At 55.0% G+C, this 140,086-nt stretch overlaps 5 protein-coding genes and 3 long non-coding RNA genes across 15 annotated transcripts in view; 3 read left to right on the forward strand and 5 right to left on the reverse strand.

Annotated features, from left to right (window-relative positions):
• On the reverse strand, nt 28–5,198 carry LOC102168158. 4 transcript variants are annotated; one of them, XR_002344426.1, is made up of 5 exons: nt 5,059–5,198; nt 4,830–4,926; nt 1,867–3,655; nt 1,076–1,168; nt 28–213 (listed from the first exon to the last, which is right to left on the reverse strand). It is a non-coding gene; the product is annotated as an uncharacterized LOC102168158 (long non-coding RNA). The 4 variants fall into 4 exon arrangements; XR_002344427.1 differs by having other exon boundaries at nt 1,867–2,781; nt 3,553–3,655; nt 4,830–5,191; XR_002344425.1 differs by having other exon boundaries at nt 1,867–1,947; nt 2,702–3,655; nt 4,830–5,191.
• Nucleotides 5,274–56,792, reverse strand: LOC102157454. 3 transcript variants are annotated; one of them, XR_002344430.1, is made up of 4 exons: nt 56,627–56,792; nt 55,344–56,264; nt 18,915–19,024; nt 5,274–6,233 (listed from the first exon to the last, which is right to left on the reverse strand). It is a non-coding gene; the product is annotated as an uncharacterized LOC102157454 (long non-coding RNA). The 3 variants fall into 3 exon arrangements; XR_002344429.1 differs by having other exon boundaries at nt 55,344–55,780; nt 55,876–56,792; XR_002344428.1 differs by having other exon boundaries at nt 55,344–56,792.
• Nucleotides 48,935–55,006, reverse strand: LOC110260878. Its single transcript, XR_002344431.1, has 3 exons — nt 53,502–55,006; nt 52,514–52,708; nt 48,935–52,317 (listed from the first exon to the last, which is right to left on the reverse strand). It is a non-coding gene; the product is annotated as an uncharacterized LOC110260878 (long non-coding RNA).
• Nucleotides 64,464–78,212, forward strand: PRDM7 (PR/SET domain 7). The gene is made up of 10 exons (XM_021095773.1): nt 64,464–64,577; nt 64,698–64,821; nt 65,137–65,244; nt 67,731–67,784; nt 69,896–70,048; nt 70,689–70,790; nt 70,953–71,224; nt 71,864–71,931; nt 73,402–73,607; nt 75,702–78,212. Exons 1-10 carry the CDS (start codon nt 64,464–64,466, stop codon nt 76,895–76,897), a joined length of 2,397 nt encoding a protein of 798 aa, XP_020951432.1. The 3' UTR covers nt 76,898–78,212.
• Nucleotides 86,817–105,987, reverse strand: GAS8 (growth arrest specific 8). Of its 3 annotated transcripts, XM_005653210.3 has the most exons (11): nt 105,884–105,987; nt 104,183–104,269; nt 100,739–100,936; nt 100,183–100,389; nt 98,577–98,631; nt 97,807–98,012; nt 97,189–97,356; nt 96,912–96,998; nt 94,295–94,504; nt 92,479–92,544; nt 86,923–90,162 (listed from the first exon to the last, which is right to left on the reverse strand). In XM_005653210.3, the coding sequence occupies exons 1-11, from the start codon at nt 105,884–105,886 to the stop codon at nt 90,013–90,015; spliced, it is 1,437 nt and encodes a 478-aa protein (XP_005653267.2). In that variant the 5' UTR covers nt 105,887–105,987; the 3' UTR covers nt 86,923–90,012. The 3 variants fall into 3 exon arrangements, with proteins under 3 accessions (XP_013849692.2, XP_005653267.2, XP_013849695.2); XM_013994238.2 differs by having other exon boundaries at nt 86,817–92,544; nt 105,884–105,986; XM_013994241.2 differs by lacking the exon at nt 105,884–105,987 and adding an exon at nt 105,449–105,877 and having other exon boundaries at nt 89,916–92,544.
• Nucleotides 111,053–119,112, forward strand: DBNDD1 (dysbindin domain containing 1). Its single transcript, XM_003481771.4, has 4 exons — nt 111,053–111,371; nt 116,713–116,859; nt 117,015–117,155; nt 117,929–119,112. Exons 1-4 carry the CDS (start codon nt 111,341–111,343, stop codon nt 118,084–118,086), a joined length of 477 nt encoding a protein of 158 aa, XP_003481819.3. The 5' UTR covers nt 111,053–111,340; the 3' UTR covers nt 118,087–119,112.
• Nucleotides 119,787–139,901, reverse strand: LOC100738955 (AFG3-like protein 1). The gene is given in 13 exon segments (XM_021095981.1): nt 119,787–121,223; nt 121,332–121,526; nt 121,605–121,805; nt 122,305–122,420; nt 123,470–123,580; nt 127,061–127,186; nt 128,056–128,200; nt 128,476–128,645; nt 128,648–128,726; nt 129,433–129,501; nt 135,777–135,862; nt 139,487–139,728; nt 139,888–139,901. Coding segments are annotated over 12 exon segments (1,377 nt in total). The 3' UTR covers nt 119,787–121,223; nt 121,332–121,508.
• CENPBD1 (CENPB DNA-binding domain containing 1) overlaps nt 139,644–140,086 on the forward strand; it is a 6,663-nt gene continuing 6,220 nt past the window's right edge. The window contains 1 exon segment of the mRNA XM_021097032.1: nt 139,644–140,086. This exon segment is cut by the window's right edge and continues 436 nt beyond it. The gene's annotated coding sequence lies outside the window, so the exon portion shown is untranslated.

A 140,086-nucleotide genomic window follows, 5' to 3' on the forward strand; every position in this document is an offset into this window, starting at 1 on the left:
AGAGAGAGATTCCTTGAAATCCAAAGACCCAGCTCTGTAAGTCACTTCAGCCGGCTCTGAATCAATCGGCACCCTTCAGCCCTGGGACCCAGATAGAAACCAAGGACCACCCAGGCTTGATTCATCTTACCTAGTTGCAGGAGCTTCTTTGGAACAGGTGTCTAGTGAGGAGGAAGAGCCTCAGGTGGGAGGGAAAAAAATAAGAGGAGATCTCTAGAGAGAAAGAGCATAGGCATGAGCACAGCCTGCCTCCTAAAAAGCACCAGGTTGACAAATTGCATTTGCAACTAGAATGCCACCTTTCTAGAAGCCCAACTCCACATGGGCCAGCCAGATTCTGGCAAACTGTACAGCTGTAATTCCAGCCAGATAATTCTGGGTCCAGATTTGTGCATGCAACCAAGCGGGGGACTCAGACCCCAGGCAGCTTGTCATATTTCCTAACCATTGGGGCACCAGACCATGTAAGAATTGATGTGGAGATAAGATGGCAGAACTAAGGCCAATCTACTGAGATGAGTCCCATTGTACAGAGATTTGAAGGTGCCCAGTAACCCAGCCCCAGATCTTGGGGCTTCCACTAACCCATCTCCAATCATATATTTGAGTTTGAAAGTGCAGTCCTGGAGATGCAGAAGGGGTTCTGCTAGTGCTACGGTGCCATCTGGTGGGCCAGGGCATTCACAACACAGCCCTTCCTCTATATCCCACAGAGGAACCCTACTCTGCCCTGGCCTGGGGCTCTTGCTAATGTGATTTTCATACCCATATCTCTCTAGACTCCCTCAGATGCACTACATATGATGGAGTGACTATCTCACAGTCAGCCAGGCCAGTCACCACACCCAACTTTATCCAACTCCCTGAAAGCAGCAACAATCCTATTTAAGTTAGGACAGCAAGCCTTTCAGCAGCAGCCTTCCTCCCCGGCACTCAGCTTGGAATCCTAAACAAACCAGCTGTGACTCACCTTACAAGGACTTATTATTTTCTGGTATTCTTTTTTAAAGTTTTAACAATTATTCAATAAATTTATCACATCTGTAGTTGTATAGTGAGCATCAAAATCCAATACCTTACATGGATTTGGACAGATTCCTTCAAATGGGTGTCCCACAGAGGCTGAAGCAGCTCAGCTGCAGAAGGCAGACAGAGGCTTTGGGGAACCCTGGAGAGAAAGAACCACACCGTAAGCACAGATCGCACTCTGAAAGTGTAGACATAGGACCTTAAGACCCTGAAGCTCAGGTTTCTAGACTTCAAACACCCTGCCAGGCTGATTTGAAAACTGCATGTCCAGGATTCAAACAAGAAAAGGACACTTAGACCCCGGAGAGCCAGTCAAACTCACTCATACTCTGGCCGCCTGACTGGCAGGAATGGAATCAGATACGTGATGGCAAAAGTCCATGCCCTCACTGACTGGAGTCCCACTGGGCTGAAGTGTCAGGGCACCATGAAAACAAACCCCAGGCTCTGGGCCCCTCCTTGGGATTCCATGGGTCCCTTTTCAATCCAATCTGAGCCTGGAGATGCAAACAGGGAGATGCAGCGGGCTCTGCTGGTGCTCTGTCGCCCTCTGGAGGACATGTCCTCTAACAGCAACTCTCAGACCTTCCTCTGTGTCCCACAGCTAAATTCTGGTGTGCCCTGGCCCGGGGCAATTGCCAGCATGATATTCTTCCTCCACTCCCTATCGGGTGCACTGTCACAGTCAGCCAAGACCCTCACCCAACACACCACCACCCCACACCCTGAAATCCACTCCATTTTGTAAGTCATGAGAGCAGGCTCCACATCAACCAGCACCCTTCAGCCCTTGGATCCAGCAGGAAGCCAGGGATGACCCAGATTTATATACATTACCCAGTTTCTGGTCAGTTCCATGCACCAGGAGACTCCTGGGGGGGAAGAAACTCGGGTGTGAGGGAAGAAGTTTGAGGAGATCTGGAGAGAGAAAGAGCATGGGCATGAGTGCAGCCTGCCCCCCAAAAGCACTGGGTTGACACAGTACACTCACAACAAGAAGGCCAGCTTTCTAGAAGCTCAACTCTATGTGAATCAGTCTGACACGAGCAAACTGGATAACCAAAATTCATGCCAGGGAATTCTGGGTCCAGAGGTGGGCCTTGCATGAAGCAAAGGCGACTCAAATTTGAGATAGCCTGTCAAACTCTCTAGGCATTGGGCACCGGACAGTGAGGGAATGTACCTGAGATGTGACGGCATTACTCCATCCCCTCGTCTGAGAGCAGGGACATTGCCCAGAGACTTGGAAATGCCCTATAACCAGGCCCCAGCTCTGGGCACCACATTGGGCTTCCACCAACCTATCTCCAACATACATTTGAGTCTTGAGTTGCAGCCAGGTAGCTGTGGAGACTCAGGCAAGGGGAGGGGGAGTTTGTGCTGGTGCTCTGTCACCATCTGGTGGACATGTGCTCTAACAGCAATTCCCAGCCCTTCCTCTGCCTCCTCAGCAGAACCCTGCTCTGCTCTGGCCTGGCACTCCTTCCAGCAAGATTTTTTATTCCTCTCACTCTCTGCCTATCTCAAGGGCATCAGGGCAATTACCCACAGATGTGACACAACCCCACCCCACACCCCTATTGAAATCAAGTGAGCAGTTTTTGACTCAGTCAGCAGCCGTCAATGTTGGACCCAACTTGAAATCAAGATCACCCAACCTTTTCCACGTTACCTGGATTTGGGTGTGTTCCTTGTCCCTGGGGGTGGTAGAGGCTAACATGGGAGGGAAGGAGGGGGTCGTAGAGGAGACCGCTGGAGAGAAAAGGCACAGACACCAGCACTGTACATCCCAAGATAACTGCCATTTGGATCGTCTGGTCATATTCATAACCTGAAGTCCACTTTTCCGGAAGTCAAGCTGCACTCCATCGTGATTCTAGAAAACTGCGCACCCAAGACTCAAACCAGGTACCTGTGGATCCAGAGATCTGCCTCCAGACAGTCAAAGGGCACTCAGAACCCAGGCCAGTCTGTCAAAATCTCTAGCCGTTGGGCCAAGTGACGAGGAAGGAATTACACCAGAGATGTGATGGCAGAATTATTTCCCCACTCTCAGAGGAGGCCAAATTGGCCACAGTTTCAGGGGCATAATGTACCAAAATGGAAGGCTCTGGGGCGCCTCCTTGGGGTGTCAGGAGCACATCTCCAACCTTGCCCCTGAGCCTGAGGTGAAGTCTGTAAGCTTCACCTTAGGGGAGGAGCTCTGCTGGTGCCCTGCCTCCATCTGTTGATAATCTGCTCCAACAGCAACTCCCAGGCCTTCCCCAGCAGAATCCAGGTCTGCACTGGCCTGGGTAGTTTCCAGCCTGATTTCCTGATTCCTCTCCCGTGCAGTGCATTGAAATGTATGATGGGCAGGCATAGGACTATCTCAAAGTTGGCCAGAGCACTCACCCCAACTTAGAACACCCCACTCCCTGAATCAGACACCTCATTTAGTAAGTCAAGGTAGCCAGTTGTCCTCAATCAGTGCCCCTCAGCCCTGCACCCACCTTGAGATCCAGGATCCCAGGCTTCACTCACTTGATCTGGATTAAGGTAGGTCCCTTGGGGCCCCCTGAAGAGGCGTAGGTGGCTCAGGTGGAGTGGGAAGGAGGAGGATGTAGATGTCCTTTCACTCACTTTCCTAGAGTGAAAGGACACAGGGAGAGGCTGAGATCTGCCCCCCAATATACAAGTGCATTGATATTCTGTATTCATAACAAAAGGCCCCAGTTTCTAGAAACCAAATTTCACAGCATCCTGATTCCAAAACACTTCATGACACAAGATTGAAGTCAGGGATTTCTGGGTCCAGTGCTGTACTTCAAACAAGAAATGGGCACTCAGGCCCCAGGGAGCCTGACAAACTCTCTAGCCACTGGGCCTCATGATTGTCCAGAGATTGAACCTGAGATGGGGTGGCAGAACCTTAATCCTTCTCTGAGTTGAGGCACACTGGGCCACAGTGTCCATTGAACCATGTACCCAAGGAAAACATCTGAACGTATTGGGCCTCCACCAATCACTTTCCACTCTGAATCTGAGCCTGTGGATGAAGCCATGGACCTGTGGAGGGGACATGGTTGGGTCGGGCAGGAACTCTGCTCTCACTCTGGCACCACCTTGTGGGCAGGGGTCCTAACACCACATCTTGGTCCTTCCTCTGACTCCCACAGAAGAACCCTGCTCTACACTCGCCTGGAGCCCTTGCAAGGGAGATCTATCTTTCTTTCTTTCTTTCTTTCTTTCTTTCTTTTCTTTTCTTTTCTTTTCTTTTCTTTTCTTTTCTTTCTTTTCTTTCTTTCCCTCCTTTCTTCCTTTCTTCCTTCCCTTTCTTGCTGTCATTCTGTCTATTCTAGGGACTGCACTGGTGGCATATGAAGGTTCTCAGGCTAGACATCTAATTGGAGCTGTTGCTTCTGGCCTATGCCAGAGCCACAGCAACAGGGGATCTGAGCAGCATCTGCGACCTTCACCACAGCTCATGGCAATGCCAGATCCTTAACCCACTGAGCTCCTCACTAAGGGATCAAAACCATAAACTTGTGGTCCCTATTCAGATTTGTTAACCACTGAGCCACAACAGGAATGCCTCACAGGTGAGATTTATTTACTCTGCTCCCACTCAGCACACTCAAAGGCATGATACACAGGGCATGACACTCTCACAGTTTGCCAAGCCACTCAACCCACATTACTTCAGCTCACTCCCTGAAATAAACAACCCTGCTATTTATGTCAGGGCAGCAGGTTTCCAATTGTCATCCTTCCTCCCTGGGATTCTGCCTGGAGTCCTAAACAACCCAGCTGTGACTCACCTTACCAGGATTGAGAGAACTTCCTTCAAATATGTGTCTTGTAGAGGCTGAAGCAACTCGGCCAGGTGCAGAGGGAAGATGAAAGTTGTGCAGATATCTGGAGAGAAAAACCCAGCCATGGGTACAGCCCATGCCCCAAAAACCACCACAGGGGGACACTGCATTCATGACCAGAATCCCAGAAGCCAAACTCCCCACCAGGATTATTTGAAAGATCTGCAAGTCTAACATTCAAGCCAGGTGTCTCTGGGTCCAGAGTTGTTCCAGGAGGAGTTCCCATTGTGGAGCAGTGGAAATGAATCTGACTTGTAACCATGAGGTTGCAGATTCAATCCTTGGCCTCACTCAGTGGGTTAAGGATCTGGCATTTCTGCAAGCTGTGGTGTAGGTCACAGACATATTTTGGATCCCATGTTGATGTGGCTGTGGTATAGGCCAGCAGTGGTAGCTCCAATTTGACCTCTAACCTGGGCACTTACAAGTGCTGTGAGTGCTGCCCTGAAAAGCAAAAAACAAAGAAACAAAGGAGACTCAGGCCCAAATCAGCCTGTCCAATTACCTAGCCATTGGGCCATCTGAGCATGTAGGAATTGAACCTGACATGCATTGCAGAACTATGACCCCTTTGCTGAGATGAGACAAATTGCCCAGAGATTTGGAGGTGCCCTGTAACCCAGAACTAGCTCTGGGCCCCCTTTTGGCTTCCCCAGTCCATCTCCAACTTTATATTTGAATCCGAAGGTCCAGTCAGGGAGGTTGCAGGTGGGGGTCTGCTGGTGCTCTAGTGCCATCTGTTGAGACATGGGCTCTAAAAGCAGCTCCCAGCCCTTCCTCTGCATCCCTCAGCAGAACCCTGCTCTGCTCTGGCCTGCTGCTCCTGCCAGTGAAATTTCCTTCTCTCCCTCTCTGCCTCCTGAAATGGATTATAGGTGTGGTTATGACTATCTCAAATTCAGCAGGGCAATTATCCCCACACTGACCCACACCCACTCTTTAAACTCAGACAAAATACACACCTTTGGAGGTCATGCATATAGGATTTGAATCAGGCAGCACCCTTCAGCCCTGGAACCAGCTTGAAACCAAGGATCATCCAGCATTTCTACACATTACCTGGATTTGGCTGCATTCTTTGTCACTGGGTTGACAGAGGAGGAAGAGGCTCAGGTGGCAGGGAATAATGAGCTTGTGGGGGAGGAGACTTCTGGAGAGAAAAGGCCCAGGGAAGATCACAGACCATCCCAAAAGATCCACAGGTTGTAAACACTTCTACCTTGCACAACCAGAAGCCAAGTGTTCCTGAAGTCAAGCTTCACTCCTTGCCAATTCTGGAAAAGAGTCTCAAGCCAGGTATTTCTGCAACCACATTCACAAGAGAAGGTGTCTGGTTCCAAACTCCTGCCCCTTGAGAAAAAAAAAAGAAAACTGACTCCATCGAACTGTGAATATTTTTAGCAATATGATATGTGAGCAGATGTAATTACCTAGGGTGTATGAATTTATTTATATATTAACATTTTTATTGATTTTTTATTTACCTACTTATGTTCCTGCACCCATTTCTGGCATGCAGATACTTTGTCCAGGAATTGAATTAATGCCACTGCTGTACATCCCCAGGCTCATACATAAAACTCTCTGCCACCAGAGTTATTGTGTCAGGAGACTTTATGATTGCCTTATTAATTCTTTAGCTGCTCTGTTGGAATATATATATATATATATATATATATATATATATCTCATTGACTTATTTATCAACAGAGTGCATTTTTCCATATCTATTTTAATTTACAAATTTATTTGGATGCCACCTGTGAAATTGTTTTTTTTGTTTGTTTGTTTGTTTTTTGTTTTTTGTCTTTTTGCCCTTTCTTGGGCCGCTCCCGTGGCATATGGAGGTTCCCAGGCTAGGGGTCTAATCGAGCTGTAGCCACCAGCCTATGCCAGAGCCACAGCCATGCAGGATCCGAGCCGCGTCTGCAACCTACACCACAGCTCACGGCAACGCCGGATCATTAACCCACTGAGCAAGGGCAGGGATCGAACCCGCAACCTCATGGTTCCTAGTCGGATTCGTTAACCACTGCGCCACAACAGGAACTCCCCACCTGTGAAATTGGGATGTTGTCTGGCAAGAGATTGATCTCAAAACACATCTCTCAACACAACTACAGAACTGAGAGAGAAAGGCTCTTAAGCAGGGAGCAAAATGTTAATGACATGAGAGCTTTCTTGATGATACCAATCAACCCTGCTTAATTCATCACACATAGGCCTCCATACCCTGGTGCCATATTGAAAAGACAGGCTTGTATTGAAAGACAAGAATGAAAACTCACTTGGTCTCTTGAGCAAAAAAACACAGGGATTAACATAGCTGCCCATATTAATGCCAGCGAAGTCCCCCATTCATTCATCAATGTAACTCACTTTCTTCACGTACCTAAACCCCAGACAGATGGGGGTAGAAAATAGCTCATGATACAACATCAATGCTGTGTGAGTCTCAAACCCTGCCTCTGGAGGAACACAAGGTATCCCAAAACCCATTGAATGCTTCAAGCATTCTAAACACACTGCCACTCAACCAGGCAGATATTCCACCTCCAAATGCTGAGGGACAGCTGTGCCCTCTGCCTGACAGGAGGCATCATGGAGCAGAGAGGCCACATGCACAGAAAAATGCACAAACCTCTGGGGGCTTATATTGGGTTCAACCCAACACAATATCAACCCCAGCACTGAGCCTGCACCTGCAGTCATGGAGCTGCACCTGGGTCCAGAAGGTACTGTGGCACAATCTTGTGGACATCTGGTCTAACAGCAACACTTAGGTTTTCTTCCTGTTTCTGGCTCAGTGGCCCCTGGGGCTGCATAGGCCATAGAAAAAATTCTCATTGGATTACTTTCTTTCAATTTCTTGAAATACCAAGAAGAGTCCTTCCAAGTGAGCTATTGCTACCTAAAGATTTCAGAGACATGAGGCCAACCTAAGCCATGCCTCTCTGTTCAAACCCTCATGCTCATGTAGAAAGGCAAGAAGGAAATTTCCCTCAGGCTCCTGATGGATAAAAGCACAGGGATTAGCCCAGCTGACCACCCTAATGCCACCAAAGTCCCCCATTTTTCAGCACCACCCTCTTTCTCCACTACATAAATCCCTGATGGTCAGCAGCTTGAAAATGGCCAGCTCTTCATAAAAAACCAATGCTGTGTGTGTCTTAGGGCCTGCCTCTAGAGGCACACAAGGCATGCTTAAACCCAGGGAATGCTTCAAGCATTCAAAACCCACTGGCATCCAACCAGGCTGCCAATACATCTCCAAATCCTGAAGGGACACCTGTACCCTCTGCCTGACATGAGGCATCTTGGGGAGGAGAGACCCTGGTGCCCAGGAAACACCCAAAAATCTTCTGGGTGCTTGCTGTGGGTTCCAGTCAAGACACCATCAGCTCCATCTCTGAGCCTGCACATTTCAAGCCTTGGAGTTCTAACCTGTTAAAGCCTCAGAGCTGCATCTGGGGCCAGAAGGGACTCTGGCGCCCTCGTGTGGACATTGGCTCTAACAGCCACTCTTGGGTTTTCTTCCTCTGTCTGACTCAGCACTGCCCAGGGCTTCAATTCTGTGGCCCATATGCAGGTTGGGCCTCCATCCCCCGCTTTTGGGAAAAACAAAGAAGTGCCCTTCCACATGGTCTCTTTCTCTCTCAAAGGCTTTCAGAGCCTGGAGGCAAACGTATGCAATGCCTGGCTGTGTCAACCCTCTTCTCCCGACCAGTGATGTGATTCCAGGCTTCTTCCATTTTTATATAGCCCTGCACTTATGTATTTATGAATATAGGTATGTAGTTATGTAACATTTGATTTTCTTCATAATTTCCAAACTGTGATTCCTTCCTTCACAGAGTAAAATCTGCCCTTATTTCCTAAATGCTTTTTTTTTTTTTTTTTTTTTTTTTTGGTTTTGCTCTATCCCTCTGTCTTTCTAAATGTATTGACCCTAGCTGGAGGGTTCATGAAATGTCTCCCCATCGATGTTTTAAAGTCACAGTGTTTACCAAACCCACCATAGTGCTAAAAAAAGAACTTCTACTGAGGGGGCCAGAAGGGATCTCTAGGAGAGCTTTCTTTATAACAGTCAATATACCATCCTGAATATGCCCAATCTGTCTTTAGGTCACATCTTCACACCAGATGCATAGAAAGAAAAGAGGCACTCATGGAAAGAAAAGGATGGAGTTTCATGAGACCTTTTGAGAGACAATTCCCTCAATTGCTTTCCAAAATATCACAGTTTTTGCATCTGACCATGTACATGGCACAGGCACTTTATGCACATCCCAAAACCCAGCCCAGGGTGAGCTTCCAGAAGTAACAGCTCAACAACTGATACCAAACAAAAGCAACACACAACCAACAACCCAGTTGAAAAATGGGGGAAAGACCCGGATAGAACTTTCCCTCAACCAGATATACACAGAGCATCCAGCACTGGGACAAGGAGCACCATCACTCATTCATTGGGAATAGAATACCCAATGGAATGGTACTCAGCCAAAAAGGGGCCAAGAAAATGCCATTAGCAGCCACATAGATGATAAGACAAACTCTCATACTCAACAAAATATGTCCAATATGGCAAGAGAGCGATCCTGTTGTTTATCACAGGGACGTATAACTAGTCACTCTTTTTGGAAGCAAAAGGAGGATAATAGGATAAAAGGTATATGTACATACATGTATGATGGGATCATTTTATGATCACATGAATCAGTGATAATCGATAATAATAAATGATATAAAAAACCAACAATATTAGCAGCTCAGGGTTCCTCAGAGAAGGTGTCAGGGTCGAGTCTCCTGACTCTCAGTAAAAGAGACAGGCACACTGACTCCACTGAGCCTGGCAAGATTTCCTGGCCTTGAACTATCAGACCAAATTACCTAGCTTGTACGAAATTTCTGTAAAAGCATTATTACATTTTTTTTTTACTTCCCCAGTTATTTTTCTGTACCCATATGTGGCATGCAGATACACTCTGGCCAGGAAATTAATCCACTCCTATACTGGGCCTCCCCAGGCTTGACATAAAACCTTCTGCTGCCTAAGATATTGGGTCAGGAGAGCCTTTATGACTGCTTTACCTATCCATTCCCTTAGCTTTCCATAGTTATATATGTGTCTGTGTGTGTGTGTATGAAGACAGATTTATATTTATATATGTATATATGAATTCATGACTACATTATCAATTCAGCTCATTGTTCTCAATATCTGTTTATATGGATGTATTGGGTGACACGTGACATTGGGATGATGTCTGGCTAAAGTTTGATCTGCCAATGCAGCTCTTGCCACAGCCACAGCACTGACACAGAGAGATTCTTAAGCCAAGCTGCCAGGAGGGAACTCCCTGCCAGATTGCTGGATGATACCAATCATCCCAGCTTAATTCATCAATAATGGTTTCAGTCATGCCTCCATACACTGGTGCCATAATGAAAAGTGAGGCTGATCTCCAAAGGCAAGAAAGGAATTTCCCTAAGCCCCTTGAGCCAAAAAGCACAAGGATTAGCCAACTGCCCAGTCATGCCACAGAGGTCCCCCCATTTATTCATCAGCACCACCCTCCTTCTCCACCTACCTAAATGCCAAAATGTCAGGGTTTTGGAAATGGCTAGCTCATGATACCACACAAATGCTGTTTGGGTCTCAGCTCCTGCCCCTCAGGAACCCAAGGAATGCTGAAACACCACGAAGGTTTCAAGCACTCACAGCACACTGCCACTGAACCAGGCTACCCTTCTCCCTCCAAATGCTCAAGGACACCTCTGCCCACTCTCTGACATGATCCTTCTTTTAGCAGAGAGTCTCTGGCATCCAGGAAGCAACTGATAATCATCTGGGTGCTTGTTGTGGGATCCGCTCAAGACACCATCAGCCCCAATGCTGAGCCTGCACTTTTAGAGCCTTGGAGCTCTCACCTCTTAGAGCCTCGGAGCTGCACCTGGGGCCAGAAGGTCCTCTGGTCCCCTCACATGGACTTCTACTCTAAAAGCTACTCTTGAGTTTCCCTCCTCTCTCTGGTTCAGCAGTCCCTGGGGCTGCACTGGTGGGGGGGGGGCAACAGATGCGGGTTAGGTCTCCTTTCCCCACTTTCTTGAAATACCAAGAAGTGCCATTAGATGTGGTCTGTTTCACTCTCAGTCTCCCAGAGCCCTGAGGCCAACATATGCCAGACCTCGCTGTTTAAGCCCTCAGCTCCCTACCCATCATGTCATTCCAGATTCCTTCCTTTTTTATATAATCATGTGCTTATGTATTTAGGAAGATATGTGTGTAGGTATGGAAAGATTTATTTTTTTCTTAATTTTCCACATGGATTCCTTCCTTGGTTGTGTCTGCCCTCATTTCTTTCTTGGGTTTTTTTTTTCTCCTTATATTTCTCTCTTTCCCTCGTTCATTCTAAATATGTTGACCCCTCCTGGAGCATGTGTGAGTGCTTTGCCCATCTATGTTTTTCAAGCTACAGTAGGTAGCAAACCAAGCCAAGAGCAAAGGAAGATCTTTTACCCAAGGTGCCAGGATGGATCTCAGGGAGAGCTTTCTTTATATCAATCAATCAAACAGTCTTAAATGCCCAAACTGGCTTTAGGTCATGTCTGCATATCAGATGCATAGAAATAAGAGAAGAGGCTCACATGCAAAGAAAAGGATGAAGTTTCATGAGACCTCATGAGAGACAATGCCCAGCTGTTGGCACAGCTGCTCTACAAAATATCAATGTTTATGCACCTGCCACACACAGCATGCAGGCACTGTATCCGGATCCCAACACCCAAGTCAGACTAGCCTTCCAACAAAAACAGCTCAACCATAAATACCACCCAAGAGCAAAACAACCCAACTGAAAAGACCTGAAGATACCTTTCCTTAATTCAGACATACCAAGGGGAACAAGCACCAGGAACATGAACACCATGGCTCATTAAGAGTGAACTGCAAAGACATACAGATGGCCAAGACACACATGAAAAGATGTTCAACATCACTCATTATTAGAGAGATGCACATCAAAACCACTCTGAGGTACCACCACCTTGCACCAGCCAGAATGGCCATCATCCAAAATTCTACAAACAATAAGTGCTGGAGAGTGGAGAAAAAGGAACACTAGTACACTGTCGGTGGGATTGTAAATTGGTACAACCACTGTGGAAAGCAGTATGGAGATTCCTCAGAAAACTAAACATAGAACTTCCATTTGATCCAGCAATCCCACTCCTGGGCATCTACCCAGAGAAAACCACGACTCGCAAAGACATATGTACTCCAATGTTCATTGCAGCACTATTTACAATAGCCAAGACATGGAAACAACCTAAAAGTCCATCTACAGAGGAGTGGATCAAGAAGATGTGGTACATATACACAATGGAATATTACACAGCCATTAAAAAGAATGTAATACCAGAATTTTTTTACAACATGGATGGACCTAGAAACTATCATGCTAAGCGAAGTCAGCCATACAATGAGACAACAACATCAAAAATTTTCACTGACATGTGGAATCTGAAAGAAGGACAGTCTGAACTTCTTTGCAGAACAGATGCTGACTCACAGACATTGAAAAACTTTTGGTCTCTGGAGGAGACAGTTTGGGGGGTGGGGGGATGTGCCTGAGCTGTGGGATGGAAATCCTGTGAAATCAGATTGTTATGATCATTATACAACTACAGATGTGATAAATTCATTTGAGTAATAAAAAGTAAATTAATTTTTAAAAAAGTGAATTGCAAATAAAAACGAAGCTGAGGTACCCACTTGCCCCCCTTGAAATGCCATCATTAGGACATCTTCAATTAAACAATCCTGGGTGGGATTAGTCATTGAACGTGCCCTCCTAAACTGAGGGTGTGCAGGTAAATTTTTACAACAACTAAGGAGCACAGGATCTAGGTCATCTGAAACATCCACCGAGTACAACCAAATGACCCCACAATTCCACTCTTGGGCATATATCCTGATAATGTTCTTTTCACAAAGTTAAATGCTGCACTATGGTCAGGCAGCAGTAGTCACCAGAGCAGCACATGGAAGCACATTCTATGTCCATGGACAGATGAATGGATTTGGAAGTGGATGTCCATTTCCCCAAAGGGACAATAATCAAAAACAAAAAGGTGAAGAAAATGCCACTGGAAGCCACATAGAAAAGAAAAACTCTCATAGTAAATGAAATATGTCCAAATGTGAAAGACAAGTACCATAGGAAACCCCTTCCCTCTGGACTCTGGCAAATGACACCCATCAACCTTTCTATAGGAAAGAAACACATGGACCAGAAAAGAGATGTGGGGGTGGCAGAATGGAGGGGTGGGTGTGGGGAGGACTGTGATTTGTAAGGTCATACATCCAAACTCTTGCCCATGGAGACAGTAAGTGTAGAGATCCTGGTGTTTAGCACAGGGAGGGACCTATATCTAGTCACTCTTTTTCAAGCAAAAGGAGGATAATGGGAGAAAAGGTGTATGTTTATCCATGTACAATTGGATCGGTTTGTCATTCAAGTGAAATTGAGCCCTGAGAATCAGGGATAATGGCAAATAATAAATGATTTTTTAAAAACCCAACCACATAAGTGGCTCAGTTCATTAGAGAAGGTATCAGGGTCGAGACGGCTTCCTCTTGGGAAAAGAGACAGTCACACTGACTCCATTGAAACTGGCAAGATTTCCTAGCTTAATGACATCAGACCAGACCAAATTACCTAGTGTGTATGAATTTATTTCCATAAAAACATTTTTATCTTTTTATTATTTAATTCCCCAGTTATTTTCCTGTGCCCATGTGTGGTATGGAGATACACTCTGCCTGAGAAATAAATCCATTCCTACACCGGACCTCCTAGGGTCACACATAAAACCCTCTGTGACCCACGATATTGAGACAGGAGAGCCTTTATGATTGCTTTACCTATCCATTCCCTTGGCTTTCTGTAGGAATAAATACATGTGTGCATATGTGTGTATATATATGAAGAAATACTTATATTTACATATGCATGTATATATTCATTTACTTCTTTATGAATTCACCTCCTTGTTTTAAATATCTGTTTGCATTTATCAATTTATTGTGTACCCCTTGTGACATTAGGATGAGATCTGGCCAAAGGTGATCTGCCAATGCAGCTCTTGCCACAGCCGCAGGAGTGAAACAGAGAGACTCTTAAGCCAGGCAGCCATGAGGTAATTCCCTGACATCTTGCTGGATGGTACCAATCAACCCAGGTTAGTTAATCTTGGTTTCCATCAGGATTCTGTACCCTGGCTCCATTCTGAAAACAGAGGCTCATCTTGAGAGGCAAGAAAGAAATATCCCTAAGCCACTAGAGAGAAAAAAGCACAGGGCTTAGCCAACTCCCAGCACTAATGCCACCGAAGCCCCCCCCCCACTTAGTCATCAGCACCACCCTCTTTCTCCACCTACCTAAACACCAGGAAGTCAGGTGATTGGAAACGGCCAGCTCACAATACAACACCGATGCTCTGTGTGCCCTGGCTCTGTTCTCCAGGGGAACACAAAGCACGTCAAAACCAAGACAAGTGCCTGTGTATCCAGGTACGATTGGATGGCTTTATCATTACAGTGAAATGGAGCCCCAGGAATCATGAGATTCACAAGTAATAAATGATTAACAAAACCCAACAATATTAGAGGCTCAGGGTTCATCTGAGAAGGTGTCAGGGTCGATTCCCCTGACTCTCAGGAAAAGAAAGAGGCACACTGACTCCACTGAAGCTGGCAAGACTTCCTAACACAGCGATAACAGACCAGACCAGACTACCTAGCATGTCTGAATTTATTTCTGTGAAAATATTTGTGTCTTTTTTTTTTTGTCTTTTTGCTATTTCTTGGGCCGCTCCCGCGGCATATGGAGGTTCCCAGGCTAGGGGTCAAATGGGAGCTGTAGCCACTGGCCTACACCAGAGCCACAGCAACGCGGGATCCGAGCCGCCTCTGCGACCTACACCACAGCTCACAGCAACGCCGGATCGTTAACCCACTGAGCAAGGGCAGGGACCGAAACTGCAACCTCATGGTTCCTAGTCGGGTTCGTTAACCACTGTGCCACCTCGGGAACTCCCTCTTTTTATTTTTTATATGACCAAGTTATTTTCGTGCACCCATGTGTGGCATGCAGATACACTCTGCCTGGGGAATGAATTCAGCTCCTATGATGGACCTCCCCAGGCTGGCATATCCAAACCTCTGCCACCTGTGATATTGGGTCTGGGGACCCTTTATGATTGCTTTCCTTTCCATTCCCTTAGCTTTCTGAAGGAATAAATATACATGTGTATATATAAATCAATATATTTATGTAGGAATACATGTATTCACTGACTTCTTTATCAACTCAGATCTTTGTTTTAAAGATGTGGTTGTATTTATGAATGAATTGGGTGCCCATTCACCTTTGCAATGATAGCTGGGCAAAGATTGATCTGCCAATGCAGCCCTTGCCACAGGCACAACAGTCATATGGAGAGACTCTTAAGCCAGGCAGCCACGAGGGAACTCCCTGACATCTTGCTGGATGATACCTATCAACCCAGCTTAATTCATCAATCCTGGCCTCAGTCAGGCCTCCATACCCTGGCACCATCCTAAAAAGTGAGGCTCATCTCAAAAGGCAAGAAAGGAATATCCCTAAGCCCCTTGAGTGAACAAAGCACAGGGATTATCCAACTGCCCACACTCATGCCACTTAAGTGCTCCCGTTTTGTCATTAGCACCACACTCTTTGCCACCTAACTAAAGGCCAGATGGTCAGGTCTTGGAAATGGCCAGCTCATGATTCCATATTGATGCTGTGTGGGTCTCGGCTCCTGCCCCTGAGGAACCCAAGGCATTCCAAAACCCAGGGAAGGCTTCAAGCATTCAAAGCACACTGCTACCCAACCGGGCTACCCATGCCCCTCCAAATGCTCAAGAGATACCTCTGTCACTGCCTGACATGAGCCTTCTTGGACCAGAGAGTCCCTGAGGTCCAGGAAACAACCAAGAATCCCCTGTGTGCCTGTTTTTGGATGCACTCAAGACACCATCAGCCCCAAAGCTGAGCCTGCACTTTTAGAGCCTCAGAGCTGCACCTGGGGCCAGAAGGTCCTCTGGCCCCTTCGTGTGGACATCTGCTCTAAAAGCCACTCTCAGGCTTTTGTTCTCTCTTTGGCTCAGTAGTCCCAGGGGTTTCACTGCCAGGGGGTGGGTGGGAGGGGAGATGGCTGTTAGGTCTCCTAACCCCGCTTTCATGAAATAGGAAGAAGTGCCTTTCAATGTGGGCTATTTCACTCTTTAAGCCTTTCAGAGCCCTGAGGCCAACCCATGCCATGCCTCATTCTTTAAACCCTCAGCTCATTACCCATCATGGTATGCCAGTCTTCTTCCTTGTCTGTTTAACCCTGCACTTATGTACTTATGAAGATAGGTGTGTAGGTATGGAAAAATCAATTTTTTTCTGAATTGTCCACCTGGAATTCCCTCCTTTGATAAGTCTGGCCTCGCTTCTCTCTGCCTCCCTCTCTTTCTCTCTCTCTCTCTCTCTCTCTCTCTCTCTCTCTCTCTCTCTCTCTCAAAAATGCTTCTCTTTCTCTCTTTCCCTCATTGTTTCTAAAATTATTTACCCCACCTGGAGGGTATATGTGTGGGTTGCCCCTCAATGTTTTTCAGGCCACAGTGGTTAAACAAGCCACCCCAATAAAAAGCAGTTCTTTGACCCATGGTAACTGGATGGATCTCAGGGAGAGCTCTCTTTATATCAACCTAACTGCCTTAAATGCCCAACCTGGCTTTAGGTCATATCTACATATAAGGTGCATAGAAAGAGGAGAAGAGGTTCACATGGAAAGAAAAGGATGGAGTTTCATGAGTCCTCTTTAGAGAAAATACCCAGCGATTGGCACTGCTGCTCTCAAAGTATCACCATTCATGCCCCTGCCATGCTCAACCTGCAGGCACTCTCTCTGGATCCCAATACCCAAGTCAGGCTAGGCTTCCAAAATAAACAACACAACCACTGATAAGACCCACAGCAAAATGAAACCATCACCCCATTTAAAAATGCAGGAAAGACCTGAAGACAATTTTATATATACCAGACACAGAGAGCAACAAGCACCAGGAAAATGAACACCATCACTCATTAGGAAGGAGTTGCAAATCAAAATGAACCCCTCACCCTCTCTGAATGGCCATTATTAGGACCTCTTCAATAAACGATCCTAGACTGGACGTGGAAATGAAAACGCCCCTCCCCCAAAATGAGGGTGTGTAGGTAGATTTGTACAATGACTAAGGAGCACAGGAACTGGGTCATCCAAAATATCAACCTAGTAAGACAGAATGACCCAGCAATCCCACTCTTGGGCATATATCCTGAAAATGTTCTTTGCAAAAATTAAATGCCCTGCTATGTTCATGCAGCACTATTCAATAGCAACACATGCAAACACATTCTCTGTCCATGGAGAGATCATTGGATTAGGAAGAGGATGTCCATATACCCAATGCATCTGTACTCCTCCAAAAAAAGGCTGACCAAAATCCCATCGGCAGCCACACAGATGGTAAGAAAAACTCTCACACTAAATGAAATATGTACAAAAACAGGAAGACAAATACCATGGGAAACCCCTTCCCTCTGGACTCTGAAAAATGACACCCATGAAGCTGTCTACAGGAAAGAAAAGCATGGACTGGAAAACAGATTCGGGGTTGCCAGACTGGAGGGGGAGGCTGCAGGGAGGACTGGGATGTGGAGGATCATACATCCAAACTATGGCCTGCAGAGAGGGGAAGCATAAAAATCCTGCTGTTTAGCACAGGGACCTATATCTCATCACTCTTTTTCAAGCAAATGGAGGACAAAGCAAGAAAAGGTGCCTGCGTATCCAGATACGACTGGGCTGCATTATCGTTACAGTGAAATGGAGCCCCAGGAATCAGCGAGAATCACAAATAATAAAGGATTAAAAAACCCCAACAATATTAGAGCCTCAGGTTTCATCCAAGAAGGTGTCAGGGTCGATTCTCCTGACTCTCAGGAAAAGAGAGGCACACTGGCTCTGGTGAACCTGGCAAGAATTCCCAACCTACTGACATCAGGCCAGACCAAATTACCTAGCATATACACATTTATTTCTGTGATCATCTTCTTTTTTTTGACCTCCCATGCACAACTCGCAGGGCGTTTATGGGCATCCCCAAAACAGGTCACGCTAGGCATCCAAAATGAACAGCTCAACCACTGAAATAAAGAAAAGGTTACACAAAGTCAACCACCCAGTTGACAAATGGAGGAAGCCTGAATAAATATTTCCCAAATCCAGATACACTGAGGGCATCGCGGCCCTGAAAAAAGAACACCATCGCTCACTCATGGAGAATTGCAAATCACAATGAGGCCTAGGGACCTCCTCAGGCCTTTCCCCATAGCCAATCTTAGGATGCCTTTGAATGAAAAACCCTGGACAGGGTGTGGAAAAGAAGGTGCCCTCCTACACTATGGATGTGTGCATCTATTTGTACAACCACTATGGACCACAGGATCCAAGGCATCTGAAAAAGAAACCTAGGATGACTGTGGGACCCCACTCTCCCACTCTTGGCCATATGTCCAGAAAATGTTCTTTTCCAAAATTTAACCTGTCCACTAAGTTCAGTCACGCTCTTCACAACAGCAAGATACAGAACCACACTCTATGTCCATAGACAGCTGAATGGATTAGGAAGCAGACATCCATATACACAATGGAAGTGGACTCAGCCATAAAAATGTGCAAAAAAACATGCCATTGGCAGCCACAATTTGGAAAGAAATTCTCAGACAAAATGAAAGAGAGTCACAAATGCCATGGGAAACCTCTTCCCTCTCAAATCTTCCAAATGACACCAAGGTACCTTCCTACAGGAAAGAAACCCTTGGAATGAAATACAGATTTTGGTCACCAGATTGGACCAGGAGGGTTTGGGGATGCCTGGGATTTGGAAGGTAATAGATGCAAACACTTTACCTTGGAGTGGGTGAGCAGAGACATCCTGCAGTTTAGCACAGGGAACAATATCTTGTCACTCTTCTTGGAACCAAAAGGAGGGTAATGGTGGAAACACAACATGGACAGACCTGTAAGATGGGATCAATTTGTTGTTAAAGTGAAATTAAACAACAAATTTCAGTGACGATTTAAATATATAAGGATAAACAAAACAAAACAGAAAATTTAGCTTCTCAGCGTTCACCAGAGAAGGGGTCATGGTCGAGACCGCAGCCCCTCAGGGAAAGAGACATGCAAAAGGACTCGTTGGATTCTGTCAAGATTTCCTAGCCTAGGGAGTTCCCGTCGTGGCGCAGTGGTTAACGAATCCGACTAGGAACCATGAGGTTGCGGGTTCGGTCCCTGCCCTTGCTCAGTGGGTTGACGATCTGGCGTTGCCGTGAGCTGTGGTGTAGGTTGCAGATGCGGCTCAGATCCCGCGTTGCTGTGGCTCTGGCGTAGGCCGGTGGCTATAGCTTCGATTCAACCCCTAGCCTGGGAACCTCCATATGCCGTGGGAGCGGCCCAAGAAATAGCAACAACAACAATAATGCTGAGGGAGCGGCCCAAGAAATAGCAACAACAACAACAATAACAACAACAACAAAAGACAAAAAAAAAAAAAAAAAAAAAAAGATTTCCTAGCCTAGCCATATCAGACCAGACCTAATTACCTGGCCTTTATGAATTTATGAGTATCAATACATGTTTATTCTTGAATTTATTTACATACTGAGGGGTTTTTTTGTTTTGTTTTGTTTTGTTTTTGTCTTTTTGCCATTTCTTGGGCCATTCCCGTGGCATATAGAGGTTCCCAGGCTAGGGGTCCAATTGGAGCGGTAGCCACCGGCCTATGCCAGGGCCACAGCAATGTAGGGATCTGAACTGCAATTTGCAACCTACACCACTGAGCAAGGCCAGGGATCGAATCCACAACCACATGGTTCCTAGTCAGATTCGTTAACCACTGAGCCACGATGGGAACTCCCAACATACTGTGATATTTTCCTGTACACATGTGTGGCATGCAAATACACTTGGCCCTGCAAAAACATCCACTAGTAGGATGCATATCCTCAGGCTTGCACTTCAAACCAACTGCCACCCAAGATATTGGGTCAGGAGACTGTTTAGGGTTTATTCATCTACCCATTTCCTTAGCCGTTCTGTTGTATGAATTATATGTGTGTATATGTGTTAGTGTATGCACATAAAAATACATTTATTTAGAGAGAGGGAGACATAAAGAGAGAGAGATAGTCATCAACTCATTTCTATATCAATTTGGCTCATTATTTTAGAACTCTGTTTTATTTATCAATTAATGTGGGTGCCCACTGCCACATGTCGATGTAGTCTGGCCAGAAGTTGATCTCCCAGTGCAGATATTGCCACAGCCACAGCAGTGACTAGGAGAGTACTTAAGCCTGGCAGCCACATGGGAACTCCCTGAGAGCTTGCTTGATGACATCTGCCCTGCTAAATTCATCACATCTGGGTTGACACAGGCCTCCATCCCCTGGCACTCTACTGACAACGGAGGCTCATCTGGAAAGGCAAGAAGGACATGTTCCTCAGCCTCTTGAGTGAACAAAGCACAGGGATTAGTCCAGCTGTGCGCCCTCATGCCACGGAAGTCCCCCATTGACTCTTCAGCACCACCTCATTCTCAGCTACCTGAACCCCTGACCATCAGGGGCTTGAACATGGATGGCTCATGATCCAACACCGATGCTGTGTGTGTCTTGGTGCCTGCCTCTAGAGGAACCAAGGCACACTGAAACCCAGGGGATTCAAAACACCCTGCCACCGAACCAGCCTGACAATCCACCTCCAAATCCAGAAGGGATACCTGTGCCCTCTTCCTGACTTGAGGTGTCTTGAAGTAGAGAGTCCCTGGTGCCCAGGAAACACCAAAAAATCCTCTGGGTAATTGTGTGCATTCTGACAAAGACACCATCAGCTCCAACAATGAACCTGCACGTTTTGAGCCTGGGAGCTCTCAACTTTTAGAGCCCAGGAGCTGCACATGGGGCCAGAAGTGATTCAGACACCCTTGTGTGGATGTCTGCTCCAACAGCCCCTCAGGTTTGTCTCCTCTATCTGGCTCAGCAGTCCCCGGGGCTGCGTTGTCAGAGGCCCTTAGGTGGGTGAGGTCTCCTTCCCCTGCTTTCCAGAAAGACAAAGAAGTGCCCTTCCGTGTGGGCTCTATCTCTCTCAAAGCCTTTCAGAGCCTGGACGCCAGCCTATGCCATGCCTCGCTGTGCAAACCCTCCTCTCATGACCCATCCTATCATTCCAGCCTGCTTCTGACTTTAGAGAGCGCTGCACATTTGTATGTCTGAAGATAGGTGGGTAGGAATGGAACGACTGGATTTCTCTTAATTTTCCCCCTGTGTTTCCTTCCTGCGTACAGTCAAGTCTGGCCTCGTTTCTTGTCTTTTTTTTCTTTTTGTCCCCCTGTTCTATCTTTCCCTCTTTCTTTCTAAATGCATTGACCCCACCTGGAGCGTGCGTGCATTATCCCACCTTCAATATTGGCCAAGGCCCAGGGTGTCCTGAACTCAACCCAGCAAGAAAAGCAGACCATCTACCCAGGGGGTGAGAAGGGATCTCCATGAGAGCTGTTTGTGGATCAGTCAACAGAGCGGCCTGCACATGCCCAACATGGCTTTAGGTCCCATCTTAACACGTGGTGCATAGAAAGACGAGAAGAGGATCACATGGGAAAAAAAAAGGATGGAGTTGCCTGAGACCTCTTGAGAGACAAAGTCCAGGTATTGGCACCTCTGCTCTTCAATATATCACCATTTTCGCAACTCCCATGCACAACATGCAGGAACGATATGTGCATACCCAAACCAAGGGCAGTCTGTGCTTCCAAATAGAAGAGCTCAACCAAAGAAACCAAGAAAGAGAACACAAAACCAACAACCCAGAAGAAAATGGGGAGGAGTCCAGAATAAACATTTCCCAAATCCAGATAGGCAGATGGCATCAAGCAATGGAAAAAGAACACCATCCCTCACACCTAGAGGGTTCCCAATCATGGTTTGGAGGGTCCTCGTCAGAACTATGTTCATGGACATATTTAGGACGCCTTTAAATGACAAACGATTGATAGGGTATGGAAAAGAAGGTGCCCTGTCATTGGGTCGGGTAGTATGTCCACAGGAGTTGGGTCATCCTAAAAAGAAACCTAGAATAGCTGTCGGGACCAGCCCTCCCACTCTTGGCCATTTATCCCGAACATGTTCTCTTCCAAAAGGTCCAGGCCCTGCTCTGTCCAGGCAGCCCTCTCTACAAGACCACGACATGGAAACACATACTAGGTACATGGACAGTTGTTTGGGTTAGGAAGCAGATGTCCATATGTGCAGTGGAAGCGGATTCAGCCATGAGAGAGTGCCCAAAAAGGGCCATTGGCAGCCACAGGGTTGCGAAGGAACATTGTCACACGAAATGAAATAGGTCTGTGAGAGAGACCATATCCCATGAAAGTTCCTTCCCTCATGAGTCTTCCAAATGACAACCCTGATCCTTCCTACAAGAAAGAAACACGTGGACTGCCACTCAGAGGGTGTTTGCCAGATGGCAGGGGGAAGGGGTGGGCATGCCTGGGATTTGGAAGGTCATAGATCGAAACACTTGCCCTTGCAGTGGGCTGCAGAGACATGCTGCTGTACAGCAGAAAGAATGATATCTAGTCACTCTTCTTAGAAACAAAGCGGGGCTCATGTGAGAAAAAACAGGATGGATACACATGTCAGAAGGGAAGAATTTGTTCTGAAAAATGCAATCAAACCACTTCTGCAAGCGACAAGCCAAAATAAGAAATGTGGGGAAAAACAAACAAACAAACAAAATAAAAAAAGAAAAATTAGCATCCCAGAGTTCCCCTGAAAAGGTGTCACAGTCAAGAATCTTTCCCCTTGGGAAAAGACAAAGGCCAAGGGACTGGGTGGATACAGTCAAGACTTCCTAGCCTAGCCACATCGGACCCGACTTAATTACCGGTCGTGTAGGAATGCAAGAGTATAAAGACGATTATTTCAGAACCGATTTACATCCCGAGTTATTTTCCTGCACCCATGTGTGGCGTGCAGATCCACTCTGCTCCGCAAAAGCATCCACTCTGAGGCTGGGCATCACCAGGCTGGCATTGACAACCACTCCCACCGAGATATTCGATCAGGAGAGAAATGAGGATGTATGTATCTATCCATTCCATAACTACAGGTTCACACCGTGTGTGTGTGTGTCTGTGCATGCGTGTGCGTGTAGAATTGTATGGAGAGCTATACATGCATATATATGTGTATGTATATATATTGAGAGACAGGGAGAGGGAATGCACAAAGAGAGAGAGAAATCGAGGTTGGCATGGAGTCATTTCCTTATCCCTTCAGCTCATCGGTCTCCATCGCTCTTCCTATTCCCCCATTGATTTGGGTGCCCCCTGCCACACGGAGCTTTGTCTGGCCAGAAGTGGATCGCCCAACGCAGCTCTTGCCCCAGCCACAGCAGTGACCGGGAGAGCCTCTGAAGCCTGGCAGCCACGTGGGAACTCCCCGAGAGCTTGCTTGAGGAAACCAATCAACCATCCTTAACGCATCAGACCTGGTTTCCGTCAGGACTCCCTAGCCGGCCGCCCTCCTGGAAAGGCAGGCTCCCCTCCCAAGGCACGAAGGCCATTTCCCTCAGCCCCTTGAGCCAACAAAGCACGGGCATTAGCCCAGCTGCCGGCCCTCATGCCACCGAAGCCCACCCCCCACACCCGCCCCCGTTTCTTCCTCAGCACCACCCTCCCTCTCACCTACCTGGACCCCTGACGCGGAGGGGCTTGACCAGGGCCAGCTCCCGGTCCCATCCCGAGGCTGTGTGTGTCTGGGCGCCTGCCTCTAGGGGAACCCAAGGCACGCCGAACCCCAGGAAGGGCTTCCAGCATTCAAACCCCACTGCCACCCACCCAGCCTGCCATTCCACCGCCAAATCCAGAAGGGACACCTGGGCCCTCTTCCTGACTTGAGGGGTCTTGGGGGCCAGAGTCCCTGGGGCCCGGGAAACACCCGCAGACCCTCTGGGGGCTTACCGTGGGTGGGCTCCGCTCAACACTCCGCCAGCCACACACAAGGCTGAGCCTGCGCGCTTTGGGAGCCTTGCAGCTCTCACCTGTTGGCGCCTGGGAGCTGCACCTGGGGCCAGAAGGGGCTCTGGCGCCCTCGTGTGGACATCTGCCAGAACAGCCCCTCTCAGGCTGGCCTCCTCTCTCTGGCTCGGCAGTCCCCGGGGCTGCGTTGTCAGGGGCCCATCCATGGGCGGCTGGGGTCTCCTCCCCCCGCTTTCATGGCATACCAAGTCGGGCCCTTCCACGTGGGCTCTGCCTCTCGCCAAGGCTTTCAGAGCGCCGACGCCCACCCATGCCATGCCTCGCTGGGTGAACCCTCATCTCCAAATCCATCAGGTCGTGCCAGCCTGCCTCCCTTTTGATAGAGCTTTGCACATATGTATTTAGGAAGATAGGTGTGTAAGGATGCTTACTTGTCTTCCTCATTTTCCCCCTGTGAGTCCTTCCTACGTACCATGAAGGCTGGCCTCCATACTTTCCTCTTCCTTTGCCCGCCCCCCGCCCACGGGTCCCTCGTTCCCGCTTTCTTTCCACATGTATTGACCCCACCCGGAGCGTGCGTGATTGGCATCGCCAAACCCAACATCCCGACCACCTCAGCCCTGTTCCCCAGGGGGCCAGAAGGCATCTCAGGGAGAGCTGTCTTCGGACCAGCCAGTCGAACGGCCTTGCCTATGCCCGGCCTGGCTGCAGCTCCCATCCTCTCACCAGGTGCCCAGAAAGGAGAGAAGACGCGCCCATGGAAGGAAAAGGGGAGTTTCATGAGCCCTCTGGAGAGACAAAGCCCAGCGCTTGGCACCGATGCTCTCCCAAATACCTATGTTTTGGCACCGCCCGTGCACACCTCGCAGGCACTTGGTGCGCATCCCAACAGAAACCCGCGTCACGCTGGGCTTCCAAATTGAACAGCTCCACCACGGACACCCAGAACGAGAACACAAACCCAACGACCCAGGTGGCAAACGGGGAGGAGGTCCGAATCAACTTTGCCCCAATCCACATAGCCAGAGGGCATCCAGCAGCGGACAAAGGAACCCCCTCCCTCATTCCTAGCCAATTCCAAATCACACGGACCTCCAGGGCCCTCCTCAGCCCTGTCCCCGTGGCCATCCTTAGGACGCCTTCGAATGACAAAGCCTGGCCACGAGGTGTGGGCCAGAGGATGCCCTCCCACAGGGTGGCTGTGTACGGCCATTGGTTCAGTCGCTTGGCCCCACAGGGTCCAGGGCATCCGCAAATGAAACCCAGAATGGATGAGTATAAAGACTTCATTATTTCTGAACCCATTTACTTCCCGAGTTATTTCCCTGCACCCATGTGTGGCGTGCAGATCCACTCTGCTCTGCAAAAGCATCCACTCCCAGGCTGGGCATCCCCAGGCTGGCACTGCCAACCACTCCCACCGAGATATTGCATCAGGAGAGAAATGAGGATGTATGTATCTATCCATTTCCATCGCTCCACATTCATACTGTGTGTGTGTGTGTGCGCGCGGGCGCGCGTGCGTGTGCGTGTAGAATTGTATGGAGAGCTATACATGCATATATATGTGTATGTATATATATTGAGAGACAGGGAGAGGGAATGCACAAAGAGAGAGAGAAATCGAGGTTGGCATGGAGTCATTTCCTGATCCCTTCAGCTCATCGGTCTCCATCGCTCTTCCTATTCCCCCATTGATTTGGGTGCCCCCTGCCACACGGAGCTTTGTCTGGCCAGAGGTGGATCGCCCAACGCAGCTCTTGCCCCAGCCACAGCAGTGACCGGGAGAGCCTCTGAAGCCTGGCAGCCACGTGGGAACTCCCCGAGAGCTTGCTTGAGGAAACCAATCAACCATCCTTAACGCATCAGACCTGGTTTCCGTCAGGACTCCCTAGCCGGCCGCCCTCCTGGAAAGGGAGGCTCCCCTCCCAAGGCACGAAGGCCATTTCCCTCAGCCCCTTGAGCCAACAAAGCACGGGCATTAGCCCAGCTGCCGGCCCTCATGCCACCGAAGCCCCCCCACAACCGCCCCCGTTTCTTCCTCAGCACCACCCTCCCTCTCACCTACCTGGACCCCTGACGCGGAGGGGCTTGACCAGGGCCAGCTCCCGGTCCCATCCCGAGGCTGTGTGTGTCTGGGCGCCTGCCTCTAGGGGAACCCAAGGCACGCCGAACCCCAGGAAGTGCTTCCAGCATTCAAACCCCACTGCCACCCACCCAGCCTGCCATTCCACCGCCAAATCCAGAAGGGACACCTGGGCCCTCTTCCTGACTTGAGGGGTCTTGGGGGCCAGAGTCCCTGGGGCCCGGGAAACACCCGCAGACCCTCTGGGGGCTTACCGTGGGTGGGCTCCGCTCAACACTCCGCCAGCCACACACAAGGCTGAGCCTGCGCGCTTTGGGAGCCTTGCAGCTCTCACCTGTTGGCGCCTGGGAGCTGCACCTGGGGCCAGAAGGGGCTCTGGCGCCCTCGTGTGGACATCTGCCAGAACAGCCCCTCTCAGGCTGGCCTCCTCTCTCTGGCTCGGCAGTCCCCGGGGCTGCGTTGTCAGGGGCCCATCCATGGGCGGCTGGGGTCTCCTCCCCCCGCTTTCATGGCATACCAAGTCGGGCCCTTCCACGTGGGCTCTGCCTCTCGCCAAGGCTTTCAGAGCGCCGACGCCCACCCATGCCATGCCTCGCTGGGTGAACCCTCATCTCCAAATCCATCAGGTCGTGCCAGCCTGCCTCCCTTTTGATAGAGCTTTGCACATATGTATTTAGGAAGATAGGTGTGTAAGGATGCTTACTTGTCTTCCTCATTTTCCCCCTGTGAGTCCTTCCTACGTACCATGAAGGCTGGCCTCCATACTTTCCTCTTCCTTTGCCCGCCCCCGCCCACGGGTCCCTCGTTCCCTCTTTCTTTCCACATGTATTGACCCCACCCGGAGCGTGCGTGATTGGCATCGCCAAACCCAACATCCCGACCACCTCAGCCCTGTTCCCCAGGGGGCCAGAAGGCATCTCAGGGAGAGCTGTCTTCGGACCAGCCAGTCGAACGGCCTTGCCTATGCCCGGCCTGGCTGCAGCTCCCATCCTCTCACCAGGTGCCCAGAAAGGAGAGAAGACGCGCCCATGGAAGGAAAAGGGGAGTTTCATGAGCCCTCTGGAGAGACAAAGCCCAGCGCTTGGCACCGATGCTCTCCCAAATACCTATGTTTTGGCACCGCCCGTGCACACCTCGCAGGCACTTGGTGCGCATCCCAACAGAAACCCGCGTCACGCTGGGCTTCCAAATTGAACAGCTCCACCACGGACACCCAGAACGAGAACACAAACCCAACGACCCAGGTGGCAAACGGGGAGGAGGTCCGAATCAACTTTGCCCCAATCCACATAGCCAGAGGGCATCCAGCAGCGGACAAAGGAACCCCCTCCCTCATTCCTAGCCAATTCCAAATCACACGGACCTCCAGGGCCCTCCTCAGCCCTGTCCCCGTGGCCATCCTTAGGACGCCTTCGAATGACAAAGCCTGGCCACGAGGTGTGGGCCAGAGGATGCCCTCCCACAGGGTGGCTGTGTACGGCCATTGGTTCAGTCGCTTGGCCCCACAGGGTCCAGGGCATCCGCAAATGAAACCCAGAATGGATGAGTATAAAGACTTCATTATTTCTGAACCCATTTACTTCCCGAGTTATTTCCCTGCACCCATGTGTGGCGTGCAGATCCACTCTGCTCTGCAAAAGCATCCACTCCCAGGCTGGGCATCCCCAGGCTGGCACTGCCAACCACTCCCACCGAGATATTGCATCAGGAGAGAAATGAGGATGTATGTATCTATCCATTTCCATCGCTCCACATTCATACTGTGTGTGTGTGTGTGTGTGTGTGTGTGTGTGTGTGCGCGCGGGCGCGCGTGCGTGTGCGTGTAGAATTGTATGGAGAGCTATACATGCATATATATGTGTATGTATATATATTGAGAGACAGGGAGAGGGAATGCACAAAGAGAGAGAGAAATCGAGGTTGGCATGGAGTCATTTCCTGATCCCTTCAGCTCATCGGTCTCCATCGCTCTTCCTATTCCCCCTTTGATTTGGGTGCCCCCTGCCACACGGAGCTTTGTCTGGCCAGAGGTGGATCGCCCAACGCAGCTCTTGCCCCAGCCACAGCAGTGACCGGGAGAGCCTCTGAAGCCTGGCAGCCACGTGGGAACTCCCCGAGAGCTTGCTTGAGGAAACCAATCAACCATCCTTAACGCATCAGACCTGGTTTCCGTCAGGACTCCCTAGCCGGCCGCCCTCCTGGAAAGGGAGGCTCCCCTCCCAAGGCACGAAGGCCATTTCCCTCAGCCCCTTGAGCCAACAAAGCACGGGCATTAGCCCAGCTGCCGGCCCTCATGCCACCGAAGCCCCCCCCACAACCGCCCCCGTTTCTTCCTCAGCACCACCCTCCCTCTCACCTACCTGGACCCCTGACGCGGAGGGGATTGACCAGGGCCAGCTCCCGGTCCCATCCCGAGGCTGTGTGTGTCTGGGCGCCTGCCTCTAGGGGAACCCAAGGCTCGCCGAACCCCAGGAAGGGCTTCCAGCATTCAAACCCCACTGCCACCCACCCAGCCTGCCATTCCACCGCCAAATCCAGAAGGGACACCTGGGCCCTCTTCCTGACTTGAGGGGTCTTGGGGGCCAGAGTCCCTGGGGCCCGGGAAACACCCGCAGACCCTCTGGGGGCTTACCGTGGGTGGGCTCCGCTCAACACTCCGCCAGCCACACACAAGGCTGAGCCTGCGCGCTTTGGGAGCCTTGCAGCTCTCACCTGTTGGCGCCTGGGAGCTGCACCTGGGGCCAGAAGGGGCTCTGGCGCCCTCGTGTGGACATCTGCCAGAACAGCCCCTCTCAGGCTGGCCTCCTCTCTCTGGCTCGGCAGTCCCCGGGGCTGCGTTGTCAGGGGCCCATCCATGGGCGGCTGGGGTCTCCTCCCCCCGCTTTCATGGCATACCAAGTCGGGCCCTTCCACGTGGGCTCTGCCTCTCGCCAAGGCTTTCAGAGCGCCGACGCCCACCCATGCCATGCCTCGCTGGGTGAACCCTCATCTCCAAATCCATCAGGTCGTGCCAGCCTGCCTCCCTTTTGATCGAGCTTTGCACATATGTATTTAGGAAGATAGGTGTGTAAGGATGCTTACTTGTCTTCCTCATTTTCCCCCTGTGAGTCCTTCCTACGTACCATGAAGGCTGGCCTCCATACTTTCCTCTTCCTTTGCCCGCCCCCCGCCCACGGGTCCCTCGTTCCCGCTTTCTTTCCACATGTATTGACCCCACCCGGAGCGTGCGTGATTGGCATCGCCAAACCCAACATCCCGACCATCTCAGCCCTGTTCCCCAGGGGGCCAGAAGGCATCTCAGGGAGAGCTGTCTTCGGACCAGCCAGTCGAACGGCCTTGCCTATGCCCGGCCTGGCTGCAGCTCCCATCCTCTCACCAGGTGCCCAGAAAGGAGAGAAGACGCGCCCATGGAAGGAAAAGGGGAGTTTCATGAGCCCTCTGGAGAGACAAAGCCCAGCGCTTGGCACCGATGCTCTCCCAAATACCTATGTTTTGGCACCGCCCGTGCACACCTCGCAGGCACTTGGTGCGCATCCCAACAGAAACCCGCGTCACGCTGGGCTTCCAAATTGAACAGCTCCACCACGGACACCCAGAACGAGAACACAAACCCAACGACCCAGGTGGCAAACGGGGAGGAGGTCCGAATCAACTTTGCCCCAATCCACATAGCCAGAGGGCATCCAGCAGCGGACAAAGGAACCCCCTCCCTCATTCCTAGCGAATTCCAAATCACACGGACCTCCAGGGCCCTCCTCAGCCCTGTCCCCGTGGCCATCCTTAGGACGCCTTCGAATGACAAAGCCTGGCCACGAGGTGTGGGCCAGAGGATGCCCTCCCACAGGGTGGCTGTGTACGGCCATTGGTTCAGTCGCTTGGCCCCACAGGGTCCAGGGCATCCGCAAATGAAACCCAGAATGGATGAGTATAAAGACTTCATTATTTCTGAACCCATTTACTTCCCGAGTTATTTCCCTGCACCCATGTGTGGCGTGCAGATCCACTCTGCTCTGCAAAAGCATCCACTCCCAGGCTGGGCATCCCCAGGCTGGCACTGCCAACCACTCCAACCGAGATATTGCATCAGGAGAGAAATGAGGATGTATGTATCTATCCATTTCCATCGCTCCACATTCATACTGTGTGTGTGTGTGTGTGTGTGCGCGCGGGCGCGCGTGCGTGTGCGTGTAGAATTGTATGGAGAGCTATACATGCATATATATGTGTATGTATATATATTGAGAGACAGGGAGAGGGAATGCACAAAGAGAGAGAGAAATCGAGGTTGGCATGGAGTCATTTCCTGATCCCTTCAGCTCATCGGTCTCCATCGCTCTTCCTATTCCCCCATTGATTTGGGTGCCCCCTGCCACACGGAGCTTTGTCTGGCCAGAGGTGGATCGCCCAACGCAGCTCTTGCCCCAGCCACAGCAGTGACCGGGAGAGCCTCTGAAGCCTGGCAGCCACGTGGGAACTCCCCGAGAGCTTGCTTGAGGAAACCAATCAACCATCCTTAACGCATCAGACCTGGTTTCCGTCAGGACTCCCTAGCCGGCCGCCCTCCTGGAAAGGGAGGCTCCCCTCCCAAGGCACGAAGGCCATTTCCCTCAGCCCCTTGAGCCAACAAAGCACGGGCATTAGCCCAGCTGCCGGCCCTCATGCCACCGAACCCCCCCCACAACCGCCCCCGTTTCTTCCTCAGCACCACCCTCCCTCTCACCTACCTGGACCCCTGACGCGGAGGGGCTTGACCAGGGCCAGCTCCCGGTCCCATCCCGAGGCTGTGTGTGTCTGGGCGCCTGCCTCTAGGGGAACCCAAGGCACGCCGAACCCCAGGAAATGCTTCCAGCATTCAAACCCCACTGCCACCCACCCAGCCTGCCATTCCACCGCCAAATCCAGAAGGGACACCTGGGCCCTCTTCCTGACTTGAGGGGTCTTGGGGGCCAGAGTCCCTGGGGCCCGGGAAACACCCGCAGACCCTCTGGGGGCTTACCGTGGGTGGGCTCCGCTCAACACTCCGCCAGCCACACACAAGGCTGAGCCTGCGCGCTTTGGGAGCCTTGCAGCTCTCACCTGTTGGCGCCTGGGAGCTGCACCTGGGGCCAGAAGGGGCTCTGGCGCCCTCGTGTGGACATCTGCCAGAACAGCCCCTCTCAGGCTGGCCTCCTCTCTCTGGCTCGGCAGTCCCCGGGGCTGCGTTGTCAGGGGCCCATCCATGGGCGGCTGGGGTCTCCTCCCCCCGCTTTCACGGCATACCAAGTCGGGCCCTTCCACGTGGGCTCTGCCTCTCGCCAAGGCTTTCAGAGCGCCGACGCCCACCCATGCCATGCCTCGCTGGGTGAACCCTCATCTCCAAATCCATCAGGTCGTGCCAGCCTGCCTCCCTTTTGATAGAGCTTTGCACATATGTATTTAGGAAGATAGGTGTGTAAGGATGCTTACTTGTCTTCCTCATTTTCCCCCTGTGAGTCCTTCCTACGTACCATGAAGGCTGGCCTCCATACTTTCCTCTTCCTTTGCCCGCCCCCCGCCCACGGGTCCCTCGTTCCCGCTTTCTTTCCACATGTATTGACCCCACCCGGAGCGTGCGTGATTGGCATCGCCAAACCCAACATCCCGACCATCTCAGCCCTGTTCCCCAGGGGGCCAGAAGGCATCTCAGGGAGAGCTGTCTTCGGACCAGCCAGTCGAACGGCCTTGCCTATGCCCGGCCTGGCTGCAGCTCCCATCCTCTCACCAGGTGCCCAGAAAGGAGAGAAGACGCGCCCATGGAAGGAAAAGGGGAGTTTCATGAGCCCTCTGGAGAGACAAAGCCCAGCGCTTGGCACCGATGCTCTCCCAAATACCTATGTTTTGGCACCGCCCGTGCACACCTCGCAGGCACTTGGTGCGCATCCCAACAGAAACCCGCGTCACGCTGGGCTTCCAAATTGAACAGCTCCACCACGGACACCCAGAACGAGAACACAAACCCAACGACCCAGGTGGCAAACGGGGAGGAGGTCCGAATCAACTTTGCCCCAATCCACATAGCCAGAGGGCATCCAGCAGCGGACAAAGGAACCCCCTCCCTCATTCCTAGCGAATTCCAAATCACACGGACCTCCAGGGCCCTCCTCAGCCCTGTCCCCGTGGCCATCCTTAGGACGCCTTCGAATGACAAAGCCTGGCCACGAGGTGTGGGCCAGAGGATGCCCTCCCACAGGGTGGCTGTGTACGGCCATTGGTTCAGTCGCTTGGCCCCACAGGGTCCAGGGCATCCGCAAATGAAACCCAGAATGGATGAGTATAAAGACTTCATTATTTCTGAACCCATTTACTTCCCGAGTTATTTCCCTGCACCCATGTGTGGCGTGCAGATCCACTCTGCTCTGCAAAAGCATCCACTCCCAGGCTGGGCATCCCCAGGCTGGCACTGCCAACCACTCCCACCGAGATATTGCATCAGGAGAGAAATGAGGATGTATGTATCTATCCATTTCCATCGCTCCACATTCATACTGTGTGTGTGTGTGTGTGTGTGCGCGCGGGCGAGCGTGCGTGTGCGTGTAGAATTGTATGGAGAGCTATACATGCATATATATGTGTATGTATATATATTGAGAGACAGGGAGAGGGAATGCACAAAGAGAGAGAGAAATCGAGGTTGGCATGGAGTCATTTCCTGATCCCTTCAGCTCATCGGTCTCCATCGCTCTTCCTATTCCCCCATTGATTTGGGTGCCCGCTGCACTACGGAGCTGTGGTCTGGCCAGAGGTGGATCGCCCAACGCAGCTCTTGCCCCAGCCACAGCAGTGACCGGGAGAGCCTCTGAAGCCTGGCAGCCACGTGGGAACTCCCCGAGAGCTTGCTTGAGGAAACCAATCAACCATCCTTAACGCATCAGACCTGGTTTCCGTCAGGACTCCCTAGCCGGCCGCCCTCCTGGAAAGGGAGGCTCCCCTCCCAAGGCACGAAGGCCATTTCCCTCAGCCCCTTGAGCCAACAAAGCACGGGCATTAGCCCAGCTGCCGGCCCTCATGCCACCGAAGCCTCCCCCCACACCCGCCCCCGTTTCTTCCTCAGCACCACCCTCCCTCTCACCTACCTGGACCCCTGACGCGGAGGGGCTTGACCAGGGCCAGCTCCCGGTCCCATCCCGAGGCTGTGTGTGTCTGGGCGCCTGCCTCTAGGGGAACCCAAGGCACGCCGAACCCCAGGAAGGGCTTCCAGCATTCAAACCCCACTGCCACCCACCCAGCCTGCCATTCCACCTCCAAATCCAGAAGGGACACCTGGGCCCTCTTCCTGACTTGAGGGGTCTTGGGGGCCAGAGTCCCTGGGGCCCGGGAAACACCCGCAGACCCTCTGGGGGCTTACCGTGGGTGGGCTCCGCTCAACACTCCGCCAGCCACACACAAGGCTGAGCCTGCGCGCTTTGGGAGCCTTGCAGCTCTCACCTGTTGGCGCCTGGGAGCTGCACCTGGGGCCAGAAGGGGCTCTGGCGCCCTCGTGTGGACATCTGCCAGAACAGCCCCTCTCAGGCTGGCCTCCTCTCTCTGGCTCGGCAGTCCCCGGGGCTGCGTTGTCAGGGGCCCATCCATGGGCGGCTGGGGTCTCCTCCCCCCGCTTTCATGGCATACCAAGTCGGGCCCTTCCACGTGGGCTCTGCCTCTCGCCAAGGCTTTCAGAGCGCCGACGCCCACCCATGCCATGCCTCGCTGGGTGAACCCTCATCTCCAAATCCATCAGGTCGTGCCAGCCTGCCTCCCTTTTGATCGAGCTTTGCACATATGTATTTAGGAAGATAGGTGTGTAAGGATGCTTACTTGTCTTCCTCATTTTCCCCCTGTGAGTCCTTCCTACGTACCATGAAGGCTGGCCTCCATACTTTCCTCTTCCTTTGCCCGCCCCCCGCCCACGGGTCCCTCGTTCCCGCTTTCTTTCCACATGTATTGACCCCACCCGGAGCGTGCGTGATTGGCATCGCCAAACCCAACACCCCGACCATCTCAGCCCTGTTCCCCAGGGGGCCAGAAGGCATCTCAGGGAGAGCTGTCTTCGGACCAGCCAGTCGAACGGCCTTGCCTATGCCCGGCCTGGCTGCAGCTCCCATCCTCTCACCAGGTGCCCAGAAAGGAGAGAAGACGCGCCCATGGAAGGAAAAGGGGAGTTTCATGAGCCCTCTGGAGAGACAAAGCCCAGCGCTTGGCACCGATGCTCTCCCAAATACCTATGTTTTGGCACCGCCCGTGCACACCTCGCAGGCACTTGGTGCGCATCCCAACAGAAACCCGCGTCACGCTGGGCTTCCAAATTGAGCAGCTCCACCACGGACACCCAGAACGAGAACACAAACCCAACGACCCAGGTGGCAAACGGGGAGGAGGTCCGAATCAACTTTGCCCCAATCCACATAGCCAGAGGGCATCCAGCAACGGACAAAGGAACCCCCTCCCTCATTCCTAGCCAATTCCAAATCACACGGACGTCCAGGGCCCTCCTCAGCCCTGTCCCCATGGCCATCCTTAGGGCGCCTTCGAATGACAAAGCCTGGCCACGAGGTGTGGGCCAGAGGATGCCCTCCCACAGGGTGGCTGTGTACGGCCATTGGTTCAGTCGCTTGGCCCCACAGGGTCCAGGGCATCCGCAAATGAAACCCAGAATGGATGAGTATAAAGACTTCATTATTTCTGAACCCATTTACTTCCCGAGTTATTTCCCTGCACCCATGTGTGGCGTGCAGATCCACTCTGCTCTGCAAAACATCCACTCCCAGGCTGGGCATCCCCAGGCTGGCACTGCCAACCACTCCCACCGACATATTGCATCAGGAGAGAAATTAGGGTGTATGTATCTATCCATTTCCATCGCTCCACATTCATACTGTGTGTGTGTGTGTGTGTGTGTGCGCGCGCGGGCGAGCGTGCGTGTGCGTGTAGAATTGTATGGAGAGCTATACATGCATATATACGTGTATGTATATATATTGAGAGACAGGGAGAGGGAATGCACAAAGAGAGAGAGAAATCGAGGTTGGCATGGAGTCATTTCCTGATCCCTTCAGCTCATCGGTCTCCATCGCTCTTCCTATTCCCCCATTGATTTGGGTGCCCGCTGCACTACGGAGCTGTGGTCTGGCCAGAGGTGGATCGCCCAACGCAGCTCTTGCCCCAGCCACAGCAGTGACCGAGAGAGCCTCTGAAGCCTGGCAGCCACGTGGGAACTCCCCGAGAGCTTGCTTGAGGAAACCAATCAACCATCCTTAACGCATCAGACCTGGTTTCCGTCAGGACTCCCTAGCCGGCCGCCCTCCTGGAAAGGGAGGCTCCCCTCCCAAGGCACGAAGGCCATTTCCCTCAGCCCCTTGAGCCAACAAAGCACGGGCATTAGCCCAGCTGCCGGCCCTCATGCCACCGAAGCCTCCCCCCACACCCGCCCCCGTTTCTTCCTCAGCACCACCCTCCCTCTCACCTACCTGGACCCCTGACGCGGAGGGGCTTGACCAGGGCCAGCTCCCGGTCCCATCCCGAGGCTGTGTGTGTCTGGGCGCCTGCCTCTAGGGGAACCCAAGGCACGCCGAACCCCAGGAAGGGCTTCCAGCATTCAAACCCCACTGCCACCCACCCAGCCTGCCATTCCACCTCCAAATCCAGAAGGGACACCTGGGCCCTCTTCCTGACTTGAGGGGTCTTGGGGGCCAGAGTCCCTGGGGCCCGGGAAACACCCGCAGACCCTCTGGGGGCTTACCGTGGGTGGGCTCCGCTCAACACTCCGCCAGCCACACACAAGGCTGAGCCTGCGCGCTTTGGGAGCCTTGCAGCTCTCACCTGTTGGCGCCTGGGAGCTGCACCTGGGGCCAGAAGGGGCTCTGGCGCCCTCGTGTGGACATCTGCCAGAACAGCCCCTCTCAGGCTGGCCTCCTCTCTCTGGCTCGGCAGTCCCCGGGGCTGCGTTGTCAGGGGCCCATCCATGGGCGGCTGGGGTCTCCTCCCCCCGCTTTCATGGCATACCAAGTCGGGCCCTTCCACGTGGGCTCTGCCTCTCGCCAAGGCTTTCAGAGCGCCGACGCCCACCCATGCCATGCCTCGCTGGGTGAACCCTCATCTCCAAATCCATCAGGTCGTGCCAGCCTGCCTCCCTTTTGATAGAGCTTTGCACATATGTATTTAGGAAGATAGGTGTGTAAGGATGCTTACTTGTCTTCCTCATTTTCCCCCTGTGAGTCCTTCCTACGCACCATGAAGGCTGGCCTCCATACTTTCCTCTTCCTTTGCCCGCCCCCCGCCCACGGGTCCCTCGTTCCCGCTTTCTTTCCACATGTATTGACCCCACCCGGAGCGTGCGTGATTGGCATCGCCAAACCCAACACCCCGACCACCTCAGCCCTGTTCCCCAGGGGGCCAGAAGGCATCTCAGGGAGAGCTGTCTTCGGACCAGCCAGTCGAGCGGCCTTTCCTATGCCCGGCCTGGCTGCAGCTCCCATCCTCTCACCAGGTGCCCAGAAAGGAGAGAAGACGCGCCCATGGAAGGAAAAGGGGAGTTTCATGAGCCCTCTGGAGAGACAAAGCCCAGCGCTTGGCACCGATGCTCTCCCAAATACCTATGTTTTGGCACCGCCCGTGCACACCTCGCAGGCACTTGGTGCACATCCCAACAGAAACCCGTGTCATGCTGGGCTTCCAAATTGAGCAGCTCCACCACGGACACCCAGAACGAGAACACAAACCCAACGACCCAGGTGGCAAACGGGGAGGAGGTCCGAATCAACTTTGCCCCAATCCACATAGCCAGAGGGCATCCAGCAACGGACAAAGGAACCCCCTCCCTCATTCCTAGCCAATTCCAAATCACACGGACGTCCAGAGCCCTCCTCAGCCCTGTCCCCATGGCCATCCTTAGGGCGCCTTCGAATGACAAAGCTTGGCCACGAGGTGTGGGCCAGAGGATGCCCTCCCACAGGGTGGCTGTGTACGGCCATTGGTTCAGTCGCTTGGCCCCACAGGGTCCAGGGCATCCGCAAATGAAACCCAGAATGGATGAGTATAAAGACTTCATTATTTCTGAACCCATTTACTTCCCGAGTTATTTCCCTGCACCCATGTGTGGCGTGCAGATCCACTCTGCTCTGCAAAACATCCACTCCCAGGCTGGGCATCCCCAGGCTGGCACTGCCAACCACTCCCACCGACATATTGCATCAGGAGAGAAATTAGGGTGTATGTATCTATCCATTTCCATCGCTCCACATTCATGCTGTGTGTGTGTGTGTGTGTGTGTGTGCGCGCGCGTGCGTGTGCGTGTAGAATTGAATGGAGAGCTATACATGCATATATATGTGTATGTATATATATTGAGAGACAGGGAGAGGGAATGCACAAAGAGAGAGAGAAATCGAGGTTGGCATGGAGTCATTTCCTGATCCCTTCAGCTCATCGGTCTCCATCGCTCTTCCTATTCCCATTGATTTGGGTGCCCGCTGCCCCACGGAGCTGTGGTCTGGCCAGAGGAGGATCGCCCAACGCAGCTCTTGCCCCAGCCACAGCAGTGACCGAGAGAGCCTCTGAAGCCTGGCAGCCACGTGGGAACTCCCCGAGAGCTTGCTTGAGGAAACCAATCAACCACCCTTAACGCATCAGACCTGGTTTCCGTCAGGACTCCCTAGCCGGCCGCCCTCCTGGAAAGGGAGGCTCCCCTCCCAAGGCACGAAGGCCATTTCCCTCAGCCCCTTGAGCCAACAAAGCACGGGCATTAGCCCAGCTGCCGGCCCTCATGCCACCGAAGCCTCCCCCCACACCCGCCCCCGTTTCTTCCTCAGCACCACCCTCCCTCTCACCTACCTGGACCCCTGACGCGGAGGGGCTTGACCAGGGCCAGCTCCCGGTCCCATCCCGAGGCTGTGTGTGTCTGGGCGCCTGCCTCTAGGGGAACCCAAGGCACGCCGAACCCCAGGAAGGGCTTCCAGCATTCAAACCCCACTGCCACCCACCCAGCCTGCCATTCCACCTCCAAATCCAGAAGGGACACCTGGGCCCTCTTCCTGACTTGAGGGGTCTTGGGGGCCAGAGTCCCTGGGGCCCGGGAAACACCCGCAGACCCTCTGGGGGCTTACCATGGGTGGGCTCCGCTCAACACTCCGCCAGCCACACACAAGGCTGAGCCTGCGCGCTTTGGGAGCCTTGCAGCTCTCACCTGTTGGCGCCTGGGAGCTGCACCTGGGGCCAGAAGGGGCTCTGGCGCCCTCGTGTGGACATCTGCCAGAACAGCCCCTCTCAGGCTGGCCTCCTCTCTCTGGCTCGGCAGTCCCCGGGGCTGCGTTGTCAGGGGCCCATCCATGGGCGGCTGGGGTCTCCTCCCCCCGCTTTCATGGCATACCAAGTCGGGCCCTTCCACGTGGGCTCTGCCTCTCGCCAAGGCTTTCAGAGCGCCGACGCCCACCCATGCCATGCCTCGCTGGGTGAACCCTCATCTCCAAATCCATCAGGTCGTGCCAGCCTGCCTCCCTTTTGATCGAGCTTTGCACATATGTATTTAGGAAGATAGGTGTGTAAGGATGCTTACTTGTCTTCCTCATTTTCCCCCTGTGAGTCCTTCCTACGCACCATGAAGGCTGGCCTCCATACTTTCCTCTTCCTTTGCCCGCCCCCCGCCCACGGGTCCCTCGTTCCCGCTTTCTTTCCACATGTATTGACCCCACCCGGAGCGTGCGTGATTGGCATCGCCAAACCCAACACCCCGACCACCTCAGCCCTGTTCCCCAGGGGGCCAGAAGGCATCTCAGGGAGAGCTGTCTTCGGACCAGCCAGTCGAGCGGCCTTGCCTATGCCCGGCCTGGCTGCAGCTCCCATCCTCTCACCAGGTGCCCAGAAAGGAGAGAAGACGCGCCCATGGAAGGAAAAGGGGAGTTTCATGAGCCCTCTGGAGAGACAAAGCCCAGCGCTTGGCACCGATGCTCTCCCAAATACCTATGTTTTGGCACCGCCCGTGCACACCTCGCAGGCACTTGGTGCACATCCCAACAGAAACCCGTGTCATGCTGGGCTTCCAAATTGAGCAGCTCCACCACGGACACCCAGAACGAGAACACAAACCCAACGACCCAGGTGGCAAACGGGGAGGAGGTCCGAATCAACTTTGCCCCAATCCACATAGCCAGAGGGCATCCAGCAACGGACAAAGGAACCCCCTCCCTCATTCCTAGCCAATTCCAAATCACACGGACGTCCAGAGCCCTCCTCAGCCCTGTCCCCATGGCCATCCTTAGGGCGCCTTCGAATGACAAAGCCTGGCCACGAGGTGTGGGCCAGAGGATGCCCTCCCACAGGGTGGCTGTGTACGGCCATTGGTTCAGTCGCTTGGCCCCACAGGGTCCAGGGCATCCGCAAATGAAACCCAGAATGGATGAGTATAAAGACTTCATTATTTCTGAACCCATTTACTTCCCGAGTTATTTCCCTGCACCCATGTGTGGCGTGCAGATCCACTCTGCTCTGCAAAACATCCACTCCCAGGCTGGGCATCCCCAGGCTGGCACTGCCAACCACTCCCACCGACATATTGCATCAGGAGAGAAATTAGGGTGTATGTATCTATCCATTTCCATCGCTCCACATTCATGCTGTGTGTGTGTGTGTGTGTGTGTGTGCGCGCGCGTGCGTGTGCGTGTAGAATTGAATGGAGAGCTATACATGCATATATATGTGTATGTATATATATTGAGAGACAGGGAGAGGGAATGCACAAAGAGAGAGAGAAATCGAGGTTGGCATGGAGTCATTTCCTGATCCCTTCAGCTCATCGGTCTCCATCGCTCTTCCTATTTCCCATTGATTTGGGTGCCCGCTGCCCCACGGAGCTGTGGTCTGGCCAGAGGAGGATCGCCCAACGCAGCTCTTGCCCCAGCCACAGCAGTGACCGAGAGAGCCTCTGAAGCCTGGCAGCCACGTGGGAACTCCCCGAGAGCTTGCTTGAGGAAACCAATCAACCACCTTAACGCATCAGACCTGGTTTCCGTCAGGACTCCCTAGCCGGCCGCCCTCCTGGAAAGGGAGGCTCCCCTCCCAAGGCACGAAGGCCATTTCCCTCAGCCCCTTGAGCCAACAAAGCACGGGCATTAGCCCAGCTGCCGGACCTCATGCCACCGAAGCCCCCCCCCACACCCGCCCCCGTTTCTTCCTCAGCACCACCCTCCCTCTCACCTACCTGGACCCCTGACGCGGAGGGGCTTGACCAGGGCCAGCTCCCGGTCCCATCCCGAGGCTGTGTGTGTCTGGGCGCCTGCCTCTAGGGGAACCCAAGGCACGCCGAACCCCAGGAAGGGCTTCCAGCATTCAAACCCCACTGCCACCCACCCAGCCTGCCATTCCACCTCCAAATCCAGAAGGGACACCTGGGCCCTCTTCCTGACTTGAGGGGTCTTGGGGGCCAGAGTCCCTGGGGCCCGGGAAACACCCGCAGACCCTCTGGGGGCTTACCGTGGGTGGGCTCCGCTCAACGCTCCGCCAGCCACACACAAGGCTGAGCCTGCGCGCTTTGGGAGCCTTGCAGCTCTCACCTGTTGGCGCCTGGGAGCTGCACCTGGGGCCAGAAGGGGCTCTGGCGCCCTCGTGTGGACATCTGCCAGAACAGCCCCTCTCAGGCTGGCCTCCTCTCTCTGGCTCGGCAGTCCCCGGGGCTGCGTTGTCAGGGGCCCATCCATGGGCGGCTGGGGTCTCCTCCCCCCGCTTTCATGGCATACCAAGTCGGGCCCTTCCACGTGGGCTCTGCCTCTCGCCAAGGCTTTCAGAGCGCCGACGCCCACCCATGCCATGCCTCGCTGGGTGAACCCTCATCTCCAAATCCATCAGGTCGTGCCAGCCTGCCTCCCTTTTGATAGAGCTTTGCACATATGTATTTAGGAAGATAGGTGTGTAAGGATGCTTACTTGTCTTCCTCATTTTCCCCCTGTGAGTCCTTCCTACGCACCATGAAGGCTGGCCTCCATACTTTCCTCTTCCTTTGCCCGCCCCCCGCCCACGGGTCCCTCGTTCCCGCTTTCTTTCCACATGTATTGACCCCACCCGGAGCGTGCGTGATTGGCATCGCCAAACCCAACACCCCAACCACCTCAGCCCTGTTCCCCAGGGGGCCAGAAGGCATCTCAGGGAGAGCTGTCTTCGGACCAGCCAGTCGAACGGCCTTGCCTATGCCCGGCCTGGCTGCAGCTCCCATCCTCTCACCAGGTGCCCAGAAAGGAGAGAAGACGCGCCCATGGAAGGAAAAGGGGAGTTTCATGAGCCCTCTGGAGAGACAAAGCCCAGCGCTTGGCACCGATGCTCTCCCAAATACCTATGTTTTGGCACCGCCCGTGCACACCTCGCAGGCACTTGGTGCACATCCCAACAGAAACCCGTGTCATGCTGGGCTTCCAAATTGAGCAGCTCCACCACGGACACCCAGAACGAGAACACAAACCCAACGACCCAGGTGGCAAACGGGGAGGAGGTCCGAATCAACTTTGCCCCAATCCACATAGCCAGAGGGCATCCAGCAGCGGACAAAGGAACCCCCTCCCTCATTCCTAGCCAATTCCAAATCACACGGACGTCCAGGGCCCTCCTCAGCCCTGTCCCCGTGGCCATCCTTAGGACGCCTTCGAATGACAAAGCCTGGCCACGAGGTGTGGGCCAGAGGATGCCCTCCCACAGGGTGGCTGTGTACGGCCATTGGTTCAGTCGCTTGGCCCCACAGGGTCCAGGGCATCCGCAAATGAAACCCAGAATGGATGAGTATAAAGACTTCATTATTTCTGAACCCATTTACTTCCCGAGTTATTTCCCTGCACCCATGTGTGGCGTGCAGATCCACTCTGCTCTGCAAAACATCCACTCCCAGGCTGGGCATCCCCAGGCTGGCACTGCCAACCACTCCCACCGACATATTGCATCAGGAGAGAAATTAGGGTGTATGTATCTATCCATTTCCATCGCTCCACATTCATGCTGTGTGTGTGTGTGTGTGTGTGTGTGCGCGCGCGTGCGTGTGCGTGTAGAATTGAATGGAGAGCTATACATGCATATATATGTGTATGTATATATATTGAGAGACAGGGAGAGGGAATGCACAAAGAGAGAGAGAAATCGAGGTTGGCATGGAGTCATTTCCTGATCCCTTCAGCTCATCGGTCTCCATCGCTCTTCCTATTTCCCATTGATTTGGGTGCCCGCTGCCCCACGGAGCTGTGGTCTGGCCAGAGGAGGATCGCCCAACGCAGCTCTTGCCCCAGCCACAGCAGTGACCGAGAGAGCCTCTGAAGCCTGGCAGCCACGTGGGAACTCCCCGAGAGCTTGCTTGAGGAAACCAATCAACCACCCTTAACGCATCAGACCTGGTTTCCGTCAGGACTCCCTAGCCGGCCGCCCTCCTGGAAAGGGAGGCTCCCCTCCCAAGGCACGAAGGCCATTTCCCTCAGCCCCTTGAGCCAACAAAGCACGGGCATTAGCCCAGCTGCCGGACCTCATGCCACCGAAGCCCCCCCCCACACCCGCCCCCGTTTCTTCCTCAGCACCACCCTCCCTCTCACCTACCTGGACCCCTGACGCGGAGGGGCTTGACCAGGGCCAGCTCCCGGTCCCATCCCGAGGCTGTGTGTGTCTGGGCGCCTGCCTCTAGGGGAACCCAAGGCACGCCGAACCCCAGGAAGGGCTTCCAGCATTCAAACCCCACTGCCACCCACCCAGCCTGCCATTCCACCTCCAAATCCAGAAGGGACACCTGGGCCCTCTTCCTGACTTGAGGGGTCTTGGGGGCCAGAGTCCCTGGGGCCCGGGAAACACCCGCAGACCCTCTGGGGGCTTACCGTGGGTGGGCTCCGCTCAACGCTCCGCCAGCCACACACAAGGCTGAGCCTGCGCGCTTTGGGAGCCTTGCAGCTCTCACCTGTTGGCGCCTGGGAGCTGCACCTGGGGCCAGAAGGGGCTCTGGCGCCCTCGTGTGGACATCTGCCAGAACAGCCCCTCTCAGGCTGGCCTCCTCTCTCTGGCTCGGCAGTCCCCGGGGCTGCGTTGTCAGGGGCCCATCCATGGGCGGCTGGGGTCTCCTCCCCCCGCTTTCATGGCATACCAAGTCGGCCCTTCCACGTGGGCTCTGCCTCTCGCCAAGGCTTTCAGAGCGCCGACGCCCACCCATGCCATACCTCGCTGGGTGAACCCTCATCTCCAAATCCATCAGGTCGTGCCAGCCTGCCTCCCTTTTGATAGAGCTTTGCACATATGTATTTAGGAAGATAGGTGTGTAAGGATGCTTACTTGTCTTCCTCATTTTCCCCCTGTGAGTCCTTCCTACGCACCATGAAGGCTGGCCTCCATACTTTCCTCTTCCTTTGCCCGCCCCCCGCCCACGGGTCCCTCGTTCCCGCTTTCTTTCCACATGTATTGACCCCACCCGGAGCGTGGGCTTCCAGAAGCAGCAGCTCAAGTATGGTACCCATGACCAGCAATAGAATACCAGCAACCCAAATGAACAAGGGGAAGAGACCTCAATCAACTTTCCCTAAATCAGACAGATATAGGGCATCAAGCACCGGAACAATGAACACCTTCCCTCATTGTGCCCTGTATATCATCGACAATCAACAATAACTCATGTGACACACAAAGGCCTCAATTAGCTGCTCATCTTTCACCAGAGATGTTAGCGTTGAGGCGGCTGCCCCTCGGGAAAAGCGACAGGCAGAAGTCCTCCGTAGAGCCTGTCAAGACTTCCTAGCCCAGCCACATCAGACCAGACCTAATTTCCTGACATTTATGAACTGATGCTTATAAAGACGTTTTCATTGATTAATTTATGTACATGCTTAGATCTTTTCCTGCACCCTTATGTGGCATGCAGATTCACTATGCCCTGGAAATGCATCCACTCCTAGGCTGGACATCCCCAGGCTTGCACTTCCAACAAAATACCACCGGAGATCTTGGGTCAGCAGAGCCTTTAGGATTGCTTTATCTCTCCAACTTCATAGCTATTCTGGTGGACTGTCTATGGATATGTATGGGTAGATATGTATATACAGAGAGAGATAGAGACAGAGACAGAGTGATTGACTTACTTCTTTCTCAATGAAGCTCATTCTTTTCCCTCTCTGTTTGCATGGATCCATTGATTTGGGTGCCCCTTGCCACACTGAGGTGTTGTCTTGCCAGAGACTCATCTCTGAATGCAGCTCTTGCCACAGCCACAGCAGTGATCAGGAGAGCCTCTTTGGCCTGGCTGCCACATGGGAACTCCCTGAGAGCATGGTGGATGAGACCAATCAACCCTGCTTAATTCATCAGACCTGGTCTGGGTCAGGCCTCCATAGCCTGGCACCCTCCCGACAAGGGAGGCTCACCTCGACAGACAAGAAGACATGTCCCTCAGGCTCTCCACCGAAACCAGCACAGGGATTTTCCTGCCGCCCCCATGAATTCCCCCGAAGATACCCAGGGAATGCTTCTCGCATTCCAAACCCCCTGCCCCCCAAGCAGCCTGCCAATCCACCTCCAAATCCTGAAGGGACATCTCTGCCCTCTGCCAATCCTGAGGCGTCTTGGAGGAGAGAGGCCCTGGCTCCCTGGAAACACCCGAATCTCATCTGGGTGCTTGCTGTGGGTTCCACTCAAGACACCATCAGCCCCAATGCTGAGCCTGCGCATTTCGAACCTTGGCGCTCTCACCTGTTAGAGCCCCACAGCTGCACCTGCGGCCAGAAGGGACTCTGGCGCCCTCGTGTGGACATCGCCTCAAACAGCCCCTCTCAGGTGTTCCTCCTCTCTCTGGCTCAGACGTCCCCAGGGCTGCATTGTCTGCGTCCCATATGTGGGTGGGGTCACCTTCCCCCGCTTTCAGACAAGGCCAGAAAAGGCCCTTCCACCGGGGCTCTTTCTTTCTCAAAGGCTTTCAGAGCCCGGAGGCCCACCTACGCCATGCCTCGCTCTGGAAACCCGCATCCCGTGAACGAGCATGGCATGCCAACCTTCTTCCGTTTGCTACAGCCCTGCACTCACGTATTGATGAAGAGATGTGTAGGGATGGAGTGATGGATATTTTTCAGAATTTCCCCCCTGGGATTCCTTCCTTCATATTGTTCAGTCTGGCCACGGTACCCCTCCGTCTCTCTTTATTTCTTTATATAGTTCCAGGTCTCTCTTTCCCACTTTCTTTCTAAGTGTACTGACCCCACCTGGAGCATGTGTGCGTTGTCTCACCGTCGATGTTGGCCAAGGCGCAGAGTTTTCCAAACCCGACACACCAACAAACTCAGCCCTTTTCCCCAGGGGGCCAGAAGGGATCTCAGGGAGAGCTTTCTTCAGATCAGTCAAGGGAGCTGCCCGAATGAGCCCGACCAGGCTCTAGGTCACGCCTTCACACAGGTGCATAGAAGGAAGAGAAGAAAGTCCCATGGGAAGAAAAGGATGGCATTTCATGAGACCTCTGGAGAGATACAATTCCCAGCGATTGGCACCACTTCTCTCCAAACTACCACCGTTTTGGCACCTCCAATGCACAACACACAGGCACTTTATGCCCATTCCCAAACCCAGGTCCTGTTGGGCTTCCAAAAGCAGCAGCTCAAGCACAGAAGCCAAGACCAGCGACAGAACACCAACAACCCAAATGAACAAAGGGGAAGAGACCTTTCCGCAAACCAGACAGACAGAGGCATCAAGCACCGGAACAAGGAACACCAGCACTCTTTCCTAGAGCATTGCTCAGCACGAGGAGGCTGAGGGACCTTCTCAGCCCTCTCCCAATGCCCTAGACAGGGTGTGGACAAGAAGGTGCCCTCTAGAGTGTGGGTGTGTAGGTCCATTTCTACAACCAGTGTGGGCCATAGGATCCAGGGCACTCGAAAAACGACCCTGGAACGACCATAGGAAGAAGCACACCCGCGCTTGGGCACATGTCTATAAAACGTTCTTTTCCAAAGGTAAGTGCCCCACGTTGTTCAGGCAGCACTCTTCACGATAGGAAGCCATGGAAACACATTCTATGTCCAGGGACAGATGACTGGATTAGGAAGAGGATGTCCATATGCACAATGAAATAGTACAAATTCAAAAATAAAGGCAAAGAAAATGCCACTGACAGCCAGTAAGAAAACTCTCATCCGCAATGGCATATATCCAAAATTGAAAGACAAATATCTGGGGAAACCCCTTCCATCTGGACTCTGACAAATGACACCAAGGAACCTTTCTACAGTGAAGAAACGCATGGACGTAAAAACCGATTTTGTGTTGCCAGAGTGGATGGGGAGGGCTGGGATATGGAAGGTCATGCATGCAAACAATTGCCTATGGAGTGTACATGCATAAATTTACTGCTGTTTATCAAGGGACCTACAACTTGTCATTTTTTGGGGGAAGGAATAGGAGGGTAATTTCAAAAAGTTGCATGTATATCCATGTGCAATTGGATCACTTTTCGTTAAAGTGAAATTGATCACCATGAATCAGCAATAATCACAAAAAATAAAAGATTTAAGAAACCCAACAATATTAGAGGTTCAGGGCTCTTCAGAGAATGTGTCAGGGTCGAGATTGCTGCCTCCCATGAAAAGAGACAGGCACAGTGACCTCGCTGAAACTGGCAAGGTTTCCCAGCCTAGCAACCTCAGGCCAGACCAAATTTTCTAGCGTGTATGAATTTACTTCTGTCAAACCATCGTTATATCTTAACTTTTGACTTCCCCACTATTTTCCTGCACCTGTATATGGCAGGTAGATACCCCCTGCCTGGGAAATGAATCCACTCCAAGGCTGGACCTCTGCAGGCTCGCATGTCAAACCCTCTGCCTCCCAAGATATTGGGTCAGGAGAGCCTTTATGACTGTGTTACCCATCCACTCCCTTAGCTTCCTGTAGGAATAAATACATACGTGTATAAATGTGTGCATATCTATGAGGAAATATTTATATAAGTATGTATGTATTCATTGACTTTTCCTTCAGCTCATTGTTTTAAATACTTGTATGTATGTATCGATTTATGGGGTTCCTCCTGTGACACTGGGATGATGTCTGCCCAAAGACTGATCTGCCAATGTGGCGCTTGCCACAGCCACAGCAGTGACACCGAGAGACTCTTAATCCAGGGAGCCATGAGGGAGCTCCTTGACAGCTTTCTGGATGAAGCCAATGCACCCAGCTTAATTTGTCCATGCTGGTTTCGGTCAGGCCTCCATAACCTGGTGCCAACCTGCAAAGGGGGGCTCATCTCGAAAGGCAAGAAAGGAACTTCCCTAAGCCCCTTAAGCCAAAAAAGCACTGGGATTAGCCAACTGCCCACACTCATGCCACCGAAACCTGCCCATTGATTCATCAGCACCACCGTCTTTCTCCACCAACGCAAAGGCCAGAAGGTTATGGACTTGGAATTGCCCAGCTCACGATAGCACACTGATGCTGCGTGGGTCTCAGCTCCTGCCTCTGAAGAACGCAAGGCATGCCGAAACATAGTGAAGGCTTCAAGCGTTCTCAGCATGCTGCCACCCAATCACGCTACCCATCCCCATCCAAATGCTAAAGGGACGCTTGTGCCCGCGGCCTGACATGATCCTTCTTAGACCAGAGAGTTTCTGGACTCCAGGAAACAACCAATAATCATACTCTCAGCCCCAATGCAGAGCCAACATTTTTTGAGCCTTGGAGCTCTCACCTGTTAGGGCCTCGGGGCTGCACCTAGGGCCAGAAGTTCCTCTGGTGCCCATGTGTGGACATCTGCTCTAAAAGCCAGTCTCAGGATTTCCTCCTCTCTCTGGCTCAGTAGTTCCTGGGGCTGCACTGTCGGGGGAGCCAGATGCCTGTTAGGTCCCCTTCCCCCACTTTCATGAAGTACCAACAGGTGCCTTTCGAAGTGGGCTATTTCACTCTCAATAACTTTCAGAGCCCTGATGCCCAACTATGCCATGCCTCGTTGGGTAAACCCTCAGCTCCCTACCCATCAAGGCATGCCAGCCTTCTTCCTATTTTACATAACCCTGCACTTACGTATTAATGAAGATATGTGTGGAGGTATGGAACGATTGATTTTTTTTCTTAATTTTCCACCTGAGATTCCTTCCTTCATTAAATCTGGCCTCATTTTTCTCTGTGTATTTTTTCCTCTTCTTCGCTTTCTCTCTTTCCCTCATTCTTTCTAAATTTATTGGCACCACCTGGAGCACGCATGCGTACTTTGCCCATGAACGTTTTTCAGGCCACAGTTGTTACCAAACCCACCACAGCGACGAAACCAGACCTTTTCCCCAGGGGGCCGGAAGGGATTTCAGGGAGAGCTCTATTCATTCAACAGTGTTGCCTGAATATGCCTGACCAGGCTGGGTCACGCCTTCACACTAAGTTCGAAGAAAGAAGAGAAGGGGGGCACATGGAAAGAAGCAGATGCAGTTTCCTGAGACCTCTCAAGATACAATGCCCAGCGACTGGCACCAATGCTCTCAAAAATACCACCGTGTTTGCAACTCCCATGCACAACACGCAGGCACTTTATGCTCATCCCCAAAACCCAGGTCAGGTTGGACTACCCAATTAGCAGCTCAAGCACAGAAAACAAGAAAAAGCAGCAGAAAACCGGAAGCCAAATGAAAAAAAAAAAGGGAAGATGGAGTTCCCATCGTGGCGCAGTGGTTAACGAATCTGACTAGGAACCATGAGGTTGCAGGTTCCATCTCTGCCCTTGCTCAGTGGGTTAACGATCCGGCGTTGCCGTGAGCTGTGGTGTAGGTCACAGACACGGCTCGGATCCCGCATTGCTGTGGCTCTGACGTAGGCTGGCGGCTACAGCTCCGATTCGACTCCTAGCCTGGAAACCTCCATATGCCACGGGAGTGGCCCAAAGAAATAGCAAAAAGACAAAAAAAGAAAAAGAAAAAAAGGGGAAGAGACCTCATGAGACCTTTCCCCAAACCAGAAAGCTGGAGGGTATCTAGCACCGGAAAAAGGACCGGCATCGCTCATTCATAGAGAATTTCAACCCATGAGGTCGAGGGCCCTCCTCTGCCCTCTCCCAGTGGCCATCCTTAGGACGCCGTCCAAAGACAAACCCTGGACTGGGTGTGGACAAGAAGGTGCCCTCCTACAGTGTGGGTGTGTAGGTCCCTGTGGACAACCACTACGGCAAACGGCAGGCACGCTCCAAACCCAGGGAATGCCTCAAGCATTCGAAAACCACTGCCACCCAACCGGGCTGCCAATCCACCTCCAAATCCTGAAAGGACACCTGTGCCCTCTGCCTAACAGGAGGCATCTTGGAGGAGAGAGTCCCTGGTGCCCAGAGAACACCCGCAAATCCTCTGGGTGCCTGCTGTGGGCTCCGCTCAAGACACCATCACCGCCAACTAGCGCTGAGCCTGCGCGTCTCGAGCCTTGGCGCTCTCACCTGTTAGAGCCCCACAGCTCCGGTGCCCTCGTGTGAACATCTGCTTGAACAGCCACTCTCGGGTTTTCTTCCTCTCACTGGCTCAGCAGTCCCTGGGACTGCACTGTCTTGGGCCCATATGTGGGTGGGGTCTCCTTCCCTCACTTTCAGGAAAGACCAAGAAGGGCCCTTCCAGGTGGGCTCCTTTTCTCTCAAAGGCTTTCAGAGCCCTGAGGCAAACGTACACCTTAGCTCGCTGTGTATACTCTCATCCCGTGGGCCATTATGGGATGCCAGCCTTCGTCTGTTTTGATAGAGCCCTGCACTTACGTATTGATGAAGAGAAGGGTGTAGGGATGGAACGATTAATATTTTTCTTATTTGCCCCTTTGTGATTCCTCCTTCGTACACTTAAGTCTCTTCTCGACTCTTATTTGGGTTTTTTGGGGGAGGGGGGTTGATATAGATATTTTTCTGGTTCTCTCTACCCCTCTTTCTTTTTAAGTGTATTGACCCCACCTGGAGTGTGCCTGCATTGTCTCCCCACCGATTGCTGTTCAAGACACAGTGTTTACCAAAACCACCACGGCAACAGAACCAGACTTTCCCCAGGGGGCCAGAAGGGATTTCAGGGAGAGCTTTCTTTCGATCAGTCAATGGTGTTGCCCGAAAACGTCTGACTAGGCTTCAGGTCACGCCTTCACTCCAAGTTCAAAGAAGGAAGAGAAGAGGGTGCCATGGAAAGAAATGAATGCAGTTCCCCGAGACCGCTTGAGAGAAAATGCCCAGCAACTGGCACAGCTGCTCTCCAAAATACCATCGATTTTCTGCCTCCCAGGCACAACACGCAGCCACTTTATGTGCATCCCCAAACTCAGCTCAGGCTGGGCTTCTGAAATTAGCAGCTCAATTACAGAAACCAAGACCAGCCACAGAAAACCAGAACCCAATGAAAAATGGGGAAGAGGCCTGATGAGACCTTTCCCCAAACCAGGAAAACAAAGGACTTCAAGCCCCTGAAAAAGGACCAGCATCACTCATTCATAGAGAATTTCAAATCACAACAAGGCCGAGGGCCCTCCTCAGCCCTCTCCCAGTGGCCATCGTGTGAACATCTGCTTGAACAGCCACTCTCGGGTTTTCTTCCTCTCACTGGCTCAGCAGTCCCTGGGACTGCACTGTCTTGGGCCCATATGTGGGTGGGGTCTCCTTCCCTCACTTTCAGGAATGAGCCTTCGAATGAGCAGCCCTGGACTGGGTGTGGACAAGAAGGTGCCCTCCAGAGTGTGGGTGTGTAGGTCCATGTGGACAACCATTATGAACCACAGGATCAGGGCATCCGAAAGAGAAACCGAGAATGACCGTAGGGCCCAGGACACCCACGCTTGCACATATATTCAGGAAATGTCCTTTTCTAAAAGTTAAACGCCCCGCGTTGTTCAGGCAGCACTCTTCACCAGAGCAAGCCATGGAGACACAGCTGATGTCCATGGACAGATGATGGGATTAGGAAGAGGTTCTCCGTATACACAGAGGACGTGTACTCAGCCAGGAAAATGTGCAAAAAAAAAAAAGTAACTTTGGCAAGAAGAACTCTCACACGAAACAAAATATGTCTCCGAGAGAGACACAAAGAGCGTGGGAAAGCCCTTCCTTCCAGAATCTTAGAATGACACCAAAGAACCTTCCTCCAGGAAAGAAACTCATGCCCTGCAAAAGAGACATTTGGTGGCCAGATTGGAGGGGAGGGTGTGGGAAGGACCTGTCTGTGGAAGAAAACAGATCCAAACACTCGCCCTCGGCGTGGGTGGTCAAAGACACCCAGCTGCTGAGCACAGGGAACGACATGCAGACAGTGTATTTGGAAGCAAAGGGAAGATGATGTGAGCAAAACAATACGGACAGACAAGTGTGATGGGGTCACTGTGGTGTTCAGTTCAACTGGGGCCCCATGTATCAGCGACAGTCGAAAAACAGTCATGATCAAAAACAAAAACAAAAAAATGACAGAATGAGCAGCTCAGCACTCACCTGAGAAGGTGTCAGGGTCAAAGCGATTGCCTTTTGGGAACAGAGACAGTCAAAAGGAATCTGCGGATCCTGTGAGATTTCTTAGCCGAGCCACGTCAGACAGACCCGATTACCTGACTTGTAAAAATGGCGAACAAGCTGTCATTGACAGCAACATAGACAGTAAGAAAACTCTCATCCTAAAAGATACATGTGCAAAAGGGAGAGATAAACACCATGGGAAACCCCTTCCCTCTGGACTCTGACAAATGACACCCATGAAGCGTTCTACAGGAAAGAAACCCATGGACCTGAAAACAGATCTGGGGGTGCCAGACTGCAGGGGGAGGCTGTGGGGAGGCCTGGGGTTTGGAGGCTCATCCATCCAAACGATTGCCTGTGGAGAGGGGAAGCACATAGATTCCGCTGTTTAGCACAGGGACCTGTATCTCGCCCCTTTTTCAAGCCAAAGGAGGATGCTGCAAGGACAGGTGCCTGTGTATCCATGCACGATGGCATCGCTTTGTCGCTACAGTGAAATTTTGCCCCAGGAATCCGCGAGAATCGGAAATAATAAATGATTAAGTTCTCCATGGAGCTCATTCTTTCCATATCTCTTTTTATTCATACATTTATTTGGGCGCCACCTGCCACATTGGCATGCTCTCTGGCCAGGGTTGGATCTCCCAGTGCGGCTCTTCCCACAGCCACCGCAGTGACACCGGGAGAGACTCTTAAGCCTGGCAGCCACCAGGGAACTCCGTGAGAACTTTCACTAGCCCCAGCTTCCTTCAGGCCTCCGTACCCTGGCGCCATACTGAAAAGAGAGGTGCAGCTCAAACGGCAAGAAGGAAATTGCCCCAGGTCTCCTGGGCGATAAGAGCACAGGGATGAGCACAGCTGCCCCTCATCATGCCACCCAAGTCCCCGGTTCACGCCTCAGCACCAGCCTCTCTCTCCACCTCCCAAAAGCCCCGACAGTCAGGGGCTTGAAAATGGCCAGATCAACTCACGACTCAGAGCCTGTGTGGGGCTCGGCTCCTGCCTCTGGACAAACAACAGGCATCTCAAAACCCAGGGGACCCCTCAAGCATTCGAAACACACTGCCACCCAACCAGGCCGCAGGCCCGCATCCTGTGCTGAAGGGACACCTGTGTCCTCGGCCCGAACTGAGGCATCTTGGAGCAGAGGGGCCCAGGGGGCAGATCTAAAAGGAAAAAAAAAACCAAAAAAACTACTGTAAAAGCGACGATAAACTCAAGGAACAGCAAAAGAACAAACATGAAGGCGTTAAAAAAAAAGGACTTCAAAATCATAAAATGTGGGGAATGAAAGAGCATCTTAGACTCTTTTTTCTTTTTTTTTTTAGAATGTGACAATCAGGCTAAAGCAGGCAGATATATGAAGGGATTAACATACTTGGAAAACAGGGCAACCACAAATCTAAACCAAATATCACACTCACAAAAACTAAAAAGAAGGGGAGTTCCCATCGCGGCTCAGTGGTTAGTGAACCCGACTAGCAACCATGAGGACACGAGTTTGAGCCCTGGCCTTGCCGAGTGGGTTAAGAATCCGGCATTGCCATGAGCTGGGGTGTAGGTCACGATGCCACTTGGATCCCGCGTTGCTGTGGCTGTGGTGTAGGCTGGTGGCTACAGCTCCGATTGGACCCTTAGCCTGGGAACCTCCATGTGCCGCGGGTACGGCCCTAAAAAGACAAAAAGGCAAAAAAAAAAAAAAAAAGATTAAGAAGAGGGCACAAACCCCGTGCGGTTCAGTGTATTTTTAAGCTCCTTGCGTGTGTGGGTCAGTGTCTGCATGAAGTGGAATAAACTGTGCCCACCGCCAAAAAAAAAAAAAAAAGAAGAAGAGGGCACAAGCCTAAAATAAAAGGAAATCATCCAACCAAAAAGAGAGAAAGGAACAAAGGAGAAACAAAATCAACTGGAAAAAACAAGCTTTAAAATGGCAATAAATACATATTTATCAGTAATTACCTTAAATGTCAATGGACTGAATGCTCCAGTCAAAAGACGCAGAGTGGCAGACTGGATAAAGAAACAAGAGCCTGCAATCTGCTGTCTCCAAGAGACTCTGCTTAGGGCAAGGACACATAAATTCAAAGTGAGGGGACGGAAAAAGATAGTTCATGTGAATATGGAAGACGGGAAAGCAGGGGTTGCAATACTCGAATCAGATGTACAGACTTTAAAACCAAGGCCGCAAAGAAGGACAAAGAGGGACACTATTAATGATAAAAGGATCCATTACAATCGTCGTTATACACGCCCCTGACATAGGAGCGCCCAGATACATACGGCAAATACTAACAGCCGTAAAAGGAGGAATCCACGGGAGCACAATCACAGTAGGAGACTTTAACACCCCGCTCACATCTTCGGACAGACCTTCTAGAAAGAAAATCAGTAAGGCAACAGATTCTAAACGACACAACAGAAAAGTCAGACCTAACTGACATTTTCAGGGCCTGACATTCCCAAAAATCAGAATCTACATTCTTTCCAAGTGCACGTGGAATATTCTCACTGACCCCATACTGGGCACAAAACTCACCTCAACAAATCTAAGACTACAGAAATCATTTCAAGTATCTTCTCTGAGCACAGTGGCATGAAACTAGAAATCAACCACAAGAAAAGAAATGAGAAAAAACTGACTACATGGAGACTAAACGACCTGCTACTAAAAAACCAATGGTCATCTCAATAGATGGAGAAAAAGCCTTTGACAAAATCCATCATCAATTCATGATAGAAACTCTGGCCAAAGCGGGTATAGAGGGAACATACCTTCACATAACGAGTCGTTTATGGAGTTTCCACTATGGCGCAGCAGAAACGAACCCGACTAGGAACATGAGGCTGTGGTTTGATCCCTGGCCTCGCTCAGTGGGTTAAGGATCCGGCGTTGCCGTGAGCTGTGGTGCAGACTCGCCTTGGACCCTGCGCTGCTGTGGCTCTGGCATAGGCTGGCGGCTACGGCTCCGATTAGACCCCCTAGCCTGGGAACCTCCATATGCCGTGGGAGTGGCCCAAGAAATAGCAAAAAGACCAAAAAAAAAAAAAAAAAAAAACTCAGAGAAAAGCCGAAAGACTTCCTGCTAAAATCTCAAACAAGACAAGACAAGGATGCCCACTCACACCACTTTTATTTAACATAATATTGAAAGTCATAACCACAGCAGTCAGACAAACAAAAGAAATAAAAGGTATCCACATTGGAAGAGAAGAGGTGAAAGTGTCTCTCCGTGCAGATGACATGACACTATACATAGAAAACCCTAAGGACTCCACACGAAAACGACTCGAACTGATCAAGGAATTCAGCAAAGTAGCAGGACACAAGGTTAACATGCAGAAATAAGCTGCCTTTCTGTATACTGACAATGAAATATTAGAAAAGGAATATAAAAATACAACACCTGGGAGTTCCCATCGTGGCGCAGTGGTTAACGAATCCGACTAGGAACCATGAGGTTGCGGGTTCGATCCCTGCCCTTGCTCAGTGGGTTAACGATCCGGCGTTGCCGTGAGCTGTGGTGTAGGTTGCAGACACAGGCCAGATCTAGCATTGCTGTGGCTGTGGCTACAGCTCCTGATTCAACCCCTAGCCTGGGAACCTCCCTATGCCACAATGCAGCCCTAAAAAGCAAAAAAATAAAATAACACAAATCACATCCCTCAAAATTAAATACCTACAAATAAATGAATAGCCTGTTCTCCAAAGAAAACATACAGATGGCCAACAGGCACATGCCAAAATGCTCAACATCACTAATTATTAGGGACATGCAAATCAAAACTACAATGAGGTACCACCTCACGCTGGGCCGGATGGCATCATTAAGAAGTCGCCCATCCTTGAACACGCCAAGACTGCACCACCTCCTGCAGGTGGGGGGTCCCAGTCCTTGAAGTCCCCTCTTTGCCTGGAAATTCAAGCTCCTTTTTCTGTGTCTTCCACCTCCATCTCCGTGTTTCTATTTGGCATCAGGGTACAGGGGCAGCCAATACTTGGGGGACCTTCCGACCAGGAGACTGAGTCTAAAAACTTGGAAACCAACAGCCCACCCCCTCCTAAGTGGGGCAGAGCCCACTTGGTGACCCGAAGCGCCCACCTTACCCGAGGCTCAGAGATCTCCAGGGACACATCTTACCTGAGTCAGGAGGGGTCCCAGCTCCAAACTGGGGCAACAGCCCCCTGGACTACTTACTGTGTGACGCCCCTCTCTGACCTGGGACCTGGAGCTCCTCTTCTGAAAAACAGAAATGTGTCCCACACACACACACAAAGTCAAGATGTAAAATTACATATTCCCAAATAAAAGTGGCCTGTTCCTGGATAATCTACCTTTGCATATCAAGCAGCGCGTGAGGGGTGCTCCGAGGGTGTGTATACCTGATAAACGAACGGACTGCAAACACATCAGAGTCTCCGGAGCCTAAAAAACCTTTACCGGAATGTTTCCAATAAAGAAGGTTGGTGGAAAATAGAAACGTGTCGCGAAGGAGCAGACGGTGAGTTTCAGGGTCAGTGCACGCGGGGGCTTGGAGGGGGACGCGAGGAACGAAAAAGCTCTCAGCCACCTCCGTGACTGTGGCCAATGAGACAGACCTGGACTCCAGGCTACTGCGCTGGCTGGGTCCTAGACAGCCACGGGCCCTGGACTGTCCCTGAGCTGACCAGGGACGGCTCTCCTGTTCGGATGCGAACGCCGTGGCCTGGAGAAAAGCTGCTGGCTGGGAGAAACAGTCAGCCTCAGGTGGCCAAACAATGGCAGAGCCAGGGTGGGAGAGGCCCACCCTAGGGTCTGGGTTTTGCCTTCTCCTGGGCCCTCGAAGGCGGTGAGCAGCTACCCAGCTCCCACTGTGGTCGCTCGGAGAGAGCAGTGAGGGCTGAGGCCCGGGGCCGTCACACCCAGGTAGGGGCAGCTGGAGCCCTGCCCTCCACCCGGGCTCAGCAGGAAGCACTCACAGAAGGTGGGCCTGCGACCCTCAGAAAGAGGAGCGGCGCAAAAGGCAGCTGGTGACTGGCTGCCGCCGGCAAAGCCCCTTGACAACTGCTGGGAATTAAAAACAGAATCCGGGTAACCAAGTCTAACCTTCTTTCCACCGCGCTCAGTCTAGCCTCCCAGGCTGCTTGGGTTCCGCGGGCACAGGCTCCGCACACCAGAGGTCCTGCCGAGAAGCGGCAGCGCCCAGCCCTCAGCTCAGCCGCGCCGGGATCCGCAGCCCCGGCGGGTCCGAGCCCCGAGGGCGCTGCCCCTCCCTCCGGAAACAGCTGGCGCAGCCCCGCCCACCGCCGCGGGGGGGGGCAGCGGGGGGAGCGGGGGGCGGGGCTGCGCTTCTCAGTCCTCGGAGCCTAATGTAAGGCTTTCCTTTGATTCCAAACTGTGTCACCCTATTGGCTGGAAGGACACTGGGCAGGAGGGCCCTTGGCCGGGGGCTGACTCCGAAGTGTCCTTATCAGAAATTGAGAACCTCGCGGTTTCAATGAACGGACAAGTCAACCAAACTGTAATTAGTGCAGTTGGTTGTGTGAGGCTCTTGTCAATTAAGGTGATTCTAAGACTTTGATCTGATGTTTCCATCACTTCTGCGTTTTTGCCTTTTTGTCTTTTTAGGGCCGCACCTGCAGCATACGGAGGTTCCCAGGCTAGGGGTCGAATCGGGGCTATAGCCGCCGGCCTACACCACAGCCACAGCAAGGCCAGATCCGAGCTGCGTCTGCAACCTACGCCACAGCCCAAGGCAACCCCCGATCCTTAACCCACGGAGCGAGGCCAGGGACGAACCCGCAACCTCAAGGTTCGTAGTCGTATTCATTTCCACTGCGCCACGACGGGACCTCCTGCACCACTTTACTTAAGAAAGTTTAGTGGAGGGTTTTTTTGCCATATTTGTCAGGTCAAGTTTGGAGAAATTAACTGATTTTTCCAAGGATGTACATCTAATAACCTTGAAAATGCTGGCTGAAGCTTCAATCGTCTCAAATGCTTTTCCACTGAAAATGATGCCTCAGAGCTCCCTGGTGGCTCAGCGGGTTAAGGATCCAGTGTTGTCACTGCAACAACTCTGGTTACAGCTGTGATGCAGGTTCGATCCTTGGTCCTGTAACTTCCACACATGTGCCCCAGGTGAGGTCAAAAAAAAAAAAAAGAGAGGAGTTCCCGTCGTGGCGCAGTGGTTAACGAATCCGACTAGGAACCATGAGGTTGCGGGTTCGGTCCCTGCCCTTGCTCAGTGGGTTAAAGATCCGGCGTTGCCGTGAGCTGTGGTGTAGGTTGCAGACGCGGCTCCGATCCCGCGTTGCTGTGGCTCTGGCGTAGGTTGGCGGCTACAGCTCCGATTCAACCCCTAGCCTGGGAACCTCCATATGCCGCGGGAGCGGCCCAAGAAATAGCAACAACAACAACAACAATAATGCCGAGGGAGTGGCCCAAGAAATAGCAACAACATCAACAAAAAAAAGACAAAAAAAAAAAAAAAGAGAGAGGGAGAGAGAACCTAGTTGTGGGAAGTGACTGCCTGCTTAGGAGGCCGAGGTGTCCTTTGTCTCTTGGCTGCTGGCCCAAGGTCCCAGATTCTTCCAAAGGGCTGTGCAGCAACGTCCAAGAGGAGGAGTGAAGGGCGGCCAGCCGAGGAGGAGCGAGAACTTGAGCTCCCCCTTTTGCCCATCGGGGCCCCTGCCTATTGGAGGCTGCCGACCCACCTGGGGGAGGGCCACCTTCACTCGGATTCCAGTGCTGTCTCCCCAGAAACAACGTCACAAACACACCCCAAAAGTGACGTGTTACCAGCAACCTGGACATGCCTGAGGCTGGTCACGTTCACACGTGAGTCATCAGAGGGCCCACTGAGACGGAGCTGGATGCTCAGGGGCCTTCCCAGGCACAAAAGCCTGTCCCCACCCCACCCCACCCCCCGCCCCCCACCACCTTTCTTCTTTGTGGGAAAAAGGCTTTCAATCTCCAGCACCTTCCTGAGTCCAAGGGCAGCTACTGATGAGGAGCGTGGTGGGGGCAGAAATAGGTAGCAGTGTGGTCGGGGTCTGGGCCTGGTTCCTCCTCAGGGCACGAGCATCATAATTTGATCCCCCCTCTGAGCTCTTCTGTGGGAACCAAGGCCCCTGAGGGGTGGCGGGGGGACCACAGGCTGACGCCCCAGAGCGGCTGGAGCCAGAAGGCCAATGACTGGGATTCCTGAAAGATCACCCTGTCACCCCACCACCCCCCAGTCAGGGAGGGTCCCACGGACTTCGGCCTTCCTCCCAAAGTTTGCCTATGAAAACTTCTCCCCGGAAACCCAGCAGAAGGTCAGGCCTCTCGAGGGGTCTCCTGCTCCCTCTGCTCAGCCCTGAAATAACCCTTTTTCTGCTCCAAACTCTGAACACAAACATGGGTTCTGTACTTTACACTAAATTACACTAATCTGACTACATCCTTTTGCCAAACTGAACGGCTGCAAACAAAAGGAACAGGAAGCCTCCGCTGTTACCCAGAAAGACAGAGCTGAGTGGCCCTGAGAAGGAATTTGGCAGAGAAGGGGCTCTGTGGTGGGGACACACAGTCCCTCGAGGGTAGATGCCTGGCTAAGGAAGCATTTCAATGACCCGGAGACGCTTTCATCATCCCACACAGAGAAAAGTACTCAAATTATTAACTTGAGACGTCTGCTTTCGGGGATTAGCAGTGTTGACGAAAAATTGATCAGTCAGTTCCCAATGTGGCTCAGTGGGTTAAGAATCCAACTCGTACCCATGACGATGCAGGTTCGATCCCTGGCCTCGCTCAGTGGGCTAAGGATCCAGCATTGCCGTGAGCTGTGGTGTATGTAGGTCAAAGACACACCTGGACCCAGTGTTGCTGTGGCTGTGACATAGGCTGCCAGCTACAGCTTCATTCGACCCCTAGCCTGGAAACTTCCATATGCTGCCTGTGAGGCCCCAAAATAAAATACTTATCAGTCAATCTAAGAAAGATTGGAACATTTGAGCCAAATTTGAGAATTATAACCTGGAAAGGGCATAATTTGAGAACTGTACTTTGAAAACTGAGCTGCCCACTAGAAGTCAAGGCGTGTTTATATATGTTTTTTGAGACAGAGGCCGGGCATCAAATGATGTATTATTGACAGTTTCCACAATCAGATCCAAGCTCATCTAAGCCCCGAACTGGTAAGGCTCCTTACAAGATCAGGAAGGAAGGCTATCTTTTTTCCTTTTTTGGCTGCACGTGCAGCATATGGGAGTTTCCAGGCCAAGGATCGAATCCGACCCATATCTGCGATCTACACCACAGCTGCGGCCACGCTGAATCTTTAACCCACTGCGCCACAGTGGGAACTCCAAGAAGGAACATTGTCTTTTAAGAAGTTGTCTTGTGGAGTTCTATTTGTGGCTCAGCAGGTAATGAACCCAACTAGTATCCACGAGAATGTGGATTCGATCTCCGGCCTCCCTCAGTGGGTTAAGGATCCGCCGTTGCCGCAAGTTAAGGCGTAGGTCACAGAGGCAGCTCGAATCCTGGGTGGCTGTGGTTGTGGTGTAGGCTGGCAGCTGTAGTTCTGATTCTACTCCTGGCCTGGGAACTTCCATATGTTGTGGGTGTCGCCCTAAAAAAAGAAAAAAAGAAAAAAAAGAAAAGAAATAGGGGAAGATGGGAAAGAAGGGAGGGAGGGTGAGAGGGAGGAAGAAGAGCTGTCTTGCTGGAGCTGGGAGAACTTTGGGGAAAGTAAGGTTGATGCATAAATGCGGATACACTGCACGCAGTGCCTGGAAAGGCCAAAGGACAGAGAAAGGTGTTTATGTTAAACTTTCCTTGTCTTGCCATAAAACATGAATTTTATTTCACAACAGTAATCTTTTACCAAAACGTATGTTTGAAGATCTATTTCCCGCCCCTCAAAATTCATATACATCCTGGATCCTCCCTACACCTTGAGCTACTGAAAGACTGGCTCTGGGCAAGAGTCCCCAGTTCCCCAAATAAACTGAAGCTCAGGGCTCCTACATTGCGCTTTTTTTTTTTTTTTTTTTTTTCCCAGTTAACACAGGTCTGTTTGTTTTTTTGTTTGTTTTCATCTTTTTGGAGGGGGCACCCTTGGCATCTGGAGGTTCCCAGACTACAGGTTGAATCAGAGCTGCAGCTGCCAGCCTGCACCACAGCGACAGCAACACTGGATCCAAGCCGAATCTGTGACCTATGCTGCATCTCGTGGCAACACCGGATCCTTAACCCACTGATGGAGGCCAGGGAATCAAACCGGCATCCTCATGGATGCTGGTCAGATTCTTAAGAAGCTGAGCCACAGCAGGAGCTCCCTCAGTAAATACAGTTAAAGATGAAATTTTTTAAGAAAATCCAATGTCTGATAGACTAAGCTAGCCCACCCATTCTTCTTCTCCTTTTTTGCAAGGGGGAGGCAGAGGGGGCGCTGCACCTGGGATATGTGGGAGTTCCCAGGCTAGGGGCTGAATGGGAGTTACCCCTGATGCCTATGGCCCATTGATCTACACCTCGGGTGCGGCTGAAAAAAGGGAATAAATTTGGGGGCAGGTTCTTTTGTGCATTCCCTGGTGGCCTAGCAGTTAAGGATCCGGTTTTGCCGCAGCAGCAGCTCTGCCCAAGCTCCCACCACAGGCTGGTTCTTCCCGAGCAGCAAAAGAGGAAGATTCCACCATCTTAACATCTCACGTTTCTTTTCTTCCTTCCTTTCCTCCTTTCTTGAGGCCCTCGGGGGCTCAAAGACCAGATAGACTGGAACCCAGGGGGTGGCAACGACCTGTTCTGAGCCTCATGAATTCAATCTACCGCCCAGGACCCTTCAGGACTATGCTTGTACCCAGAGCTTAAAATGTCTCCAATTTTGTGGACAGTCGCTGCTTGGGAAATAGCCCCGGTGTTTACCTTACTTGCTGCAAGTGACAGATCCTTCCCGCTCCCGCGCTTTGGCCTGGTTGTGTCTTTTGGCTCGACACCCACCAAGACAGGGACCCAGTGTTTGGGTTCAGAGCCCAGTCAGCTCTGTTCTTGGGGATTACCTGAGCGATGGGTCCATTCTCCCAGTTCCTTCTCAACAGCAGGGTAAGCCGTCTCCACAGCAGGGCAACCTTGCCGGGCGATGTTCTGTGGTCCCACCTTGATAATAAGTTGACAGTGGTCCTACTTCCTGTACATGGAGATCATGGTATTTTTCTGTGATCAAAGGTAGAAACATTCTTTCCACGTCGCTTGTGAAATCCAGGAGATGTGGTCTTGAATTTGGTCCCTCATTTTAATGCAAAAGATTTCCAGAGATTTTCAGAGTTTGGGGGTTTCATTTATATCATTTCCAAAGCTTTTTTAGAGCTACATTATGTAGACATGCCAATCACTCATAAGTGCCACTTCTACTTAGAGAAAACTTCTCCCAGTGGTTTTCTAATATGCTGATTAAACCATGTATTGTGTTTGAGTACTTGAACCATATGTTGCTTATTTTGTGTCTCATGAAAATTCAGTGAATTAGCGTTTTCCCCTAATAATGCAATACTCATCAGGTACAATTCTTCTTTTTTTTTTTTGGTTTTTTGCCTTTGCCGCTTCCTGCAGCATATGGAGGTTCCCAGGGTAGGGGTCTAATCGGAGCTGTAGCCACCGGCCTACACCAGAGCCACAGCAACTTGGGATCCGAGCCAAGTCTGTGACCTACACCACAGCTCACAGCAATGCCGGATCCTTAACCTAGTGAGCGGGGGCAGGGATCGAACCTACAACGTCATGGTTCCTAGTCGGATTCGTTAACCACTGCGCCACGACGGGAACTCCACATCAGATACAATTCTTGCTAAAACTGGATTTTACAAGGAAAGGCACCGGCGGTGCTGGTTGGGGAGTACAGCTACAGTCTCACAGAGCAAAGAATCTTGCTTAGGGCATAAGATGGCCATGTCCACTCTAAACACCCACTGGCAACTCACACTGTGGCTCAGCAGGTCAAGAATCCCACTAGTAGGAGTTCCCGTCGTGGCTCAGTGGTTAACGAATCCGACTAGGAACCATGAGGTTGCGGGTTCGGTCCCTGCCCTTGCTCAGTGAGTTAAGGATCCCGCATTGCCATAAGCTGTGGTACAGGTCGCAGAAGAGGCTCTGATACCACGTTGCTGTGGCCCTGGTGTAGGCCAGCGGCTGCAGCTCTGATTAGACCCCTAGCCTGGGAACCTCCATATGCCACGGGAGCGGCCCTAGAAAAGGCAAAAAGACAAAAAAAAAAAAAAAAAAAAAAAAAAGAATCCTACCAGTATCCATGAGAATGCAGATTCCATCCCTGGCCTCGCTCAATGGGTTAAGGCTCCAGCATTACCACAAGTTGAGGCATAGGTCGCAGATGCGGCTCAGCTCTGGCAGGGCTGTGCCCTAGACAGGCAACTTTGGCTCAGATTGCACCCCTAGCCTGGGAACTTCCATATGCCACAGGTGTGGTCTCCCCAAAAAAGACAGCAAACAAACATCGGCTGCCTGGCGGTGGGTGGAGAAAAGAATCAGTGAAAACACCCAGGGACGGCCTCAGCCCTGCAGGCTCTTTTGTTTTGTTTGTCTTTTGAGGGCTGCACTGTGGCTTATGGAGGGTCCCAAGCTAGAGGTCGAATTGGGGTTATAGTCGCTGACCTACGCCACAGCCACATGAATGCCCCATCTGAGCCTGCGACCTACACCACAGCTCATGGCAAGGCCGGATCCTTGACCCGTTGAGCAAGGCCAGGGATCGAACCTGCAGCCTCAAGAACACTAGTCAGATTCCTCCTGCTGAGCCACCACGGGACCTCGGCTGGAGGCTTCTTGACAGACACGCTCAGGACCCAGAGCAGCCAATCCCCAAGGGACGGGGCGGGACCTTTGGCGCGCTCCGCACACTCCCGGCGGCCTATTGGCGGGCCGGCTTCGCTCCCAGCGCTGATTGGTGGCTTGTACCAGACGGGCTTCAGGCGGACTCCCAGCGCTTGGCTTTGCCTCAGCTGCGCGCCAAGGGCATCGCGGCCCCGGTGCGGGCTGAGGGGGCAGCTCGCGAGGACGGCGAGGAGCCTGCAGCGGCGCGCCTTGCGAAGCCCTTCTACACCCTCGGCCGGAGACCGTCAGGTTCCAGGCGGGAGGCCGGACTGCAGCCCAATCCCCTCAGCCTGCGGCCCCTGAAAGCCCCGCCGACGAGGGGCCGAGTGCCTTACCTCAGGGCTCGGGGCGCAGCGCCTTGGTCGTCAGACCCGCGAGCCTCGCGGCCGGAGAACTGAGAGCCCCTCAGGAGCCCCGGCCTCTCCCCCAGCCGAGCCCCCCAGTCCCCGGGGTCGGAGAACCGAGAGCCCCTCAGGAGCCCCGGCCTCCCCCCAGCCGAGCCCCCCGTCCCCGGGGTCGGAGAACCGAGAGCCCCTCAGGAGCCCCGGCCGCCCCCCAGCCGAGCCCCCCGGTCCCCGGGGTCGGAGAACCGAGAGCCCCTCAGGAGCCCCGGCCTCCCCCCAGCCGAGCCCCCCGGTCCCCGGGTCGGAGAACCGAGAGCCCCTCGGGAGCCCCGGCCTCCCCCCAGCCGAGCCCCCCGGTCCCCGGGTCGGAGAACCGAGAGCCCCTCGGGAGCCCCGGCCGCCCCCCAGCCGAGCCCCCCGGTCCCCGGGGTCGGAGAACCGAGAGCCCCTCGGGAGCCCCGGCCGCCCCCCAGCCGAGCCCCCCGGTCCCCGGGGTCGGAGAACCGAGAGCCCCTCGGGAGCCCCGGCCGCCCCCCAGCCGAGCCCCCCGGTCCCCGGGGTCGGAGAACCGAGAGCCCCTCAGGAGCCCCGGCCGCCCCCCCGCCGAGGCCCCCCCCCCCCGCCGAGCCCTCCCCCCGCCCGGTCCCCGGTCCTCAGGGCCGCCCGACCCCTGACAGGAGCCCCCCCCGCCCCCAGCTGTGGCCGCAGCGCCTTCCCCTCCCCGCACCATGCGCCCCGACAGGCGCCCGGAGGAGAGCCCTGACCCAGCCGCTGGGAGCACCGAGCGGAAGGCGGCGGTGAGAGTGGGGCCGCAGGGCCGGCTCCAAGCCGGGCGATCGGAGGTGGGGAGGCCGCCTGGGGACAGGGCGCCCGCCACCTGCACACAAGGGGGAGGAGAAAGCCCAGCTCCCGGTGCTGGCTCGCCTTGGTGAGTCACTGATGCAAGCTATGCTTTCCCCTAGGCCACAGATGCTTTCAAAGACATTTCCATATACTTCTCCAAGGAAGAATGGACAGAGATGGGAGAGTGGGAAAAAATCCGATACAGGAATGTGAAAAGGAACTATGAAGCGCTGACCACTATAGGTAACAGGAAAGGCGGCCGCAGATGAGCCCGGGCAACTTGAAACAGGGCTTCCGTCTGTGTTAGTCCGGCTCTCTCTTAGGTGGCTTCGTCTCGCTCCCATTTCCCTTCTGTGGGGAAAGGGACGCGCAGGAAGTCCTTCTTTCGTGTCAGTGTGGGTCTGGCACCGGCAATGCAGGGCTCACCTCTTGCCTTTAGGCTCTCCCAGCCCATCCCACGAGGCTGCACTGACTTTGCCGTGTGCTCCCCGTTGTCTCTGTGCTTTGTTCCTCCTTCCAGCTCTTCCCTGTTAAGACAGAAAGGTGGCTTCTTTCCAGGTCTCAGAGCCCCTCGGCCAGCTTTCATGTGTCACCGCAGGCAAGCCATCAAACCCCAGGTGGATGACACCGAGGATTCTGACGAAGAATGGACACCAAGGCAGCAAGGTGAGGGGCCAGGAGGATTTAGGCATCTTCCTGAAACCAGCCTGGGTTGAGTCCTCGGCTGCATCTCAGGCATTTGCAAAGAAAACATAATCATCCAGCAAACAAGCAACATGGAAAACAGTATTACACAGTAAGAGACCATCCATATAAACTTTCAAAATGTGTAAAATAATTAGTCTCCTCTTCTCCGCCGTCTTATGTGGGGTTGACTCTGCTCCTCACCATGCCTCTCACAAGACTTTCAGGATCAAACAATTCCTGGCCAAGAAACAGAAGCAAAATCATTCCATTTCTCAATGAAAACTCATAAATAAAACCAGGTACAACTGCAAGAGAAGACCCTGGAGAAGAACCAAGCTGGGCCTATAAAGAGCTGCCCATGAGCTGGCACCCATACGTTTATGCTTTGTCAAGGTCACGTCCATCTACCACCTCACTCTGAAAACATCACTATCTCGAGAGCTGGTTGCGTTTTTTTTGTTTGTTTAATTTGTTTTTGTTTTGTTTCGTTTTAGTTTTTTTGCCTTTTTTTGTCTTTTCTAGGGCCGCACCTGTGGCATATGGAGGTTCCCAGGCTAGGGGTCCAATCAGAGCTACAGCTGCCCACCTACACCACAGCCACAGCAATGAGGGATCCGAGCCGAGTCTGCGACCTACACCACAGCTCACGGCAACGCCGGATCCTTAACCAACTGATCGAAGCCAGGGATCGACCCACAACCTCATGGTTCCCAGTCAGATTAGTTAAACACTGAGCCAGGACAGGATCTCCTGGTTGTGTTTTTTTGGCAAAATGATTTTTCTGTTTATATCAGTGTTTCTGCACTAGTGCCTTGGCTCAGTAATAAATGAGCTCTTTGTTGGGAAAAGATTATATATATTACTTATAGATACATTAAAAAGTGGTAAATGCAGAGTTGCCATTGTGGCTCAGGGGTAACGAAACTCGACTAGTATCCATGAGGACACGGGTTCAATCCCTGACCTTGCTCGGTGGGTTAAAGGATCTGATGTTTCCATGAGCTGTGGTGTAGGTCGAAGATGAGGCCCAGATACAGCATCGGTGTGACTGTGGCATATGCCAGAGGCTACAGCTTGGATTCAACCCCTAGCCTGGAACTTCTATGTGCCGCAGATGTAGCCCTAAAAAGATTAAAAAAAAAATTTTTTTTTTAAAGTACCAAATTCATCACCAGGGCAGTAAGGACTGGCAAGTGGCTTCATTTTTGGGTTTGAATTTTGAAACAGAAATAAAAAGATCTGAAACAGTGGGGGCTAAATGTTGACGTAAGACTGAATGGTGATGGGTGTATAGGTTTTCCAGTATCACTCTTTTTTAAATGATTACTCTTGCTAAACATTTTTAATTAATGAAAGGGCATGTAAAGAAACCTTAATAAGACTGTAAATTCACCAAAGAGCTTCCTAATGCTACTTTCATAAACAGTTCAGTTACTGGATTAAATCTCTTAGAAGAGGAAATGATTAACACAGTATGTCAAGATACATAATTTATTCACGTACATTTAATCATACCACAGGATCTTCCTACCCCGAGATGAAACTGATTTTGTCTTGATTCTAGGAAAGGATTTTTTTTTTTATTTTATGACCAGACCTGAGGCATATGGAAGTTACCCCAGCCAGGGATCAAATCCAAGCTGCCACCTGCAGCCTACACCACAGCTGTGGCAACCCCAGATCCTTAACACCCTGCGCTGCCAGGCCGGGGACTGAACCAGCAACACCACAGGAACAAACCAGATCATTAACCCACTGTGCCACAGTACGAACGCCTATATCTAATTTTCTGAGGAAACTTCATACTGTTTTCCATAAAAGCTGCAACATTTTACATTTCTAATAATAATGTGGCAAGGTGTGAAAGGTTCTAATTTCTCTACATCCTTATCAACACTTGCTATTGTCTTTTTTTTTTTTTTTTTCCATGGTGGCTTTCCCAACAGGCATGAGATAATTTCTCACTGTGGTTTCAATTTGCACCTGATTGGCAGTATCAAACATCTTTTCACATGCTTCTTGGCCCTTTGTATATCTTCTTTGGAGAAATGTCTCTTTCCCACTGTGTTAGCTCAGGCTGCCATAACAAAATACCAGGGCCTGAGTGGCTTAATCCACAGAAACCTGTTTTCTCACAATTCCTGAGGATGGAAGTTTGATATCAGAGTGGCTGCCGTGGTCAAGTTATCTTCCTGGTTAGGGATCCCGCTTTGTCACCGAAGCAGCCTGGGTCACTGCTATGGTGCGGGTCCGATCGGTGGTGTGGGTTCAGGCCAAGGTCTAGGATCATTCCCTGGCCTGGGAACTTCCGCATGCCAAGGGAAAAGAAACCACCTTCTGGCCACCCTGTGGTAACCCTGTACCTGTCATCCTCTGGTTCGGAACCCTCTGTCCCTAATTAGAATAGCCAGAGTTTGGAAACACTTACCAACCGACCACAGAACTAATTTCTCATCATCTTTTAGTTAAACCTTGTCGCGTGGCCTTCAGAGTGGAGCACAATAAACACCAGAAGGTGAGTATTTCCCAAATCCTGTTGACAAGAAAATTTCCCTCCAAGATCCCAGGACAGGTAAGAATAGGGCAATGGACCGAGTATCCTGGCAACCTGCCCTCATCTCTGAGCACAGCGTCCGACAGCGTCGTTCACAAGAGCAGCCTTACAAAACACTACCTTAGTTTCATAATATTTGAGACTTTATCTGAAGCATTTTACATCAATGAACTCAAACCTTACCACAATCCTACAGTGCCTCTAGGTAGGTACTATAATTCTCACCATTTATCGATCAAGAGGTAAAGAAATGTTTGATAATATGCTTGAGATCCCAGTGTCACTGGTTGTGTGATCTAATCCAAAGCTCCTTCTCTAAACCACTTACCAGCTGATTAGAAGTTCCACAGTTTTGTAAAGTTGACACTGTCTTGTTCATACATCTTTCTGTCATTCATCTGATTTTTTCAACCCCCGTTTTTTCCGCTGTGCTAACATGACAGAGGTGCTAACGCCATCTGACTAAGGGATGCTTCCAAATACGTGGGTAATTGGTACAGCGAATAGTCCATGAGGAAGGCGTTTGGATCCCCCTCAGAGGCTCCTTGTCTATTAAGACGAAGCATCCCCTAGCCCTGATAAGCCTCAGGTTTATCACTGAAAAACTGCATATAAGAGAATTACTTAAGGACTTCATATAGGCTACATGCTTCTCAGTAGAAACCCATCCATCTGGAACGACTTTCAAAAGCTCAATCCTTTTTTTTTTTTTTTTCTTCTTCTTCTTTCTATAGCCACACCTGTGGCATATGGAGGTTCCCAGGCTAGGGGCTCAGTCAGGAACTATAGCCACCGGCCCATGCCGCAGCCACAGCAGCACCAGATCTGGGCCGTGTCTGCGACCTACACCACAGCTCACGGCAACGCTGGATCCTTTGACCCACTGAGTGAGGCCAGGGATCGAACCTGGTCTCATGGTGCTAGGCAGATCGGTTTCTGCTGCGCCAGGATGGGAACTCCCAGGAATGCTCATTCCTGCACGAGGAGGTGCTCCTCCCGCCCAGCTCTAACTGGGCGATGCTGAAGTTTGGGACCACCTGCTTAGCCTGCGCCCGCACTGCAAGCTGTGAGAGCCTGGTCCCCACTGGTTTCTTCAATGAAGTCCCAGATCCAGCTCAAGGGACCTGAGGGCCCCCCGAATGTTTTCTGAATGAGTGACCCCACATTTAAATGATGAACTAGAAGCAAGAGTGTCGGGGCATGCTGAAAATAATATATGTGAGCTAGACTTCCAATGCGGCTGAACCATATTTCAAATATGGTTATGGTTGAAGGGGTCGACTGATAGCAGGACTGGACCCTCACTTCGCACTGGATTAAAGAGCTCACAAAACAGTTTCGTGAACATCATTAGATTTCATGTTTACGACAACATGACTCAGCACATACAGTAGTTTAAGGATCAGGAAACGGATGAGAACTAGCTCATCGTACAGCCTTATTCAAGTCGAAGTGACGGGAACAAGCTAACCTAATTGCAGATACTCTCTGGAGGACATGGCTTTTAGCATCATCTATGGCCTGCTTATTCTGCCAGCCGTCTCTTTGTTCTCCTCCCAGTCTCAATGCTCTGTCACCTCATTTTCCAGCTGTGTTTGCCCCCTCTCTGCTTTTCTAGTTCTTCTTCCATCAAATATCCACTCACTAAGAGAACATCCCCTGGAGTTCCTGTTGTGGCTCAGCGGGTTAAGAACCTGACTGGTACCCGTGAGGATACGGGTTCAGTCCCTGGCCTTGCTCCGTGGGTTAAGGATCCGGGGTTGCCGTGAGCTGCAGCATAGGTCGCAGATGCGGCTCGGATCTGGCGAGGCTGTGGCTGTGGTGTGGGCTGGCGGCTGCAGCTCCGATTCGACCCCCGGCCTGGAGGCAGTGGAAGAGAGAGAACCTTAGGAAGTGGGTTCTAGCCCTGCAGCCACCCACTTGGGCCCTTTATTTACTTCAGTGTTCAGGAACCCCGGGCACTCCCCAGTTGGTGACATTGCTAACTGCAGTCGTGCATGTGAAAGCACTTCGTAATTCCCAGAGAACTAAAGAAATCCACGTTGTCTTTTACTATGTGACCCACATGGAAGAGAGTGTCCAGGGTGCCATTAAGTAACAAATCTAGTTTGAAGGAACTGTTGACAACAGCGGAGGTGCCAGAGACAAGTGGCTCAGAGCAGGCCCAGGAACCTGTGTCCCCTCCTGGAGAAGCAAGTACCTCTAGACGGCGCTCTGGACAAGAACTGGGTAAGAGAAAACAACACGGGACCTGCGTCCCTCTAACCCCTTGGAAAGGCCGGAGAATGGGGCCTCGCACGGGGGACTGTGGGTAGGCGTGGGTTTAAGCTGGACTCAGCTGAGGTCTCAAGGGAGCGCCGGGGCCTTGGGGAAATATTACACACTTTCTGAGCCCCTAGTTGCTGTTCTGCAAAGTGAAGACACGGGCATAGAGCCCACATGTTGTTTGAAAGCATTAAAGGAGACACGCCAGTGCTGAGACCACAAACCGTCCAATGAACCTGTCTGTGACAGCAGAGGCCATGCTTACTTAGTGTTTTCTGTTTAGGCCTTTACTGAATGCCTAATGTGCAATGTGCCCGCAACAAATATTTTCTGAATGAAAAAATATGTGAATGAACCATTTTCTAAGCAGAAAGGTTCGGAAGTTAAGCCTATTAATGGGATGAGCCGGAAGCTACCATTGAATTAGGCGTCTGTAGTCGGTGTGGAGACTCAGTCTCTGAACCAACAGCTCACGGGGTGAAAACACAGACCCTACAGAAGGACAGGCGACGAAGTGAAGGGAAGGTAGTTCACATCTTCTGGTAAAACGGGGACGAACGCACAGACCCCACCAGCCCTGCTCACCTGGTCTTCTCCAACTCAGCCCGCAGAAGGAAGGACACGGAAGCCCGGATGTACAGCCTGCGAGAAAGAAAGGGCCACGCCTACCAGGAAGTCGGGGAGCCCCAGGACGACGACTACCTCTGTGAGTGACCCCCGCGCCCACGCACCAGGAGGACTGTTCTGTCTTGGCACAGTCGCCCCCTCCCTGGAGACTGGGAGTCCAGGACGGGGGCTCCCTGAGGCCGAGGCGCGGCTCTTTCTGCAGCTCTCTGTACCCTCTAATCCCTGTTGCTCTGGCCTCCAGATTGTGAGAAGTGTCAGAACTTCTTCATTGACAGCTGTGCCGCTCACGGGCCCCCGACCTTTGTCAAGGACAGTGCAGTGGACAAGGGGCATCCCAACCGCTCAGCCCTCACTCTGCCCCCTGGGTTAAGAATCAGACCGTCAGGCATCCCTGAGGCTGGCCTTGGAGTGTGGAACGAGGCCCACGATCTGCCGCTGGGCCTGCACTTTGGCCCCTACGAGGGCCAAGTCACAGAGGATGAAGAGGCGGCCAACAGTGGATACTCCTGGCTGGTGAGTCCTTTGGCTTCCAGGCCCATTCCACACACCAGGACAGAGATGGGGCCCACAGGGCTAGCTCTGCATAGTGAGTGGGATTTGCATGAACTTGGAGCTTCTATTTAAAGATCAGAGGAGGAGTTCCCGTCATGGCTCAGCAGTTAACGAATCTGACTAACATCCACGAGGACACAGGTTTGGCCCCTGGCCTCATTCAGTAGGTTAAGGACCCGGCGTTGCCGTGAGCTGTGGAGTAGGTCGCAGACACGGCCTGGATCTGGCGTTGCTGTGGCTCTGGTGTGGGCCTGCAGTTCTAGCTCCAATTCAACCCCTAGCCTGGGAACCCCCATATGCCATGGATGCGTCCCTAGAAAAGGCAAAAAAGCCAAAAAAAAAAGATCAGAGGAGAGGTGGGAACACAACGGAACAGATACAAGGCAGCAGCTCCTCCCTCCTGGGCCCTTGTCCTGAGTGGACAAACCCGCCGAGAGGCGCACATGATGATTAAGGAGCTTATCACGCGGCCACAAGTGGCAGCTAAATCCACGCAGGGTGAGGGCACTGATACAGCAGAGGGGAACAGTTCTTCCTTTACCTCCCACCAAAAGAACAAGTGAGCAAAAAAAACCCTTAACTTCTTTTTCTGAAACTCAGATCACCAAAGGGAGAAACTGCTACGAGTATGTGGACGGAAAGGACAAATCCTGGGCCAACTGGATGCGGTAAGTCTAGGAAGCTTCCAGGGCCGAGGAGGACATTCCTCTCGCTCCAGCCCACACCCTTCCTTCTCATTCTGCCTCCCTCCGTGTCTTTACTAAATCTTCTGTTCCTGGGGTTCCCGTCGTGGCTCAGTGGCTAACGAATCCGACTAGGAACCACGAGGTTGCGGTTCGATCCCTGGCCTCGCTCAGTGGGTTAAGGACCTGGCGTTGCCGTGAGCTGTGGTGTAGGTCGCAGACTCGGCTCAGATCCCGAGTTGCTGTGGCTGTGGTGTAGACCGGTGGCTACAGCTCCGACTGGACCCCTAGCCTGGGAATCTCCATATGCTGCAGGAAGCGGCCCTAGAAAAGGCAAAAAGACAAAAAACAACAACAACAACAAAAAACCTAAATCTTCTGTTCTGCTCTTTCAAGAGATATTAGGGGGAAAAAAGGAAATAAAAATACAGTATATTTCCCCAAAATGTAAGTCTCAATCCCAGACAGAATTTGGGTACTTGAAAAAATCTTGGAGTCTAGAGTCCCCCAGTACACTTTAATTTACCTAATCAACACTTATCAGCACTTACTGGAGTTCCCACTGTTGCACAGCAGGGTAAGGATCCGGCATTATCTCTGCGGGGGCACGGGTTTGATCCCTGGCCTGGGAACGTCCATGTGCCACGGGTACAGCCATAAAGAAAAAAGAGCAAAAGCACTTGCTATGTGCCGGTGTAGACAGCGGGGTGCACTGCTTGAACGGGTCCTCACGGAGAACACACCCCAGCCAGCCACTCAACAACTGACTTCAGGAATATGCAGCTACAGGTTCCTGTTTTTCAAGAAGTACAGCGTCAGGATAAACAAGGGGCCTTTAGTCTGTGAGGGCAGGCTGCCTTCCTGTGCTCGGGTCTCCTCAGACTGGGTTCTGGAGCCTTTGAAGCAAGGGCCTCTCGCTTCATCGGGGGATGCGGAAGGTGAAGCAACTGTCACTACCCAAGCGAGCGCTCCAAGTTGCCGCAGGAGCCTGGGGGAGGCAAGCCACTGGGGCCCTGGAAAAAGGTGGGGAGACTGCAGAAGCGCCTCTCAAGGGAAGAGAGGCTGGGGCTGAGTGGTGAGGAGGTGCGCTGACCCAGAAGCAGAGGTCATGACCACGCACCAAGTCCTGCAGAATAGAAACAGGACTTAACTGAGAGCCTGGAGAAGCTAGAGGTCACCAGGTTTTATGGTCACCAGGTTTTTGTGAAGACAAGCCTGAAACCGGGCTTTGGAAGATGGCTACTCAGGTAAGGGGAGAGCCTTCCAGCCAGGACGAGCCCTGCAGACGGGATCTGGAGACAGGAATTCACATGGCCAAAGGGACTTGGGTACCGGCAGGTTCCTGAGGTCGGTGGGGCCGGGGCAGCCTCGGGGCATGAGGGCACGAGCTGGACGTGGGCCTGACGGGCTGAGAACTCATCGGGTGGTTTTCTCCCCTCTCCTGCCTCATCCCAGGTATGTGAACTGCGCGCGGGACGACGAGGAGCAGAACCTGGTGGCCTTTCAGTATCACAGGCAGATCTTCTACCGAACCTGCCGGGTGGTCAGGCCGGGCTGTGAACTGCTCGTCTGGTACGGGGACGAGTACGGCCAGGAGCTGGGCATCAAGTGGGGCAGCAAGTGGAAGAAAGAGCTCACAGCAGGGATCACGGCAGGGCCAGGTGGGCACCACCCCTTTGCAGCGCAAAAAAAGAGAAAAATCCGGGGTTCCCGATGTGGTGCAGTGGTTAACGAATCTGACTAGGAACCATGAGGTTGCGGGTTTGATCCCTGGCCTTGCTCAGTTGGTTAAGGATCTGGCACTGCTGTGAGCGGTGGTGTACGTTGCAGATGTGGCTCGGACCCCGCGTTGCGGTGGCTCTGGCGGAGGCCGGCGGCTACAGCTCCGACTGGACCCCTAGCCTGGGACCCTCCATAGGCCATGGTGCAGCCCTGAAAAAAAAAAAAAGATGCTTCAGAAACGGATTCATTTCACATCTTTGATTTTTCCAATTTTTCTATTAACATTTGTGTTGTAATTTTTTACTACTTCACCCCAAAAATATATAACATCATTCAGGCTGAAGGGCTTAGAGGCCAAAAACAAGCCTGCAAGCACCCGTCGGCTCTCTCCCCTTGGGCTGTTTCTGCTTCCTTTCTTCATTTTGCTACAGGCTGTGTGCCTGCTGACTTGCATTCAGTCACTAGGCCACTTAGTTGTCGTGGGACTTCACACTCTGTGCCAGACAGGGCTCCAGGAGCTAGAAATGGGGCCTGAACAAGACGAGAATCACTGCCCTGGGGTAGCAAGTGCCTCACACCAGACAGGGTTTAGGAAAAGAAATCCAGGCCAAGGGCCTCAGGATCACGGAAGCGGAGGTGGGGGTGGCAGAGGGCGGGGAAGGGCTGGGGCCAGAGAGGACATTTGTGCAAAGGACTCCAGCGGAGGGAGCAGCAGTGACCCAGCCCCAGGGAGGTGAGACCATTCAGGTGGCCACAGAAAGAGAGGAGCCGGGCAGATACACCGCAGCCCACGGCCCACGGTGGGCACTGGGGTTTCCTGGGTGAGATGGAAGACTGTGTAGTTGTCAGGTGGAAGTGGCGTGTTGTCTGTCCTAAGACGATGCTCTGCTTAGTTTCTGGGGAGAGAGAGCAGTGCAGGGTCCCCTCGGAGGTCAGTTCATCACAGGTGAGAGTGGGCAGTGGGCAGGCAGAACATGGGCAGGTGTTAAGCTGGGAAGGGTCTGCCTGGAGACGCATTTTTGCACAGGACTTCCTTTTATTTTTTTTTTTTTTTTTGCCATTTCTTGGGCCGTTCCGCGGCATATGGGGGTTCCTAGGCTAGGGGTCGAATCGGAGCTGTAGCTGCCGGCCTACGTCAGAGCCACAGAAACGCAGGCTCCGAGCCATGTCTGTGACCTACACCACAGCTCATGGCAGTACTGGATCCTTAACCCACTGAGCAAGGCCAGGGATCCAACTGTGTCCTCAGGGACACCAGGGAGAGTCGTTAACTGCTGAGCCATGACGGGAACTCCTTTCCTACTGTATTTTAAATGATGTATGAATATTTGCTCTGACGCCCGAGGAAGGACATATTTTCATTTATGCTTATTTCGAAAACGGAGAGAGATGCGATTCATGACCTCCTTGGGGCAGCAGAGGCCACAGTCCTTTGGTCGGTGGGACCTGGACCACTCTGCCTCATCCAGTCTGAATCCACTTCCTCAGAAAGATCCAGACACAGAGAGGTGCTCAGCTAACGATGTCTGACTGAGGAGACTCAAATGCAGCTTCACGCGCACATGCCCTCAGCATCGCTCCACGCTGCCTCCCACACCCGCGGCTCACCAGGCCGAGCGCCGCCAAGTTCTCAGATCCCGTCCCCTCACCCAGGCTGAATCCACCTACATCATCAAGAGTGTGGTTATCCCTCAACAGGGTAAAACAGCTGTGGACACTGTGTGACAGACTAAGACTCTAAAGACGCTCAGCCTGGGGAAAGGTCACTGCAGCTCCATCTTTAGGAGGAGGAAAGCTGCCTCTGATGCCCTTTGAAGGGCCCCAGTCTGGGCGATGGGTAGGAAAGGCCCTTGGTGCAGCCTTTCTGGATTTCTGAAGAAGATGCAGCACATTAAAATGGAACGGAGAGACAGACTGTAAAGCAGCACTTGGTGGGAGGCAGAGCTGGCCCTGCCGGCGCTAAGATGATGAGTGGGGCAGGCCTTCCCCGCAGACAAATCACCCACCTGACCCAAGGCTTCCTCCTCTTTCAGCAGAACCAAAGCCAAAGATCCATCCATGTCCCTCCTGCTCTCTGGCCTTCTCCAGCCAGAGATTCCTCAGCCAACATGTGGAACGCAGCCACCCCTCTCAGAGCCTCCCAAGAGCATCTGCAAGAAGAGGCCTCCAACCAGAGGGTCCCTGCCCAGACAATCAACAGCAGCAGCAGCCATATCCTGATCCACACAGCTGGGATGGCACATCTGAAAGTCAGGACGTCAAGGAAGGGTCCAAACCTTTCCTGGAAAGGAGAAGGCTGAGGAAGACTTCAAGGGCCTCTTCCTACGCACCCGAAGGGCAAATGAGGAGTTCTAGGGTACGTGAGAGAATGACGGAGGAAGAGCCCAGCGCAGGCCAGAAAGTGAACCCAGAGGACACAGGCACACTATTCACGGTGGCAGGAGAGTCAGGAATTCTAAGGGTCGAGAACAGAGGGTATGGGCCAGACTCGGGTCTCACCAGACACCCGAGGACACACACAGGGGAGAAGCCCCATGTCTGCAGCGAGTGTGGGCGAGGCTTCAGTGTGAAGTCACATCTCATCAGACACCAGAGGACACACACGGGGGAGAAGCCCTATGTCTGCAGGGAGTGTGGGCGAGGCTTCAGTGTGAAGTCACATCTCATCAGACACCAGAGGACACACACGGGGGAGAAGCCCTATGTCTGCAGGGAGTGTGGGCGAGGTTTCAGTGTGAAGTCAAGTCTCATCACACACCAGAGGACACACACGGGGGAGAAGCCCTATGTCTGCAGGGAGTGTGGGCGAGGCTTCAGTGTGAAGTCACATCTCATCAGACACCAGAGGACACACACGGGGGAGAAGCCCTATGTCTGCAGGGAGTGTGGGCGAGGCTTCAGTGAGAAGTCAAGTCTCGTCACACACCAGAGGACACACACAGGGGAGAAGCCCTTTGTCTGCAGGGAGTGTGGGCGAGGCTTCAGTGTGAAGTCAAGTCTCGTCACACACCAGAGGACACACACGGGGGAGAAGCCCTATGTCTGCAGGGAGTGTGGGCGAGGCTTCAGTGTGAAGTCAAATTTCATCACACACCAGAGGACACACACGGGGGAGAAGCCCTATGTCTGCAGGGAGTGTGGGCGAGGCTTCAGTGAGAAGTCAAGTCTCGTCACACACCAGAGGACACACACAGGGGAGAAGCCCTATGTCTGCAGGGAAGGTGAGTGAGTCATTACCAACAAACCACATCTTAACCACAGAAGGATTAATGTTGCCACCAGATAGTCTATACCTCAGCTCTGCGAAGGCTTCAAAGGAAGTCTGTGACCCCTTACAGTCCTCACAAGTGTCCTGAGTGCAGAAATAACTGGTTAAATAGATCCTCCACTTTCATGACAAGAGTTGAGGCAGACAAACAGGGGAGGGTTTCTTAAGTGTCCTGGAGATGTTCATACCAGTTCTCTTGCTGGCTTTCGGCTTCCTGTTCCAATAAATTTTGTCTCCATAAACATCTGAAGCCCAGACTATGTACCTCATTGCCCCATTATCACTGAAAGAAGTGGGGTCCAGGAGGCCACAGAGAACTCATATTTTCAGCCCAGTCTCCAAAAGAACTGAATCCCTGGAAAGGCCTAAGTCTGGAGTCAAGCCACTTAAGCTTATCGATCAATTCCTGGGTCCAGGGAGAGAAGTCGAGGATTTGGGACAGACTCACCAAGGCAGGGAGTTCCCTGGTGCCTTGGGAAGTGTGGCCTTTTCTCCTAAGAGATGCCACCCTCCCTTGGCCTCTCATGGCTCCCCTCTGGTTTCCTTGACTTCCGTAGGCTCAGAGGGGAAAGCCGCGTGCACACGTGAGTGCACGCGCACACCCCGGCTCAGTCCGGGGCATCCACCTCCCTCCCTCTCTCTGCTGGGCGCTCAGGCATGGGGACTCCAGATCCGAACACAGTGGTGGATTCTCAGCTCTGCCCTCACCCGCTGGTGGCCTAAGGCAAGATGCTCAACCTCTCTGTGCCTCCTTTCTCATCTGGAAAATGGGGTGGGAGGGCCCAATGGATGAGCACAGGCAGAGGCCGGTGCAGAGGCTGAGAATGCAGGCCCCGCACGCTGCTATTCTGTCCCTGCATGACCTGCAAGGCCCACGTCTTCCAGGTCCTTAGAGCCGGAGCACAGGGCCTGGGAAGCGCTCCGACGCCAGGCAGACCCTCAGCTGCCCAGGAAGGAGGCAGAAGGCAGGCCTGCCTAGTGAGCCGTGACCTCCCTCCCCAGGCCGCCTCCCCGGGGCCGGCAGGACTGGCAGGCGCCTGTGAGACGAGACCCTCAGCCTCGCCCTGGCTGAGAACAGAGTCTGGAGACGCATCTCTGAGCCTCTCCTGCCCCACCTGCGCTGAGTGTCCACACTGCAGCTGCCGCAACACACGCCTCGTACTCACTTGGGGCAAAATTGTTGCTGCCTGACCCTTTCATCTCCAGATTTAGGTTTCCAAGTGCGGTCTGGTGGGACAAGGGGCCGCTGGGCAGAGCAGGGCCGCACGGGGGGGGGGGGGGGGGTGGTCGCGTCTAACGTCCCCAAGGCCCAGGAGCAGAGGGTTCCTGTGGCCCAGGCGGGGATGAGCAGCCTCACGTGAGGACCAGCGCACACGGCTCCCACCGCTGGATCAGAGAGGGTGCTGAGCGCCAAGCAGGCGCGCTGTTCCTGGGCCGAGCTGAGCTGGGACAGAGAGGAGGCGGTGGTCTCGTCTCTAAGAAGCAGTCACGTCCTCTCCTCCCAGTGACCGCCCTGCTCCTGACCGATGGTCCAGGGAAGCTGAAGCCCTCTCTCCACAAGACACCAAAAGGGTGCCCAAATCCAGTGAGGCCTCGAGCAATGGGCTGCGGGCCCCTCCCTGTGGCAGGATGGTGCAATTACCGAACCCATGTGGATCTCACCCATAAATAGCCACCACGGTCTTCTTTCTTTCACGCTTTTTTTTTTTTTTTTTTTTTTTTTTGGCTTTTTAGGGCCACACTTGCGGCATATGGAGGTTTTTCAGGCTAGGGGTCAAATTGGAGCTGCCTACATCAGAGCCACAGCAACGCAGGAACCGAGGCACGTCTGCAACCTACACCACAGTTCATGGCAATGCTGAAACCTTAACCCACTGATCGAGGCCAGGGATCAAACGTGTGTCCTCACAGAGATGAAATATGTACTATAAGACCTTATTTTCTAAGCTCTCATGCTCGATGGCAAGCTTTGTTAGAAAAAAAAAGGGGGGGATATTTTAGAGTTCCCGTCGTGGCTCAGTGGTTAACGAATTCGACTAGGAACCATGAGGTGGCAGGTTCGGTCCCTGGCCTTGCTCAGTGGGTTAAGGATCCAGCGTTGCCATGAGCTGTGGTGTCGGTCGCAGACGTGGCTCGGATCCCACGTTGCTGTGGCTCTGGCGTAGGCCTGTGGCTACAGCTCTGATTGGATCCCTAGCCTGGGAACCTCCATATGCTGTGGGAGCGGCCCAAGAAATGGCAAAAAGACAAAAAAAAAAAAAGGGAAATTTCAAAAGACAGACAATAAAATCCCCTATAATCGCATAGTGAATACTAATTAATCCCGAGAGTTAGAGCGTCTGGGTCACCACACACAGACAACAGCTGATTTTCGAGGTTACTCATGACACATTTTTTGAACACTGGTTGTACATTCCAGGTCCCGCACAAGAGGGTTCAGGAGGTGGAGGCCAGCAGATCTGAGCTTCACGACTTAGGAGCTGGCCCTGTGGTTGTGGAAAAGCTTTAAGACTCACAGAGGGTGCGGATCTGGGAGACGCAAGCTGCTGATGGGGCAGGAGACCTGGAGGAGCGGGACCACTGTTGTGAGGGCGTCTGCCACAAACACAGGTGCAAAGACACGCAGCGAGGGAAAGGCCTGACTCCTGCTCGCAGATCAGGGTTCCCGCCGGAGAGAAGGCGGCAGGAAGGGCTGAGCAGAGAGAACAAGCAGGTCGGGGACCCTGGACAGCGTTCAGGACCCAGAGAACAGCCTCCGGCCACCCCTGGGGCCGTGGCCCGTGTCACACCCAGCCCCGGGGCAGGCGTGTGCCCAGCTCTTGCACTGCGTGTGCAGGACGGCCAGCACTGCCCTGAGCATTAAAGCGGAAACCCGGGGGACTTCCCCGAGGCGAGAAGGGCTGCACGGGCTGGGCCTCCTCCAGACCTGGCCTGGGGATGCAGGCGGGGCCAGGCCACTGGCTGGTTCGGCGCACACCCTGCCCCTGCCCCTGCCCAGTCACTGCCTGTGTCTGAATGGGACTCGGATGAGGTCCAGCCCATCAGACAATGGAGGGTCTGGGTGACAAAGGGCTCTGTGCCTGGAAGGTTCCCGGAGAAGGGGCAGCAGAGACCCCACTTAAGAGTGGTGGGACTCGGGGGGACAGGCAGAATCTCCCAAGATGGGTGGAGTCAGTTCAGGGGCACTGCCCCGCCCCCAGGGGCCTCCCTTCCCGCAGGCCGTGCTCCAGCTCTGGTGCTCCCAGCCCCCCAACTGTGCTGCCCGCTCCCCGCTCCCGGTCGCGGCTGAGGTGCCAGTTCCCTGCTCGCTGCCCTGTACACTTGCCAATCTGTGCCCCCGAGAAAAGAATCTGGTCCTGACTCAGGGGCCAACCTGGCTCCTGGCTCTCCCTGGGCATCACAGGCTCGCTGCTCTCCCACATGTGCTCGGGACGGCTGCTCCGGAAGCTTCTGTGTGTCTCATGATGGCCACATGGGCAACACTGCCGCGTCCAAACACCCAGGGTTTCTGACCAACACTTGGGGATGGACAGCGAGGGCTGGATTCCCGGCGCCGAGTGACCCGGCCTTTCCTACCCCGGGCAAGCGCACGTCGCGCGTCCTCTCCCTTGGTGGCCTGCACGCGCAGCAGCGGCGGCTGCTCTGTCCTCTCATCGGCCGCATGCGCGACACACTCAGTGACCACGGGAGCAGTGACAGGGCCGCCTCCTCTTCAGCCAGGCCTCCTCGTGCCTCAGCACAGCAGCTCACCCCCCACCAGCACCCGGAAGCGGGGAGAGCTCCCCGCGGCGCGGAACTGCAGAAGGGAGGCACATGCAGCTGAATCTCCGACTGTCCCGGCTCGTGCGGCAGAGACCAGGACAGACGGTCACCCCCACACAAAGATCGCCTCAACCTGGTTCAGGGACCTACATCTAAGACCAGATACTATAAGTCTCTTAGAGAAAAACACCGGCAGAACATTCTTTGACATAAATTGCAGCAATATCTTCCTGCAATTATCTCCTCCACAATGGAAATAAGAACAAAAATGAACAAATGGAGGCGTTCCTGTCTTGGCTCAGCAGTAACAAACCCGACTAGTATCTGTGAGGTTGCAGGTTCAATCCCTGGCCGTGTTCAGCAAGTTAAGGACCCAGCGTTGCCGTGAGCGGTGGTGTAGGTCGCAGACACGGCTCGGATCCCCCACTGCTGTGGCTGTGGTGTAGGCCGGCAGCTGCAGCTCCAATTCGACCCCTAGCCTGGGAACTTCCACAGGCCGTGGGTGTAGTCCTAGAAAGACAAGATAAAATAAAATGAAATAAAATAAACATAAAATAAAAAATAACAAATGGGACCTAATCAAACCTAAAAGCTTTTGTACAGCAAAGGAACCCCTAAACCAAATAAAAAAGACAACCTAGGGAATAAGAGAAAATGTTTGCAAAGACACAACTGACAAGGGATTAATTTTCTAAATAAATAAATAAAGGGATCAATCGTCACAATGCAGCTCATACGAGGACACAAATCCCTGGCCTTGCTCGGTGGGTTACGGACCTGGCGTTGCCGTGAGCTGTGGTGTATGTAGCTTACAGAGGCGGCTTGGATCCTGCGTGGCTGTGGCTGTGGTGTAGGCCGGCAGCTGTAGCTCTGATTTGACCCCTAGCCTGGGAATTTCCATATACCGCAGGTGCGGCCCTAAAAAAAGAGACAAAAAAAATAAAAGTCTACAAACGATAAATGTTGGAGACGGTGTGGAGAGAAGGGAACCCGCACATGTTGTTGGTGGGAATGTAAGTGGGGCAGCCACTATGAGAAGACAGTGAGGAGGTTCCTTAAAAAACTGAAAACAGCGTGTCAGGTGATCCAGCAGCCCCAGCCCTGGGCACACATGCGGGAAAGGCCTAATTCAAACCGATGCATGCACGCCTGAGCACACAGCAGCTCTCCCGAGTCACAGCAGCCAAGACAGGGATTCAACCTAAATGCCCATCGACAGACGAACCAACGAAGATGTGAGGTGTGAAAATATACATATGTACACACACACACTAGAACATTAGCCGTAGAAACCATGAAATAATGCACTTGCGGCAACATGGACAGACCTAAAGTTTTTCATACTAAGTAAAGAGAGTCAGACCGAGACAGACAAATACCACGTGGTATCACCTGTATGTGGAATGTAAAAAACTGATACAAATGAAGGTATTTAAAAAACAGAAACAGACTCACAGACATAGAAAACAAACTTATGGTTACCAGGAGCTCCCATCGTGGCACAGTGGTTAACGAACCCGACTAGGAACCATGAGGCTGCAGGTTTGATCCCTGGCCTTGCTCAGTGGGTTAAGGATCTGGCACTGCTGTGAGCGGTGGTGTACGTTGCAGACACGGCTCGGATCCCGCGTGGCTGTGGCTCTGGCGTAGGCCGGCGGCTACAGCTCCTATTAGCCTGAGAACCTCCACATGCGGCGGGTGCGGCCCTAGAAAAGGCAAAAAAGACAAAAAACAAACAACTTATGGTTACCAAAGGGGAAAGGGGGAGAGAGAAACGAGGAAGTTGAGATGAACACCTAACACGCTGTTTTATATATAATAGAAAACTAACAAGGACCTATTGTTCAGCTCCAGTACAGCACAGGGGGCCACGCGCAATGCTTGGTGATAAGCTATAAAAGAATCTGAAAAGAAATATATACACATACATCTGTTATTTTTTGGGGGGGAGGTTGTCGGTTTTTTTTTTTTTTTTTCTTCTCAGGGCTGCACCCGCAGATATGAAGGTTCCCAGGCTAGGGGTCCAATCGGAGCTGTAGCCGCTGGTCTACACCACAGCCACGCGGGATCTGAGCCACATCTGTGACCTACATCATAGCGAACGGCAAGGAATTGAACGGGCATCCTCACGGATGCTAGTCAGATTCGTTATCTGCTGTGCCACCACAGGAACTCCAACATACACACATCGGAGTCACTGTACTATATACCCAAACCTAACCTGACATTGCAAATCAGCTACACCTCAATTAAAAAAAGAGGAGTTCCCGTTGTGGCGCAGTGGTTAACGAACCCGGCTAGGAACCATGAGGTTGAGGGTTGGATCCCTGCCCTTGCTCAGTGGGTTAAGGATCCGGCGTTGCCGTGAGCTGTGGTGTAGGTCGCAGACGCGGCTCGGATCCCGCGTGGCTGTGGCTCTGGCGTAGGCCGGCGGCTGCAGCTCCGATTAGACTCCTAGCGTGGGAACCTCCACGTGCCGAGGGAGCAGCCCTAGGAAAGGCAGAAAAAGAAAAGAGACACTAATCAGAAAAGACCCCACCAATGAGAAGGGACCTGCACAATGCGAACCCACACACCAGTCAGAAGAGGGCGCCCTGAGCCTGGCACAGTAAACCCTCAGGCATCAGGGGTCAAATCCGAACTGGACCCGCAAGACTCTTGTAACTGGCAAAGCAAAATGCCTCTGCTCCCCCACAAAATCAGACCATTGTTCCCTGGTGAAAACAGGCTATCAGCCCTAGTGTCCTGACCCCGTAAGTTGTGACTATGTATCTGAAGAGGTCCCAGGACCCCTGCTTTGACGCCGGGACTCAGAATACATTGATCAGACGCCAGTCCATGGGGGTCTCCTCCTGCGTCAGTCTGGGAGAGGTCACTTTGCTTCTGTGCAGGGTGCCGGCCAGGATGAGGCTGTGGCGGGTGCAGCTCGACTGCCCAACAGGCCAGCACCTGCAAAGCCGGTCACTTAGTGGAGGGAAAGCCCTCCAGGCTGGGTGCATCTGCTCTCTGGGGGCCGTGGGTGGACGAGCCAGGCCGGCACCTGTGATCCCTGCACTGACCACCACGTGCCTGTCTGCTTACCGTCCGGCTGCCGAACCCCAAGGTGGTCACAGCCGCCAGCCCAACAGGAAGTCCAGCTGAGGCCAGCGGGCATCTCATCAACCATGTTCCATGGTGGCCTGAGTGTCACGATGCAGGCCAGTGGCCCTCAGCCTGGCAGAACGTTCACACCCGCTGGGATGCTGACCCACACCCGCTCCCTGTCCCAGGGCGCCGGGGGGCCAGTCCTAGGCCAAGTGGTGTCCCCAGTGGGCAGCCAAGGCCAGAAAGCAGAATCCACAGCACCAGCAGTGCGGTTGTCCTGGAGCAGAGGGACAACCTGCCGGAGCCATGGGGCCCTACTGGTGAAGAAAAGCGAGCTTTAAGGCACAGGGGCGGGCAGAGACCGAGTGTCTGTGGAGCCACACCGCACGGGACACACGGAGCTGACCGTACGGAAAGGGTCTGGGGATGCCAAGGGGCTTGGGGCGGAGGTGAGCTGAGGGCTGGGAGCAGGGCCTGGAAGCCCCGTCAGTCTCTGGCCTGCTCCCGCAGCCCGTCCCGTCGTCATGCAGAGCTGCAGGCTCCCGTGGCGCGTTCCCTCAGAGGCCGCGTAGCACCTTCTCCTGGCCACGACCTGACCCGGGCCCGGACAGCCCTGAGGACACGGCAGCTCCAGGGCTTGGGGGGGTGCCTTTCTCGCAGCCGCCTAACGGGACCTCTCTGAGCTCCGGCCCCTCTGGCTGCGGCCTCAGCGTCTCCCTCCCCGGAACACCACCTGCCAGGGCCTCCTCCTCGGCCACCCCCGCCTCAGGCGGGAGCTTGTGCTGCTGGCCTCTGCCTCGTCGCCAGGGTCCCCTCGCTGTGCCTGGCCAAGGTCGACATCTCAGGGAAGGCGGGTCCCAGCGGCCTTCGCGTCCCTTGGACGGGAGTGAGTTCCAAGCCTACCTGCGTCCCAGTCGGGGTCACAGGCGGGGAGGTGTGGAGTGGGGAAGGGGCTCGGGGAGCCGCAGGCCAGCTGCCTTCTCTCGGGAACAGGAAGCGAGCCTCCAGTCGCTGCTCCGGGCCTGGACGACCCGGGTCGGAAAGAACCGTCGGGGCCGAGACAGTGCGCGTTCTCAGCGCACCCGCAGGACCTCGGCTCCCCGAGGCAGAAACGCTTCGGGTGACGGCCTGGTTCAAAGTCACTCTCCGGGAGTGTGAGGAGCAGCAGAGGCGAATCAAACTAGTGTCCATGAGGACGCAGGCCGGATGCCTGGCCTCGCTCAGTGGGTCGGGGATCTGGCATTGCTGTGAGCTGTGGCGTCGGCTGCAGCTGCAGCTTGGATCCTACGTGGCTGTGGCTGTGGTGGAGGCCGGCAGCTGCAGCTCTGATTCCAGCCCTAGCCTGGGAACCTCCATATGCTGTGGTTGCGGCCCTAAAAAGACCAAAAAAAAAAAAAAAAAAAAAAAAGGTCACACTCTAGGAGTTCCTGCTGTGGTGCAACAGGATCAGCACTGTTTTGAGAGCGCTGGGTGGCAGGTTCCATCCCTCATCTAGCACAGTGGGTTAAGGATCTGGTACTGCCACACCAGGTGGTGACTGTGGCTGGGATCTGATCCCTGGCCCAGGAATCCCACATGCCACAGGGCCGCTAAAAATGAAGTAAATATATAAATAAATAAAATCACACTCTGTCACACAATCTGGACATAAAAGGCCCCGCCCACCCACAGGCAGCCCAAGACAACAGCAGGGAAGCAGCTTCCCTCTTCCTCAGCTTACGTGCCCTGTCCTCCTGTTGGCAGAAAGGCTGCTGCAGCTCCAGCATCACATGCATCCACTCAGAGAGGAGTAGAGGGAGCAGGGCAAGACCTATGCCTGGTTTCTTTTTGCCAGAAGCCCACCAGATACACCCTTTGTTCTCAGGAGACAGACTGTGGTCACTGTGGTGTGTGGTCACTCCTGGCTGGACCATGGAAGCAGCAGGGCAGTCATGTGTTCAGCATGGAAGGGCTGGCACTGGCCCTCCTGGACGGGACCCCCATGCCTGCTCCTCAGCAGCCCACAGCCCTCCCAGGGCACCCTGCCCTGCCTGCTCTTCTAGGACCTCTGGGGGCAGGGAGGGGGCAGGGCTCTAGAGGGAGGGTTAAAGGGCACTGCTGTTCTCGTCAGCTTACTCAGGACACGCGAGGCTTTAGTCCTCGGAGTGCGAAGGAGTGAAAATAATTAATCCTGTCTACACTGCTTGTGGCAGAGGCGGTCCTGGACCGGCCTTTCGTGTGGCACACTATCAAACACTCCAGTATGTGGTGCTTCTACACCTCAGTTTCCTCCTCTGCAAAATGGGGAGAACAGCGACAAGATCAGGACGTCACGATGAAGTGAGCTGATCCCTGCAGTGAGTGGAAGCCATGCACCGACTCAAAGCATGAACCCACAGCTGCTCCGCACGGCTCAGCAGTGTTGTTGTTGCTGTTTATCTTTTGTCCTTTTAGGGCCGTACCCGCGGCACGTGGAGGTCCCCAGGCGAGGGGTCAAAGAGGAGCTGTAGCCACCAGCCTACGCTAGGGCCACAGCCACGCAGGCTCTGAGCTGCGTCTGCAACCTACACCACAGTTCATGGCAACGCCGGATCCTTAACCCACTGAGCAAGGGCAGGGATCAAACCTGCGTCCTCATGGATACTAGTAGGATTCGTTAACCACTGAGCTGTGACGGGAACTCCCCAGTCTCACTCTTTTTAATGGGCTGGGTAGGGCAGAGTTCACTGAGCTAATTGTCCCCAGGGAGACAGCCTCTTGTTTCTGGTCTCCTGCCCTCATGGGCATTTTGCCAAAACAGGCGGGCACCCATCTCTGCGAGATTATCTCCTAAAACACAAGCCCTGCCAAAGGCCATGCACGGTTTAAATCTCAAATAGTTGTAACCAACACACCCAAACTTTGCTAGAAGGGCCCCCTCCCTGCCTCAGAGAAGCCTGGTCCTCACTGCACAAACAGCCCAGGCTCATCTATCAATGATTAGAAAAGGCACCGCAGCACAAAGAAAAATGTCCCCACATCCAGAACGACACAACCTGTCAATCGACGCCATCCATTTTCCATACCGACGCCCTTGTCTTTATTTACAGATTACACAAAATCAGCTCACGTGCACAGCATGGTAAAAGTCGAATACACTGAGAGATCGCGCCAGCCCTCTCATTTCTGCAGAGCTCAGACCACCCCGTCTGCATACAGGGTGGGGGGGGGCTCGAGGGCCAGAGGATGAGGGGGCAGCGGGCATCAGCTCAGAGAACCTCGCCCCGCCACCCAGCCACCTCGGCCTGGGGCGCCGCCGCAGCCCATCCAATCCCTGTCCCCACAGAGCCAGGACTCGCCGGGCTGGACCCACCCCCTCCCGCCCCACCTCCTCCCAGTCCCGAGCCCCGCCCCGGCCCCGCCCCGCAGGTCCACGCCCCTTCCGGCGGGAGGAGCCTCGGCGCCCCCGCAGGTACCCGCGCTCAGCGCCCCCCTGCCACCCGGAGCAAACCCCGGTGGGCCCCGCGGTGAGGCTGCGATCCGGGCGGACCTCCCCCGCCACCCTCACCCCGCCTTCGCTCCGCCCCGGGTTCGGTCAGACACGTGGCCCGTGGGGCCCGGGAGGTGTCCGGGCAGCGCAGGGCCCGCCCCGGAAGGTTTTGGGGGTGGCGGGTGAGGTGACCTCCTGCCAGCTCGCGCAGTCCCCAGGCCACCAAGCATATGATCTCTGGGGCCGCCCTTCGGCTGCGGACACTTCAGGACCACCTGGGCTCCCTGGGGGTAGGGGCAGGCCCGGACTTTTCTGCTTGGGGGCTAAGGTGACCCCTGAGTCAGGGGTCCGAGCTGGGCTCTCCCCCACAGCTGTCTGGCTGGAAGGAGGGGCTGGAGGAGAAGGTTCTGGGGCAGAGGCTCAGGGCCTGGTGGCTGGTGGGGTGGAGGCAGTTTACACTGGCTCAGCGATTCCAGCCCCATCCCGCTGGACCCAGGGGCACTTGGGGACTTTGTCCCCCAGGGCTGTTTACTCTAAGGCCTTGGATGCAAGGCTGGCCCCACATGCTCATCCCTGTCCCTCTCGTGGCCTAGGGCAGAGGCATGGAGCCCGTCAGCAGCCCGCTGACCACACACGTGCTGGACACTGCCTCGGGGCTCCCAGCCCAGGGCCTCTGCCTCCGTCTGTCCAGGCTCGAAGACCGTGGCCAGCAGTGGACCGAGCTGACGAGAAGGTAGGGGAGGGCCCCCGACAGCCCAGGGTGCGGGCTGACCACAGCCGGACGGTCCCTCCAGACTCTCGGAGCTTCTGTCCCCACCGGTGTGCAGTGCCCGCTGGCCTGCGAACAGGGTCTGTCCCCACACCCCGACCTCCCGCAGGGGCGGTGGCTGAGGCCTGAGGTGGCATGAGAAAGGGCTCCTTGTCACCGTGACGGACAGGTGACCAGGCGTCCCGTTTGTCCTCACCCTGTGTGCAGGCCCCAGAAGCACCCCTTTCACAATGGAGAGACTGAGGCAGCTCGAGGCCTCCGGTCCTCCACCCCAGGCTCAGGCCCTGCTGGGAGGAGCCGCCCCGGACCCTCGTCAGAAGGAGGCAGCGCCCCTTGGTGGGGGTGGGAGGCAGAACCCCAAAGCTTCAGGGCTACAGGAGGGAGCCCTTCAGGAAAGCTGGGGCTCTGGGTCCCAAACAACACCCCCCAACCCAAACTGTGCTGCTATGGGTGGCCCCTTCTTTTTTGTTTTGGCAGCGCCCATGGCATAAGGCAGTTCCTGGGCCAGGGATCGAACTGAGCCACGGTAGTGACCCAAGCTACAGCGGTGACACCTACTGCGCCACCAGGGAACTCCAGAAATGCTACCCTTTCTGATGAAAACAGACACCTGCAAGCACAGCGGGCAGCGTCTGGGGCTCCTCCATGAGCGAGACCCTCAGAGCCGGGCCCTGGCGCGGCTAGAGACAGGCCACTGGCAATGGCCGAGTGGGCAGCTACACACGGACCCAGAAAGCTGCCCGTGAGGGATCACGTGAACAGAACAGCACAGGTTCTGAGGCAGAATGGGCAGCATAACCCTTTTTTAGGTTTGTAAACAAGCACATCTCTGCATGGAGAAAATCTGAAACATACACAGGCCAGATACAAACAAGGGTTGCTCACGGGTATCCGCGGGACACTTTTTCCCCTTCCGTCTCCGTGATTTGCTAGAACGACCGTGCAGAGGCGTCCCTGGGCTGCTGCAGAAGCCCGGGCCCCAGAGGCTGTGCTGCTGTGGAGCCTCCCGGCCCTGCCCACCCAAGTCCAGTCAGGCTGCCGGGACATCGGAGGCCACTAGGCACGAGACTGGAGCGACCTCCGCGGGGGGCTCGCCCGGCCCTCTGAACCCCCTTTCCGCCCTCTCCCCAGCTCTACAGACCCCGACGGCCGCTGCCCCGGCCTCCTACCGCCAGGCCGGGTGAGGGCGGGCACCTACAAGCTGTCCTTCGACACCGAGGGCTACTGGAAGACGAGAGGCCAGGAGAGCTTCTACCCGTATGTGGAGGTGAGGGAGGTGGGGTCCCCCTGTGACCCTCAGGCAGGCCCTGCCCCTCCCCCCTGCCTTGAGCCCCCAGAAGAAAGGGCTGCCCGGCCTTTACCCCCACACACTCAGTCCCTGGGGACAGGTGTCTCCCTTTGCCTGACTGGGGAGGGTCTGGCTCCAGCCCCAGGCCTGCGTCTGCACAGGGGCCAGGCTGCTGCTGCTGCTGCGGCGTCCCGGCCCCTGGCTCTCCTGGTGCCTCCTCTGCTCTCAGGTTGTTTTCACCATCACGAACGAGACCCACAAGTTCCACGTGCCTCTGCTGCTGAGCCCGTGGTCCTACACCACGTACCGAGGGAGCTAGCAGGTGGCTGCCAGCGGGCCTACGCGCGCGAGCCTGGACCCCGCACCCTCCTGTGTGGGCTGTGGCCTCATGGGGCAGCGGGTCACACTTCTGGGGGACGTTCTGGCCCCCGATTTCAATAAAGTCGAAGCTGGCATCTTCGAGGTGGCTGCAGTCACTAGGCAGGCTCGGCTGGTCTGCCCCCCGGGCCCCGTGGGGTGAGGGGCGCGGGTGAGTTCACAGACCAGGTGGGCTCGGGGGAAGGTCGACACGGCGCCGTGGGCCCTGGCGGTGCCTCTCCACGCAGCACACGTGACAGGACACGCAGCACACATGAACACCTTCATTAGCTGGCGCGCGTCTACACAGCAAATACCTGCTATCCTTGGTGTGTGGGGGAGGCATCCGGGGGGGGCCCAGGCAGGGGCTACGTCGGAGTGCCCACCAGTCCCGCGGGGCCTTGGCCCAGCGTCTGTCCAACCACCGCCGTCTCCAGGGGCTTGAAGCCCACATTGTCCAGGGGGACCCCGAAGGCCAGCAGCTTCGCCTCGTAGGTACGCAGCAGGTCGTTGTGGGCCTGTGGGGACACGGCGGTCAGTGAGAGGCCGACTTGCTCAGACCCACCCAGCCCTGTAGAGGGGCGGGAATGTGGCCAGCCTTTCCCAGCAGCTCCTTACACCAGCCCCAGCCCCCACATGAGCCCGCTTGTGTAAACTGGCAGATCTGAAGCTTTGCTCAGGGATTCCTGGCTTGGCACCACCCCGTCCCACTGAGTCAAGTGTGAGCGCTCGTTTATGTCCCGCCTGCCTTAAGGGAGGGCGGGACAAGGACATTAAAAGGCTGGACTACTTCAGGCCAGGTGACCTTCCCTTAGGGGGAGGCAGGGGGTCTTCCCTTAGGGCGGATTACTCCCTAGTGCTGACCAGAAAGCTCCACACTGAAGGATTTAAACTTCCATTCCTGGGAGGGGCTGAAACTTCAGTTAGATTAGGCATGAAGTCTTAGCCTAAGGGGAGCATCTGGGGTGTCTGGAGGTTCCTGGGCTAGGGGTCAACACCAGATCCAAGCCACATCTGCAACGGCAACACCGGATCCTTAACCCACTGAGCGAGGCCAGGGATCAAACCTGCATCCTCGGGGATACTAGTTGGACTCTTAACCCACTGAGCCACAGGCGGAAATCCAAGCATGCGGTTTCTTTTTAACCATTTCCCCCTTCTGATCAAACTCTTAGCCTGAGAGATGTGATCGAAATGTAAGGTGTTAGTGCTGCTCTCAGCTACTGCCTGTGTTCTCTTCAGCTTTTCCTGATCCCGTCTGGGTTTTCTGGTTTTGTTTTCCTGGATCTGAGATTCACAGTTCGAGACTTCAGGTCCACCTTTTTTACGCTGGGCATTCCCTGGCTTTTCAACGTTCCAGTACCAAGGAGATCCTCTGCTTGGCGGTTAGTGGCACTGGGGGGGGACGTGGTCATTACAAGCAGGACGACCTGCGATGTCTGGAGTCCTCAGGACCAGACCAAAGAAAGGCCTCCCTCCCTGAGGAGGGAGCCAAGTGGTCTGGCCGGTGATCCTGCGTGACCGAGTTTCAGTTCCCCAGAAGTGAGGCCAGGTGAGCAGGTGTGACAACCATGCAAGACATGTCCCAGCCCGGCTAGAAGGTAACCGGGGCTTTCGTCCTGGCCAGTGTCGAAGGCCGTTAATGGGGCGGCCACCCAACCACCCCGCATGTGTGACCCCAGGTGACCCACGATGGGAAACGGAAGAGCAGGTGCCTGGGTGCAGCTCCTGGCTCCCTGTGGGCACGTCTCCCTCCTTGTCCAGCAGCATCTATTCCCTACTCCCAGCCCAGAAAAGTGGACATCTGAGCAATGGCGCTGGCAGGGCCGACACAGGCAGGGTTCCTCTCCCCTCTTCTGGAAAATGCATGTTTTTAAAAGAGCAAATTTCATCAGATGGCTGTAAGAGTGTGAGGAGCTGATGCATGTCAGATGCTCAGAGCCTAGCTGTTTGTCCTCGCCACAACACGCTGCCAGGGTCTGGGGCTGAGGGCACAGGGTGAACTAGGGCCAGGCTCCAGCATGAACTCAAGGGGTGGGCCCTGGTCCTCCCCCTTCTCCGCGGTTCAGCCCTCCTGAGAGTCACACACAGGCTATGAAAACCCCCAGGAACTGCACGCACCAGTACGTAGCCCTAATTCCCTGCACCTAAGTGTCAAGTGTTTCCAGAGCATCTAGAGGAGGTCCTGATGGGCAAAGGGGGCCTAGGGTGTTTGGTCACCCCAGAGTCCAGGGCCTGTGATGGACACTGACTTTATCCTGGGGCTCCATGGCCCAGGGTCATGCCAGAGTCACACCTGAGGGGTGCCCACAGGCAGTGCTGTGTCTGATTCGCACAGATGAAACCCTGACAGATCCGTGGGCTCAGCCGCGGAGGTGGGGACGCTGTGCGGAGGTGGGGACGCTGTGCACAGGGCCCAGGCTGCTAGGGTGCGCGGCACACAGTAGGCACTGCCCTCCCCAACTGCAGGAGGCCCGAGTGTGGCTTTCAGCAGAGACTTACAAAGGAGTCAGGAACGGTCGGAGCCGTAACTGCCTCTGCTTGGAGGACACGGACGTTAATCTGGGGGAGCAGAGCAGATCCCCCAACAGCCCCAGGGGCCAGGCAGGCATTGTGGTGCCAGAGCGAGGGTCAGACGGGGACGGGGACCGAGCCTGCTGGACAAGACACCAGACGTGCCCTGGGCAGGCCCTGTCAAGGAAGCCAGGACAGCAGCTGGATCTCAGGGGATGTGCGCCAGCCCACACACAGGCTGAGTGACCCTGGCAGGCACGAGAGGTAAAGGCCGGGGGTCCTGGGTGAGGGAGGCCCTGAGGGAAGGTGGGGCTCGGCACCTTGCAGACGCGCGCCAGCTCGTACTGTAAGTCCTGGATGGTGCTGTTCTTCGCCTCCAGGACGTCCTGCGGGGAAGAAGGCAGACAGGGAAGAGCGCCTGGCTCCCCACGCGGGCGTCCACACAGGGGGCAGCTGGCGTGGGAAGGTCCCCAGGACACAGAGCTGCTTTCCGTGAGGAACTGCCCGGTGGAGGGGGGGGCGGCAGCCCGGCCTCCCTCTGGAGCCATCCGGGCTGCCAGCCGCATCCCAGGAAAGCCCTCAAGCCTCTCCTGCCAGGTCCTGGAGCAGCTGCCATAACCACAGGGGACAGGACTGGGTTTTTTTTTTTTTTTTCTTTTTTCTTTTTAGGGCCACATCCATGGCATGTGGAGGTTCCCAGGCTAGGGGTTGAATCAGAGCTACAGCCTCCAGCCCACGCCACAGCCACAGCCACGCAGGATTCAAGCGATGTCTGCGACCTACACCACAAGCTCACGGCAACGCCGGACCCTTAACCCACTGAGTGAAGCCAGGGACAGAACCTGTGTCCTCATGGATACTAGTCGGGGTTGTTAACCATTGAGCCACGACGGAAACTCCGGGGAGCGGTTTTTATCCCTTCATCACGGATGCTGGCGGCACAGGGCCTCGTCCAGCTGCAGGACCGGCTGCCTTTTCCCACAGGAGAGGGCAAAGCCCTTCTCCCCTTTGTGAGCGGCAAGGACAGACATGAGCCCCAGACTCAGACTGTGGTGCTGCCGCCCAGACGAGGCCCCCTCGTGGCTGCAGAAGCCCTGACCCCAAGAGCTTGGCACCCACTGAGCCAGGACCCACCACTGCCCTGGGAGCAAACACCAGCCAGAACCACAGGCGCGACAACGCCTCGGGCCCAGGCCCTCCTCCACCGGCAGCAAGGCCTCGCCCTGCCCCAACCCTGCCCACCTCCCTGTGGCTCTGACCCCATCTGCTTCCCTGGGAAGGAAGAACAGGGACAACAGGGCTGTCCCCCTGGAAGGGTCCGTGTCTGGGACGGGCTGGCCGTCCCGCAGAGGGCCTCTCCCTGGAGACTGTCCACTGCCCAGAGCCAGGCCACGTTTCCCTGGAAGCAACAAAGGCCCCCTGGCCAGCATCACCTGTACTTTCTGTGACACCTCCCACCCAGGTCAGGGAGCGGAGGGGCACGACCCAGCTCCAGGTAAGGTCACTAGCAGGTACGGTCAAGGTTCTGCCTGCTGAGTTGTCTTGACTCTCATCTCATCCACTGGCCCATGGACACCGAGGCCTCTCGGGTCCTTTGACTGCTGTGCCCCGTACCCTGGACGGCCGCGGCAGAGGAACTGCCGTAAATGACTGGACGTGCAGGTGAACAGATGCTCTAGCTGCTGCTCAGACCCATCCCTCTGGGATGCCTTGCCCAGCAGCCACCACAAAGGCACGCCCACAGCCCTGTGTCCCCCACCCAGAGCCTAGACCAGCACATGTTATTGTTCCAGACAGGAGGTGGCAGTGGCCTCAGGTGAGAGCTCAGGAGACGAGGCCATCCAAGAGGCCTGAGAGACCCAGGGCCTGACAGGCTGAGCTGGAGCGGACAGTGTGGACTTGGGCTCAGAGCAGGGGCGGGAAAGAGACAAGGGCAAAGCCACAGAGCCCAGGGATTTGACGGTGCACAGAGGCCTGGGAGCGCGGAAACCGTGAGCCCCTCCACGAGGTTAACGAGAGCCTCAGCTGGGACGAGAGGCTGGACCACAGCGTGGGGCCCCGACCAGAGCCCTACCGGCCCACTGTGGGGGCCCGGGGGTGCTGGCAGCCCTGCCCAGGAGCCCATCTGGGGCCTACCTCCAGCTTGCGGGACACGAGGGTCAGAGCCGAGGGGTCCAGGTTGGAGGCTGCCAGCACCTCACTGAACTGCACCTCCTTCTGCTCCACGGCAGCACTCAGCGCCTGCACCTTGCGCTCCAAGACAAGGTTTTTGAAGCCTGTCTTCTGCTGCACCTCCAGGATGGCGGCGGTGAACTTCCGGTACAGCTCATCCCGCTCCTGCTGCACCTGCAGGACGCACCTCTCACTGGCAAGAAGTCCCCTCCCGCCTCTGCCCCTGGGCCACGACACACTTCTTTCACCAGTGCCAGCCCTGGGCGGGGGGGATCTGTGTCATCTACACTGCCTGAGCCCCACTCACCCTGACAGAATTAAAGGGAGGCAGCTGTCTACACTGTGGGAGGCAGGAGGACACACCTCTGGGGAGCTGTCCCCGGTACAAGCTGGAGGCCAGCGCTGTCCCAGGTCTGCGCCGTGGGCTACACCACGCCCTCCGTCATCCCCACACAAGATCCAGGGCATGTGGGGCAGGGGGCCTCTTAGGGGTCCACGTCCCTGCCAGCCCCAGATCCTGGAACTCAGGTCTAAAGTGAGTACAGGAGCCAACTGCCCATCCATCCAGGCAAGCATCCTTTCATCTCCTTTTAACTGTGCGCCACAAAAAAATCCAGACTGAGGAGCTTAAAACATCAACCCCACCTCCAGAAGCCACCATGGGAGCATCGTTGGTGACTCCTTCTAGAATGTCCTCCACACCTGTAAAAACACATGTGTCTGCTGGGAAGAAAAGAGGACTGTGCTGGAAGCTTGGTGCACCTTATCCTTCTAACTAGGATCAAATCCCCAGGATCTGCTTCATCCAGTCCTGGAGGAAGAGGGAACCGCTATGTTATTCGGGCAGAAACGAACTCAACACTGTAAATCAAAAGCAGTTCAGTAAGACTTAAAAAAACCAGCCAGAAAGGCCATCACTAAAAAGTCTACAGACAATAAGTGCTGGAGAGGGTGTAGAGAAAAGGGAACCCTCTCACACTGTTGGTGGGAATGTAAATTGGTGCAACCACTATGGAAAACAGTATAGAGATTCCACAGAAAACTAAAAATAGAATTATTATTTGATCCAGCAATTCCACTCCTGGGCATTTACTCAGAGACAACCATGACTCAAAAAGATAAACATACTCCAATGTTCACTGCAGGACTATATACAACAGCCAAGACACAGAAACAACCTAAATGTCCATCGACAGAGGCATGGATCAAGAAGATGTGGTGCATATACACAATGGAATATTACTCAGCCCTAAAAAGGAACGGCATTTGCAGCAACATGGATGGACCTAGACATTACCATGCTAAGTGAAGTCAGTCAGACAATGAGACCCCAACATCATATGGTAACATCCGTGGAATCTAAAAAAAGGACACAGGGAACTTCTTTGCAGAACAGATGCGGACTCACAGACGTTGAAAACCTTATGATTTCCAAAGGAGACAGGTTGGGGTGGGGGGTGGGCTGGGGTGGGGATGGCTGCACAGCTATAAACGTGAGAAAATTCACCGAGTTACAAAAAAGAAAATAACCAGTTTAAAAATAAACAAATTTCTTTAAAAAACCAGAAGGTGACACTGACATGCGCATGTACTGCAGACCACAGGCACTCGGGGAGGGTGGCACAGAGCACAGCCCCGGACACACTCTGCCTTCTCTCCACTGGCACCCACTGTGAGCAGCAGGGATGGTGTCTGCCCGTCAGCCTGCAGGGCCCTCGAAGGCTCGTGGAGGGTGGATCTACCTCTGCTTACAGGACATTCCGAGGGAGCAGCCCTTTCCATCAGCACAGCCTGGGATCATGAGTCCAGGCGAGAAGGGAGAGCAGCTGTGCTGATGGCTGGCACACAGATGGGGCCGCTCTGCCCTCGGCCAGACCCCGGGAACTGCAGGGCAGGGCGGCCGTCTCTCCACTCACTCACGGAAACCTCAGAAAAGCGCATGCAAAGACACATTTTCCACCGGATCACGGCAGCAGGGAAGCACCCCGCACACGCTGGGTGGGACAACTCTGAACAGCTCTCTGGGCAGACGACCCACAATCTCAACCCAAACCTCTGGCCCAGCAACTCCACTGCTAGGAATCGACTTTCCTAAAAGAGACACACCGTGGCCCAAAAACGAACCTCAAAGGCTGCTGCCACAGCAAAGGGCGGCACCCAGGTTCTGGCCCACGGAAACAAGTCTGCCCTGAGAGCACCCACCCTCTGCAGAGATGGCGCACAAGGAGGTAAGAAAGCAAAACTGTCTCAGCACAGCACCAAGCGTCCCTGTGCCAGGATGCCAGCCGTCTGGAAGGGGCCTCGTGAGGCCTGGCACCGTTACCCACAGACTTCCGCTTGACACACATGTCATCCCCCACTTGGAACACAGAGACGCAAAAGGCCCTTCCTCCTCCTGGGGCCTGGCCATGTTTCAGGAGGAGGCTGAGGGGACAGCAGGGCTGCTCCCGGGCCGTCGTGGAATGTGCCACAGCGTGCCTCCTCGAGAGCTGCTCAGAGGGAGGAGGGGCAGCAGGGCCTCCAGCTTCCAAAGCCAGGAGCCAGCCCAGCGCCGGCTGTCCTGGGTACCAGCTCTGCTCACCTTGATGAAACGCTGCTCCAGCACCTCGTGCTCCCACTGCAGACTTTTCAGCTCCTTCTCGGCAACTTTCAGACGCGCCTTCGCGCCCTGGAGAGAAAACGGGGCTTGTGAGAAAGCACTCACAGGCCGCCCGTGACGCAGGTGGGCCCCAATGACCTTCAGAAAGAACTGGCTCCAGCACGAGTGGCTGCGCCCTCATCGTGGCCGGGGCCCGGGGTCCCCAGAACACCTGCCAGTCTCACGTGCCCCTCCGCGCCCAGGGTGAGGGCGAACTCACCAGCAGGATGTGCTTGTCCCTCTCGTAGCCGCTGAGCTTCTTGCGCATGTCGCTCATCTCGTCTCGCGCCTTCTGCAGCGGGTCCACCAGGCGCCGGTTCTGCATGGACACCTCCGCCATCTCCTTCTCCAGGACCTCGCCCCTCTTCCGCATGTCCTCCATCTGCTCCTGTGCAGAGCACGCGGGAGGCAAGGGGCGGGCTCTGTGGGCGGGGCCAGGGCCAGCAGGGGCGGGGTCTGTGGGCAGAGTCGGAGGGCCGGGGCCGGGGCGGGGCCGGGGCCGGCTGGGGCTGGGGGGGGCCGGGGCCGGGGCGGGGCCGGCAGGGGTAGGGCTGCGGGTGGGGCTGCGGCCGCCCCTCCTGCCCACAGAGAACTGCCGGCCCTGCAGGCAGGTGAGGACCTGAATCCGTTTCTCCAGTTCTCAATGGACCTTCCGATCACGCATCCTCCATGCTGATGGAGGTTACAGGACCCCAGGGGACACGCGCCACCAGTGCCAGACTGGGTGACAAGGACAGTCTGTGAGGCTGCCTGAGCTGCGGCGTAGCTAAAGGCACAGGGGATGGTCTGGCCTCGATCAAGGGCAGCTGAAGGGCAGGGGCTGGGCGCGCGGCAGCACCTTGAGGGAGTTGATGAGCGCCAGGTTGTTGAGGGTGACGTCGTTGTAGTAGTTCTTGATGTCCGTGAAGGCCTCCTCGTGCCGCTGCATCAGCGCGCTGATCTGGCTGTTCTTCCGCTCCTCCACCTCGTGGACCTCCGTCTTCCTGCGCAGGTCAAGCTCGTCCCGAAGCATCTTCATCTTCTTGTCGTACTTGGCCTCGATTTCTGAAAGGCAGCGGCACTGAGAGCAGCGGAAAGAGCAGCTGGCCCTGGGGCTACAGGGAGGGGCAGAGGTGTGACCAGGGCCCAAGAACACCCACTGGGACCGAGGCTGCGACAGGACGGGACAGGTGGTCGCACACGCCAGCCTGGCCTCGTCTGCCCGTCCCAGACACGGCTCAGCGGAACTGCAGCAGGGACCCACATTAACAGCTGAGGGCCACCTGGTCCCCATGGGCAAAAACCATGGCCTATGTGGCCATCCAGCCAGACTGTGGGGCTGTGCTAGAAACCAGACAGACCTCTGAAATCAGAGCTGCAGGCCAGGGCTGTCAGGTGCTGCCTGCTCCTACCATCAGTCTGTTCCGGGAGTACAGGTGGGTCTTCACAGCCTCCCGACTCGCACGGAAATGACTCGCTCTGGGATCTCGGGTGGACTGGTCCACCAGCCTCAGAAACGCCCAGGTGCACGCCCTGTGTGTCGGGCTCTCGTGAGCGGGTGGCCCGCCCTGGGTTCACAAGGACTAGAGGTCTGCTACGTTCTGGTGGGCGGGCTCTGGTGCCACTGACCTCTCACCTGCCTCTCAAAGTCATTCCGCATCTTGGTGATTTCCTCGGTGTGTTTCTGCAAGAGCGGACACAGGCCGTTACCAGCAGCCGGACAGACGCCCCGTCCCTCGCCCCCCCCACCCCCCCCCGCCCCCGCCGTGGAAGAGCCAGCTCAGCAGACCTGTGCTGCTTCTGGTGGGTCCCCTCGCCTCCGAGCTCATGGACCAAGCCCAGAGTAACAAGGCTGTGGTAACGCACTTCCCTTGGCTAATGTCACCCCTGAGCCTAAGAGAATGTTAACAGGAGTTCCCATCGTGGCGCAGTGGTGAATGAATCCAACTAGGAACCATGAGGTTGTAGGTTCGATCCCTGGCCTCGCTCAGTGGGTTAAGGATCCGGCGTTGCCATGAGCTGTGGTGTAGGCCGCAGACTCGGCTCAGATCCCGTGTTACTGTGGCTCTGGCATAGGCCAGCGGCTACAGCTCCGATTCGACCCCTTAGCCTGGGAATCTCCACATGCCACAGGTGAGGCCTAGAAAACACAAAAATAAATACATACATAAAATTTTTAAAAATTTAAACACAAAAATAAATAAATAAATAAAATTTAAAAAAAAAAAAAAAACTAAGAGAATGTTAACAGGCGCTCAGAACTCTGACCATGCTCAGCCCTGTCCCGCCTGCCCAGAGCCGCAGGTGCTCTGAGTGTCTGGTAACCTCTTTGGCTTAAAACAGCAACAGGGAGTTCCCTTCATCGCCCAGCAGCTAACGAACCGGACTAGGATCCATAAGGATGCAGGTTTGATCCCTGGCCGCACTTGGTAGGTTAAGGATCTGGCGTCACTGTGAGTGCTATAGTGCAGGCCACAGACATGGCTTGGATCCTGAGTTGCTGTGGCTGTGGTGTAGGGTGGCAGCTGCAGCTCCAATTTGACCCCTAGCCTGGGAACTCCCGTATGCCACAGGTGCAGCACTAAAAAGCTAAAAAAAAAAAAAAATTCCTTCCTCCACCTGGAACCCCCAGCCTCCCTGAGAAAGGACCAAAGAGCACAGCTCACAAGACGAACTGCTGTGGCTGCCGTGGCTGAAGAGCTGCTTGCCCCAGTGGCATGAGTGTCTCTGGGGTCGGGACTCAGAGCACGTGGAGAGGGACCCAGGGCTGGACTTCCCTCTTGGGAGGTCAACCTGTCACTCATGTTTGAGATGGAATTCCGCATTTGGCCTCAAATAGGGTTTGATTGGCTGCTTATTATATTTAATAGTTCAATTAATTGGAGTTCCTGTCATGGCTCAGCAGTAATGAACCCAACTAGGATTCATCAGGACGCTGGTTCAATTCCTGGCCTCCATCAGTGGGTTAAAGATCCCGAGTTGCCAGGAGCTGTGGTCTAGGTTGCAGTTGCATCTTGGATCCCACGTTGCTGTGGCTGTGGTGGAGGCCAGCAGCTGCAGCTCTGATTTGACCCCTAGCCTGGGAACTCCCATATGCCAAGGGTACAGCCCTAAAAACGGGAAAAAAAGAAAATAAGTTCAATTCATTGCCAAAATGTAGGAGTTTTTAACACAAAACTATGAGTTCCCAGTTGCAGCTGAATCCTGAGGTGCTTCCGGCCACCCTCGTACCTACCAGCCGCAGGTTCTTCACCGCCACCTCGTTGGCCAGCTCCTGCTCCTTCAGCTCCACCTTCAGCGCCCGCATGTCCCGGCGCAGGGCCCCCTCCTGCGTGCGGTGCTCCTTCTGGGCCAGTTTCATCACCACAGTGCCCTCAGCCTTCATCTCCGTCAGGCTGTTCTGATGCTCGTACAGCAGGTGCTTCACCTTCTGCTTATAGACCTTCAGGCGGGGACGGGGGCGGGGGGGGAAGCAGTGCTGCACCTGCTCTGCCTGCTCACCTACACACATGCCCACCTGCACACACACAGGATCACCTGCACACTGCACACACCCATGCTCACCTACACGCACCCATGCTCACCTACACGCACCCATGCTCACCTACACGCACCCATGCTCGCCTGCATGCACCCATGCTCGCCTACACATACCTGGTCGCATGTGACCACCTGCATGCACATGCTCTTTTATGACAGATACCTCCAGGTCCCCTGTGTTGAGGACAGGAGGGGCTCGATGCAGGGAGAGACAAGGCCCCCGCCCATGTGGGGACGCCAGCCCCACTCACCTTGATCTCCACCTGGTGCCTCTCCTCAGCCTCCTCCATCTCCCGGTCTTTGTTCCGCAGCTCAGCCTTCTTCTCCTCCAGCTGCCGCCGCGTGATCTCCCAGAAAGTGTGGATCTTGTCCCGCTCCAGCTGGAAGTAGTTGCGTTCCTCCCGCTCTCGGTCCAGCTCCTCCCGGATGCGGCCCACGTGCTCCTCCACCTGGCAGGCAGGGCAGGGCCGTGAGGCCACCAGCAGGGCCACCCGCCTCCAGGGGAGGGTGGGTGGAGAAAGGCCAGGAAGGAGGTGGCGGGGGCCACTCTGACCTCCAAGCAAAGCGGAGCTGAAAGTAAGAAGTCACAACAGGGTGCCAGGGAGACTAGGGGACAGGGGACACGTGGCGAATAGCACTTATCCCTCCTATTTGGACAAAAGTCATAAACTGATTATACCCTTGCATCCATTTCCAGGAACTCACATGAAAGAAATTTCTCAAAAGAGCACAGGAGCTTTCTGCTTAAAGATAGCAGCTATACTGCTACTACAAGAGCGAAAAAATTAAAAAAGACATGACTTAAGATGATTTTAAAGAGGGGAATAGTTGAGAAAGAACAATCTGCCAGCTAGATTCTGTGCCCAAAGATGTGAAAGTGTGAGGACGATGTAAATACATTCACCAAACAAGGCTAAACATGAACAATTCACCTTTAAAGACACAAACCAAGCAAAAATACACAAAACCGGTAAACCCCCAGGGCTCCGGTTGTAGCTCAGCAGAAATAAACCTGACTAGCATCCATAAGGATGCAGGTTCAATCCCTGGCCTCGCTCACCGGATAAGGATCCGGCGTTGCCATGAGCTGTGGTATAGGTAGACAATCGCAGCTTGATTTGGTGTTGCCGTGGCTGTGGCGTAGGCCAGCAGCAACAGCTCCGATTCCACCCCTAGTCTGGGAACCTCCACATGCCACAGGGTGCAGCCCCAAAACGGAAAAAAAGAAAAAAAGAAAAGAAAGTAAAATGTATGTCTAAAAAAAATCAGTAGACCCCAAACAGTCAAGAGTGTTTGGTCCAGAGCCAAATGCAAATCTGCAAATAGATTAAAGAAAAAAAAAGACAGAGTCCCAGTTTCCCGGGACTCACGTGCCCCTCAAGAACGAGCAGAACCTCAGGCCACTGACCATAGTCTTCCTCATCTGATAACCCCACAAAGAAACCACAGTTCTTACTTCAAGAGAGGGTGACAGCAACCAGTGAAGGAGGGGCAGCAGGGGTTCCGAGGCAAAGGGGACCCAGGGTGGGGCTTGGCCCCTCATCAGGGTCGTCACTCAAACAGAGAATCTGGACCAAGCCCCTCCCTAACCTGACAGCTCACACTAGCTGTTCCATCACTCAAACAGATATAGAGACTTCTCATAAATGCCTGGATTTGCAGCTCCTCTTTTTTTTTTTTTTTTTTTTTTTTGTCTTTTTGCTATTTCTTTGGGCCGCTCCCGTGGCATATGGAGGTTCCCAGGCTAGGGGTCGAATTGGAGCTGTAGACCCTGGCCTACCCCAGAGCCACAGCAACGCAGGATCTGAGCCACATCTGCAACCTACACCACAGCTCACGGCAACACCGGGTTCTTAACCCACTGAGCAAGGGCAGGGACCGAACTGGCAACCTCATGGTTCCTAGTTGGATTCGTTAACCACTGCGCCACGACGGGAACATCCAGCTTCTCTTTTAAAAATTAGAAAAGAATACAAGGAGATCCTGCTGAGTAGCATTGAGAACTATGTCTAGATACTCATGTTGCAACAGAACAAAGGGTGGGGAAAAAAAAAATGTAAATGTAATGTATACATGTAAGGATAACTTGATCCCCTTGCTGTACAGTGGGAAAATAAAATAATAAAATAAAATAAAAATAAAACAAAATATGACATTCATATAAATATAAAATGAACACACGTCAAAAAAAGAAAAGACGAATTCTTGCTGTGGCGCACTGGGATCAGGGGCGTCTCTACAGCGCCAGGACGCAGGTTCAACCCCCTGACCTGCAACTGCGCTCGGATCTGACCCCTTGCCCAGGAACTCCATAAACTGTAGGGTGGCCAAAAAAAAGAGAAGAAGAATCAGAAAAGAGAGTTCCCTGGCGGCAGAGCGAATTAAGGACCCTGCATTGCCACTGCTGTGGTTCAGGTTCAGTCCCTGGCCCAGGAAGCCGTATAACTCAGGATTAACCAAAAATCAAACACAGGGTTCCGGTTGTGGCTCAGCGGTAATGGACTTGACTAGTATCCATGAGGACTTGGGTTCGATCCCTGGCCTCACGCAGTGAGTTAAGGGTTTGGCATTACCGTGAGCTGCGGTGTAGGCTGCAGACACGGCTCGGATCCAATGTTGCTGTGGCTGTGGTGTAGGCCAGCAGCTGGAGCTCCGATTCAACCCCTAGCGTGGGAACCTCCACATGCCCTAAAGAGACAAGAACAAAAAGCACACAAAGCCTCTCGATCACCATCCAAGGGCTTCTGCCTAGCTCTCCAACTTCGGGTCTTTTTTTTTTTTCTTTTTAGGGCTGTACCCACAGCATATGGAGGTTCCCAGGCTAGGGGCTGAACTGGAGCTCCAGCTGCCGGCCTACACCACAGCCACAGCAAGCCAGATCCAAGCCTCGTCTGTGATCTACACCACAGCTCATGGCAAATTTGGATCTTTAACCCACGGAGAGAGGCCAGGGATCAAACCCACATTCTCATGGATACTAGTTGGGTTCATTACCACTGAACTACAACAGGAACTCCAAAACACTTCCATCTGCTATGGCTACAGCCCTGAAAAAAAAAAAAAAAGGCTCTTTTTTGGGGGCGGGGGGCTCCCATGGCATGTGGAAGTTTTCAGGCCAGGGCCTGAACCCTAGTCACAGCAGTGACCCGAGCAGCTGCAGTGAAAATGGTGGATCCTTTACCTGCTGAGCCACCAGGGAACTCCTAAGACAGCCCTTATATCAGAAAAAACATTTCCTTTGTGAGTTCCCACTGTGGCACAAAGGGTTATGAATCCAACTGCAATTGCTCGGCTCACTGCAGAGGCATGGGTTCATTCCCCAGGCCGGGGCAGCTACAGCACAGGTCACAGCTGTGGCTCGGATTCAGTCCCTAGCCCAGGACCTTCCATATGCCACGGGTGCAGCTGTAACATTTAAGAAAGAAAAAGAAAAAAGACAAACATTTCCTTCCCAATTTCTACTACCCTATAAAAGAGTTCATCCCCATGGCTCTACTGCATTTTTAATAGAATGTACTGCATTTGAGACTCCGGGGGAGGTATAACCTGGTGTGGACAGAACTGCAGAAGCCAGGCTGAGGGGAGGTGGGCGAGGACGGGGCAGTGGTCGGCAAGAGGTTCCTAGACAAGCTGGGAGCACAGCCCACCCCCACCGCGGCCCAGCGCCGGGCCAGGGCTCAGGCCGGCCCACTCACCTGCTCCTTGCTCATGTCCTCCGGAGCAAGCCCGTCAACAGTCGGGGTGCCTCTGGCCTTCCCTTTCTTCCCTTTCCGTTTGGGCGCCTCCGGTTCAAGAAGAGACAGTCAGGTTCACCTTCGGGACGGCTCCAATTCCCTCCAGGGAGCAACCTCTTCCATTCCGGAACCTGCCTTCACCTGCTCCCACCTGCACCACCCAAAGCTTTCCCAGGCTTAGCTGCACGCGTATTCTGCTGCCGCCTTTGGAGCAGCAAGGAGAAATTGTCCTTTTCAGAAGAGAATACAGTTTTCCCTCAGGAAGGAAGGGGACCTGTTCAAAACCCACTCCTTGGGATATGGCAGAGACCTCGGTGTGCATGCGCAATTTACTCTGCCTCAAAAACGAAGAGCCCCACGGCACGCTGTCGACTGTGACCACACAGCCTCCAATGCTTGGCAGCCACCAGGAAGAAACCTGCCATAAACGGCCTGGTCAACATGTAGACAGAGAGGCTCAGCAGGAACCAGAGGGAAGGCCACGAAGCCCTGAGCACAGGCACACGCTTGGGCTCTGTCCGTGGACACCGCACAGAACTGCTCACGGGGTGACACTTGGTTTTAACAACTGTGACAAGGTGACTTCCCAAGGGCCACTCAGCAAATACAAATTTCCTTAACTTTCTGTTGCTGTGGCCCATGCTTTAGCGTGTGCACATGATGAGCTCTGCAACATTTTTATTATTACAAAAAAAGTTTATGTGGACATCTCAGAAAACATAAAGCAGCAAAAAGAAAAAAAGAAAGGAAGAAAATCACCCCTATTCCAGCCAGCTAGTGAACGTAGGGATCTTTCGGTGCTCGTTCCAAACACCTTTCCAGCGAATCTTCACTCCTAAACACCTCCGAGGTGTCCACTCCACCAGAGGATCCCCAAAGTCTGTCACGCCTCAGCATCCGGGACATTCACAGCCAGCGGCTGGGGCCCGCCCCCACCGAGGCACCACCCTCTCCCAGCTGCTGCCCCTGCCTGGAAACTGAGTTACCACCAAGCCTGTGTAGTCCCCCACTGCACTAGCGGGGCAGGGACGGGGGGAGGGTACTGCTCCGCTCAGGACCGCCTGATCCTCCCAGGTTCTCCCAGGAAACAGCAGTTCCGTCCCCCAAGCTCTGCCCTGGGGACTCCACGGGCAGTAGACCCGCCGTCAGGGACCTCCAATCACCCCGGTATGCCCTAGGCTCTGGGGTGGAATGGAGGTGCTCTGTCCCAGGCCCCGGTGCGCCTACCATTCAGGTAGAAAATCCCCGAGGCCAGGTTCTCCCTTCTGGACGCCGTGCACTCTGGGCCCTGGGTCTTGGCGGCGGGGGTGGGAGTTCTCTGACCACCCACCCCTGTGAACGCAGGCTCCTGGACAGCCCAGGTCTCCAGCTCCAGGTGCCTGCGGGGTCCGGGGTGCGCAGCACCTTGGGTTCTCCCCACGAGGACTCCACGGGAGCACCAAGCCCTCAACGACAGGAACCCCGGGCTCCAGGCCTCCCGCCCTGGGGTCTCTGTATGCACGGGTCGCGGGGGACCCAAGCTTCCCGACCAAGGGTCTCCGCGCGCAAGAGACCCCAGAGCTCCAGGCCTCCCGGCCTGGGGTCACTCTGGGCGCCGGACCGGCCGGCCCCGGAGCCCCAAGCACCCAGCGCGGACCCGACGAGACCCCCACGCCACCTCACCATGGCTCGGGTGAGCGCAGCCCGCCGCGCCCCGCAACCAAACGCGTCCGCGGCGCTGCCAGAAGCTGCGCGGTCTCCAGACAACCGCTGCGAGGTCCCGCGCGAAGTCCGAGGATCCTCGCGAGAGTCCGCCCAAGCGGACGTGGCCCGGCAACCGCGAGAGCGCGTCCCTAGCAACTGGGCGGAGCCAGTGGGTTGGGGCCGCCGCTAGGGGTTCTCCCCTCGCTAGGTCCCCACCAGGCGGGTGAACGTGCTCGCTGAGGGTCTTCCCCACTAGGACTTAAGCCCCATGGAGGTGGGAGGAACTGTTTCCGTCCACTTCTTACCTACTGTCTGTATGTACAGTACCTACTGTGCACAGCAGCTCAGTAAAGGCTTCGCTGAGTGAGCGGCCGGAAAGATCTGACCAGCGCTCCGGGCCGGCATTCAAATTAGAGTCGAATTTGGGCTGAGACTCTGCCCCTGGGTCTCACCGGACCCTGCCCATCTTTGAAGATGCCTCCTACCTGAGGCTGGAAGATAGCTAGGTTTCCGCAAATCCTCAGAAGAAAAGAAAAATATAAAAGAAAACCAAGTTCCAGCCAGGTCCAAAGTTTTGAAATTAGCAAATATCCCCTCCCCAAAACTAACTGCTTTGCCTGAAGAGGTCTTGTCCTCGTGGTAAGGGAAAATGAGAAACTGTTGCTAGAAGTTTCCAGGCAGGTACTGCTAAAAAAAAGTCATTAGGCTCCTGTGCTAACCTCTTGCTCTGAAAACTGCTAACCACTTTACCAAAGGAAATTTCCCATCCTTCCCACCAGCCAGTTACCTTCACGAATCACTCTGCACCCCCATGAAGGCTGGGAGTTTGACAAGCAGGGTCTGTCTTTGCAGACCAGTTGTCTTTTTGCCCACGCTCTCAACTTTAGCGTCTTCCTAAATTGTGGTTTTGCAGGTCGTGTTTAGGGGAGGGAGAAGAATCTTCCCTTCCTGGAGAGCTGCCTTGGGGGACAGAATAATGAAGATGCCTCAGTCGCTGGGCTTGCTCAGGCCTCAGGCACCCAGAGTGGCACAGAGGTGAGAGCCGCAGTGTACTAGTCAGGGGGCGGGCAGGACTAACTGTTTGCCCAGCTGATCGTTTCTGAAGAGGAGCAGCCCTGATTAGAAGTACTGTATCGACCCAGCTTGCACAGAGCCACAATTTATTTACAGCAGCCCCGAGGCCTTGGTGAGGTCGGGTGGTGACACTGCCTGGGCACCAAGAGCCTGTGCCTCTGCATCAGTCACCTCTGGCCTGATAGGAGTCTGCTCCCAGAAGCTGGGGTCCTCCCAGAGGGGTTGGGCAGGGGAGACAGTGCAGCTGGGTAGCACGGTGGGGTAATTATTGTTATTTAACACTTACATTGCAGACCCGATATGTTGGGTGCCTCGTGCTGACTGGCTTTTTGCTTTAGAAGTCCACATGTGTGTCCTGAATTAAATAAATGCATCAACAATAATTGCTTTGAACAGAAAGGGCAAGGATGGGAGGGTAAGCTCAGGGTAATGAGACGGCATTCGTTTGTCACAAATCGCAGCACAGCATGGCTCATCCGTGCGCTCTGCGGGGACGAACAGGTCAGGGAGGCCTGGCTGCCAGCGCTCTGGGCTCGTGACAAGGCCCATGGCGAGCTGTGTCTTCATACTGGATTTAAGTTCAGATTTTTAGAAAAGAGCCTTTTCTTTACATGGCTTAAGATTCTTTTCTACAGCATCAAGCTGTGCCTCTCGGACACCCAGATAAACGGCATCTGAGCTTCCTGCAAAGTCACAGAGCAAATGTGAATACATACAAACCTACCGACCCATGTCTAATACCTGGACTTCTGGGTAAACTGGCTCAGACCACGGCAGGAACGTGATGGAGGCCTGGACAGCAGGACAACAGAGTGCCTAGGACCGGATTCTCTTTTAGAGACAGTGAAGTAGTCACAAACAACGCGACGTAATGTATATGGGATTTGCTTCAGAACAACTCAGTAGTGGACGGAAGCACTGAAAGTCGGGAAGAAACAGGGTCAGCCCTGAGGCGGTCATCAGTGACTCTGGATCATGGGTACATGAGCGCCTGTGCTATTCTCTCTACCTTTCTTTGAAAATGGTGGGTTTTTTTCTTTTTTAATTTTTTTTCATTTTTATTTTTATTTTGTCTCTTTGCTATTTCTTTGGTTTTTTTCTTTTTTGGCTGCCCCGCCGCATATGGTGTTCCCCAGCCAGGAGTCAGATCGAGCAGCAGTTGCAACCTACTCCACAGCTGCAGAAACTCTGGATCCTTAACCCACATATCAGGCCAAGGATCGAACCTGAGTCCTGGCACTACAGAGACGCCACTGACCCCCTTATACCGCAGTAAGAACTCCCGCAAAAGTTTTTAATGAAAAGTTAAAAACAGGGAGTTCCCATCGTGGCTCAGGGGTAACGAACACAACTAGCATTGATGAGGATGCCAATTCGATCCCTGGCCTCCATCAGTGGCTTAGGATCTGGCATTGCCGTCAACTGTGGTGTAGGCCGAAGACGTGACTCGGATCTGGTGTTGCTGTGGCTGTGGTGTAGGCCAGCAGGTGTAGCTCTCATTCAACCTCTAGCCTGGGAACCTCCATACGCCACACACTCGGTCCTAAAAAGAAAAGTTACAAACACGGGCCTCTGGAGTCAGATCACCTGCTGTTTATTAGCTGGAATGCCCTTGACACTACTTCCTCTGTATCTATTTATTCATCCACCAAATGAGGATAAAAAAAAATTTTTTTTAAATTAGGGCTGCACCCGCGGCATATGGACGCTCCCAGGCGAGGGGTCCAATCGGAGCTGTAGCCACCCGCCTACACCACAGCCACAGCATCACCAGATCCGAGCCGCATCTGCAACCTACACCAGAGCTCACGGCAACGCCAGATCCTTAACCCACTCAGCAAAGCCAGGGATCAAACCTGCACCTCAGAGACGACAGTTGGGTTCATTCCCGCTGAGCCACGATGGAAACTCCATGTGAGATAAGGACACTTACCAAACACCGGTTTAATCCAGTTACAACGCTGTCTAGCAGGTTATGCCCCACACGAGATGGCTTCACACAGGGACGTGTTTTACCCATGAGTCTGCCACTGGGCTGGGTTCAGCGGGCACCCTGGCCTCCATATGACCCCTGGGAGACGGCTCAAAGGCAAAATCTCAACCTGGCTACTGGCGGAGACCGTCTATCTGGTTTATTGGCTGTTGTGGACCAGAAAGCACTCAAGCGGCCTCTCGAGCTGCCTGGGCTTTCTCACGCAGGGTGGCCAGGTTCCAGCAGAGCCTTTTGAGAGACAGCTGACTCCTACTTCACACTCAGCCTTGGAAGTTCCGTGGCACGGCGCAGCCGCAGGTTTTGCCTAAGTTTGGCAGAGGAGCACCGATGGGGAGTGTCTTGATGGAACCGGAAGGTTTGGCAGCCATGTGGAACCAGAAATACTTTCTGAGCAGAGTTCCTATTGTGGCTCAGTGGGTTGGGAATCCCACTAGTGCCCATGCCCATGTGCATTTGATCCCTGGCCTCCATCAGTGGGTTAAGGACCCAGTGTTGCCCCAAGCTGCAACGTAGGTCACAGGTGCGGCAGGGATCTGGCGTGGCTGTGGCTGTGGCGTAGGCCGGCAGCTGAAGCTCCAATTCAACCCCTAGCCTGGGAACCTCCATATGGCGAGCCTGCAGCCCTGAAAGAAAAAGAAAAAAATACTTTCTGACCATTTAGAAAAATACAGGAGTTCCCATTGTGGCCCAGCAGGCGGGGAGGCTGCGGCCGGGATCCCGCAGGGCACGGGGATGAGAGGGGGTCTCCGAGCGGGGGGTGCACCAGGCACAGCCTGCAGGGGCCCACTGGTATCCACAAGAATGGGGGTTCAATTCCTGGCCTCACTCAATGGGTCAGGGATCCAGCGTTGCTGTGAGCTGTGGTGCAGGTTGCAGACGAGACTCAGATCCCGTGTGGCTGTGGCTGTGGCAAGGCTGGCGGCTAAAGCTCCGATTCGAAGCCTAGCCTGGGAACTTCTATGCCACAAGTGTGGCCCTAAAAAGCAAAGACACAAAACAAACTTCCACCCCAGCTGAGTCCCTGCAGCCAGCGCCCGCCCGAGGCCCTGACTTCCCGAGGCTCCCTCCCCAACACTCACTCTGCAGCTCAGCTTTATCCCCGAGGCCGAGCTGGAAACCACAGCAGCTTGTCCAGGTGGGTCATGAAATCATTTTAGATGGTTGCACACAGCAATTTTTATTTTCCTTTGTTTTGTAAACTAAAGAAAAATGGTCACTATTGGCCTGCCTCACTGACAGTCTCCAAGGCCATGGGCTCTGTGTGACGGGAGCTAGGCTGGGCAGGGAGGGCCTTGGCTGCCGGAGGCTGTGGGACGCCTGCCTTTGGGAGGGTGTCTTTTCTGCAAACACCAAGTTCATACTCACCTGGATCCTCTGCAGATTTTTTCCACTCCCAGCTGGGAACAAATTATTTTTCCCCAGCGCTTTTCCGCGCTTCGTTTCGTTTTTTATAAGAATGCAGACCACGGGCTTGCATTTGGGTCTTCTGGTTTCCAGTGCCTGGCTGTGCAACCTTGCTCCGCCTGCCCACTCTCTCTCTTCAGCTTCTTCACCCGGAAAATCGGGAGCCGGTCTTCTACGGCCTTGCAGGGACGATGGATGCGCTACTGGGCTCCTAGGACTTGGCACAGAGCCGCGTTCCAGGGCCTTCTTCAGGGGACCGGCATCTGGATGTGGGACTCCATCGAAACGTTTGGTGCTCTCTGCCCACCTAGAGCCTGCCTTCCTTCCGGCGGGGGCGGGGGGGGGGCTCTCGGCCAGCTTCCCTCGCCTTACGTCCCAGCCCCCGCCCGCGCCCCGACTCAGCCTGGCCTTTAGACCCTCCCGCCCACCCGGAGTCTTCCCGGCGTTTATCACACTCTGCAATTCTACGTTTATGGGCCCGAGGGTGTTGGCGCGCCTTAGCCTCTTCACGGGCCTGCCTCTCCACACCCGCGGAGCCCCAGTATGCAGCTGGCGCCCCCAAACAAGTAGGGGTGAACACACCGGCGGAAGGAGGCGTGGTTGCTGGATCATCAGGGCGCGAGCCCGGCCGCAGGCGCAAGGTGCCGGAGGGTGCGCAGGAGGGGTGGCCTCCGCGGGGAGGGGGTCCGCAGGGGCCGGGGCCGGCAGGGGGCGCGCGCGGGACGGGGCGGAGCCGCACCTGTGCTGCGGGGCTGAGGGAGGAGAATGGGGAGGGGGGGCCCCCGGGCCCCGAGCAGCTGCGTGCCCCGCCCCGCGGGCTCCTCCCCGCCGCCGCGGCCCCCAGGCTGCTGCCCCGATGCGCTGCGCCGGGAGCCGTGGCCGAGTCGCCGCCGCAGCTGCAGGGGCGCCCGGGCCGGGTGACGCCGCTGCCGCCGCGCGCGCCCCTCCCAGACCTTGCAGGCCGCATGGAGCCCCGGGAGGGCGCCAGCCAGGGAGGTGAGTGCAACCCCAGCCCCCAGGAGCCCCCGAGCTGCGACTTCCCCGCTGAGACCCGCAGTCCCTTCCTCTGGACCTCTCGCCCGCTCATCTGCCGCGCCCGGGGCCGCGAAGACGTTCCCCGCAGTTACGAGACCCCCTGCGCCTGACCGGAGTGGTGGGATCCCAGTCCGCCGCGCCGGGCGATGCCGGCCGGGGGCACCTCCCGGGAACTGCCCCGGCGCTGGGCCTGGGGCGCTCGGGCCGCGTCCCCGCCCCTCGTCCTCCGCGCTCCCGGCCCCGGCCCCAGTGCCTGGCGCGCTCCCGAGTGGGCGGCCCAGAGTTTCGTCCTGAGCCCCCTCCAGGCCCAGGCCGGGATCCGGGGATGGGGCGCGCCGGGGCCAGAGTTTGGGATCCAGGTCAGCGAGGCGTGCGGGGGGATGCTGCTCTCCCAGCTGCGCGTGTGCTTTGTTCTGCTCAGCCGAGCCTCCCTGGGGGTAGGGCGGGGAGGCCGCGGCCGGGATCCCGCAGGGCACCGGGATGAGATGGGGTCTCCGAGCGGGGGGGTACACCGGCTCGGCCTGCGGGGGCTCCCACCCTGCAGGGGCTGCTGGCCTGGGACGAGGCCCAGGAGCGCACACAAATGGGAGCCCGGGTGTGCGGAGAGTGACCCTTGCTCACGGCCCGAAATTCCACCTCGGTTTCTGCCCCTGGAGTCTGGCCCTAGGCAAGGGTGGTGCCTGGTGGTGGGAGAAAAACTGTAGGAACCTCCCCTTTCAGGAAGGGATTTCCTGTGCCACGGGCCTAGGAACTTGGATGCAAACTGCGGGGCTGTGCTCCTCCACCCGCCTGGCCAAGCCCCAGAAGCACCTGGGGTTTTCCAGAGGTCCCATCCCAAGGACCCACTCCGGGGCCTAGCCACACCAGTGGCTTCCTCTGGAGTCTGAAGGGTTGGCCCTGGAGGTGTCCTGAGCAGCAGTCCACCCACCGCTGTGTCTGCAGGTCGACTTGGGCAGGTGCATTCCAGACAGCTGTCTGGGGCTGGAGCCGCCCACCCTCCCAGCACCACTAGACACACTCGGGGCCAGTGGGTGTGGGTTTCCTTTGTTTTGTTGCTGGTGGGAGGGACCCAGCTTTTTCTTCCATGGGCAACACCAGGACCCCAGATCTTCCCAGTGGCAGCTTTGTGAGGTTGTGATGGGGAGGAGTTGGAGAGCAAGGGTTGGGGGTGTGGGCAAAGCAGCCAGGCCCCTCTGAGCCCTGTGTCCTTCCTCAGGGGGGCAGACCCCTTCCCTGGCAGGGCTGGGGGAGCGCAGAGGGAGAGCGGAGGGAAGGCACGAGGGAGCACGCTCCGTGGCCCTTCAGTTTCTGAGTCTCACTGAAGACCTGGAGACCTCACCGTCTCTGCACAGACACACGAGAGAAGGGTTTTATAGAGCATAATGAAAATACAATTGTCCCTCCTAAATGAATTAACAGTCATTTCTTTTTCTTTTTTAATGGCCAGACCTGAGCAGCTGCAGCCAGATTCTTTTTGTTTTTCTTTTTAGGGTTGCACCTGTGGCATATGGAAATTCCCTGGCTAGGGGTCGAATCGAAGCTATAGCTGCAGGCCTGCACCACAGCTCACAACGACACCGGATCCTTAACCCACTGATCGAGGCCAGGATCGAACCCACATCCTCATGGATCCTAGTTGGGTTCATTAACTGCTGAGCTTCAACGGGAACTCCTGCAGTCAGGTTCTTAACCCACTGTGCCATGGCGGGAACTCCAACAAATTTTTTTTTTTTTTTTTTTTTTTTGCCTTTTCTAGGGCCGCTTCCGAGGCATATGGAGGTTCCCAGGCTAGGGTTCCAATCAGAGCTGTAGCTGCCGGCCTACGCCAGAGCCACAGCAATGCCAGATCGGAGCCGCGTCTGCAACCTACACCACAGCTCATGGCAACGGCAACGCTGGATCCTCAACCCACTGAGCAAGGCCAAGGATGGAACCCACAACCTCATGGTTCCTAGTTGGATTCATTAACCACTGCACCATGACGGGAACGCCAACAATACTTTCTCAATGTCGAAGTGCAGGAGCTCCCTCTCTGCTGTAATGCTTCCTTCGGGCACCAGGAAGCAGGTTCAGTCCCCTCCCAGCATGATGCGTTAATGGACCCAGCGTTGACACGGCTATGGCGTAGGTCACGACTGTGGCTCAGATCTGATCCCTGGCCTGCTAAGTCCTTATGATGCAGGGCAGCCAAAAGAACCAATAAAAGTGAACAGACATGCAGGCGAATGGGGAGTGCGCTTCTTGGAGGTGACTGGGAAACGAATTTTCTAGCCTCCCCACCTCCAGGTCCACCCACTGGTGGGGAGAGGCCGGGGCCTGCCCTTGGGGGCTTAGCCCAGACAGGGTCTACCCGGCATCCTCTAAGTGCTCAGAGGAGCAGACTCTGAGGAGGAGAGGCTGGAGGGTGGGGTACGGGATTCGTCACTCCGTCGTGCATTCACTGGCTCACGGTGGGTGTGTGCCGGGCACCTCCTCCAGGCTCGGGGCAAAGCGCTGGGCACACAGCAGGAAGCCGGAGATTTGGGCCAAGTTCTTGGCACAAATGTGCTGGAAAATAGGTCAACAGCGTAGCAGAGGGTAAGCCTATCAAATCCATTCCCAGCAGCCTTGGGGCAGGGCAGGACGTGACCCCCAACTCCAGGTGCTGCTTCTGTGCTTCCAGAGGTCAGGGTGGCCGCCGTCCCTGAAGGGGCCACAGGCTTCACTCCCTGGAGGTAGAGCTCACTGCTGACCCTCCCGGGGCATCAGAAACACTGCCCACCTTGGCCCTGGCCTGGGCAGCCACGGGGTCTGCTGTAGCCACTGAGCCCGCAGCTTGGCCAGACTGCGTGCTTGCTCCTGGGCTCCCTGCCCCAGGGAGGGCAGTGGGGCCCCACATGGGGCTTTTGTCCTTTTTTCCGACATCAGCTTACTGAGCGGGTGTCAGGACAGGACTGGGTAGTCCCTAACACAACCGCGTAACTCGGGGGGGGGGCTCATCCATGCCACAAGCCTTTATGGTGCACCTACTGTGCACCAAGCTGAGGTCCTGCTCTCTGCACGTCCTTCCAGCTGAACCATCAGTGTCCTTGACGGCAGAAGGTACGTCTTCTGCTCTTTTTCTCATCCCCCCACAGCTGTGACACCAGGATTTACGAAATAAGACCAGACTACTGCCAAAGGGAAATAAAAGGAATAAAAAAGCGGCCACATGGTGACTTTAAAAGTTTTGGGCCGCGATTTCCATTGGCCCTGTGACCATCGGCTGTAGGTGGTTTGCTGTTTCAGGGACACTGAAATTTGATCAAATGCGCTTCTTACAGTCCGAACGACAGGACTCTGTGCCTGTGGGGCTGCATGTCTGTCCCAGGGGCTGCTGGGACCCCCTGGCTGTATATCCCGGTGCCCCAGCCCAAGGCCAGAAGGGGGGGGTGCCATCCTGGCTCCTTACCCCGCCCCAGCAGCGCCTGTGGCCTTCACCCCTGCCACCTGGACTGGCTCTTGGAAAAACACAGGTGGATGCTGCGCCACTCGCTCGGAGGGCGGTCAGCGTTGTCATGTCCCTCACCTGCCCCCCATCCTCACCAGTGGCTCCCCCTCCAAGGCAGCCACACTCCCCCAGGGCCTTGGATGATGCTGGCTCCCTGATGTCACACAGGCCTGCACAGCCTCACTGTCCCCAGATGGGAGAACAGCCCCAATGCCCCCTAGCACTGTCCCCCCCAAGAGCACAGGAATCGGAGTTGCCATCATGGGCGCAGCGGCAACGAATCTGACCGGGAACCATGGGGTTGCGGTGAGCCCAGGCCTTGCTCAGCAGGCTAAGGATGCAGCATTGCCGTGAGCTGTGGTGTAGGTCGAGGAGATGGCTCTGATCTGGCGTGGCTGGGGCTGTGGCGTAGGTCGGCAGCTATAGCTCCAATTGGCCCCCTAGCCTGGGAACCTCCATGTGCCGAGGATGCGGCCCTAAAAGGCAAAAAAAACCCATATTGCTTGGGACTGTGTCTGGCACAGAAAACAGCGAGCCACTGCCACTCTTGTTGTTACTGACCCAGGGCCACATGTGGAGGCTGCAGACCCCATCCACTCAGTCGGCCCCCGCCCCCGCCCCCCATGGGCCACACATGCGGAGGCACAGCAGGACATCCGAAGCTCCTGTGCACACTCAGGGAGGGGGACCGGCTGCTGGGCCACCTGCCCCCCAACAAGGAAACAGCAGTGTCCAGTGGAGCAAAGGCCCCCAGGCAGGATCGGGGGCCCCGGCAGGGTCTCCATGGCTGGTCTGAGGCGTGGGAGGAGTCCCTGACACCCATGGGTGCACGCCTAGCCCCCAAGGACACTTGGGAGCCATGGTCCCCGTGTGGCAGCGAGAGGCAAAGCAGCCCCAGGCCCTGAGTGATGACAGCACAGGCAGAGCCTCGTCTGGGGCGGGGTGGGGGGGAGGCAGCCCGCAGCCTGGCCACGGCAAATCCTGTCTTTATCCTCCCGCTCGGCTGGACCCTCCAGACCCACACACCCCACCAGGCGAGTCCAGGCTGCTGCCCACACAGCCCACCCCTCACAGGCAGCTGTCGGCACCGGGGGCCCCCGTCGGGCCCCCCTTGGCAGCTGCTCTTGTGGCTGCGTCCACACCCGGACGCCATGGCCACAGCCCTGAAGGGGGCTGGGGGCACCCCCACCCCTGGAGCATCTGCGCAGCAGGTGGGGGCCCCTCAGCTGAGGGCAGGTGTGGGCTCTGTGGGGTAGGGTCTCAGGAGGGGCAGCAGCGGGCCAGCAGGGGAGCCTCGCCTGACAGGTGCTGGGCTGCTAGGTGGGGACCAAGCCGTGGCTGCCTCTTGCTTCCTGGGAGAGGCCCCAGCTCTGAGGGGCCCAGTCTCTACCAAGCAGCTCTCACCTGACGCAAAGGGACAATGAGACGAGCAATTACACGGAAAAAAGCTGCACAACCAAACACTGGCTGTGTTTGGTGGGGAGGGGACCCCGTATGGGCATAAGGGCTATTGTAATTCAAACAGAGAAGAGGCAGCTAGCAGGGGCCATTCTGGACCCAAGGGGGCCAGAGGACAAGGACAGGCAGGACCAATCCCTGGGCCCTAGGGTGGACCAAAGAGCAGAGACAGGTGACCGCAGGTCTGGAGGGCTCTGACAGGACCAGCCAGGGGCCCCATTTCACGTGTGGTCCGTCCCACTCAGGTATTCAGAGCACGGGGTCTGGAGGTCAGCGACGGGAGAGGTCAGCCTCCTCCAGCCACCCGCCCCGGCCTCGAAGGAGGGCCAGCCAGAGTCCCCTCCCCTCCCCTGGGGAACGCCTTCTCTGTTGCAGGCACAGTGAAGGAGGTGGAGGTGCCACAGGCTGCCCTGGGCACCCCAGCTCCTGGGACGGGGACCAGTGGCCACTCGCCTGTGGTCGAGGAGGAGGGGGGCACCCCCGCGCCGGCACCAGGGCTCCTGCAGGTCACGGAGAGGCGGCGTAAGTACAGCCCACGGGCGGGGGCGGGGGCGGGCCCACCCCCACCGCCCTGGCCCCCAGGGCCTCGGCTGTGCCCCCTCCGTGCCACCGCGCTGGGCCTCACCTGGCCCTGGCGGAGGCGGAGGTCCCCCGCTGACCAGCCCCTCTGCCCCCAGAGCCCCTGAGCAGTGTCTCCTCCCTGGAGGTGCACTTCGACCTCCTGGACCTCACCGAGCTCACCGACATGTCCGACCAGGAGCTGGCCGAGGTCTTCGCCGACTCTGACGACGAGAACCTGACCAGCGACTCGCCCACAGGTGGGGCTGGCGCTGGGGCCTGGAGGGCGCTGTGGGGGCGACCTGGGCCGGAGACCGCCACGCACTGCTCCCTGGAGACACGCTTTCCTTTCGGTCTTTTGAGGGCCACACCTGCAGTCTATGGAGGTTCCCAGGCTAGAGATCGAATCGGAGCCGGAGCCGCCGGCCTACACCACAGCCACAGCCACGTGTGTTCTGAGCCGCGTCTGCGACCTGCACCACAGCTCATGGCAACGCCGGATCCTGAACCCACTGAGCGAGGCCAGGGATCGAACCCTTGTCCTCATGGACACTAGTCGGGTTCGTTGCCTCTGAGCCACGGTGGAGACCTGCTTCTGCAAATGATTCTTTTTCGGACGTGTGTCTGAGAAAGCATCTGTTGACAAAGCACCATGTCGCACACCTGTCTGCCGACCTTAAAGCATCTCCACTCCTCAAACACCAACGCAAGGCCACGGCTGCAGCCCAGAGCAGGGCTGGGGAGGGCGGGAGGCAGGGCCCCTTCTCCCTCTCTGCTCACAACCCTGGAGGCGAGGGCCTGGTCTGGGCCAGGCTCACACCCAGGGTGAGGCCATGCTGTGCGGGGACCCTCCTGGGGGCATCAGGAAAGCCTCTGTCCCAGCTGCACCCAGACCCACTTGTACCCACTGCTGGCCCGTGGCGGGGGGTGGGGGGGATCAGACTCCAGGTTGGAGGCACACATGGGCCCAGCCCAGTAGCTGCAGGCACCTGAGACTCCCAGCCACACTGACCCCACCCTGTGTCCCCGCCAGGCCTCCACCCGCTGCCCAGGGCCGGCTGTCTGCGCTCCCCTTCTTGGACACGCACCAGGGCAGAGCAGAAGCGGGAGAAGCAGCCTCTGGGCGACCCGGAGCGGCAGCCTGCCGTTGCAGACACGTTTCTGACCGTGGAGAGGCCCAAAGAGGACTAGGCCAGCTGGCCGCAGGGCCGAGGCCCCTGGACACTGCCCACCCCGTGTGGATCCAGGCTGGGGCCTCAGGGCACCTCAGCAGCAGCTTGGCCCCGTGGCCTTACGTCCAGCCCCTTCCTGGTCCCTGGATCAGGGACAATGTTGGGGGATGAGACGAGAGTGGCCTGGGTCTTCTGGAAACTTCTGTCTGCAGGACTGGTTTTCTTGTCAGCCACCAGACTTCCGGGTGGGTGTGGGGAGAGCAGAGGCACAGAGGGGAGAGGTACCTGGCGCCCTCTCCAGGGTCTCGGGGTTCCAGACTGTGAAGGGCCATGCCGAGCTCCAGCCACAGATGAGGGCAGGGCACTCAGTCTGGAAGCTCACCACCGTGACTCCAGCCCTGCCCCCTTCCTGCCGCCCAGGGCAGACCCCCAGCCCTGGTCCCTGTGTGACAGGGACCCTCCCCAGCCCAGGACACCAACCACACCCTGATACTCAGGCTGCTGGGCAGGGGAGCAGCAGGCAGGGCTCATCCTCTCCGCCCCTGCCTGACAGTCCCCGTGGCCGCCACACACACATGCGCGCGCGCGTGCGCATGGGTCTGCGTCCTGGCCAGCGTTCCAGCCGCTGTGCAAGAGCCCGAGGGGCACCCAGTGCTGCGTACCTGCCAGGGAACAGAACAGGCTCCTGTCGGACAGCAGGTCCAAGAACAGTTTTAAACGAAAGGTGTCCGCTTGCTTTTTGTCCCCAAGGCCACCAGCCCTGATCCCTTACCCACAAGAACGTTTCTGCAGAAGTGGCTCCTCTGCTGGAGCCTATGGAGCCCTGGGCACGTGGGGGCCTCTGTGAGCTCCACCAGCCCTGCCAGGATGGGACCTGGACCGGATGCCTCTTCTCCACATGTGAGGGCAACACGGGTTCTTCCCTGCAAACTGACCCGGCAAGGGCAGCACACGTCCCCCCCAACCCAATTCCTCTCCTTGCTGCAGCTTCTGCATAACTCACTTCCAAAAAGCAGGATTAAAACGTCCCCCATCCCAAGTCTGACCGACCAGTCTCTTCCTTCCTGGCTGACACCAGGGCACAGGGGCACACCCCAGGGGCTGGCTGCTCCAGTCCTCCCCCAGCTGAAGCCACTGGGGGCTCCACTGAGATGGCCTCCAGGCTCTCATGTGGGCCAAGGGTCCAGGCTCTCCAGGCATGAAGAAATGAAGACGCCGCCCCCACATGCCCAGGCAGGAAGGGCCGAGGGCCTGGAGGGGCTTTTCCTGCCCAGGGAGGTTCCTGGGGGCTTGAGGCCCAGAGCAGCAGGTTCATCGAAAGAGCAAGCTGGCAGGTTGGGCCGGCTGTGAGCAGCAGACCAAAGACGAAGCCTAAACCCCCAGAAGGCAAAGAAGCCCCAGGCCAGGCAGTTCCTCCCATGGGCTGAGCCTCTGCAACCAGGATTCTCGCTCCGGTCTCATCCGCAGGCCCAGTGGTGCCTGGGTGATGCGATGGCCCAGACAGGGTGTGGGTGCACGAGGGCACCACAGGCAGAGCACGCTGTCACCAGGGGTCACCGGACCCAGACCCCCAGGCTCGGACGTGGCGCCTTCCTGGGGTCAAGGAGAGCGCCCTACCTCCCTCAGAAGGCTCCTCACGGCAGGACCCCGAGAAGCTCGGCACATGGAGGCTGCACTGTGGGGGAGCTCTGGGGATTTTAAGAAACTCAATCATGCACGTTTTACAAACAAAAGGGCTGAACATGTTTTATCCCAAGGTAGAGAGTCTGTTTTTGAGGCACGTGTGACAAATGATTTGGAAACGCGGTCCTCGAGTTCCAGCCCATGGCCTTGACCAAGCCAGCACTGGGTCCCTGCGAGGCTCCCTCCACCAGCAGTCAGCCCAGACGTCCACCCGAGGCGCCACTGACCGTCACCATGTGACGATTCCTGGCCTGTGCGGCAACGCAGAAGCCATTCCCACGAAGCCCAGGCTCCCAGCCCCGACGCGGCTCCCAGGGCCTGGGTCGCCGGGGCACCCTGGGACCGACCAGACCACTGGGCTCTTGGGCCCGAGACCTTGGTTACAACCCAGGGGTGGCTCCTCTCACCTGGAACAGGGCCTCCCTCTCTCAGATTCCAACCCTAAGGGATCACAAGAGACAGGCCCCACCTCGAGAACGAGGGGGGACTCTGAAGGGTGCCCCCCAGGGCTGTGCGTGGGCCCAGACTCCGCCCCCACCCTCCCCAACCACAGCCCTGCGGGAGGGGTCAAGGCCCCTCCCTAAGGACCAGCAAGCCTTCCACCAACCCGGAGAGCTACTACCTTTGAATCACCCCGCTGCCTCACCAAGAGGTGATGTTTCTTTTTCTTTTTTTTTTTTTGTCATCTTAAGGCCGCACCCACGGCATATGGAGGTTCCCAGGCTAGGGCTCAAATCAGAGCTGCAGCTGCCGGCCTACACCACAGCCACTGCAACACAGGATCCAAACCACACCCGCAACCTACACCACAGCTCACGGAAACAGCGGATCCTTAACCCACTGAGCGAGGCCAGGGACTGAACCTGAGTCCTCATGGATGCCAGTCAGATTCGCTTCCGCTGAGCCTCCAGGGGAACGCCCGAAAGTTGATGTTTCTGAATGGGCCCAAAGCCCCCTCTCCCTCTCCCCCTGGGGCAGTTAAAGTGCAGGGCCCAGCAGCGAGGTTTCCCCACCGAGCGGCTGGCCCTGCAGAGAAGCCTACCACCCGATTCCTCAGGGGCCCAGGGGGTTCCCACATTCAGGCCTCCCCAGGGGGCAGGTGGGTTGCTGCCACTGCCCTCCCGTCTGCCTCAGGAACAGCGAGAAAGTGCTCTGGGGCAGGAATCCCTGCAGCGCAGAAGACCCTCAGCTAAAAACACCGTGTGTTTTAATTGCTTTCGGAAGACCCTGGAGGCTGCCCTGCAAGCCCAGGCGCTCGGCTGGGCTCTCCTGCACGTGATGCTCCAGGCTGTCCCTCACCTGTCCCCGGTTCCAGCCCTTTAGCCCCATGGTAAGGGACATGTCCTCTTCCAGGCCGCCTGTGCCTTCCACGAACTCCGCGTAAGTGGTCTCATCAGAGAAGGGTCAGGGGCCCAGTAGCTCCTCCATGTCCGCCCGCTCCAGCACCTCCTTCTCCAGCAGCTGCCTGCCCACCTGCAAGACGCTGCAGTCAGGCCACCCCCCTGCGCCCCAACACAGCGCGCCCCCTTGGCCCGGCCACTGTGAGCCCCAGCAGAGCCTCCGCTCTGTGGCGCCACTCGCCTTGTCCACCTGCTCCCGGCAGCGAGACAGCAGGTCCAGGGTGCGTGCATGGGTGGTGCTGATGAGCGCCCGCACCTCCTCATCCATGAGCTGGGTGGGTGGCCTCGCTGGAGGGCTTCTCCAGCAGCGCCTCGTCCTGCTGCAGAAGGTCCAAGGACTCCTGCCCCAGCCTCGCCCTCATCGCAAACTGCACACCTGGGGTGGGCGAGGAGCACGGGTGAACCTGGCTGGACAACGCCCGGAGCCCCCAGCCCACCGTGGCCACTGCCCTACCTGGGCGTAGGCACTCTGGGTGACCCCGCGCAGGTGGTCCTGGGCCCCCATGGCGACCCGCCCGAAGAACAGCTGCTCGGCGACCCGGCCCCCCAGCAGGGCGCACACACAGTCCAAGAGCTGCTCCTGTGTGTGTAGGTACTGCTCCCTGGGCAGGCACTGGGCGAAGCCAAGCCCCTCACTCCGGGGGCCAGTGGACACCTGCCGGGCAGGGTAGCAACCCTGTCACCCCAGCGCCTCCCCGGCGGCCTGGACCAACCTCGCCCCTCGGACCAGAGTGTGTAAGAGGAGAGCCTAGGCCCCACCACTGACAGGAGTCACCCCAGGATCAACGCAGAAACCCCACCGGTCCTGCCAACCTGAGGACACTGTGGAGGAGCCACGGGCGGGCAGAAGCCGGGGCGGGGGAGGCGAGCTCCACGTCCAACCTCCGTGTGTCAGGTGGTGGCACCGTCCAGACCCCGCCTGGAAGCCCAACCCTACCCCTCTCTGCCCACCCAGCCCTCACGGAACTTTGCGACCAATTCCAGACAGTTACAGCCGCTGAAATGCAGAGCGAGAGAGGCCCGCCGTGTGGGACAGAGCATGCCCACTCGGCACGGCCTGCAGAGTCCCCAGGCAGCCACCCAGGCCAGAGGTCAAGGGATGAGCTGGGAGGGAGCCAGCCCGAATGCACCGCAGACGGGGAGGTGAGACCCACCTTCAGCTGGGGGTCCGCGTGCTCCAGGAACCAGCCCGGCACCACAGAGCGAGCCTCGTGGTAGGCCACTGTCACCTTCTCACAGGGCTGCAGGACCTGCATCTTCTTCTCAAGACCTACAAATCAAACTCCGGATAAGAGGCTGAGGAGAGTCGGACAGCTGAGAAACGGGTGCCCAATCCCCGCCCGCGACTCAGGATGTGCTGGGGGCCGGCCAGTCAGAGCCTCTGTCCAACAGCGACAGCCCCAAAGGCTGTCAGCTCCACACACACACTCCAGCCGGGCTCAGAGCCTGGGCCCACAGCAGACTCCGTGCTGCCCCTGCTCTGCAGAACCACGTCTCGCCCTTTCGGGGTGCCCGCAGCAGATGGCTCTGGGGCCCATCTTTTTAGCCAATGGCATGAGAGGCTCGGTCTGCGGCTTGACTGGAAGTGATTGATGCCAGAAGCAGAGAGAGACAAGAAGTGATTGTCAAATGCCACCTCCAAGCCAGTTATAGGCAGGGAACAGGGTGCAGAAGAGGCAAGGACACCCGAGGGAAGCCCGGCTTTTTGGCTAAGTGGTTAAGGAATCAGACCAGGAACCATAAGGTTGTGGGTTCGATCCCTGGCCTCACTTAGTCGGTTAAAGATCGTGTTTCCATGAGCTGTGGTGTAGGCCGGTGGCTACAACTCTGATTAGACCTCTAGCCTGGGAACCTCCATATGCCGTGGATGCAGCCCTAGAAAAGACCGGGAAAAAAATTTAAAAACCCAACAAAAAGTGAAACAAAAGAGTACGGCCAGCCTGCAGTCCCGACACACCACTTCCCGCACCTCCCCGCCGGAAGCCCCTCACCCGCCGGCCCCAGGAAGCTGCTCGGGAGCCCCTCGCCCACCCGCTGAAGCACATGCTGGCCCTTCGCGCCGTCACGGCGCGCGGCCCCAGCCCTGAAGCCTCCACGAGGAAGCACTCGGCGCATCCTCCTCCAGCCAGGGCAGCGCCCGAACCCGGATCTGACTCAGCGCCCGGCGCTTCCACCCCTTTGAAATTGTAGCTGCTGCTCTAGAAAAAGCCCAAGAGCTGCTGGCAGGTCCCCTGGCTCCAGGGCACTGAGGGCAGGGGGGCCCGGGTGAGCTCGAGGCAGGTGGAGCTGGACCGTCCCCACCCGAGGCCGCCGGCTCACCTCCCATGACCCTCTCAAGGGCCTGTTCGAAGTGCTTCTCCTGAACAGAAGGACTCCGGTGGCGGGTGGCAACGAGGGCCGCTTCACTGCAGACACTGGAAATAGCAGCGCCTGACCCGGGGGGACAGAGAGCAGACGTGAGCATCCCCGGAGCGGGCAGCTCCAGGAAAACCTCCAGCAGAGGGACCAGAGCTAAACCAGGTCAAGGGCGGGAAGGAAACGGGAGCTGCTCTGACAGTCTCCTCTGCTTTTAGCCAGTTTTTCAGTTCAACAACGTAGTGAGGTATAATTTAACAAAATCTATCCATTTTCATTGCATGTTTCAAAGAGTTGTAGCGGATTTACCAAGATGTGTTCATGTCATGGCACCTACCTGGCTCCTGCCCACATCCGCCCCCAGCCACGCATCTACTGTCTGGACGTCCAGGTTCTGGACGTTTTGCACAAATGGAATCAAGACGCGGGCACTTCCGCGTGTGTTTCTTCACGGGGCGTGACATGCTGGGGCCCGTGCAGCAGCGCAGCGTGTTCCAGCGCTTCGACCCCCTTCTCCGGTGTGCTGAGCAGGTGTCCCGAGGAGCCCATGCGAGTCCCAGATCCCGTGTGCCTGCGTGCCTGCATCCGGACGCTGAGGGCCAGCTGTGCACGGCTCTCAGCCACTCACACACACACAGACACGAGGGCAGTTCCGCCTTTTGGCCGCTGGGAAGGGGGCTCCTGTGAAGACCCACGGCCAAGCCACTGCGTGGACAAAGGTTTCCAGGCGTCTCGGACAGATGCCCAGGAGATGCCCATACTTGACTGCTGCATGGCACATGGAGTCCCCAGGCCAGGGATCAAACCTGAGCCGCAGCCACAACCAAAGCAGACCTGCGGCAATGCTGGATCCTTAACCCACCGTGCCCAGCCGGGGACAGAACCCGTGTCCCAGGAGTCCCAACGTGCTGCCAATCCTGTGTGCCCCAGCGGGAACTCCTGGATTTCACTACTTGAAGTACCGCCAACCTGATCTCCACGGCCACACCGTGGGACATGCCACCAGCAACGCGCGAGGGCCCCTTTCCTACAGCCCTGCCCACTCCTCTCGGTGGTCTTCGCGGCCAGCCCGGTGGGCGTGCAGTGTCATCTCGCTGTGGGTTCGATGTGAATCCTCAATGACTGATGACACCGGGCTGCTTTTCACCTGCTTTCTGGCCATGGGTACGTCTTTGGGAAAACGTACATTCAAATCCTCTGCCTGATTTAAGTTGGGCTCCGAATTCCAGACCCTTCCCAGACGCAGCCATTTCCTCCCACTCGCAGGTACCTTCTCACTCCCTCGACCACGCCCCTGATGCGCAGGACCTCACTTTTGCGGGAGTCCGATTCTGCGTCTCACGGGTTGCCTGGCACGCGAGCCACCAGGGCCGACCCCCCGCTCTCCCCTAAGACCTCAGAGTTCCCGGTCGCCTGCCCACCCTGAGTCGGGCTCTGCGTTCGGTCCCAGGGCCGTATTCCTGTATTCCTGCGTTTGCTTGTGGAGACGGCGGCCCAGCACCTCTGGCTGGATGGACCTCCGTCCCCATCGACGGGCCTCGGCACCCTTGAGAGAGCAACTGCTCAAGACCCACAAGCCTCTGGGCTTCACTCTGCGGGTCTAGGTCTGAGCCTCGTTCTGGGGCTGGGGCTCGAGATGGGAGGGAGTCTTCCAACTCGGCTCCTTTGCGAGGCTGTGTTGGCTGTTCGGGCCCTTGGCAGTTCCATGGGAATTTCAAAGGCAGCTGTCCCGTTTCCAGCCGAAACAACACACGAGCGTCCTGCTTCCCCGCAGCAACTGCCGTCCTCCCACTGACCTGTCACAGGGTCCACCTGCTACAGCAGGTGTCCGTCAACAGACAGCGAAGGACGGGTTCCCGCCCTTGTCTTTGAAACCCCAGAGGGAAAGAAAAAGAAGTTACAAACCAAGGACACGACGGTGCGGCCTTGGTGACGCAGGGACCTGTGTCGGGGGGCTCTGTCACATGGCCTCCGATGACTAACCAGCACCTTCTACTGCAGCCTGAGGGACTCCAGGACGTCTGTGAGGGCAGGTTTAACCAGAATAAGCTCCCTCAGCAGGAGAAAAACAAAACAAAACGCATCCTGGGAATGCCTGGGTTCAGCCAGACCCAGTGCCGTCCGGCCTCCAGGGCTCAGCAAGGAGTCGAGGGAATCTCACGGCCCAGAGGGTGAGGTCCGGCCCCCCGGCAGGCGTCAAGCGTCTCTTTACCTCTGACCGACGTGGGTTACGAAGCGTTTCCGTGTGGAGGCTCTGGGTTTATCTTCTTTGGAGTCTGATGGCCTTTCTGGATATGTAGGCTCCCGTCTTTTATTCATTTGGAGAAGTTTTTGGTTTTGGGGATTTCTTTTTGGCCAGCCTCATGGTACACAGACGTTCCCGGAAGAGGGTCAAACCTGTGCCACAGCAGCGACAACACTGGGTCCTTCACCTGCCGCGCCAGGAGGGCCGCCCAGCTGGGAAGCGCTAGACCAGCCCTCGTCTCTTCCCTGCCCAGAACACCAAGAAGCGGCTGTGGTGGCTGGAGGGAATGAGGCACCCAGGGGGCCACGGTAACTTGGGCTCGCAAAGCCCTGTGGCCGCCGAGGAGGGTGAGCTGGGCAGGAAGGCCCTGGGAGAATCTCTGAACAACTGAGGTTTAAACCACCTGGTAGGGAAACAAGCTTTCCAATGCAAAATGCTGAGGTTTTTGTTTTGTTTTTGTGTTTGTTTTTAGGGCCAAACCTGTGGCCTATGGAGGTTCTCAGACTAGGGGTTGAATTGGAGCTTTAGCTGCCGGCCTACACCACAGCCACAGCAACGCCAGATCCGAGCTGCATCTACGACCTACACCACAGCTCGCGGCAACGCTGGATCCTTAACCCACTCAGCGAGGCCAGGGATCGAACCCTCAACCTCATGGCTCCTCGTCGGGTTCACTTTCACTGCGCCAGGATGGGAACTCCAAAATGTGGAGTTTTAATGACAAAGAGGAGAAAGGCAAAGGAAGACCAGGGTGGGAGGGCAACTAGGAAACAGTATGGCTTCTTCACCTCACCCAGCCTCGTCTCTACAGTCAAAACTGAGCAAGCCTCAACAGAATTAAAAAGGAACAAATCAGGAGTTCCCGTCGTGGCGCAGTGGTTAACGAACCCGACTAGGAACCCCGAGGTTGCGGGTTCGATTCCTGGCCTCACTCAGTGGGTTAAGGTGCTGGTGTTGCTGTGAGCTGTGGTGTAGGTTGCAGATGCAGCTTGGATCTGGCGTTGCTGTGGCTCTGGCGTAGGCCGGTGGCTATAGCTCCGATTTGACCCCTAGCCTGGGAACCTCCATATGCCACGGGAGCAGCCCTAAAAAAGGCAAAACACACACACACACACACACACACACACACACACACACAAAAGGAACAAGTCAGCTTTGGGGCTAAGCATCTCTGAGGCCTCTGATATGTCTCAGCAGGTTCAAGGTTCTGAAGACAGGAGTGGCACCTGCTAGGACCAGATGCCACAACCAGAAACCACCCAGCAACACCCAGCCTCCCCAGGCAAGCGGCACAGCCTGGGGACACTCACCTGTGAAGTTGGGCGTGAGGGCCGCCAGCTTCCTCGCCAGGGTGTCCACGCTGAGGCTCCCATCCAGCTTCAGTGGACGCAAATGGACCTTGAAGACAGAGGACCTGCCTTTGATGTCAGGGGGGCCTAACAGAGAGAGGCACAGAGCCCCAGGGAGGGTCACTGGCAGGCACCTCACAGTGGCTGCAAAGGCAGCCCCGTGTGTCTGCACTGCCCTTGGCTACTCACTGGGGCCGGGGAGCCAAGAAAAACAATCCCCAGGTCCCAGACCTTCAGCTCTTCAACCACTGAAGCCCTTTCCTGACTGTGTAGCCTCTGGTCCACGGCACCCCGTCCCAAAGACCGAGCCCCAACAAAGAGGGGGACGCGGGCTGCCCTGGCAACAGGTCCTCCCAGGCAGAGAGGCCGCGTGAGCGCCTCACTGGCAGACTCTGCTCGGAGTCCAAGTAACGGCACCAGGAAGTAAGAGCTGATGAACTTACTTGTGTCACATGCCACCTGCCACCACTGCATGGGCAGCAGTGACATGCCCACAGCCCCGACCACATCCCTGCTCCCACAGCGCAGGGCAGCCAGGCACCTCCACCGCCTCACACGCTCACTGCTTCGGGACCGCAAGAGACTCTCCTCCAAACACACAGCTGATGATCTAACCAAATTCTTGTTTGTTTGTTTGTTTTTTTGCTTTTTAGGGCTGCACCCGGAGCATAAGGAGGGTCCCAGGCTACGGGGTGAATCGGAGCTACAGCTGCCAGCCTACACCACAAGCCACAGCAACAGCAATGCAGGACCTGAGCTGCGTCTGCGACCTACACCACAGCTCCCGGCAACGCCGGATCCTTAACCCACTGAGGGAGGCCAGGGATCGAACCCGCGTGCTCAGAGATGATGTCTGCTCCTTAACCTGCTGAGCCACAACGTGAACTCCTAACTAAACTTCTAAGCCAAGAGCATGAGGGCCTATGCTTGAGCACCCAGGCGGCCAGCACGCTCACCAATGTAAATCCGACGGTCAAAGCGGCCAGGCCGCATCGCGGCCGGGTCCAGGACGTCAGGGTGGTAAGTGCCAGGCCAACACCACGACATTGGCAGAGGATGCCAACCAGGAGAAGGGTGGGTACCAGGGTTTGCAAGAAAGAGCTGGAAAGTCAAAGACAACCACGTCTCACGTTCCCTCAAGAGAAGGGCCACAAACACCGCCTGCACGCTCTCAAGGGCAGGCGGCTCCAGAACGTGGTTCTGCTGCACAAACGGAGCAGTCTCTCTCTCCAAAACGTGCCAGCCCATATAGGCAGCTTCCCCAACCCTTGCCCAACTTCACCTGGGGGCGCGGAGGGCGGCCCACGGCCTCCCTTCAGAAGTCCCACGGCCCAGCCCGGCCTGCTCACGGCTGAGGGGCCCCCGGCCCCCCGCACCCTTTCTCCGGCCGCCTGGCTCAGCCTTCCCCTCAGCAATTCTCTCTTCAATAAAAACCGACGTAGAGACTCCTGTGCCACTGCGGACGCTGCAGCTGCGAGCAGAGCAAAACCAGCGGAGCAGTGAGGCCCGCTCTCGCTGGTGCGGACCACGGCCGTCTGGTGGGGGTCTCGATGCCCGGCTCCCAGTGGGCGGTCTCCAGGTTGCACTCAAAGCTGTCCACACTGCCGACGTCAAACCGCACGGACCTCTGCAGAGACCTCGGCATGAGTGGCGACAGGCGGCAGCGGCCACACAGCCTCCTCACCAGCTCCGGCCCCAGGAAAGCCGCGAGCAGCTCCGACAGGCCCCAGCGCCAAAAACCACAGCCTCGGGTTTCAAATCAAAGTAGAAACGCCCATCACGGAGCTCCCGTTGTGGTTCAGCGGGTTAAGAACCCGATACAGTGTCCGTGAGGATGTGGGTTTGATCCCTGGCCTTGCTCCGTGAGTTAAGGGCCCAGCCCTGCTGCGAGCTGCGGCGCAGGGCACAGATGCAGCTCAGATCCTGCGTTGCTGGGGCTGCGGCCAGGCCGGCAGCGGCAGCTCTGATTTACTGCTCGCCTGGGACCCTCCGTATGTCGCAGGTGCAGCTGTAAAAGGGGGGAAAAGCCCATCGACTGCTGACCCTGCCTTTGCTGCCTTTGGCCCTTTCCTCTCCTCTCCTCCCAAACCCTGGCTAGCGGCTCTGATGTGTTACACGGCCAGTCACAGCCTCATACGGGGTCTCGTGCTACCTGGGACTTGTCCCCGAGGTGTCCGTGTGCATCAGCAAATAAAAGAGGACCTTTCACGGGGGGTGGGGGGCAGTAAAACCAGGAGAGGTGTTTCTCTGAAACAAACCCCAAAACGACACCTTACACTAAACCAAAACCAAAATCTCCGTCTGGAACAGCCAGCCCTGCACCCACCCCTCACCTCGGACGAAGTCCTGGGAGCGGGAATGACACGCACGGACTGTTTGTTCATGACTTCCAGCCGGTCCACCTAGAAGAGAGGAAGCCCGTGAGTCTCCCGCAGGACACAGGCCTCTGTCCCCGTCCCACGCAGAGAGGCGCGCCTCCCCGGGAGCAGCCTGCGCTGCACAGCACAGTCTGGGTTCTGCCTTCCTCCTACTGTGGACGCTTTCAGCCTGGGGGTGTTTCAGGAACTAGGAACCAAGCGAGAAGAGAACATAAAAGCTGCTACAGCTGAGCAGCAACTTCCAAACTGGCTTAAACAGCCAAAAGGAACGTAAGTCAAAGTCTTGTACTGGGAATTCCCATTGTGGTGCAGCGGAAACGAATCCCGCTGGGAACCATGAGGCTGTGGGTTTGATCCCTGGCCTCGCTCAGTGGGTCAAGGATCTGGCGTTGCTGTGGCTGTAGGCCGGCAGCTGCAGCTCCAATAAGACCCCTAGCCTGGGAACCTCCATATGCCATGGGTGTGGCCCTAGAAGAAAGACAAAACAAAACAAAACAAAACAAAAAAAACTCCTTCAGGAGTTCCCACTGTGGCACAGTGGGATAAGGGTTTGGTGTTGCTGCAGCTGCGGTGTAGGTCGCAGATGTGGTTCAGATTCAATCCTGGCCTAGGAACTTCCACATACTATGGGGGTGCCTGAAAAAAGAAAGGAAAAGAAAGGAAAACAACCACCACAGACAAAAGTCCAAGATCAGATGACTTCAGAGGCAAATTCTACCACACATAATACAAAGAGGAACGTACACCCATCCTTCCAAAACTCTTCCAAAAGGCTGAAAAAGAAGAAACATTCCCAAAGACAGTCTATGAAGCCACCATCGCCCTAATACCAAAACCAAAGATACTACCAAATAAGAAAACTACAGGCCACTATCTTTGACTAATATAGACACAAAAATTCTCAACAAAATTTTTAGTCAACCGAATCCAACAATACATGAAAAAGACCACACACCACAACGAAGTGGGATTCATCCCAAGTTCAAGCCGATGGTTCGACGCAGGTGAATCAACCTCACACAGCACTTAGCAGAAGAAAATTCCCAAACCACATGACCGTCTCAATAGATGGAGAAAAAGGACTTGAAAAATTCAACATCCACTCATAATAAAAACTCTTACCGGAGTTCCCGTCGTGGCGCAGTGGTTAACGAATCCGACTAGGAACCATGAGGGTGCGGGTTCGATCCCTGCCCTTGCTCAGTGGGTTAAAGATCCGGCGTTGCCGTGAGCTGTGGTGTAGGCTGCAGACACGGCTCGGATCCCACATTGCTGTGGCTCTGGCGTAGGCCGGTGGCTACAGCTCCGATTCAACCCCTAGCCTGGGAACCTCCATATGCCGCGTGGGAGCGGCCCAAAGAAATAGCAAAAAGACAAAAAAAAAAAAAAAAAAAAAAACAAACTTTTACCAAGGTGGGTTCCGAGGAAACACATCTCAACATAGTAACAGCCACGTCGGACAAACCCACAGCCAACGTAACACTCAATGGAGAAACGCGAAAAGCCTCCTCGCTAAAACCCGGAGCAGGACGAAGAGGCCCACTCTCGCCGCATTCAGTCGACACGGTACTGGAGTCCGGGTCACAGCACAGCAATCGACAGGGAAGGAAGAGTTCTTGCTGCGGGCCAGTGGTAATGAACCCACTATCCATGAGGACGTGGGCTGGACCCCTGGCCTCGCTCAGTGGGTTGAGCATCCAGCATTGCTGTGAGCTGCGGTGTAAGTTGCAGACGCAGCTCGGACGCCAAGCTGCTGTGGCTGTGGTGCAGGCCAGCAGCTGTAGCTCCGATTCAACCCGCAGCCTGGGAACTTTCATATGCCGCAAGGGAGGCCTTAAAAGCAAAAAAACAAGAGAAAGAAATAAAAGGTATCCAAGTTGGAAAAGTAGAGATAAAACTGTCACTCACTGCAGGGGACATTACAAGCTACATAGAAAACCCTAAGGACTCCACACAAAGACCAGCTGATGTGATAAACAAATTCAGCAAAGTAGCAGGATACAAGATTAACATTCAGAAATCAGTTGTTGGTTTTCTTTTTTGGTCTTTTTGCCTTCTCTAGGGCCGCTCCCCGCAGCATATGGAGGTTCCCACCTAGGGGTCGAATCGGAGCTGTCGCTGCCGGCCTACACCAGAGCCACAGCCACGCGGGATCCGAGCCGCGTCTGCGACCAACACCACAGCTCACGGCAACGCCGGATCCTTAATCCACGGAGCGAGGCCAGGGACTGAACCCACACCCTCATGGTTCCTAGTCAGATTCGCTAACCACTGAGCCACGACAGGAACTCCATCAGCTGCATTTTTGTATACTACCAATGAATATCAGAAAAGGAATGGTAAAAAAAAACTTTTAAAATCTCACACAAAAAAAAACAAAATAAAATAAAATAAAATCCCTAGGAATAAACCTGACCAATGAGGTGAAAGACTTATACACTGAGAACTATGAAAAATTAATAAAGCAAAGTAAAGGAGTTCGAAGAAATGGAAAGACAGTCCATGCGCCTGGGTCGGCAGAATGACTACTGTTAACGTGACCACACCACCCAAAGCCATCTACAGATTTATCGCGAACCCTGCCAAGTCACCCACGGCATTTTCTTACAAAACTAGAACAATCCAAACATTGACACGGCCCCAGAGGAGCCAGGACTGCCAAGGCAACCCTGAGGAAAGGAGCAGAGCAAGAGGCATAATTCTCCCAGACGGCAGACGATGCTACAAAGCCACAGCAACCAGGACAGTGCGGCACCGGTGCAAACAACAGACATGCGGGTCAGCGCAACAGGACGGAGAACCCAGCAGTAAACCCAGACACCCACAGTCAATTAACCTTGGGCACAGGAGGCAGGAATATAAAATTGGAAAAAGACTGTCTCTTTATCCGGCAGTGCTGGGAAAAGTGGACAGCTGCGTGTACATGAAGGAAACTGGCACACACCCGCACACCACGAGCAAAAACAAACTCAAAATGGCTTAAAGACGTCGATATACCATAAACTCCTAGAAGGACTGTTGGCAAGACTCCCTCTGACAAACTGTACTATGTCGCTTTAGGTCAGTCTCTGGAGGCCAGAACAGGTTAAGAACCCACCTGGTATCCACGATGGGGTTTCAACCCTTGGCCTCGCTCAGCGGGTTAAGGATCTGGCGTTGCCACAAGCTGCAGTGGAGGCTACACATGGGGCTCAGATCTGTGGCGCAGGCCTGCAGCTGATGCTCTGATTCCACCCCTAGCCTGGGAACTTCCATGTGCAGGTTCCTAAAAAACAGAAATAATAAAAACATAAAATAGGACCTAACAAACTTACAAGCTTTTGCACAGCCAAGGAAATCATAAACAAAATGAAAAGGTAGCCTACAGAATGGGAGAGCATAGTTGCAAAAGATGCAACCGACAAGGCTTCATTTCCAAAATATACAAACAACTCACGCAACTCAACGACAAAAAAACAAACAACCTGTAAGTTCCTGTGGGGCGCAGTGTTTAAGAGTCAGATGGCCCATCCGGCATTGACGCCTCAGCCACGGTGGCCCCAGCTGTGGTGTGGGTTCGCCCCCAGCCTGAAGACGTCTCCCTGCAACAGGTGAGGCCAACGAACACCACACAACACCCGGGCCTAAAGAGCCATTTCTCCAAAGAAGACACGCGGGCAGCGTCCAGGCACACGCAGAGCCCGATGTCGCCAGTTTAGAGGAGTGCAAAGCAAAACACCCTGCCCACCACCTCACCCCAGGCAGAAGAGCCATCCGACCATGAGTGAGTCTACAAACAACAGATGCTGAGAGGGTGCTGGGAAAAGGGGGCCTCCCACACTGTTGGTGGGGGTGTATTTGGCACAACCACTCTGGAGAACAGCACGGAGGTTCCTGAGAAAACGAAACCCCACACCTGCCTGGGCACACATTCGGACAAAAGTACCATTCGCAAAGACTCACGCCCCTTTTCTGCTCACGGCCAAGAGGTGGAAACAACCTAAACGTCCGCTGACAGATGAGTGGATTAAGACGATGTGGTGCACACACACAAGGAAACACAAACCAGCCAGAGGAATGAATGAAACAACGCCACTTGCAGCAACACAAGCAGCCCCAGAAATTACCACACTAAGTGACCTAAGTCAGAGACTCCCTTAGTGACACACAGTGATCTGATATCACCTACATGTAGACTCTAAAACATGACACAGGAGTTCCCATCATGGCTCCGTGGTGAACGAATCCGACGAAGAACCATGAGGTTGCAGGTTCGATTCCCGGCCTCGCTCAGTGGGTTAAGGATCCGGCCTCGCCGTAAGCTGTGGTGTAGGTCACAGACATGGCTTGGATCCTGCGTTGCTGTGGCTGTGACGCAAGCTGGCGGCTACAGCTCCAATTCGACCCCTAGCCTGGGAACGTCCATATGCTGCTGGTGCGGCCCTAAAAAGAAGAAAATAAATAAGTAAGACATGGCACAGAGGAGTTCCCACCGTGGTGCGGAGGGTAAATGAGCTGACTTGTCTCTGTCAAGGCACCAGTCTGATGCCCAGGCAGTGGGTTTCGGAACCACCACTGCCTCAGCTGTAGTGTACGTCATTGCTCCAGCTCAGATCCCATCCCTGGCCCAGAAACTTCTATGTGCTGCAGATGCGGCCAAAGAGAAAAAATAATAAGATACATGGCACAGCAGTTTCTGCTGTGGCACAACTGGCTCACCAGCATCTCTGCAGCGTCAGAACACAGGTCCCACCCCCAGCCCAGCCCAGCGGATTAAAGGATCCAGCATTGCCACAGCCATGGTGAATGCTGCAAATGATCCCGGCCCAGGAACTCCACATGCCGAGGGGCAGCCAAAAAAAGAAAAAGAAAATATGGCAAAATGAACACAGCAACAAAACAGAAACAGACTCAAAGACAGACAAGAGAACCGTGGTTGCCAAAGGGGACGGACGGAAGGAGTGGGACGGACGGGGAGTTTGGGGTTGATACATGCAAACGATCACATTTATTGACTCATGTAGTTATATATTTACGCATTTATTTTGTTTTTTGTCTTTTCAGGGCTGCATCCGAGGCATACAGAGGTTCCCAGGCTAGGGGTCTCATGGGAGCTGTAGCCGACGGCCTACACCACAGCCACAGCCACAGCCACAGCCTCGCAGGATCCGAGCCATGTCTGCAACCTACATCACATCTCATGGCAACACCGGATCCTTAACCCACTGAGGGAGGCCAGGGATCGAACCCGCAACCTCATGGTTGCTAGTCGGGTTCGTTACCCACTGCGCCACGACGGGAACTCCGCAAACTATCACATTTAGAATGGATAAACAATGAGATCCTACCGCACAGCACAGGGAACTCTATCCAGTCCCTTGGGACAGACTATGATGAAAAACTTTATTGTTTTAAAAAGAATGTACAGGAGTTCCCCTCATGGCTCAGAAACGAATCGGACTAGCAACCATGCAGATGCAGGATCGATCCCTGCACTCCCTCAGTGGCTTAAGGATCCGACGTTGCCAGGAGCTGTGGTGTGGGTCGGAGACACGGCTTGGATCTGGAATTGCTTTGGCTGTGACATCAGCCAACAGCTGTAGCTCCTATTCGACCCCTAGCCAGGGAACTTCCCTAGGCTGTGGGTGAGCCCTAAAAAGCAAAAAAGAAAGCAAAATTAACACGAGCAAAGAAGGGGAATCACAGGAGTCTGTTGGGCAGAAGCACAGGCAAACCCCGGGATCTGCGATTGCCACGAGCAGGGGACTGAGCTCCAGGGAGAGGGTCCGAACTGGGCAGCCCTGCTGCAGAACCGCTTGGTGGGGGAGCCAGACGTGAAGAACGGAGGAGACACCCAGGACTGCGGCTTTCCACATGCCCTTGGAAAACTGACCCCAAACTGAGAAAAATCCTTCCCAAGTGAAAAAAAGGCGGTCAGACAGAGGCTTGAGACTTGCTGAGGTTTCAGACAGCGTCTCCGCCAGACAGTCCGCAAGCAGCCAGCCAACCACAGCAGGTGCGGGGCCTGAGCCCAGTATCCAGACAAGTTCCAGGAACACAAGCATGGGGCTGCCCTCTTTTTGTTCACGGCATCCTTGCAGCAACCCCAACACACAGCCATGGACACCTGAAGGCCAAGGTGGCCCTGGGAACAGCCAAACATACTATGTGACAGAAAGAAATCCTGCAGAAACATTCAGGACAAACCACGAGTCTCCAGTGAGGTCTCGAGGAAGCTCCATGAGCCGAAGGTCTCGTGTTTGCAGCCGATCACCTACCCCCCGGGCTCTTCTGGGCCCTTGCGCGGGCTCCACACTCACCGGAACTGAGCAGGAGGCATCTCCCAGGAGAAACACATCTGATAAATGCTGAATCCCCAGCGCCAACGGCTTCAGGTCTGCACAAGCTGTGGAAATGCCCAGCCATGAAGACTAAGTAGGGGAGTGAGCCCGCGTCCGCAAAGAAGGGGAGGAAAGGAAGTGGCAACACCCCGCCGTGCGCCCACCTGGTCACCTCCCAAGATTAACCCAATACAAATGAATGCTTTAAAAATTCTCAAATGTAGGAGTTCCCGTCATGGCTCAGCAGGTGATGAATCCAACTAGGAACCATGAGGTTGCGGGTTTGGTCCCTGGCCTCGCTCAGTGGGTTAAGGATCTGGCGTTGCCGTGAGCTGTGGTGTAGGTTGCAGACGCGGCTCAGATGCCGCGTTCCTGTGGCTCTGGTGTAGGCTGGTGGCTACAGCTCCGATTCAACCCCTAGCCTGGGAACCTCCATGTGCTGCGGGGAGCAGCCCCAGAAAAAGGCAAAAAGACCAAAAAAAAAAAAAAAAAAAAAACCCTCAAATGTAGGTGTTCCCATTATGGCTCAGCAGTAACGAACCCAACTAGTATCCATGAGGACATGGGTTCAATCCCCTGGCTCAGTGGATTAAGGATCTAGTGTCGCCGTGAGCTGTGGTGTAGGAGGCAGATGTGGCTTGGATCCTGCATTGCTGAGGCTGTGGTATAGGCCGACAGCTGCAGCTCCAATTGGACCCCTAGCCTAGGACCACCCACACGCCACAGGAGCAGCCCAGAAAACCCAAATAAATAAATAAATAAATTTTTAAAAGTAAAAATACACAGATGTAAACCTGCCAGTCTGATCTGCCAACCTGTGTCTTTTGTTTTAGTAGCTCTTGGTTTTTCTTTTTTTGTCTTTTTGTCTTTTCCGGGGCTGCATCCGCCGCATATGGAGGTTCCCAGGCTAGGGATCTAATCGGAGCTACAGCTGCCGGCCTATGCCAGAGCCATGGTGTTTTTCTTTTTTTCCCCTTTTTTTAGGACCATACTCTCAGCATAAGGGATTCCCAGGCTATGGGTCAAATTGGAGCTGTAGTCGCCGGCCTCCAACAGAGAGAGCCACAGCAACTCGGGATCCAAGCCCTGTCTGCCACCTATACCGCAGTTCACAGCAACGCCAGATCCTTGACCCACTGAGCAAGGCCAGGGATCAAACCCACAACCTCATGGTTCCTAGTCGGCTTTGTTTCTGCTGCACCACGACAGGAACTCCCCTGTCGGTTTTTCTAAGTTTGTGTTTCTTATACTTCTCCTCAAGAATTCTGCAAACCCGTATGGACAAAATGAAGAGGTTCTGGTACTTTTTGTTTTTGTTTTTTGGTCTTTTTGCCATTTCTTGGGCTGCTCCTGCGGCATATGGAGGTTCCTAGGCTAGGGGTCTAATTGGAGCTATAACTGCCAGCTTACACCAGAGCTATAGCAACTCAAGAGCCGAGTCTGTAACCTACACCACAGCTCACGGCAACGCCGGATCCTTAACCCACTGAGCGAGACCAGGGATCTAACCCGCAACCTCATGGTTCCTAGTCGGATTCGCTAACCACTGAGCCACGACAGGAACTCCACGAGTCGGGCTGGTTAACCACTGAGCCATCAGAGGAACTCCTGAATCACTTTGTCATATAGCAGAAATTATCACAACTCCGAGGTTCCGGTACTTTAAAAGCAGGCATCGCACTCCTATAAGCAGCCATGCCCTTAAACCAGGACAAAGAGGCTGAGGGAGAAGCCAGTTTTTTCCCGGACGTCAGCTTGACGCGCTCGATGCGCGCCTCCGCGTCCTCAGGTCCTCCTGCTCGCGCCGGGGGCCTCCACACCCAGGCTCCCCCAGAAACGCTGAGCGCAGCCCCCAGCCTGCTTTCGGGGCCAACGTGCTCCCAACGAACGGCATTCTGCACGCTGCCTCTGCTGGGCTTTCCCAACCGTGACGCAGCCCGGCCAACCCTCAGCCGGGCAGAAACAAAGGTTTGCTCCCGTCCGGCCCCCAGGACTCGCCCTCGACGCCCTTTCAGAGGAGTGTGTCTCTCACCACCTTCACGGACAGAACAAAACCGTAAAGACAGGAGGTGACGCAGCAACGAGAAGAGCGGGGTGTGACGAGTACGGAAGCTAAGAAGGGGAGGGCAGGAGCTCCTGCGTCATCACGCACCCCGTGTCACGCTCCCCACACAGACACCAAGGGAGCCTCGCTTGGTTCCCGTGAACCTGGTGCAGGTAATGATGACAGAAAAAGAAGAGCACCTTCGGTGGTTTCGAACAGAGCCACTGGGAACACGACGTCAGTCCCGACCCCAGGGGCCACTGCTGGACACGGATTCCCTGCAGGCACTGCCACGAGAGAGAATTATCTGCCTCTGCAGGTCAATGGGGCATTTCCCACAGTGGCGATTACAGCCTCCAAGGGACTGGGATTCAGGCTGAAGTGTAACCCTGAAGTCTTCATCTGCTTTACCCCATTAAAAACACATTTCACGGAGCTCCCATGTGGCCCGGCAGTAACAAACCCGACTGGTACCCATGAGGACTCGAGTTCAATCCCAGTGGGTTAAGGCTCTGGCGCTGCCTGTGAGCTGTGGTGGAGGCTGCAGACGTGGCTTGGATCCTTCACTGCTGTGGCTGTAGGGTGGGCTGGAGGCTGCAGCTCTGATTCGACCCCTAGCCTGGGAATCTCCATATCCCATAAGTGCAGCCCTAAAAAGCAAAAATAAATAAATAACTGAAAATGCTGGAGCAGCTGTGACCTTACATTTCCTCTTCCATAAAACAGAGTTATGGAGTTCCAGCTATGGCACAGGAGATTAAGAAACCCACCGCAGGAGCTCAGGTGGCTGCCTAGGTGCAGGTTCCATCCCCCAGCCAAGGAGGTGGGTTAAAGGATCCCACGTAGCTGCAGATAAGGCTTAGTCAGTCCCTGGCTCGGAAACTTCCATGTGACACGGGTGGGGCCATTAAAATAAAAACCAAAACAGGGTCTTATCCTACATGACAAGTGAGTAGAAAGCTGACAAGTGAGTAGAAAGCTTACAAGTGACAACCCGTGCAGCCCTGAGCCCAGAAACCCTCAAACAGGATTAGCTATGATTACACTGGCAGAACTGGGCTCGAAGAAGGTCTCAACAAAAAAACACAACACTTGACAAATCCCTTTCACGACATCACATCGGAGGGACAAGTGCGAGACAGAGCAGAAGAAAGCGCCGGAGAAGGCACAGCAGGTCAGCAGCGCAGCGAGGCCTGAACGCAATTTGCTCCCCGTGGGCTCAGGACCACGTGGGTTCAGGGTCAGTGGAATAAGGGGACGGGGGCGGGCGCACCGGAAGCACGGGAACTTCAGAAGGAAAGGGCGAAAGGGGCCCGAGGGAGGAGGGCGGGGCCCGAGGGAGGAGGGCGGGGCCCGAGGGAGGAGGGCGGGGCCCGAGGGAGGAGGGCGGGGCCCGAGGGAGGAGGGCGGGGCCCGAGGGGGGAGGGCGGGGCCCGAGGGAGGAGGGCGGGGCCCGAGGGACCGACGGACTCGGGACTGGGCGGGAGCCCCAGGGCCCTCTGGCAGGGGATGTCACCGCCGCTCCTGGGTTGGCGGGTTCCCTCGCGCGGACCCCGTTCCCCGGCACCGACCCGCGCACCCCAACGGCGCGAGCGCGACGCCGAGGTCAGCCGTCCTCCCTGCCGCCCCGGATCGGTGGGCTCACCTGCCGGACGGGTCCGAACGACTTCCCGCCCGCCCCAGCCGTCCAGCCGCCTCGCCACGGCACGGCGAGCGGGCCGACCACCGCCGGCGGCCGCTGGGACAGGCTCCACGCCCGACCCGACGCCGCTCGGGCGGGCACCCGCGCCCCGCTGCGGCGAACGGGCCAGAGGACGCCACGCCCCGAGCCCACCCGCGCGGTCGCCTAACGCATGCGCCGTAGGGCCGAGGCGCCGACACAGGGGCCTCTGTTCAGGTGTCTACTTGATGGCCTGATGCCGTCGGCCTCTGAACGCGCGCCCTGCCTTGTCCTACCCAGACGCCTTTCCCCGCCCAGACACCTGACCTGCCCAGGGACCGACTCGCACGAGATGCTGAGAGGGGAGCCAGCGCCTTTAGACTTACTTTAAATCGGGCATCTCCGAGGACACGCCCTCCCGGGGTCCTCCGTGGGCAGCGGCTCTCAGAGTCGAGCGCGCGGCGCGCTGGGAACAGGTTCTGCTTGGAACTGGCGGGGCGTGTGCCGGACACCTTCCTTCCCTTGCTCGGATTTTTATTTTCTGCATCACAGAAACTCAGCCAGGCCTGATGTGCTTGCTGTCCA

This window comes from Sus scrofa, chromosome 6, assembly GCF_000003025.6.
Source record: "Sus scrofa isolate TJ Tabasco breed Duroc chromosome 6, Sscrofa11.1, whole genome shotgun sequence".
Classification (NCBI taxonomy): Eukaryota; Metazoa; Chordata; class Mammalia; order Artiodactyla; family Suidae; genus Sus; species Sus scrofa.

Coding starts and splice junctions, on each gene's coding strand:
- PRDM7 (XM_021095773.1), top strand. CDS start 64,464: ATGCGCCCCGACAGGCGCCCGGAGGAGAGCCCTGACCCAGCCGCTGGG. Junction 70,049..70,688: donor GCGCTCTGGACAAGAACTGG/GTAAGAGAAAAC, acceptor TCTCCAACTCAG/CCCGCAGAAGGAAGGACACG. Junction 71,225..71,863: donor ACAGTGGATACTCCTGGCTG/GTGAGTCCTTTG, acceptor TCTGAAACTCAG/ATCACCAAAGGGAGAAACTG.
- GAS8 (XM_013994238.2), bottom strand. Junction 98,632..100,182: donor CGGTGAAGAACCTGCGGCTG/GTAGGTACGAGG, acceptor CCGCTCTTGCAG/AAACACACCGAGGAAATCAC. Junction 98,013..98,576: donor CTTTGAGAGGCAGGTGAGAG/GTCAGTGGCACC, acceptor GCTGCCTTTCAG/AAATCGAGGCCAAGTACGAC.
- DBNDD1 (XM_003481771.4), top strand. CDS start 111,341: ATGGAGCCCCGGGAGGGCGCCAGCCAGGGAG. Junction 116,860..117,014: donor GCAGGTCACGGAGAGGCGGC/GTAAGTACAGCC, acceptor CTCTGCCCCCAG/AGCCCCTGAGCAGTGTCTCC. Junction 117,156..117,928: donor GACCAGCGACTCGCCCACAG/GTGGGGCTGGCG, acceptor TGTCCCCGCCAG/GCCTCCACCCGCTGCCCAGG.